Source organism: Cololabis saira, chromosome 8 (genome assembly GCF_033807715.1).
Source record: "Cololabis saira isolate AMF1-May2022 chromosome 8, fColSai1.1, whole genome shotgun sequence".
Lineage (NCBI taxonomy): Eukaryota > Metazoa > Chordata > Actinopteri > Beloniformes > Belonidae > Cololabis > Cololabis saira.
This window is the reverse complement of record NC_084594.1, coordinates 7026950-7150489: the sequence shown is the minus strand read 5'-3', so window position 1 is coordinate 7150489 and position 123540 is coordinate 7026950. Positions and strand designations below refer to the sequence as shown.

The following is a 123540-nucleotide window of genomic DNA, read 5'->3' as shown; positions in this document are numbered from 1 at the left end:
AACGTCGCAAGGGGAAATATCCTGAGTGAGTGTTATTAGTCCTGACACTAGCCAGAGGGGATGAATATAAAAGTTTAAGCCAGGTAGTAAACTTGGAGCCAAAGCCAAATTTATGCAGGGTGTAAAAAAGATATTTGCATTCCACGCGGTTGAAAGCTTTTTCAGCATCCAAAGATATAACTGCCTCAGAGGTGCCTGTGGTGGAAGGGTTATACATTACGTTGAATAGTCGTCGAAGATTGTAAAATGAGTGTCTGTTTTTGATAAATCCTGTTTGATCAGGAGATATAATAGATGGGAGAACAGTTTCCAGTCGCATTGCCAAGAGCTTTGCTAAAATATTGTAATCAACATTCAATAAACTAATTGGGCGGTATGCTGTACAGTCAAGAGGATCTTTGTTTTTTTTCAGAATAAGTGAAATGGTAGCCTGTGTAAGAGTTGGCGGGAAAGTTCCATTTGTAAATGCTTCATTGTACATTTCTAACAAAATAGGGGCTAATTTGGGAAAAGGCTTTTTGTAAAACTCAGCAGGGTAACCATCAGGTCCCGGGCTCCTACTGGATTGAAGAGATTTGACTGCCATGGATAATTCCTCCACAGTGATCGGCTCCTCCAATTTTTCAAATAAATCACGACTAACCACAGGCACATTGAGGGAGTGGAAGAAGTTGTCAAGGTCCGATGTCTCCGGTTGATATTCAGAAGCATAAAGGGTCTGATAGAATCCTCTTAAGTTGATCTCCCGAGGGTCTAGTGTTATTGTCCCCGCCGACGTACGAATTTGGGAGATCTGATGTGATGACGAAGAGCAGCGTATCTTGTGAGCTAGCAATCTACCGGCTTTATCTCCTTGTTTGTAATAAGTGCTCCTAGACTTGAAAAGTAGTTCTGTAACCTGATCTGTTAGTATTGTGTCGAATTCTGCCTGCAAAGCTAAACGTTCTTTATAGATATCCGGGGAAGGCGAAACAGAATAAATGTCATCCAGTTGGGCAATAGAGCGCGTCAACACAGTTAACCTATTTTTTTTCATCTTGTTTACACGTGCATTGTAAGAGATAATTTCACCTCTAATGTAAGCCTTCAGGGTTTCCCAGAAAGTGGACATAGAGATACCTGGGGTTCTATTTGTACTTACAAAAAAGTCTATCTGATCTGCAACAAAGTTGACAAAACCTTCCGTACTAAGCAATTGGACATTTAGCCGCCATGGTGGTCGCGAATTATCAAAATTTTGGAAACATACTTCCATTGTAACAGGGGCGTGGTCAGAAATAACAATTGAGTTATACAAACATGAAGATATGGAATGGAGAAGCCTGTTATCTATAAGGAAGTTATCTATACGCCTGCTGCTGGCTGAGCAGCCGGCTGCTGGATGACTCCGTGTGAACACCAGAATGCCACCGAAAAAAAGCCCGACACCGGAGGAGTTTGATGAAATAAAAACTTCTCTCAACTCCTTAACCGAGGACATGACTGCTGTCAGAGTGCAGCAGAAGCAACTTCTGGAGCTACTGGAGGAGGTAAAACAACTGCGCCTCCAGAATGCGGAGAAGGACCGGCGCATCGGGGAATTGGAGCGGCGAGTGGACAGGCTGGAGCAATACTCCCGCATGAATGATGTGGTCATCACCGGCATCAAGATCAAGCCACGCTCGTATGCGCGTGCGGTGGCCACGGACAACAGGGAGCCCAGCGAGCAAGAGACGAGCTCAGTGGAGCAACAGGTGGCATCCTATCTCCTAAGCAAGGGCATAGAGATGGACCCGGAGCACATTGAGGCATGTCATCCACTGCCCACGAGGAACGAGAGGCCACCAGCCGTGATAATGAGATTTGTCAACCGGAAAAATAAGATGGCACTTTTGAAACAAGGACGCAAACTGAAAGGAACGGATGTGTTCATGAATGATCACTTAACCAAAAAAAAATGCTGACATCGCAAAAAAGGCAAGACAACTCAAGAAGCAACACAAGATCCAACACACCTGGGTAACACGCTGCAAGATATTCATCAAACTGAACGGCACTCCAGAGGAAGCAAAAGTGTTGGTGGTGAGGAATATTAACGAACTCGACAAGTATTGATACCAACGGAATTAAGGTAACATGACTCTATATTTCCAACATGCACAACACACAGACTACACCAAGGAACAACAATGATATGGACACGCTACAGAGAACTCTTCACCAGAAACAAATGGAACTGGCAACTTTCGAATACAAGGAGCGCAACACAATAGACTTTAACACAGATATTGATCCTGATAATAACTTTTTCTCTTCCATCGTTAATAATTGTAACTATTTCACACAAGAGCAGTATGCAAACAATATCAATACACTGGGAAAACTATCAATAATACATTTTAATAGCAGAAGTATGTATAAAAACTTCTATTCTATCAAACAGTATCTACAACAATTCTCTCATCCATTTAGTATCATTGCTATTACAGAAACGTGGTTTAATATTGATAAAGGTATTGAGTTTTCTCTCGATGATTATGAATTAAGCTATATGAATAGAGAAAAGAAAATTGGGGGTGGGGTTGCTTTATATATTGTGATGGCTGGAGGAGTCTTTGCAGCCAGCTCATCAGCCAGTTCAGCTCATCAGCCAGTTCAGTTCATCAGCCAGCTCGTCAGGCTGATGAATGGCACCTGGTGGGGTGTGGCCTGGCCGGAGCAGAAAGGCTCAGCACTGGAACATTCACGGGCGCTCGAGACTCCGGCTGGGGGTGGAAGTCCGGCTCCACCGGTGGACTTTTTTGTTTCTTTGTTTTGTTGATTTGTTTTGTCTTGGTTGGAGTTGTTTTTAAGCTAATTAATAAATTCTTTTTGTTAAAATTGCAAAACTCAGTTGTCTCTCCACCTTTTATCCAGTTCCTGGAACATGGAACGTGACAAAATGGGGGCTCGTCTAAAGCCAGTGTTTTGGGTAGGAATTGTTGGTCTGCTGATGCAGGTTGGTGGAGACGTATACTGAGTTGGTAAGTACAGAGTTTGGAGATAAAGTAAGTGTGGCAAATGTTTTCACTGGTGTTCCCCTCTGTTAGGTGTAGCAGCAGTCCCTAATAGAGGCTCTGCTGCAGGTTTTTTTTGCCTTTACTGTTTTGGGTGGTATCCTGGGAGGGCCCTTGGCGAACTCAGCAATGCCACTGAAGACTAGGGTTGAGTGTAAGTAGGTTTTGGTTAGGCAGTTAGTAGGGGGGACCCAGTGGGGGCGCCACATTCTGTATTGTTTATCTAGACTGTTGGGTTGGGTTCAGGTATGGCTGCCAGTGTTGAGGATTTCATTAAATGTCCCTCTTATGAGTTACTAGAGCAATATACGAAGGAGCAGCTTCTCAAGGTGGCACACCATTATTCGGTTGTGGTGGATGCCAGACGTACAAGGGAGACCATCATGAGTATTGTACAGGCAAATCTGCAAGAGGAAGGAGTCCTGATGGTCGATGATGGAAAAGCACAGGAGGTGTATTCCTCTGTCGGTGGCGGACTGCAAGGTCTACAAAAAGATGGAGGCCAAACGAGCTTCCCAGGAACTGGAAAAAAGGGCAGATGACTACAGTGAAAGAACGTAAATCTGGTGATTATTGAGTATCTGTTCCTTCGTAGACTTCATTCGGAACCTCCACCTAGATATAGTTGGGCGTTTACACCAAACAGCAGCTCAGAATAGCCCTTTTAAATGACAAATAGGTTCCCAGCTGGTGATTGGGAATCCAGTGGTTGATAATCGTCAATTAATTGTAACAATTACTGTGACTATGATATTACAAAACTACCAATAAAACTTGGACAATCTGTTGGGGAGATTTTGACCGTGGTGGAAATTCAAATCAATTTCAATTCAAGTTTATTTATATACCGTCTCTAACACTACAAATGGTCTCTTGGCACAAAAAGCGCTTTCTAAATAAACTTTACTTCTAAAAATGTCACAATTTCTTTGGTGCTTCTAGAAGCTTGATGGGAAACAGAGGTTTAAATCGCCCCCTCCAGACAGTAAGTACCGCCTATTAATATAAAAAATGACTGTTTTAATTGTTAGGGATTCCCAACTTTAAGGGATTTCCATTAAAGGCCAAATGGGTCTATCGATACTGATTAAGCTATTTTATTGTAACAGACTTTCTTTGGTAATATTTTTAGTTGTTGTTCCGTATTGTTACGAACGTATGGATAAAGATTCTTAGTAAAATTGTGTGTGAAGGTGTGAAGGTGTTTTTCAGTATCAGCATCAAGGAATGACAGTTTTCCTTTATCATAGTCCAGGAGAACTCGGATCCTCCTGGGAGTTTTCGTTAAATAAAACGTACGTAGACCTGAAGGGGACCAGGCTGCATATGCTCCACCCTTAAAGTTTATGCTCCACAATCCAGACTTTACGACTCCCTTCCTTGGGACAGAGTCTTCTGCCACGCCCAGGGACCCACTTTCTCCAACCTCGACATCCCAGCTGTGAGTCCCCGAGCTGAAGCCTTCAGAACCCAGAACCATGTAAGAACAGTCGAACCTCTCTGGGTTGTCAGGGAGCTTCTGCCTGGCACCGTCGTGTCTCACGCTGGTCAGATCCTCGGAGAGGATGAGGGCTGGGTGGGCCGTGTTTGGATCCAGGATGACTGGGGAGTAGGAGACCATGTCCTTCATCTTGTTCCAGATGTTGAAGCCCAGGTTGCCCAGGTGTTTGGCCTCATCCATCAGAGCTCCCGGGGGCAGCTGCGGGTCATCCAGCAGGGGGCGCCGCTGGGCTGCTTCTACTGCCGCTTTGTAATTCTGCAGAAACGAGACATCAGCACATCTAAGCTCCTTCTCCGAGGCTCTGACTATGTCTGAAATCGCTGATATCTGTCGGCTCAGATCTTCGTCCTTTTCCCTCAGCATTTTACTTTTTATCTTTTCTTCCTCCCTGACAGCATTAACCCTCGCCTCCTCTTCTTCGTGGAGAAACTGGTGAAATGTCTTGAACTGATCTTTAATCTTCTCCACCATCTTTCTGCCCTGAACTTTAATGTGTTTGGCTGTTTGGTTCCAGTTTGCTCTGGTGCGTTCAAAGACCTTCAGCTCCTCTCTCAGGGGCCTCAGGGCCTCCCGGAGTTGCGCCCGGTGATCCTGCGCGGCCTCGTCCAGGGGTCTAAAGCTGTGGTTGGCGTGCGCTCTTGAATCTCGACACACCAGACACACAAGCTCCTGGTGGTCCAGGCAGAACAGCTTGAGCTTCTCGTCGTGCAGGCTGCAGCGGGCCTCCGTTTCTGCAGAAACCCTCCTCTCCTTCTCCTTTAAGACGGTTTCACACAGGTTCCTCAGGACTGAGCTCTCCAGCGGCTCCCTCACAGGACTGGCTTTACAAACGGGACACTCGTTTACATGTTTCTCCCTCCACCAGGCCTGCACACAGGCCTTGCAGAAGCTGTGGCTGCAGGACAGGACCACCGGCCGCATGAAGATGTCGTGGCAGATGGGGCAGGTCAGGTCCTTCTCTGCACTGGAGGCCATCTGCTCCGCGGGTGAAGCGACAAACACGTCAGACTGGAAAATCAAACCAAAGAAGCTTCAAAAAACAAAGTTAAGGGCGCAGGTTTGCATAGGGACGCTAACACTACCAACTTTTCAGGGGGCTCAAATTGTCCCCACCAACTTTCAAGCAACCTTATTTGCATTATATAATGAGTTCAGATATATAGGTAATTTCAAGGGCGTAGGTTTGGTCTCAACATTGGTAGGGACGATATAACAGCATGTGGCAGTTTTTCCTGCCACTGGTAAAACACTACACCAGCACACCACACCATCACTCATTCCACATACCACATGTTAGCCAGGTAGCATGCTATTGATAGTTTGGTGGGTGCACACACTAAGCTACGTTTAACATCTTAGTATGTGTCCTGTGCTATTTTTCTCCCCATAAAGTTACAGAAACACACACACAAACACAATGTTATTGTTTTGAGTTAACTCTTTATTATTTAAAGATTGTAAATTATGAGTGTCGGTGTCTAATTGTTTCTTTTCTCTTACCGCAGTGACAAAGGACCAGAGTATAGTTTCAGGCTGTCTTTTATAGTGCCTGTGTAGGGAACATGCTCAGGCCATCTGACTGCGCCACAACTGATGGGAGTGCAAATTAATTCCTGGTTTGGTTGAATGCTTTGTGGTAACTAAAATGTAAATAGACTTTATAATGTTTTGATGTGAAAAATAACCTGTGTGGTTAATTGATTATCTAATTGATTCCAATTAAAGATGGTATGTTCCACTGGGAGGGGCCTAGCCTTTAAATGGAGGGGATCTACACTGCCTAGGCAGCCAGAGAAGGGCTGTGGTGCGGTGCAGACCTAATGGAGCGGTTTTGTACATACTTTTTTTTGGCATTTTTTCTTTATTGTCTGCTACTGTCTTTGAAAGACAATAAAACCATTAATTTTTTGTTGCACCAAACGGACTGTCTTGCTACCTTTTGTTTACATTTTTGAGGGTTGAAGTACATTTTACAGTTTTTCAGTTAGCCTTTTCGACCTACTACCCTCACTCTAGGTCAGAGTGTGACATTTGGTGGCAGTGGTGGGATGGCCACCAGAAAGGTCCCCAGGGGGGGCGACGGAAAATACAAACCAGGAGCAAGACGACTAAATTTAAAGCAGATCCTGAACCAGCCGAATCAGATGTAGAGGACAAGGTATGGGAGACTGATGAGGAGGGGCCCTCATCCCAGCCTCCCCATGCTGCGCCGCCACAGCAGGAAATGGTCGTGCTGCTAAGCCAGTTTATGGGTGTTCAGAGGGACCGGGAAGAAGCACTCTTGGGGGAACTCTGAGGCCTACGGACCGCCATCCGATCTGGCAGCCAGCCACCTTCATCGCCACCTTCATCAGCAGCCGGCTATAGTCCCAGCATGGGGAGCGCTGTCTCCCTAATAGGACTCCCCACAGCTCTTCACACCCTGCAGCAGTCATCACCAGCAGCACCAGTACCAGCCCCACGGAAGGACCCCAAGTTACGTCTATTCCAGTTTGGTGAGGATATTGAAAACTACCTCCTCCGCTTTGAGCGGATTGCCAAAACTTGGGCATGGCCAGAGACTGAGTGGGCCTACAGACTTGGGCCGTTACTGACGGGAAAGGCGTTGGAGGCCTATTCCGCCATGGATGAAGAGCGGTTTTACTCCTACCCAGACCTTAAACAAGCCCTGCTGGTCAAGTTTGACATTTCTGTTGAGACTTATCGCCAGCGCTTCAGAGATCCAGCTGTACCCCAGGGAGAGGCGCCGACCGAAACCTACCAATGTTTGAAAGGCCTGTATCGACGTTGGATGAAGCCGGACCAGTGCAGCGTGGAGGACATCGGGGAAGTCATCGTGTTGGAGCAGCTGCTGAGTGTTTCCACCCGACATCCGCACCTGGGTCAAGGAGCGAGAGCCCACCACCGGCTTAGAGGCAGCAAAGCTTGCAACCCAGTATGTCAATGCCCGGAGGCCAGTACTGACCAGGTTCCAACAGCGCCAGCCAAACAGAGGACAGGGGGACAGCCGGCAAGAAGTTTCAGGATCAGGCACGAGTCCAGCAAGACCAACCTGTTGGCAGACTACTTGTCTCGGCTGACCACCACGGTTGCGCCAGGAGAGGGGGGAGGTAATGTGGCAGTTTTTCCTGCCACTGGTAAAACACTACACCAGCACACCACACCATCACTCATTCCACATACCACATGTTAGCCAGGTAGCATGCTATTGATAGTTTGGTGGGTGCACACACTAAGCTACATTTAACATCTTAGTATGTGTCCTGTGCTATTTTTCTCCCCATAAAGTTACAGAAAAACACACACAAACACAATGTTATGGTTTTGAGTTAACTCTTTATTATTTAAAGATATTAAATTATGAGTGTCGGTGTCTAATTGTTTCTTTTCTCTTACCACAGTGCTTCCTGGTTCTGGGCAGTGACAAAGGACCCGAGTATAGTTTCAGGCTGTCTTTTATAGTGCCTGTGTAACGTGTAGGGAACATGCTCAGGCCATCTGACTGCACCATACCAACTGATGGGAGTGCAAATTAATTCCTGGTTTGGTTGAATGCTTTGTGGTAACTAAAATGTAAATAGACTTTATAATGTTTTGATGTGAAAAATAACCTGTGTGGTTAATTGATTATCTAATTGATTCCAATTAAAGATGGTCCACTGGGAGGGGCCTAGCCTTTAAATGGAGGGGATCTACACTGCCTAGGCAGCCAGAGAAGGGCTGTGGTGCGGTGCAGACCTAATGGAGCGGTTTTGTAAATACTTTTTTTGGCATTTTTTCTTTATTGTCTGCTACTGTCATTGAAAGACAATAAAACCATTCATTTTTTGTTGCACCAAACGGACTGTCTTGCTACCTTTTGTTTACATTTTTGAGGGTTGAAGTAAATTTTTTTTCAGTTAGCCTTTTCGACCTACTACCCTCACTCTAGGTCAGAGTGTGACACAGCATAACCTGCATGTACACTTTTTGCTACAGGCGTAGGGTACGCGGCGACGCGCACCTACGCCGTAGGCTCTGCGTTGGTGTAACGCGGAACCATAAATCAGCCTTTAGTGTACGTCAGTAATCTGCGCGCAGTTACAGTGGGGCCACATGTACTAAGAGTGCGTGGATCAAATATTCCGCCCTGTTTCCTCCCTCAAATACATACAGTATGTTTGAATATGATAATGAATATAATTATCCATTAAAAACCACTCATCTTAACAAGAAATTTGCAAAAACAGGTAAAACAAATTAAAAAAATCGGTTGTGAGCTGCAGATAGTCCTGTCAAAAGTTGAGGCCTGGAAAAAATAATTTATTTAGGGCATTTCTTCCGATTTCAGCTGCAATGCATTATGGGTAATGTTCTTTGCAGCCCAAAGGAGCTTTCATTTTTTGTTGAGTTTGGCTGTGCTTGTGGACAAAATCAGTAGTGTTTAACCTGAAGGAAGGTTCCATTTTTATTTATTTTTGTTTTTTCAGTTATATTTAATGTATTTCTTTTGACAGACAATTTTGAGTGGTCTTAAGACAAATGTTTATTTTTTGCATTCTGGATAGTTAAGAGATTAAGTTTGTATTTATTGTGTATGTTAATATAATTTAAGTTATGTTCAAATATTGCAATTTAAATTGCTAATAAAATCTTGGAATATTCTGGAAGTTTTCAAAATGTTTCTTTAGTAGTTTTTGAAAACAAAGGTTTGAATCGAACCGTGTATCAGGTGAACCAATACACATGAAAGTTAGTATCAGTCAATACAGATTTATTTTGCATTGAATATTTAGCCTATCAATGAATTAGGTTCATATTCGTGACAAATGTAGCCCTGACCCCAGTTCACCCAATCTGTTTGGTCTTAATGTCCCGTCCCCAGCAAAAAGTGTACATGCAGGTTATTCTGTTATATCGTCCCTACCAATGTTGAGACCAAACCTATGCCCTTGCAAAGTTAGTCTATTTCCTTACCTTTTTATTTTCCTTTTAGTTGTGCAGATTAAAGGCATTATCCATGATTTTGGAGAGCTAGCAAGATTTGAAAGTGGCACCTCCTCTAAGCCCCGCCCCCTTCCCCCCTCCCGTCAGCGCTCCGTCCAAAGCCACGCCCCCAAAAACTTTGGGGAACGCGCATTTGCAGGAGTCGAGTTTTCCAGGACATTTTGGACAGCACATTTTCAACAAAACTACCCCATGTCTCATTCACTTGTAAGCGAGGCCGGTTTTAGGGGGGGGCAGGGGGGCGGCTGTGCCCACCCAAACGTGCATCCTGCCGGCGTCTCCATCCCGGCGAGAGTGGAGAGCGGCTGGCGGTGCGCTGCAGGCTCTGTTGCCACGGCTACGCCGTAGGGTACGCCGTAGGTTATGGCGTACCCTACGGCATAGCCCTACGGCGCAGCTGTGGCAACAGAGACTGCACGTCACCGCAGCGCTCCGCCAGCCGCACCGGCTCGCCGGGATGGAGATGCCTCCATCCCCACGGACCCCCATACTGCTTCCGAGCCGGCTGCTGCGGCTCTTCAGTGCGGCTTCACGTCTCCCCGCGGGCTGCTGCTGCTGGGCAGAGAGTCCTGCAGCAGCAGCCCGGACCGATGGCTCTGCTCCCCGCTCTCACACACAGCGGCACCGAGCCGCTCTGGAAATAACTACATAATAACTACATACTGGGGGTCCGTGGCAGAGGGGAGGGAGGGGGATACACTGGGACACTGTGAGCCCAGGAGGACCTGTGGGAAGTGGACACGGGGGGTTGAAAGCGAGTGCGCTAATGGGACAGGGGAGGGGGGTCGTGGGCGGCATGAATGCATCTGATTGGTTCTTTCCCCCCCTGCCAAGCCTCTGGTCCTGGACCAATCCGTTTCATTCGGACCGAATGAAACGGATTGGTTAGAGTTTTTACATGATTTAAGCTGGGAGGGGGAGGAGGGGGCGGGGCTTAGAGGAGGTGCCACTTTCAAATCTTGCTAGCTCTCAAACATCAAGGACCCTGCCTTTAATAGTGAAAGTGAGATCAATATGATTAGATATGATTAGCACCACGATGCAAACCGCCATGTGGAAATTACTGAGAGAAACAGACTAAAGAACATTACAAATCATGATTGTTTTCACCCTTGTTTCTGTAAACGAGCCAAACAGTTAAAGAACGACACTTTTTACAACTTTTTATTCTAGATCCAAGAACATTTTTAGAACATATGGAAGTCTATGGAGAACAAGGACCTTTTGTTGTTCTTCATTTGTTGAATTAAATCTTAAAAAGTCCTAAATTAATTTTTGAATCAGATAAACGCATCTCTACGGATCTCAGTTTAACCCTGTTAACTAGCCGAGGTGATGGATAATGATCATCTCTGTCAAAACTAAGAGCTCCATGTGGATGATAAAATATTGAAAAAAACATCAGAAAATGAGGAGCTAAAAATGTCAGAATGAAGCAGTTAAACACACTTCTACGTGAAAGCAGATGTCTGCATCGTCTGCAAACGTCTGCACCTCCAGGCCTGGAGGTGGGGCTTGAGGGGTGACAGCCTGGTGGCCAGGTTTGGGATACAGTCTGAATGGGCAACGTGGGTCTCCCATTGGCCCACCATCCGTGGGACGGGCCACAGGGCTCGGGTGCAACGGGAGTTGGGTGGTGGCCGAAGTCGGGGACCGTAGTGGTGTTAGGTGTTTTCAACCTGCCTGCTTGTTGATGTGAGAAAGAAAGAAGACACTTCGTTAGAAAATAAAGACAAACAACTTCTCTCAATTAAAGTTTTTATTATTGGAGATTCAAAGTAAACTTACACACTGACCTTTTCTACTGACAAAAATGCAAATATCAGATAAATGATTACAATATAATTGGCGAAACTGATGGCGAGGAACCGTGGTTTAGACTTGGCCCTCCCTTCGCTGGAGCTTGATTTATCCCAATCAGTCGGCTCTCTTCATCTTCTTTCGCTCCAAACATTTTGGAGTTGTTACTAAAGTAACCACTCTTTTTGCTTGAGATAAGGGAACTACTTCAAGTGATTCAGAGCTACACTAAGACATAGGTTATACCCCGTATCATGCAGGCTTTGCCTGCGTAAGAGTTTGAGCCAGGACTCAACACACAAGTTATGTTTGGGCCTTTTTAATCCCTCTCCCAGTTCCCTGCAACTCCTGCAACGGCTCAAATGAATGTATTCCTAACCGTGGTCTCTGATCCTCGGCTGCAGAATCTCTGGCGAGGAAGGAGCCAGAGCTGGTGCACGAGGCTGAGACGATCCACCTAGATATAGTTGGGCGTTTACACCAAACAGCAGCTCAGAATAGCCCTTTTAAATGACAAATAGGTTCCCAGCTGGTGATTGGGAATCCAGTGGTTGATGGTATTGTGACATGCTTTTTACACTATTAAAAGTCTTGGCCAATATCCCTCAAATGTGTCTAAAAGGGTGTAACAAGAAAAACTTCACTCCAGTACTCAGGCGCGTCATTTCCGCCGGGGACGGTGGGGACGCGTCCCCACCACTTTGTCTGCCGAGCAGATTTGTCCCCACCACTTAAAAAAAAAAAAAAAAAAAAAAAAAAATTAAGTAAGACGCGATTTGTCCCGTATTTTCATTAACGCCCCATACACACGTCTGTCACACACACATCAACACTAAATGTATCAATAATGAACAAAATAAAACACAGGAAACATTAAGGCCAGCAAAATCTTAGTGGCGGGACAACAGGGCCTGCTGCGTCTGTGCCCAGATCTGTATATGTGTGTGACAGACAGCGGGGAGGACTCGAGCTTCACCTCCAGGTAGGGCTTGGGAAATGGGAATTAAAAGTTGCGTTCCGCAGGCCCGGTTCTACGAGGGTGCATAAGCATGCATTGCACCCTCATTTTATGTGTCTTCATGCTCAGTTGAAAAGACGAAATGAAAACTGACAAATGCGCGCACGTTAAGCCTGATTTATGGTTCCGCGTTAAATCGACGGCGTAGGTTACGCAGCGTCGCGCACCGTACGTCGCATTCCTGCGTATCCTACGCCGTAGGCTTTGCGTTGGTGCAACGCGGAACCATAAATCAGCCAGTGTCCGTCACTGATCTGCTTCCAGCGCGCAGTTTCCTGCAGCAGCAAGACGTGTTCTCTGCTGCTCCGTTAACACAAAGTAACATGGATATTCGCAAGTGGTTCAAGCACAACCACGCAAACAAGTTTACAGGAGTGTCTCAGAAAATTAGAATATTGTGATAAAGTCCTTTATTTTTCTGGAGTCTAAAAATGTCATACATTCTGGATTCATTACAAATCAACTGAAATATTGCAAGCCTTTTATTATTTTAATATTGCTGATTATGGCTTACAGTTTAAGATTAAGATTCCCAGAATATTCTAATTTTTTGAGATAGGATATTTGAGTTTTCTTAAACTGTAAGCCATGATCAGCAATATTAAAATAATAATAATAATAATAATAATAATAATAATAAGCAATGCCTATTATTTATCATGAAACCTCAATTCGGAAGTAATGGGCGTAGCTCGTACCCAGCACTTTTCAAACCTTACTCAGGTTTATGGTAAATGTCCCCACCACTTCTGAAATCAAACTGACGCCCATGCCAGTACTCCATGCCTGGCTTTTTTTATGACGCTGTTTTTTGCCGGTGAAAAACGCGTCCTTTTCCCCCCTTTCCCGTCAATCGTACACTGAATGTTAAAAGTTCGTTTTTTTTGGGTGTAATTGATGTCAAGACACCCAACTAAACACAAAAAATCAAGAAAAATGTGTTTTTCATGTCACAATCCCTTTAAAGGGGACCTATTATGAAAAACACGTTTTTTCTTGTTTTAACATATATAAAGTGGTCTCCCCTCACCCTGCCAACTCAGAAAAGATGATACCCCATGAAAATCTGCAAGGTCTACTCCCCCCAGCCTTACAGAGTCCCCCAGTGTCATGTGGTTTCTGTGAGCCGTTTGGATTTGTGCATTTTCTTTACGTCACCAAAATGCAAACCACGCCCTCGGTCTCCTCCGCTGCTGAAACCACGCCCACAACCAGCTCTCTCCGCAGGCTGGAGCGGTGCTTCCTTGAGCCAGTCGGACGCGGCGCCGCGGCGGTGCGGATCCGGGTTAAATCATCCAGGTTCCCGGGTGGTTTGGGAGCTGGGTCCTCGGGGGTCTGTCCCAGGTCGGATCAGCTTCACCCTCTGAGATTTTCAGCCAAATCTGTCGGTTTGATCACCGGTAACGGGCGATGCGCACAGGATGCGCCCCGGAGGCGATCTGTGCGCCGGCCGTGGGGTTGTGGGCAGCAGGATCCGCCGGGCAGATCCGGCTGAAATTGCGCTGGTCGGTCCCCGGGAGTCCCTGCTACCAGTCCAGGCGGGTTCCTGCGGTCCCGGCCGGTCGGAACCGGTCAGATTCCCCGGTTAAAGCCGCGGTGATGCGCGCTGCTCCAGCCTACTTCCTGGTTCCCAAAGCGGGGTCCGTCCGACTAAATTGTCCAGGTTCCCAGCCGCTTTGGGAACAGGGATTTCTGAGGTACGTCCCAGGCTGGATCAGCTTCACCCTCCGAGATTTTCAGCGAAATCTGGCGGGGCAGCGTTCAGCATCCGCCGGGCAGATCCGGCTGAAATAGTGCATAAATGTTATGTATATACAACTCATATTTAATTTTTTTAACAATAAAGTTGCCATTTGTGAAAATTCAGTGTTGTGATTTATTTACAGGCTCGGGCTGCTCTGACGGAGCGAGGTTTATGCTCCTCCCCTGCTACACGTCATTCAGGGAGCCAATCAGCACAGAGCCTCATTATCATACCCCCCCCTTCCCTTAGAATGAGGCGCAGAAAAAGGGGTTAGAAGCGGTAAAACTAGTGACAGGGCCCACAGGCTGGATTTATGATTTATGTAGAAAAAACAAGCTTTAGATTGTTTTTAAGACATTCAAGGCCTGTTTAAAATATACATTAAATGCCATAATATGTCCCCTTTAAGAGTCTCGTAGTTTCCACATCGGGAGTAATTAATGTTTGTAGCCAGCAGGGGGCAGTGCAGCGCCTCACTTGGTCTCCCTCTTTCTGCTGAGACTAGTGGACACACGTGGAGTTGCCGTGTCTCGTTATTTCTCCTGTCTTTCAGGTTGGTGTAACAGTAAAATAAGTTAATAACCATGGTTTATGATTTATAACATGTCACTGAATGTCTGAATACTCACAGAAGAGGTTGTTTTGATAATATATGAACGGTTTAAGGCTAACATAGTAGCATGTTCAGCTGGTGTATCCTGAGTGAGGGAACCGCTCTGTTTTATTCAGTCACGTCAGTCTCAGTTTTAGTTTTGGCTCCATGAACATTTCTGTAGCGTTAATAATATTGTTAAGGTTGTATAAGGTGTGATTAAAGTGTTAGGTAAAAGCCTTGAAGATTGTTAAACAAATTTCAGTTTATATATTGTAAAGGTGTTAAAAACGATTTAAAATCTGTCAGCTCATGCATGTTAAAAGGGTAAAAAGACTTAATTTGAAAGATAAAGCTATTAAGAGCCACAGTTAAATGGGAGCAGGAGCTACATTTTATTTGAATGGTTATAAAACTGATAAATTTAACAGTGGTTACTTCATTTGATTTATTTAATCTGTATAACTCAGTTAAGAGACTGAAAGAAATGCTATTTTATTTGTGGTACCTGAACCAGCAGTTAAAAACAGTGTAGATGCTGAATGTTGATATGTGAGAAGTCAGGATTATTTTGAAGTTGTTTTTTGTCAGAAAACAAATGGTGATGATGAAAGTATTGGCCATGTAAAACAAGAGGGGTTATTGCATTGCTTTAATAAATACAGTCTCCCTCTTTCTGCTGAGCGAGACAAGTGGACAGACGTGGAGTTGCTGTGTCTCTTATTTCTCCTGTTTTTCAAGAATAAGCTGTTACATGGTGCCAGCCGGTACCTGTAACAATATTACAAAACTACCAATAAAACTGACAATTTGTTGGGGAGATTTTGACCCTGGCGGAAATTCAAATCAATTTCAATTCAATTTTATTTATATACACTAATACTACAAATGGTCTCTTGGCGCTTTTAAGAGACCCAGAACCTTAAAAAGCGCTTTCTAAATAAACTTTACTTCTAAAAATGTCACAATTTCTTTGGTGCCTCTGGAAGCTTGATGGGAAACAGAGGTTTAAATATCACCCTCCAGACAGTCAGTACCGCCTATTAATATAAAAAATGACTGTTTTAAATGTTAGGGATTCAAAACTTTAAGGGATTTCCATTAAAGGCCAAATGGGTCTATCGGTGCTGATTAAGCTATTTTATTGTAACAGAGACTTTCTTTGATAATATTTTTAGTTGTTGATCCCAATTGTTAGGAATGTATGGATAAAGATTCTTAGTAAAGTTGTGTGTGAAGGTGTGAAGGTGTTTTTCAGTGTCAGCATCAAGGAAGGACAGTTTTCCTTTATCATAGTCCAGGAGAACTCGGATCCTCCTGGGAGTTTTCGTTAAAGAAAACGTACGTAGACCTGAAGGGGACCAGGCTGCATATGCTCCACCCTTAAAGTTTATGCTCCACAATCCAGAATTTACGACTCCCTTCCTTGGGACAGAGTCTTCTGCCATGCCCAGGTCCCCACTTTCTCCAACCTCGACATCCCAGCTATGAGTCCCCGAGCTGAAGCCTTCAGAACCCAGTACTATGTGAAAACAGTCAAACCTCTCTGGGTTGTCAGGGAGCTTCTGCCTGGCACCGTCGTGTATCACGCTGGTCAGATCCTCGGAGAGGATGAGGGCTGGGTGGGCCGTGTTTGGATCCAGGATGACTGGGGAGTAGCAGACCATGTCCTTCATCTTGTTCCAGATGTTGAAGCCCAGGTTGCCCAGGTGTTTGGCCTCATCCATCAGAGCTCCCGGGGGCAGCTGCGGGTCATCCAGCAGGGGGCGCCGCTGGGCTGCTTCTACTGCCCCTTTGTAATTCTGCAGAAACGAGACATCAGCACATCTCAGCTCCTTCTCCGAGGCTCTGACTATGTCTGAAATCGCTGATATCTGTCGGCTCAGATCTTCGTCCTTTTCCCTCAACATTTTACTTTTTAGCTTTTCTTCCTCCCTGACAGCATTAACCCTCGCCTCCTCTTCTTCGTGGAGAAACTGGTGAAATGTCTTGAACTGATCTTTAATCTTCTCCACCATCTTTCTGCCCTGAACTTTAATGTGTTTGGCTGTTTGGTCCCAGTTTGCTCTGGTGCGTTCAAAGACCTCCAGCTCCTCTCTCAGGGGCCTCAGGGCCTCCTGGAGTCGCTCCCGGTGATCCTGCGCGGCCTCGTCCAGGGGTCTAAAGCTGTGGTTGGCGTGCGCGCTTGAATCTCGACAAACCAGACACACAAGCTGCTGGTGGTCCAGGCAGAACAGCTTGAGCTTCTCGTCGTGCAGGTTGCAGCGGGCCTCCGTTTCTGCAGGAACCCTCCTCTTCTTGTCCTTTAAGAAGTCTTCACACAGGTTCCTCAGGGCCAAGCTCTCCAGCGGCTCCCTCACAGGACTGGCTTTACAAACGGGACACTCGTTTACATGTTTCTCCGTCCACCAGGCCTGCACACAGGCCTTGCAGAAGCTGTGGCTGCAGGACAGGACCACCGGCCGCACGAAGATGTCGTGGCAGATGGGGCAGGTCAGGTCCTTCTCTGCACTGGAGGCCATCTGCTCCGCGGGTGAAGCGACAAACACGTCAGACTGGAAAATCAAACCAAAGAAGCTTCAAAAAACAAAGTTAGTCTAGTTCCTTACCTTTTTATTTTCCTTTTAGTTGTGCAGATTAACTTGGCATCTCCGTCGTGAAGGTGACAGCTCGGTGCGCGGCGCGGGGGTGGAAACACCCAGCTTGTTTTTGGTTTCACTTTGCCGGCGTTTGAATAGTTTCAGGGATAAATACAGGTTGTCACAGTGCTGAAAGACTGACTATGTCAACAAAGTCTTTCATGGGAGATGAACTGCGCAAACACGTCCTTGCAAGCCTTCTGTGTTCATGGAAAATACCTCTTCATTGTGAACTTTGTCTTATGTTCGTAACTGAGTCCAGTGCAGATAATTAGATAAGAAGCAGATTGTCTGCTTCTTTACGACAGGTAGGGCGGGTTGCACGGCTGGTTGGTTAATTACCTAACTACTGTACTTTAACCTGCAACTGCACTCTAATCTGATGTAAACACATACAAATACTCGGGCATAACACAATTTATATTTATAGGATTCTTACTATTAATTTGTGCAACCTTTAACTATGTCCAGTTTTTTTCTTTTCTTTCATTTAATAACGAACTGAAAAAAATAGTATTGAGTTCATACGTTTTTTACTTCTTCCTACTTCTTTTACGAGAATGACACATTTGCTATTATATTTATTAATTCTGATCTACTTTGTTTACAATGTAACATTTATTATTTAGTGATTATTATTGTTCTTTTTTTATGTTATTGATTTATTGTTCTGCTGTTTTATTTATTTATTTTTATTTTTTTGTGCTTATGTTCGAAATAAAAGATATATAATCAAATAAAATTTTTTAAAAATGACATGCTTCATCTAACACGCTGCAAAGAATAATAGTTCATAAAAGTTCATAAAAGGTAATACAAATAAAGCAGATTATTTCATGTTATTAGTTTTGTATCAAGAAAGTGAAAACAGTCAGTAAAACCCTCGATGGTACAAAGAAAACACATGAAATAATAGATGGGGAAAACGAGCTATAACATGGAAACAATAACAAAATACATTTCTTAAAATCTTAACATTAAATTCCGTACAGTTCTACTAGAAAACAGGTTTAAAAATTCACTAAAATATATCTGTTCCCTGTAATAAATCTAATATCTTCATTTAAGTGTTTGGAAAGGAGCTGGGGTAAAGATCTTTATCTGCTGGGATTATAATTGCAGACATGCGGTGATATTTTAAGGATATTTAAAGTTGCGCAGCTCCTGAATGAACCACTAAAGTCTGTCAAGATGATTGACGAGGACAAAAGCTACGAGCAGAAAACCAGAAACATAATTACAGGGCTTAAGAACACATCTGCTAATGCTCTGAAGCAACACGTGACGTCAGCGACGCGCCTGTGAGCCCAGCGTTGCTTTAAAGCATCAGACAGTCAACCGACCGGTGCAGGTCCACGTCTGGGGTCGAGCCAGCCGCATCAAGGCAGGTGCAGCTCGCCTGGGAGACGGGTGAGACGGGAGAGGACTCCTGGTGTCGTCATGGCAACGACAAGCCTCCCGGCCGAGGGGTCCAGCAACGCTCGGAGCCTAAAGGCCTCATGCAAGCGGAACAAATGTGCAGCAGTTGGACCCGAACGGCTCCCGGTTTGACCCCCGCTGGGATCTTTCTGCACATAGTTTGGATGTTCTCCACTTAAAGAGTTCTCCACAAATCTGGGAAACAAGGTAATTAAAATGTTTGAAAGCAAAAGAAGAGAGAACTCTTTATCTGAATGCTAGACTTCTGCTGGGTCATTTGAAGGCACGCGTGGAGTCAACAAAATCATGACTTTGGCATCAAAGGAAGAGCGATTTGTTGGACGCAAGAACACACTGATTGCGTTGTTCGTAATGCCTCGCGCATGCTTCTGAACAATCATTTCACTAGGTGGTTGTTGATCTAAAATCATACTCTGCTCTTACAACACGCTTGAAGTTTCCTGTATATACAGTGGGGCAAAAAAGTATTTAGTCAGACACCAATTGTGCAAGTTCTCTCACTGTAATTTTCCTCATAGCTGCACTCCAACTATGAGAGACAGAATGGGGGGAAAGAATCCAGGAAATCACATTGTAGGATTTTTACTGAATGAATTGGTAAATTCCTGGGTAAAATAAGTATTTGGTCACCTACAAACAAGCAAGATTTCTGGCTTTAACAGACCTGTAACTTCTTCTTTAAGAGGCTCCTCTGTCCTCCACTCGTTACCTGTTTTTAACTGGTTATCAGTATAAAAGACACCTGTCCACAACCTCAAACAGTCACAGTCACACTCCAAACTCCACTATGGCCAAAACCAAAGAGCCGTCAAACGACGTGAGAAACAAAATTGTAGACCTGCACCAGGCTGGGAAGACTGAATCTGCAATAGGTGAGCAGCTTGGTGTGAAGAAATCAACTGTGGGAACAAGAAAGAAAGAAATAGAAGAAAATGGAAGACATACAAGACCACTGATAATCTCCCTCCATGGGGTTCCAGCAAGATCTCACCCTGTGGTGTAAAAATGATCCCAAGAACGGTGAGTAAAGATCCCAGAACCACACGGGGGGAATGACCTGCAGAGAGCTGGGACCAAAGTAACAAAGGAACCATCAGTAACACACTACGCTGCAGGGACTCAGATCCTGCAGTGCCAGTCGTTCCCCCTGCTGAAGCCGGCACATGTCCAGACCTGTCTGAAGTTTGCTAGAGAGCATTTGGATGATGCAGAAGAGGACTGGGAGAATGTTATCTGGTCAGATGAAACCAAAATAGAACTTTCTGGTGGAAACATAACGTGTCGTGTTTGTAGGAGAAAAAAGCTGAGTTGCATCTAAAGAACACCAAACCTACTGTGAGGTATAGGGGTGGAAACATCATGCTTTGGGGATGTTTTTCTGCAAAGGGACCAGAACGACTGATCCGTGTAAGGCAGGGGTGTCCAAAGTTGGTCCTCGAGGGCCGGTGTCCTGCATGTTTTAGTTGTTTCCCTGCATCAACACACCTGATTCTAATTAACGGGCGTCACCACCTTGTCATCAAAGTCTGGATAGTTCTGTTGATGACCGAGCTCCTTGTATCACGGTTTGATTTAAAAAAGGGACACATCTAAAACATGCAGGACACCGGCCCTCGAGGTCCAACTTTGGACACCCCTGGTGTACGGGAAAGAATGAATGGGGCCATGTATGGTGAGATTTTGAGTGAAAACCTCCTTCCATCAGCAAGGTGGCTGGGTCTTTCAGCATGACAATGATCCCAAACACACACACCGCCCGGGCAATGAAGGAGTGGCTTCGTAGGAAACATTTCAAGTGAAGACAATGGGATTTTTTGGAGTTTTTTTTTTTTTTCATTTACCGGTAGTCTCTCATAGTTGAGAAATACCTGTGATGAAAGTTACAGGCCTCTCTTATCTTTTTAAGTGGGAGAACTTGCACAACTGGTATCTGACTAAATACTTTTTTGCCCCACTGTAACTGTGGTTTCCTGCAGATGGTCCAGCTTCCTCCCACAGTTTACGAGTTATGTTATCTCTACTGTTGCCCGTAAATGCTCTAAATGAGCGGAGGAGAGAGTTTGGTGTCCAGGAGAGAGATTCAATCGTTCCCAAACCAGCCGGGAGATGTGATCTCAGTCCCAGTGAGTCCCGGCTCGGCCCTAAGGCCTCTCCTCCTCCTCTTGGGAGGCTCCTGAGAGGAAACCCTGATGACGACCCCAGCGGCGGCGCTTCCCCGAGCCCCTCACCCTGTTCCCAACGAGGATCCACCCTTGATAGGAGCTCATTTCAGCAGCCCTGCGGTATCTAAGAGCGGGTAAACCGAATTTAATGACTCAGACTTCCCTTCAACAGGATGGACGTCTCATGTGTCACTCCTGCAAACAAAACTCAAGAAAAGCCCAAACCCTTCTGCTTACTCCCGGTTTGAAGACGCCAAGGCATCTGCAAGGAAGCTTTTCCATTGCGTAGATCTCCTCCATAATGTCCATCCAATGTCCTGTTTGTGGAGCGTCACTTTTCAACCAGTTTCTTGTAATGGCCTTCTTATAGGCAACAATCATTATTTTGAAGAGGTACCTATCTTCTTTCATAACAACTCCTTCTGGGATCAATCCCAGATACAGAACCTGTGGGTCCCTGGGAACCTTATAATTTAAAATGACCTCCAAAAGCCCAATACTCTCATCCCAGAAAGAGTGTAATTTGGCGCATGACCAAAAAATATGACAGTAATTGGGGGCCCGAGCACTTACAGTGCCTATTGTATCTGTAGGAATTTTTTTTTTTTATTCTTTCTTTCTTCTTTCGAAAGGAGGGCCTTTTTGCCCCCCTAAACGTGCCCCAAAAGTCACCAAATTTTGCACGCAAGCCAGGCCTGGCACAAAAATCGGTACACACCTGTATCATGTCACAACTTAAAGAAAAGTCTCTTGGTGCCATGGCCGAAACCGAACAGGAAGTCAGCCATTTTGAACATTTTGAATTAATCGCGTAATTTTGGCGCAATTTATGCCATTCCTTCGGCAGTTAATACAGCCCGAACCGTAACGTGCACCCAGATGTGTTATACATCAAAATGTGCGTCTCCATCCTACGACAACACGCATTACTTTTCTCTTTCAAAAGCGTTACCTTAGCGATGCTAGACGCCAAAAAGCGCGCCCCCCTTCATCTGATTGGTCCATATTTGATAGTTCCCCAAAAGTCACCAAATTCTGTACGCAAGCCAGGCCTGGTGATAAATTTGATATTTCATGGTTTGCATTAATGGGCGTGGCAATATGGCTCAACAGTGCCCCCTAGAAAAGTTTTCTCTGCCATAACTTTTGAATGGTTTGACATAAAGACTCGTGGGTGGTGTCATCGGACATGGTTTTGAGTCCTTGACCGTAATTGGTGCAAATTAGCCCCGCCCCTTCTTCTGATTGGTCGATATTTCATCGTTCCTATTTTCTGCCATTACTTTTGAATGGTTTGACATAGGAAGTCGTGGGTGGTGTAATTTCTGATATGCTTATGGGGGCGGTGGCCATGAGTGCGAGGGCCCGTTCATTGCTGCTTGCAGCTTTAATTGGCATTATAGCTTCCCCATTGTCTCCAACATTTTTGTTGGAATCCAGTCTGTTTGCTTCTAATTTGATGCGTGACAAAGAAACGTGTCATATTTTTCCATCCAAACTCTCTCCACTGTTTGGAGCTTGTAGAACTATCATAATAGGCTCCACTCACACTCTGAAATTTTGGTCTGTAGTTCACCTTCCCATGTAGATTTTATATACAGTGAAGTGTTACCATTACATTTCTGTAGACATGTGTATAGTTTAGAGATAGATTTGGAAGGCATTTCCTTGTAGGCATTTGTCATCATTTTAATCAGCACATTACTTTCTAAGTGTATCAAAAAAAGTGTCTTAGTTTTCTAGCTCAAATTATTTTTTTAAGCCTTTCAAATGATTTTAAAATGTTACCTTCTGTCATTGTGCATGTAGCTGTAATACCTGTCTGTTCATGTCGTAAAGGTTTTGTCAGTTTGTCCTGGTCTGAAAAGAGTTGTCTGTGAAGGCCATAGTAATAAACGACAGTCTCCTTCAAGTTTATATTTCCTGACTATTTCCGTCCATGTTTTTAGTGTTTCAGAAACAGTAAAGTTGTCGTCTTCCTGGTGTCTGTAGTGTACACTAGAAAAGATCAGGTTCTCCTTGAAAGGTTGATTTGACACCTTTTACAAGACATGGCAGCCTTTCCTGGCATGCATTCACTCATTGTCCATTGTTGCAGAAAGTAACGCCCCCCCCCCCCCCCAACCCTTATTATTTTTATATATTTAGGGCCCGAGCACTTACAGTGCAAAGGAATTTTTTTCCTTGTTTTTTCTTTTTTTTTTCTTCCGACGAAATGAGGGCCTTTTTGCCCCCCTAAACGTGCCCAAAAAGTCACCAAATTTTGCACGCAAGTCAGGCCTGGCGAAAAATTTGATATTTAATGGTTTGCATTAATGGGCGTGGCAAAATGGCTCAACAGCGCCCCCTAGAAAACTTTGTGCCTCGAAAATCGGTACACACCTGTATCATGGCGAAACTTAAAGAAAAGTCCCTTGGCGCCATGGCCGAAACCGAACAGGAAGTCGGCCATTTTGAACATTTTGAATTAATCGCATAATTTTGGCGCAATTTATGCCATTCCTTCGGCAGTTAAAGGAGCATGAGGCTCCTTTCAAGAAATGAGACTCTCTAGCGCCATCCTTCGCCACGACGGCCGTCGGGGGTACTGCAGCCAACAGCGAAGCCGGCACGGGAGAACGGGGAGAACGTGCATGCAGCGTCATGTGACGTCACATCCGCAGCCCAGCGCGGGAAATTCCGGCCCGGAATTGCAGCACATTTTGCAGCACACAGCCTGTTCAAGGCAACGGAGAGATACACTAGAGCAGGGGTAGGCAATTCCGGTCCTCGAGGGCCGGTGTCCTGCATGTTTTAGATGTTTCCCTGCTTTAACACACCTGATTCTAATTAATCATCGTCATCAGCTTGTCATCCAGGGCTGCACAATTCTGTTAATGACACAGGTACTTTTATCACGGTGTGCTGAAGCAGGGTAACATCTAAGACATGCAGGACACCGGCCCTCGAGGACCGGAATTGCCTACCCCTGCGCTAGAGGGCTCATTCTTTTTGGAACGCTTCATCTGACATTATTACTAGAAAACTTAAAACGTATACGAATTTTTTTCATAAATCCTGCCTCAATCCTGCCTCATGCTCCTTTAATATGGCCCGAACCGTAACTTGCACCCAGGTGTGTTATACATCAAAATATGCGTGTCCATCCTGTGACTACGTGTATTACTTTTCTCTTTCAAAATTGTTACCGTGGCGACGCTAGACGCCAAAAAGCGCGCCCCCCCCTTCATCTGATTGGTCCATATTTGATAGTTCGCCAAAGGTCACCAAATTTTACATGCAAGCCAGGCCTGGCGATAAATTTGATATTTCATGGTTATCATTAATGGGCGTGGCCTAACGGCTCAACAGCGCCCCCTAGAATACTTTTCTCTGCCATAACTTTTGAAAGGTTTGACATAAAGAGTCGTGGGTGGTGTCATCGGACTCGGTATTGAGTCCTTGACCATAATTGGTGAAAATTAGCCCTGCCCCTTCTTCTGATTGGTTGTCCCTATTTTCTGCTATAACTTGTGAATGGTTTGACAAAGAGAGTCGTGGGTGGTGTCATTTCTGATATGCTTATGGGGGACGGTGGCCTTGAGTGCGAGGGCCCGTTCATCGCTGCTTGCAGCTTGAATTCTGTTTGATTTTGTACAAAAACCAATAAAGAAAGTTTGGACAAACCCTTCTCAATAAACTTGACGTCATCTACCACACCGCCATCCGCTTTGTTACAGGTGCTCCTTTAATCCCCATCACTGTAACCTCTACTCACTTCCCTCATAGACTGATCCACTGGTATCACTTCATCTACAAAACCATCACTGGAAGCTTCATATCTTGGCTCACTACTTAATATCAACATCAGTAATCGGAACCTACCTGTACGTTCAAGCAGTTACATTAACCTGGTCTTTCCAAAAGCCTGCACCTCCTTTGGCCATGATTAATTTCAGTTCGCTGCTGCTAGTGATTGGAATCATCTGCAGCAAACACTTGGCACTTTTCCACGAGCACCTACTCGGCTCTACTCATCTCAGCTCGGCTCGACTCAACTTGGCCTGGTTGTCACGGCTCAAAAGGCAGAGAACCCAAAAGCACAACACCAAACAGAGTATCAGAGTCCAAAAAGGCTTTAATCAGGTCGAACGTAGGCAGGAGTCAAAAACCGGGCAGACAGGCAGATCAGGCAGACAAATCCAAAGGGGGCAGGCAAAAATAAAAAAACCGGGAATTAGGCAAAGTAGCAGGCAGGCAGAAACAGACGGACTCAGAAACGCTGGAAAGCTAGGCATGAACACTAGACAATCTGGCAGCCGGCATGTTGAAGTGGGCCGGTATATAAAGGGGAACTGATGACCATGGAACCCAGGTGTGGAGATGGGCAGGGAAGCACAGGTGAGGGGAATGAGTAGATTGTCTGGCTGATGAGGATGGCAGGATCTGGAATGACAGGAGAGTGAGTGATCATGTAAAAACATATCCCAAACTGAGAAACCATGACACTGGTTTCTTTTCCATTACAATTCAGCACCTGGAGCACAAGTAGGAGGTTGGAGCGAAGCTGCTGTGACGTATTTGATTGTGAATAAGACAACAACACTAAAGATGTAGAACCTGGAGGAGATGACAGATGTGCTGCTGGGTCTGTGACTTGTGTTTGATATCAAGTTAAAAAATGAGAATGAGAGCAGCTTCAAGCGGCGACGCTTTTTAATTTTTTTTAGTTCGTCTCTGCGCTGCTGAAAAGTCCGTTGGTATAGTAGCCGCGTAGCAGCTATGAAGTGACAGAGCTCCTGGTAGATCTGGTCGTTCCTCATCGACCTTCTAGATCCCTTTTTAATTCTCTCCTCAGCCACCAGGTTTATGAACATCTGCACCTCAGAGTTGGATCATGAAACAAACTTCTGCGCTGCCATTGCCTGTCGAATAAAATGAACAAGAAGCCGCGAGTTGCTCTTTCGCTGATTTCCTTCTCCTGACTCAGACGTCTGACTCCAACCCCCCGACCAATCGGTGGCGTGTAGTGTGATGACGTCACAGCCCGACTCAGCCGCTTAGAACCTCGGCAGAAAAGTTACAGAAAAGTATCTACTCGGCACGTTAGACCTCTAGTGGGAAAGAACCAAACCAAGCCGAGCCGGGCTGAGTAGGTACTAGTGGAAAAGTGCCATTAAACACATTCATCCCATTCTCCTCCTTCAAAAATACACTCCCAACATTCATCTGTGATCATTGCACATGTTTGTAACTCTTCTGGACCAGCGCTGACACTTTTTACTCAAATTTTTGTTACAGTATGTGTTGTGTTTTTTACATATTGTGTTAATTGTTTATTTCACTGTGATTGTATGTGCTTGACTTTGTTCTGCCTCTTGCAGGTCGTCATTGTAAATGAGAAACTGTCCTCAAATGACTTACCTGGTTAAATAAAGGTTAAATAAAAGAAACGACGCCAGACTCTCGCTTCCGCTGTTCAAGTAGACTTCTAAAGTGTTGACTTCGGGGGAAATTCAGTGTTGTGCTTTTAAAAGTACCACAAAGAGGAAACTGGAGGCTCGTCTTCAGCTGGTACATCTTCTGAAACCAGGGCTACAGCTTTGTGCTGCGCACCACTGCAGCATGATGCATGATGGCACGCCAGGAGGAGGACGCCAGAGGCCTGATAACCTCCTCCTGACCTGGGTTCATGACGTCACAGCAACTCCCAGCCGGTTGGTGCAGCCACATCACACCATTACAGAAACAAATAGGTGTCATTTAACCTTGTTTAACCTTAAAATGTTTGATTAAAAAATACATTCTGGGAGGCCTGTTATTTATTTATACATATATATATATATATATATATATATATATATATATATATATATATATATGTACACAAACTCACCTGTTCAAACTCGCTCACTCACTCTAACCAGACACTGTGCACTACATTACACCAGTTTGTTTTATTTATAATAATAATAATAATAAACTTTATTTGTATAGCACCTTTCATACAAGAATTGCAGCTCAAAGTGCTTCACGGTAGGAATATAGACATGTTAAGAACAATGAGAAATAAAGAAATAACCAATAATAGCAAATAAAAATAAAATATAAAAATGATCATATAGAAATATTTAGGTGCAATGATATAATATTGGTCTATCTAGTTTTTTATGCTGTCTGTTGCTGCTTTTTTGTATTAATTGTAAGTGTTTTTTTAACTGTATCTCTTGTAAGGTGACCTTGGATGACTTGAAAGCCGCATCAAGATAAAATGAATTATTATTATTATTATTATTACCATTATCATTATTATTATTATTATAAACACCGTAATTAGAGAAGAAGGGCACGTGAATGGACGCACGCCAGCCCTGATAACAACGGTGCAGGTGTTAATTTCCCTGCAGCGCAGATTAAGTTCACAAACCACGTGTTCAACCTGTGGTTTGTGAACTTGTGGGTGTTGTTTGTGGTAATGAATGGTGTCACGGCATCGTGGGTTCCTGTCTGATGTTTGCAGACTTCCTCCTGCAGCACGAGGGACAGAAACACGCACATCTTTACAGCAGGAGGAGCGCATTACTAAAGTTATGCGCTCCTGTCAATCTGACTGAAGTTAAGATGGACAGCAATCTTAACTTTAGTAACAACACTGACCACATCTTTAAATCTTGTAATCAACGACTACATTTACTACGCAAGCTACACTCTTTTAGTGTGAGCAAGCAGATTATGGAGACTGTCTATATTTAATAAGAACCTCAAAGAGGGAATCTTAACCTTTAACATGGCAATGTGGTACGGCAACCTTAACACAAGAAATAGATGCAAGTTTCAAAGAATAGTGAATCTAGCCTCAAAAATAATAGGGAAGACACAGGGAAAATTGTGGTATTTATAAGGAAGTGGAAAAAATGATCCTACTTAACCACTCTGCAGTGAGTTTAAATGAGTTCCCTTAGGTAGAAGGTACTGTGTACCAACGAATAACTAACCGTAGAGTCATTCTATAATTAGGGGTACATTTCATATCAACCAAAAGTGACAAAATCACTTTTCTTTTTTGATAAATAATCTAGTTGTTTCCATAATATACCCCCTAAATGTGCTAAATTCATTAATTGCCAAGCTTAAACTCTAATTACATATTAAATATTTTAATGAAAATAAACATTGGACTCATTATTTTGTCAACCGTGTTACGGACAAATGTTGTGTCATATACAACAAGAACTAGGTACTACACATTTGATAATACATTTGTTTGAAAGGTTTTGAGTCTATTCACCAGGGGTTTTAAGGTTGCCTGTCTAACTGATTTAAAAATATGAATTTTGAGCTTCATAATGGACATTCTATGGGATGTTATCAGGAGGGATTCATATTTTTTTCAAAATAAATGCATATTACACTGAATTTAGAGTTATTCACCAATCTTATGTAAGACCTCCCTCTCTACAGATATCCTCCATCTTTTTTGTTACAGTTTAGTCAATATTTAAAAGATATATGACACAAAAACCATTCATAACACAGTTGACAGGCAAAAATTACTATGTAATTAGGCAACTCCTATGTAATTACTATGTAATGTCTGTGTTATAACAATACTTCATGAATGTTTTTTTATCAACAACACTCAATATAAGTATAAAAAATGACAATAAACTGCCAACATTGTCAACCGTGTTAATCCCCTGTCAACTGTGTTACAGTTGGGTAACACAGGTGGGTAACACAGTTGACAGGTAACACAGTTGACATTTCAGCCATTTTAGGGCCTTGTGCTAACTGCAGACCTTGGACCTGTCACTACATGGCCTTGATCAACTCATGTTTTTATACAGTTTCTCTGTATTTTTGTAAAAATAACATGTAAAGCAAGTTCACAAGAACATGTTGATAACACAGTTGACGATCAATTAACCCACTCTATGTGCACACAATAATATTGATGAAATATTGAAGAGGAGGAGTAGAAATTTACCACACTGTCTTCAAATCTCCCTCCCTGAAGGAAGGGACATCATATAATTTTGGACATGTGACTTTGGAGCAAACCATTGCTGATTTATAGGGGTTTTTTCAATGGGTAACACAGTTGACAGAGATTTCTCGGACACACACAAAGTGGATGATTTAATGTACATGCATGAACCAAATAGTTTTTAAAACACCTTTTTCATATATTAATGATTATTTTGAACAAATAATTATGGAAATTAAATACAAAAAAATGTATTTTAGTGTTAATCTGAAGAGCCAAACCTGACATTTAGCAAATCGGACAGCACAAAAACAACAAAATCCAGTATAGAATAAGCATTTTTTGAAAAATAAATGATGGAATCTGTTGACATTTTTGTATTAAATGAAAGGGAAATGTGCCCTGATATAAAGTTGATCATTGCTTTAAGTGAATATTTAGTAAAATTGATAAATACAGCCCATGGACATGACATGTACCCCTAATTATAGAATGACTCCGTAACATATTTAAAAACTCATTCATTCCCAAGGCCATTAAGGCTCTGAATGAGGGCACGTCTCTGTCTTTTATGTACATGCCCTTATTGTTCCTCCTTTTTTGTCATTAAGATGTTTTGCGTGTAAATCTTCAGTCTCAGAGTAACCAAACATGTGCAATATATAAATCTCTTTAATATTCATGCTGCCTCACTCTGCTGCACCCTCTCACTTTTTATTTCTTTGTACAAATTTAATTTTTTATCTTGTATTCTCTGCATAATTCTTGTCTGTAGAAATTGTAAATAGGTCATACTTATTCTCACTACCTCAAACTGCTGCACCTTAAAAATGTTTATAATGTTGTACATAGAAATTCCACATTTGTCTATTGTTCATTTGTTTATATTTTAACACCTTTAATACCATAGAGAGCGAAACTACCGGAGTCAAATTCCTTGTTGGACATTGTTCGAACCTGGCCAATAAAGCTGATTCTGATTCTAAATTTTAAGTGTTTGTTGCTGTGTCATGTTACTGTTGTTTTTGTATCATGAGACAAAAGACAAATCTCCACTTGTAGACAAATAAACTAACATTTAGTGGGTTGGTTTGGTCTCGTGGTTTTTCTTTTTTCTTTTCTTTCTGTGCTTGTCCAGCTCTCTCCTCTCATTGGTTGGCTCCCGACCAATCACGCTGCCGGTGGGCGCCCTCCCCGCGCCAGAGGCTCTTAAAGGCTGATTTATGGTTCCGCGTAGCTACGGCGTAGGGTACGCGGTGACGCACACCATACGGTGTGCGTCGCCGCGTACCTACGCCGTAGGCTACGGCGTAGGCTCTGCGTCGATTTAACGCGGGACCATAATCACAATAGGCTCTTATTGTGAAGTCTATACATTCCTCAGGTGAGGCTCGGCTGCGCGGGTCGGCGGGTCGGAGTTCCTCTGAGCAACAGCTTCTTCTTTCTCCCCAGGTAGGAAAAAACTTCTCTGATCCGGGGGGGTTTCTTCTGAATACCTGACACCAGGACAAAGAAACAGCCGCGTTTCTCTTCACCCAGAAGTAAAGGTGGAAGTCAAACGTGTTTATTTACCTGGACACCAGGTGAGTTGATTGGAGGGGGTTCTTTTACAATGAAACTCTCGTAACAGCATTCATTCATTCATTCATTCATTCATTCATTCATTCATTCATTCATTATGATGATCGTGGTCGTGTTTAGGGTCTCTGGGTTGTTTCTGTTGCTCCAACGAGGGTTTAAACAATCAGAAAATACACTTAAATTGCGTATATTTCCGATTTTCTCAGGTTTTACCTACAAATAGTCGAAGAACAAGACATTTAGTCTCAAAAAGTTGCACGAAATGAATTATAGCGATATCCAACAGCTGACAAATGTTATTAACTTAAATAATCGTAGAGGTCATTTTGTTATATTTACATGATAAATATAATAGCAGGTGAATAAAATAACCACGGAGCATCAAGCAAGGAAATTTGTTAACATAATTTGTTAAAATCGCAGTAAAAACGCTCGTATTTGGTTGGAATGTGTCAAAAAACGTCAGAAATTACCTGAAAACTGCAAAAGTATTTGTGATTTTTACAACCGTTTCGTGAAAATAAGGTTAAGTGTAATTTTTATCACAATTTCTCTACTTTTAAAGTTCAAAAGCAGAGAAATTGTGATTAAAAATTACACTTAAAAAGATCACCACCACCTGAAATCTCCACTGTCTGTGATAGTCTAAATTAGATTAAGGTTAGGCAAAGGGCATGCATCAGTTCATTCAGGTGATGAATTAAAGATCCAGTCAATAAAATACATGTATTTGTACAGTTTAAAGCATTATTTATGTGTTATTTATGTGTTATTTATGCGTTTTTCATCATAAAAAAAGAGCAAAAAAATAATAATAATAATGCGGATGGTTTCAGCCCCTGATCATTTCTCATTAGCCCCTGATGTCTTTGGATCCTAAAAACGCCCCTGTTTTAAACTATGTTTGTTTCAAGTTCTGGCGGGTATGCGAGCTGACAGACAACAGAGAGATGATGAAGTTGTTGTGTGAGAAACGGACCGTGACCGGTTTCCAGATGGTTATCATTTGGGGGTTGAGGCTTTTTAGAAGCCCAGAGAAGAAAGAAAGAAAATCATAACAAACATAAAATGTAATGACAAGATACGACTTGTCTCTTGGGAAATTGATGCAATATATGAAAAAATAGATATAAAAATAGTGAAAAAAGCTGAACAAGTCCACTGCTGCTTCTGTGTTGGGTATTTTTCCTTAACAGATCAGCAGTGAGCTACAGAAATACTGAACAATTAAAACCTCAGTAATGGAGGAAATGTCCATCCTGAACTGGTCATAGTTGTTTTACAGCCCTCAGGAGCACCTTTTACACGTTTTCATGTTTGCCTCCTCTGGTGAACTAAAAATAAATTCCTGACTGGTCATAAGAAGAAAATGTAACTTAATGTTAAGTTAAAGTCCCGTTTCCGAGGGGTGGAGGAAACCCACACGCCCAGACAGCCAGACGGCTCGTCTTTATTATTTTAATGGCTCATTAATGACAGCCATGAACAGAAACACACAATGCTCCTGCGTGTCGGACTCTTTATTAAAGGCCTGTCGGCCTCGGAGAGGCGATGGCGTCACAAACTCGTTGGACAACACCAAAGTATGTTTGAAAGAATTACCTGGGATTTTATGAATCACCTAAGTCGAAACACAACCAAACAAACACAGTTGACCAGGGTGGAGAACGTCAACAGATGATTTCACCTCTGTGACAAGATGACATGAAGTTTACAACATCTTCTCTCATCTGTTTTGAAACCAGCCTATCTTTCCACCATCCACTGATCACTGTGAATACAATAATTAAGTTTTGCATGACTTTTACAATAAAGATTAAAGCAATATACTGTGAAATAAGTACACAGTAATTTACTGTAATTTCATATTTGTGATATTACAAGACATAGTTGTTAAAGCGCAACTGTAACTTTACAGCTTCAATGGCAAAGTAATAACTGTGATATTACTTTGCTGTACATCATTACAATAAGTACTTTTACAGTGTATAAATATGAAAATAATGCTAAAATCGAACATTAATTTTCTGTGAAAGCAATGCAAATTAATCGTATATCTACTGTGAATTCATTGTAAAATTCAAATAAGGTGTACAAAAGCACAAACTCAGAAACTAAAGTTCCACCTTAGGAGAACCGTTGTACTTTAAATTGAACATTAATCATTTTGGGGCATTATTAATCTGTCAAATCAACCCTGGTTACACATATTTTTTAACATACAGCAAATGCTAACTTCAATAAATTCGACCTTCTAGTCATAAAATACAGTTTGAGAAATGATGCAATAAATTATGCAAAAATTATTATGCAAAAATGTCAAAGTCAACAACCGATGTCATTATTCAGCTGAGGAAATCTCTAACAGTAAGAGGATGGGAATAAGACTTATGTGGCGAGATAAGAGAAGGGAAAGAGTGATGAAGTGAGACAAGTCATCACACTACAGCGTTGTATAAAAAATCTTGTGCAAAGTTGTTTCAAAAGAACTACTACTACTACTACTATTACTACTTCTCAAAACCGACTATAGGCTACTGCTGTAAATAACTATGCAGTCTAAGTCCATAAGTTTCCTCTCACATGAGGGTTCATTCATTCTCAGCAGTTTTGGTTTAATCAAATGGCCAAGGCTAAATTTTCCATCACAGTAATTAAAAAAAACAGTGCTATCTGTCATTTGGACGAGGTTCAGGTTTAAAAAGTTGGATGTTGAAGCAGGAAATTGCCATCGGCAAAAGCTGAAGGTGTTTTCCTGGCCCGATTCCTCTGAAATTATTGAGCTAATAGAGAAAACGACGGGTTTGGACAGAGTCAGTGGGATGTGATGACAAACGGGAGCTTAAAGCTCCATTTACAGGCTGGTGTGACGAGAGGAGAGGGGACGCCACACCTGCGGCGCTCACGATAACGTCATGACACATTCACCTCTGGAGTGACTTTGACAGAGGAGTGAACCTCAGAAATGGCTCAGAGATGTTTATATGATCCATGAAGACACTTCCAATCTAAAACACGTGTTAAAGAGCGGTTTAATCAACGACCGGTGGGAAAAAAACCTGTATTTTTTATTTGTACATTTCATGTAGGACACACGTCAAAGGGCTTCACAGAAAGACGTTACAAAGTGTATTAAAATGTAAAATGGTTTAAAAGCAGGAAAAAAAATGATAAAGAGACACACGAGTTAAAAAGAAGAATCAAACAGAAGAAAGTTATAGACAGTAAATAAAAAGGGTTTCAACCTTGATTTAAAGCAGCTGCCCTGATGCATTCTGGGTAAATTGTGAAAGAGTTTAAAATTAAAACTTAATTAGCTTAATTTAAAGAAAAACTAACTACATAATAGTAATTTAGTTTTCTGTTTTTTGTTCTTCTGCTGATTGTTTTAATTCTCCTGGCGTCCAGAACTGCATATTTTTTTTAAAGTGCTTCATGAATAAAATGTATTTTAATTGAGTCAGACAGAGCATATTTTTCCAACATCCACTGATAAATGTTTCACTGCGAATTTACAATAAATATGTTTTGCATGACTTTCACAATAGAGATTACAGCAATATTGTGAAATAGGTTCACAGCAATTTACTGTAATTTCATATTTGTGATATTACAAGACATAGTTGTTAAAGCGCAAGTGTTTACTGTAACTTTACAGCTTCAATGACAAAGTAATTCCTGTGATATTACAGCCTTTTGCTGTACATCATTACAATAAGTACTTTTACAGTGTATAATGTGAAAATTGACTATCTGTGAAAATAATGCAAATTAATATTACATTTACAATGAATTAAAACTAATGAAATGCTAAATTAAAAGTACAAAATAAGAGCTCACCTTTCCCCGAAGACATCACTTAAAAAAAGGGCTTTGTCCCTCCTCCAAATAGAGTGTACAACAACACAAACTCAGGAACTAAAGTTCCACCTGAGGAGAACCGTTGTACTTTAAGTTAAACATTAATCCTTTTGGGGGATTATTAATCCGTCAAATCAACCCTAGTTACACATAATTTTTAACATACAGAAAATGCTAAAAACTTCAATAAATTCAACCTTCTAAATACATTTTGAGAAATTATGCAATAAATTATGCAAAAATTATTATGCAAAAATGTCCAAGTCAACAACCGGTGTCATTATTCAGCTGAGGAAATATCTTAACAGTAAGAGGATGGAAATAAGGCCTAGTTGGCGAGATAAGAGAAGGGAAAGAGTGATGAAGTCAGTCATCACGCTACAGCGTTGTATAAAAAATCTTGTTGTGCAAAGTTATTTCAAAAGTACTAAAAGAACTTCTATTACTACTACTACTCAAAACTGACTAAACTGCTGTAAATAACTAGGATGCCCACTCAAGGTCCAGAAGTTTCCTCTCACATGAGGATTCACTGTTGCCTCTTTCAGGATTGATGCCCTGGAAGCTCCCGTTAATGAGCAAAGATAGGTTCAGTTTTAAATAACTTATGTGTTGCAGGCAGCATTTATCAAGGTGTTCACCTGCACATTTAGTTGGGCCAAGGCCATATTTTGCTGCTCTCAGTAGGTTTGGTTTAATCAAGTGGCCATGGCTAAAATTTCCTTCACACTAATAATAATAATAATAATAATAATAATAATAAAAAAAAAAATGGTGCTACATCTGTCATTTGGACGAGGTTCAGGTTTAAAAAGTTGGATGTTGAGGCAGGAAATCCATCTGCAAAGTGTGTGTGGAGCAGAACTGAAGGTGTTTTTCCAGCCCGATTCCTCTGAAATTATTGAGCAAATAGAGAAAACGACGGGTTTGGACACAGTCAGTGGGATGTGATGACAAACGGGAGCTTAAAGCTCCATTTACAGGCTGGTGTGACGAGAGGAGAGGGGACGCCACACCTGCGGCGCTCACGATAACGTCATGACACATTCACCTCTGGAGTGACTTTGACAGAGGAGTGAACCTCAGAAACGGCTCAGAGATGTTTATATGATCCATGAAGACACTTCCAATCTAAAACACGTGTTAAAGAGCAGTTTAATCAACGACCGGTGGGAAAAAACCTGTATTTTGTATTTCTACATTTCTTGTAGGACACACGTCAAAGGGCTTCACAGAAAGACGTTACAAAGTGCATTAAAATGTAAAATGGTTTAAAAGCAGGAAAAAAAATGATAAAAGACACATGAGTTTTAAAAAGAAGAATCAAATGGAAGAAAGTTATAGACGGTAAATAAAAAGGGTTTCAACCTTGATTTAAAGCAGCTGCCCTGATGCATTCTGGGTAAATTGTGAAAGTTTAGAATTAAAACTTAATTGGCTTAATTTAAAGAAAAAATATCTACCTAATAGTATTTTAGTTTTCTGTTTTTTGTTCTTCTGCTGGTTGTTTTAATTCTCCTGGCGTCCAGAACTGCATTGTTTTTTTTGTTTTTTTGAAGTGCTTTATGAATAAAAAGTATTTTAATTGAGTCAGACACAAATTGAATGAACCAGCGTATCCTTCCACCACCCACTGATGCATTTTTCACTGTGAATTTACAATAAATATGTTTTGCATGACTTTCACAATAGAGATTACAGCAATATTGTGAAATAAGTTCACAGCAATTTACTGTAATTTAATATTTGTGATATTACAAGACATAGTTGTTAAAGCGCAACTGTTTACTGTAACTTTACAGCTTCAATGACAAAGTAATTCCTGTGATATTACAGCCTTTTGCTGTACATCATTACAATAAGTACTGTTACAGTTTATATTGTGAGAATAATGCTAAAATTGACAATTAATATCTGTGAAAGTAATGCAAATTCATATTTTACTGTGAATTAAAACCAATAAAATGCTAAATTAAAAGTACAAAATAAGAGCTCACCTTTCCCTGAAAACATCACATAAAAAAGAGGGAAAGGGTGTTGTCCCTCCTCCAAATAGAGTGTACAACAACACAAACTCAGGAACTAAAGTTCCACCTGAGGTGAACCGTTGTACTTTAAATTAAACATGAATAATTTTGGGGGATTATTAATTCGTCAAATCAACCTTAGTTACACATTTTTTAACATACAGCAGAACTTCAGTAAATTCAACCTTCTAGTCATAAAAAACATTTTGAAATGCAGAGAAATTATGCAAAAAAAGTCAACAACCGGTGTCATTATTCAGCTGATGCTAACTTCAATAATTCAACCGTCTAGTCATAAAATATAGTTTGAGAAATGATGCAATAAATTATGCAAACATTTTTATGCAAAAATGTCCAAGTCAACAACCAATGTCATTATTCAACTCTTAACAGTAAAAGGATAGAAATAAGGCCTACATGACGAGATAAGAGAAGGGAGTGTGTTTCAAAGTACTAAAAGAACTACTACTACTACTTCTACTCAAAACTGACTAAACTGCTGCAAATAACGAGGATGTCCACTCAAAGACCATACGTTTCCTCTCCCATGAGGGTTCACTGTTGCCTCTTTCAGGATTGATGCCCTGGAAGCTCCCGTTAATGAGCAAAGATACGTTCAGTTTTAAATAACTTATGTGTTGCAGGCAGCATTTATCAAGGTGTTCACCTGCACATTTAGTTGGGCCAAGGCCATATTTGGCTGCTCTCAGTAGGTTTGGTTTAATCAAGTGGCCATGGCTAAAATTTCCTTCACACCAATAATAAAAAAAAAGCAAAAAATGGTGCTACATCTGTCATTTGGACGAGGTTCAGGTTTAAAAAGTTGGGTGTTGAGGCGGGAAATCCATCTGCAAAGTGCGTGTGGAGCAGAGCTGAAGGTGTTTTCCCAGCCCGATTCCTCTGAAATTATTGAGCAAATAGAGAAAACGACGGGTTTGGACACAGTCAGTGGGATGTGATGACAAACGGGAGCTTAATGCTCCATTTTCAGGCTGGTGTGTGAGAGGAGAGGGGACGCCACACCTGCGGCGCTCACGATAACGTCATGACACATTCACCTCTGGAGTGACTTTGACAGAGGAGTGAACCTCAGAAACGGCTCAGAGATGTTTATATGATCCATGAAGACACTAATCTATAACACGTGTTAAAGAGCAGTTTAATCAATGACCGGTGGGAAAAAAACCTGTATTTTGTATTTGTACATTTCTTGTAGGACACATGTCAAAGGGCTTCACAGAAAGACGTTACAAAGTGTATTAAAATGTAAAACGGTTTAAAAGCAGGAAAAAAAATGATAAAAGACACATGAGTTTTAAAAAGAAGAATCAAATGGAAGAAAGTTATAGACGGTAAATGAAAAGGTTTTCAACCTTGATTTAAAGCAGCTGAGAGGCCCTGAAGCATTCTGGGTAAATTGTGAAAAGTGTAGAATTAAAACTTAATTGGCTTAATTTAAAGAAAAACTATCTACCTAATAGTATTTTAGTTTTCTGTTTTTTGTTCTTCTGCTGGTTGTTTTAATTCTCCTGGCGTCCAGAACTGCGTTGTTTTTTTAAAAACTGCTTTATGAATAAAAAGTAGTTTAATTGAGTCAGACACAAATTGAATGAACCAGCGTATCCTTCCACCACCCACTGATACATTTTTCACTGTGAATTTACAATAAATATGTTTTGCATGACTTTCATAATAAAGATTACAGCAATATTGTGAAATAAGTTCACAGCAATTTACTGTAATTTCATATTTGTGATATTACAAGACATAGTTGTTAAAGCGCAACTGTTTACTGTAACTTTACAGCTTCAATGACAAAGTAATTCCTGTGATATTACAGCCTTTTGCTGTACATAATTACAATAAGTACTGTTACAGTTTATATTGTGAGAATAATGCTAAAATTGACAATTAATATCTGTGAAAGTAATGCAAATTCATATTTTACTGTGAATTAAAACCAATAAAATGCTAAATTAAAAGTACAAAATAAGAGCTCACCTTTCCCCAAAGACATCACTTAAAAAAGGGCTTTGTCCCTCCTCCAAATAGAGTACAAAAACACAAACTCAGGAACTAAAGTTCCACCTGAGGTGAACCGTTGTACTTTAAATTAAACATGAATAATTTTGGGGGATTATTAATTCGTCAAATCAACCTTAGTTACACATTTTTTAACATACAGCAGAACTTCAATAAATTCAACCTTCTAGTCATAAAAAACATTTTGAAATGCAGAGAAATTATGCAAAAAAGTCAACAACCGGTGTCATTATTCAGCTGATGCTAACTTCAATAATTCAACCGTCTAGTCATAAAATATAGTTTGAGAAATGATGCAATAAATTATGCAAACATTTTTATGCAAAAATGTCCAAGTCAACAACCAATGTCATTATTCAACTCTTAACAGTAAAAGGATAGAAATAAGGCCTACATGACGAGATAAGAGAAGGGAGTGTGTTTCAAAGTACTAAAAGAACTTCTACTACTACCACTACTCAAAACTGACTAAACTGCTGCAAATAACGAGGATGTCCACTCAAAGTCCATAAGTTTCCTCTCACATGAGGGTTCACTGTTGCCTCTTTCAGGATTGATGCCCTGGAAGCTCCCGTTAATGAGCAAAGATAGGTTCAGTTTTAAATAACTTATGTGTTGCAGGCAGCATTTATCAATGTGTTCACCTGCACATTTAGTTGGGCCAAGGCCATATTTTGCTGCTCTCAGTAGTTTTGGTTTAATCAAGTGGCCATGGCTAAAATTTCCTTCACACCAATAATAAAAAAAAAGGAAAAAATTGTGCTACATCTGTCATTTGGACGAGGTTCAGGTTTAAAAAGTTTGATGTTGAGGCGGGAAATCCATCTGCAAAGTGTGTGTGGAGCAGAGCTGAAGGTGTTTTCCCAGCCTGATTCCTCTGAAATTATTGAGCAAATAGAGAAAACGACGGGTTTGGACACAGTCAGTGGGATGTGATGACAAACGGGAGCTTAAAGCTCCATTTTCAGGCTGGTGTGACGAGAGGAGAGGGGACGCCACACCTGCGGCGCTCACGATAACGTCATGACACATTCACCTCTGGAGTGACTTTGACAGAGGAGTGAACCTCAGAAACGGCTCAGAGATGTTTATATGATCCATGAAGACACTTCCAATCTAAAACACGTGTTAAAGAGCGGTTTAATCAACGACTGGTGGGGAAAAAACCTGTATTTTGTATTTGTACATTTCTTGTAGGACACACGTCAAAGGGCTTCACAGAAAGACGTTACAAAGTGCATTAAAATGTAAAATGGTTTAAAAGCAGGAAAAAAAATGATAAAAGACACATGAGTTTTAAAGAGAAGAATCAAATGGAAGAAAGTTATAGACGGTAAATGAAAAGGTTTTCAACCTTGATTTAAAGCAGCTGCCCTGATGCATTCTGGGTAAATTGTGAAAAGTTTAGAATTAAAACTTAATTGGCTTAATTTAAAGAAAAACTATCTACCTAATAGTATTTTAGTTTTCAGTTTTTTGTTCTTTTGCTGGTTGTCTTAATTCTCCTGGCGTCCAGAACTGCGTTGTTTTTTTTAAAAAGTGCTTTATGAATAAAAAGTAGTTTAATTGAGTCAGACACAAATTGAATGAACCAGCGTATCCTTCCACCACCCACTGATGCATTTTTCACTGTGAATTTACAATAAATATGTTTTGCATGACTTTCACAATAAAGATTACAGCAATATTGTGAAATAGGTTCACAGTAATTTACTGTAATTTCATATTTGTGATATTACAAGATATAGTTGTTAAAGCGCAACTGTTTACTGTAACTTTACAGCTTCAATGACAAAGTAATTCCTGTGATATTACAGCCTTTTGCTGTACATCATTACAATAAGTACTTTTACAGTTTATATTGTGAGAATAATGCTAAAATTGACAATTAATATCTGTGAAAGTAATGCAAATTCATATTTTACTGTGAATTAAAACCAATAAAATGCTAAATTAAAAGTACAAAATAAGAGCTCACCTTTCCCCTGAAAACATCACATAAAAAAGAGGGAAAGGGTGTTGTCCCTCCTCCAAATAGAGTGTACAACAACACAAACTCAGGAACTAAAGTTCCACCTGAGGTGAACCGTTGTACTTTAAATTAAACATGAATAATTTTGGGGGATTATTAATTCGTCAAATCAACCCTAGTTACACATTTTTTAACATACAGCAGAACTTCAATAAATTCAACCTTCTAGTCATAAAAAACATTTTGAAATGCAGAGAAATTATGCAAAAAAGTCAACAACCGGTGTCATTATTCAGCTGATGCTAACTTCAATAATTCAACCTTCTAGTCATAAAATACAGTTTGAGAAATGATGCAATAAATGATGCAAAAATTATTATGCAAAAATGTCCAAGTCAACAACCGATGTCATTATTCAACTCTTAACAGTAAAAGGATAGAAATAAGGCCTACATGACGAGATAAGAGAAGGGAGTGTGTTTCAAAGTACTAAAAGAACTTCTACTACTACCACTACTCAAAACTGACTAAACTGCTGCAAATAACGAGGATTCCCACTCAAAGTCCATAAGTTTCCTCTCACATGAGGGTTCACTGTTGCCTCTTTCAGGATTGATGCCCTGGAAGCTCCCGTTAATGAGCAAAGAGAGGTTCAGTTTTAAATAACTTATGTGTTGCAGGCAGCATTTATGAATGTGTTCACCTGCACATTTAGTTGGGCCAAGGCCATATTTTGCTGCTCTCAGTAGGTTTGGTTTAATCAAGTGGCCATGGCTAAAATTTCCTTCACACTAATAATAAAAAAAAAGCAAAAAATGGTGCTACATCTGTCATTTGGACGAGGTTCAGGTTTAAAAAGTTTGATGTAGTGTGTGTGGAGCAGAGCTGAACGTGTTTTCCCAGCCCAATTCCTCTGAAATTATTGAGCAAATAGAGAAAACGACGGGTTTGGACACAGTCAGTGGGATGTGATGACAAACGGGAGCTTAATGCTCCATTTTCAGGCTGGTGTGTGAGAGGAGAGGGGACGCCACACCTGCGGCGCTCACGATAACGTCATGACACATTCACCTCTGGAGTGACTTTGACAGAGGAGTGAACCTCAGAAACGGCTCAGAGATGTTTCTATGATCCATGAAGACACTTCCAATATAAAAACACGTGTTAAAGAGCGGTTTAATCAACGAATGGTGGGAAAAAAAACCTGTATTTTGTATTTTTACATTTCTTGTAGGACACACGTCAAAGGGCTTCACAAAAAGACGTTACAAAGTGTATTAAAATGTAAAATGGTTTAAAAGCAGGAAAAAAAATGATAAAAGACACATGAGTTTTAAAAAGAAGAATCAAATGGAAGAAAGTTATAGACGGTAAATGAAAAGGTTTTCAACCTTGATTTAAAGCAGCTGCCCTGATGCATTCTGGGTAAATTGTGAAAAGTTTAGAATTAAAACTTAATTGGCTTAATTTAAAGAAAAACTATCTACCTAATAGTATTTTAGTTTTCTGTTTTTTGTTCTTCTGCTGGTTGTTTTAATTCTCCTGGCGTCCAGAACTGCGTTGTTTTTTTAAAAAGTGCTTTATGAATAAAAAGTAGTTTAATTGAGTCAGACACAAATTGAATGAACCAGCGTATCCTTCCACCACCCACTGATGCATTTTTCACTGTGAATTTACAATAAATATGTTTTGCATGACTTTCACAATAGAGATTACAGCAATATTGTGAAATAGGTTCACAGCAATTTACTGTAATTTAATATTTGTGATATTACAAGACATAGTTGTTAAAGCGCAACTGTTTACTGTAACTTTACAGCTTCAATGACAAAGTAATTCCTGTGATATTACAGCCTTTTGCTGTACATCATTACAATAAGTACTGTTACAGTTTATATTGTGAGAATAATGCTAAAATTGACAATTAATATCTGTGAAAGTAATGCAAATTCATATTTTACTGTGAATTAAAACCAATAAAATGCTAAATTAAAAGTACAAAATAAGAGCTCACCTTTCCCTGAAAACATCTCATAAAAAAGAGGGAAAGGGTGTTGTCCCTCCTCCAAATAGAGTGTACAAAAACACAAACTCAGGAACTAAAGTTCCACCTGAGGAGAACCATTGTGTTTAAATTAAACATGAATAATTTTGGGGGATTATTAATTCGTCAAATCAACCCTAGTTACACATTTTTTAACATACAGCAGAACTTCAATAAATTCAACCTTCTAGTCATAAAAAACATTTTGAAATGCAGAGAAATTATGCAAAAAAGTCAACAACCGGTGTCATTATTCAGCTGATGCTAACTTCAATAATTCAACCGTATAGTCATAAAATATAGTTTGAGAAATGATGCAATAAATTATGCAAACATTTTTATGCAAAAATGTCCAAGTCAACAACCGATGTCATTATTCAACTCTTAACAGTAAAAGGATAGAAATAAGGCCTACATGACGAGATAAGAGAAGGGAGTGTGTTTCAAAGTACTAAAAGAACTACTATTACTACTACTCAAAACCGACTAAACTGCTGTAAATAACTAGGATGCCCACTCAAAGTCCAGAAGTTTCCTCTCACATGAGGGTTCACTGTTGCCTCTTTCAGGATTGATGCCCTGGAAGCTCCCGTTAATGAGCAAAGATAGGTTCAGTTTTAAATAACTTATGTGTTGCAGGCAGCATTTATCAAGGTCTTCACCTGCACATTTAGTTGGGCCAAGGCCATATTTGGCTGCTCTCAGTAGTTTTGGTTTAATCAAGTGGCCATGGCTAAAATTTCCTTCACACCAATAATAAAAAAAAAGCAAAAAATTGTGCTACATCTGTCATTTGGACGAGGTTCAGGTTTAAAAAGTTTGATGTTGAGGCAGGAAATCCATCTGCAAAGTGTGTGTGGAGCAGAGCTGAAGGTGTTTTCCCAGCCTGATTCCTCTGAAATTATTGAGCAAATAGAGAAAACGACGGGTTTGGACAGAGTCAGTGGGATGTGATGACAAACGGGAGCTTAAAGCTCCATTTTCAGGCTGGTGTGTGAGAGGAGAGGGGACGCCACACCTGCGGCGCTCACGATAACGTCATGACACATTCACCTCTGGAGTGACTTTGACAGAGGAGTGAACCTCAGAAACGGCTCAGAGATGTTTATATGATCCATGAAGACACTAATCTATAACACGTGTTAAAGAGCAGTTTAATCAACGACTGGTGGGAAAAAAAACCTGTATTTTGTATTTGTACATTTCTTGTAGGACACATGTCAAAGGGCTTCACAGAAAGACGTTAAAAAGTGTATTAAAATGTAAAATGGTTTAAAAGCAGGAAAAAAATGATAAAGAGACACACGAGTTAAAAAGAAGAATCAAACAGAAGAAAGTTATAGACAGTAAATAAAAAGGGTTTCAACCTTGATTTAAAGCAACTGCCCTGATGCATTCTGGGTAAATTGTGAAAGAGTTTAAAATTAAAACTTAATTAGCTTAATTTAAAGAAAAACTAACTACATAATAGTAATTTAGTTTTCTGTTTTTTGTTCTTCTGCTGATTGTTTTAATTCTCCTGGCGTCCAGAACTGCGTTGTTTTTTTAAAGTGCTTCATGAATAAAATGTATTTTAATTGAGTCAGACAGAGCATATTTTTCCAACATCCACTGATGCATGTTTCACTGCGAATTTACAATAAATATGTTTTGCATGACTTTCATAATAACGATTACAGCAATATTGTGAAATAAGTACACAGCAATTTACTGTAATTTAATATTTGTGATATTACAAGACATAGTTGTTAAAGCGCAACTGTTTACTGTAACTTTACAGCTTCAATGACAAAGTACTTACTTTGATATTTCAGCTTTTTGCTGTACATCATTACAATAAGTACTTTTACAGTGTATAATGTGAAAATTGACTATCTGTGAAAATAATGCAAATTAATATTACATTTACAGTGAATTAAAACTAATGAAATGCTAAATTAAAAGTACAAAATAAGAGCTCACCTTTCCCCGAAGACATCACTTAAAAAAAAGGGTGTTGTCCCTCCTCCAAATAGTGTACAACAACACAAACTCAGGAACTAAAGTTCCACCTGAGGAGAACCGTTGTACTTTAAGTTAAACATTAATCCTTTTGGGGGATTATTAATCCGTCAAATCAACCCTAGTTACACATAATTTTTAACATACAGAAAATGCTAAGAACTTCAATAAATTCAACCTTCTAAATACATTTTGAGAAATTATGCAATAAATTATGCAAAAATTATTATGCAAAAATGTCAAAGTCAACAACCGGTGTCATTATTCAGCTGAGGAAATATCTTAACAGTAAGAGGATGGAAATAAGGCCTAGTTGGCGAGATAAGAGAAGGGAAAGAGTGATGAAGTCAGTCATCAAGTCATCATGCTACAGCGTTGTATAAAAAATATTGTTGTGCAAAGTTATTTCAAAAGTACTAAAAGAACTTCTATTACTACTACTACTCAAAACTGACTAAACTGCTGTAAATAACTAGGATGCCCACTCAAGGTCCAGAGGTTTCCTCTCACATGAGGGTTCACTGTTGCCTCTTTCAGGATTGATGCCCTGGAAGCTCCCGTTAATGAGCAAAGATAGGTTCAGTTTTAAATAACTTATGTGTTGCAGGCAGCATTTATCAAGGTCTTAACCTTCACATTTAGTTGGGCCAAGGCCATATTTTGCTGCTCTCAGTAGGTTTGGTTTGATCAAGTGGCCATGGCTAAAATTTCCTTCACACTAATAATACTAATAATAATAATAATAATAATAATAATTAAAAAAAAAAATGGTGCTACATCTGTCATTTGGACGAGGTTCAGGTTTAAAAAGTTTGATGTTGAGGCAGGAAATCCATCTGCAAAGTGTGTGTGGAGCAGAACTGAAGGTGTTTTCCCAGCCCGATTCCTCTGAAATTATTGAGCAAATAGAGAAAACGACGGGTTTGGACACAGTCAGTGGGATGTGATGACAAACGGGAGCTTAATGCTCCATTTTCAGGCTGGTGTGTGAGAGGAGAGGGGACGCCACACCTGCGGCGCTCACGATAACGTCATGACACATTCACCTCTGGAGTGACTTTGACAGAGGAGTGAACCTCAGAAACGGCTCAGAGATGTTTATATGATCCATGAAGATACTTCCAATCTAAAACACGTGTTAAAGAGCGGTTTAATCAACGACTGGTATTTGTATTTTGTATTTGTACATTTCTTGTAGGACACACGTCAAAGGGCTTCACAAAAAGACGTTACAAAGTGCATTAAAATGTAAAATGGTTTAAAGCAGGAAAAAAAATTATAAAAGAGACACATGAGTTAAAAAGAAGAATCAAACGGAAGGAAGTTATAGATGGTAAATAAAAAACCTTGATTTAAAGCAGCTGAGAGGCCCTGATGCATTCTGGGTAAGTTGTGAAAGAGTTTATAAATTTAAACTTAATTAGCTTAATTTAAAGAAAAACCAACTACCTAATCGTAATTAGTTTTCTGTTTCTTGTTCTTCTGCTGGTTCTGTTTTATTGGCGTCCAGAACTGCATTGTTTTTTTGTTTTGTTTTTTTAAAGTGCTTTATAAATAAAAGGTATTTTAATTGAGTCAGACACAAATTAAATGATCTAATACATCCATCCTTCAAATTAACGTCCTCTAGACTTCTTTCTCTGACGATCCTTCAACACTTCAAGCTGCCGTTACGAGAGATTACGTTTTGAATGAAGATGTCATTTTAGGGGCTTAATGTTGGCAGCTTTTAATGACGCCGTAGGCGTTTTATTCGTATTCGATGTATTCATTGTTGCTATAATCAAGGATTAAATAAAGAAAATAAAAAAACTCCAAGTGGATTTCTGCTCCGTAGCTGCAGAGTTGAGGGGAAACCTGAACCGCGAGGTTCTCTTCAGAGCCAGGAGTAACACGTCTGGATAAAAGCGTTTATTTTGGCTGTAGTTTGTTTTTTTTGAAAGGTTTTAATACAAATGGCTTCTGTTAACAAATTAACGCCGTCTAAAAGGACTGAACAATACTTAATGTGCATGTTCAGATATGAACTTTCCCTCCTCTTTGTGTCTGATTTTCTCTGCAGCCAAGATGAAAATTGCATCGTTTAACGTCCAGAGGTTTGGCCGAAGCAAAGTGTCGGACCCAAATGTCCTGAACATCCTGGTCAAGGTAACGCCGCCGGGCTCACCTGTTCTCACCCAAACCTTCTATTGGCCTTGTGTTGAAGCAGAAGACTCCAATATTCATTTTTTTATGCATCCCTGTAGCTGATAAAAGCCTAATTTGGATTTGGGGATTGGGTTTATTTTCGGGTTTTTTCGGGTTTATTTTCGGATATGTTTTGAGTTTTTCGGGTTTATTTTCGGTCTTTTTCGGGTATATTTTTGGGTTTTTTTCGGGTTTATTTTCAGGTTTATTTTCGGGTTTTTTCGGGTTTATCTTCAGGTGTGTTTCGGGTTTATTTTCGGATATGTTTTGGGTTTTTTCGGGTTTATTTTAGGGTATATTTTCAGGTTTATTTTGGGATACGTTTTGGGTTTTTTTCGGGTTTATTTTCGGGTCTTTTCGGGTTTATTTTCGGGTGTGTTTCGGGTTTTTTCGGGTTTATTTTCGGGTTCTTTCGGGTTTATTTGGGTTTATTTTCGGGTGTGTTTCGGGTTTTTTCGGGTTTATTTTCGGCTTTTTTCGGGTATATTTTCGGGTTTTTTTCGGGTTTATTTTCGGGTTTATTTTCAGGTTTTTTCGGGTTTATTTTCGGGTGTGTTTCGGGGTTTTTCGGGTTTATTTTCGGGTTTTTTCAGGTATATTTTCGGGTTTTTCGGGTTTATTTTCGGGTGTGTTTCGGGTTTTTTCGGGTTTATTTTCGGGTTTTTTTGGGTTTATTTTCGGATATGTTTTGGGTTTTTTCGGGTTTATTTTCGGGTTTTTTTGGGTTTATTTTCGGATATGTTTTGGGTTTTTTCGGGTATATTTTCAGGTTTTTTCGGGTGTGTTTCGGGTTTTTTCGGGTATATTTTAGGGTTTATATTCAGGTTTTTTCGGGTTTATTTTCGGGTGTGTTTGGGTTTTTTCTGGTTTATTTTCGGGTGTGTTTGGGGTTTTTCGGGTTTATTTTCGGGTTCTTTCGGGTTTATTCGGGTTTATTTTCGGGTGTGTTTCGGGTTTTTTCGGGTTTATTTTCGGCTTTTTTCGGGTATATTTTCGGGTTTATTTTCGGGTTTTTTCGGGTTTATTTTCGGGTGTGTTTCGGGGTTTTTCGGGTTTATTTTCGGGTTTTTTCGGGTTTTTTAAATTCTGTCATCCTCACCTCCTTTGGACTGACTGATTACACATTTTGAATTCTCTCTAAAGTTGAACCTCCAAATCCAAGACGAGTTAAGCTTGTTAAATGTGTTAACTTATCTCCTCTTATCTTCCAGATAATATCTCGCTATGACATCATAGTGATCCTGGAGGTGGTAGACATCAGCGGCGAGTCGGTGGAAACGCTCATGGAAGCGCTCAACAAGTAAATCATCATTAATATCACATATTAGTGGCTTTGTGGGCATGTACTCGACCCTAATGTCATGTCAAATGTGTTCTTGGTTTATTATGTTCATGTCGGTTTGACAGTGGTTCCCAAACCTTTTCTTGGTTTATGACAAACCGAGTATTTAGTCCCCCGTATTTGGGAAATCTCCTCCAGTTACCAGTCCCCAAAAGAGCAGACACTTCCACCTTAAATGTACAGGACCCTGGTAAACTCCATCCATCCATCCATCCATCCAGGGGGGGGGGGGCTCCAAATAACCTTTCACTTAAAGGCTGAATTATGCTTCTGCGTCAAAACGACGCCGTGCCTACGGCGTGTGGTTTTTGTACACGCAGAGGACACGCCGTCACATGCGCCGTCAGTGACGTGCACCTCCCGAAAATTGTAACTACGCGTCGAGGAGACGCCGACCACACGCAGACCGAGAGGGCTGTGATTGGTTCGTTTGAAAGCGAAGCATTTCCGGTTTCCGGTTTGAATCAGTAGTGAACTTCCAGGGCTTTTTTCTTCGTTTATGTGTGATTTTTTTGTTTTTGTTTTTTGCACAATAGTTGTCCTTATTTCTTTGATTTACTGTGACCGGAAAAAGTCGGATAAACCATTCAGAAAAAGATTGCTAACTAGTGGCCGCGGGGGGTACTGCACCGCGACCAAATGGAGAGACGGAGAACTCTGAACGATTCGTGACGGCGTCACGGGTGCGCCGTGTGCTCTGCGTGTGTGTGACGCAGAAGCATACCCGCACCTTAAGGCCCCAATTCGGTCCGGGGCGGCCCTGCCCCCATATAATATAATACAACTCCCCCATCTTTTCACAATACCACAATACCTTTTTTTAATACTTGTATTTACATTTCTGTGTACACGCTGACAACTTTTTCTTTTTAATAGTGTTTTTTTTATACATTTTGTATTTCTTATATAGTGTATTTTCTTCCAAACTGCGGATTCTGAGAGATTTCTGCCCAAGAAGTCCGACGTGTCTGAACTTTTTGCACAAATGGCAAATAAAACACCTTGAACCTGGAACCTTATAAGAACATCTACAGGACTGTCTCAGAAAATTATAATATTGTGATAAAGTCCTTTATTTTCTGTAATGCAAAAATGTCATACATTCTGGATTCATTACAAATCAAATGAAATATTGCAAGCCTTTTATTATTTTAATATTGCTGATCATGGTTTACAGTTTTGGAAAACTCAAATATCCTATCTAAAAAAATAGAATATTCTGGGAATCTTAAACTGTAAACCATAATCCGCAATATTAAAATAATAAAAGGCTTGCAATATTTCAGTTGATTTGTAATGAATCCAGAATGTATGACATTTTTGTTTTTCTAATTGCATTACAGAAAATAAAGGACTTTATCACAATATTGTAATTTTCTGAGACCGTCCTGTATGTCCTTTATGCTCAGAGCCGGTTCTACAGTCTCTTGGGGCCCTGGGCTAAAAATTCACATAGGCCCCCTCCAAACTGCCCCGCCCTGGGAACCACTGGTCTAACATGCTAGTTCCTGTTGTGCTGAACTGCATCCATCCATCTCCGACTCTCACAATACACGCGGTTTTAAAAGGATGATTATTTGTTTTTTACTGTCTAAATCCGTCCCGACATCCGTCTGCTCAGGTCCAACAGGAAACATCACTACACTCTGAAAATCAGCTCCCGTCTGGGCCGGACAAATTACAAGGAGCAGTTCATGTTCCTGTACAGGTGAGAGTTCACCAGCTGTCTGACTCAAAGTTACCGCTCTCATCGGGATGTCGGTTAAAAGTTAAATCAACTTGTGTTGCGTAACAAGTTTATAAGCTGACTATAAGTCGCATGTGAACAACTGACCCTCCCGTCATTATCGTAGTCTTTTGTCCGCCAACGGTGGCTCACCTGGTTTCCATGGCATGAATCAAGGTGTGAAGGGTTGTGAAACCGTCTGGGGGAGGACAAATCGAGGCTGCACCCTTTTATTGAAGCGAAATCATCTTAGGGCTGGGCGATATGGACCAAAAGTCATATCTCGATATTTTCTAGCTGAATGGCGATACTCGATATATATCTCGATATTTTTTCTGTGCCTTAATTGGGGTTTCCCCCAAAGCATTATAGCATAGCATCTCTGTTAGCTTCATTTTTTTCTGAGGCAAACCCTTAAAAAAACAGTCAGTTTTAATACAAAGCCTCGTGCCAAATGTCACACAGGTTCCTTTATTAACAGAGGTCTGCACAATATCAAAATGTATAAAACAAATGAAATAAAAATAAACTGCCTGCATATATAGAATAAAAATGCTTCTTGAATAAAATAAAACAAATATCCCTTTCCTGCATAACAATTAAATTAAAATACACTAGCAATTAATACAATGTAGACAGTAACAGGCAGACTTTTCCACTGAGGTTGGACAGTTGTGCAAATAACAAAACATTTGTGCAGATCTCAAATAAAACATTCAAGTCAATTTGTCCCAAAATAAGCTATATCAAAATCATTTAAAAAAAAATGTAAAAAAAAAAAAATGTAAAAAAAATGTAAAAAAAATGTAAAAAAAAAAAAAAATTTTTTTTTTTAAATCGATATAAACGATGTATTCTCTTACCATATCGTGTTTGAAAATATATCGATATATATTAAAATCTCGATATATCGCCCAGCCCTAAATCATCTTAATTGCCGTTTTTATAGATCGGTGTGCGACTGGATCATGTTTTTGTTTTTTTTTCTCATCAATTTCATATGAAACACCCTGAATAAATAAACATTTATTCATTGTGTGTGTGTGTGTGTGTGTGTGTGTGTGTGTGTGTGTGTAGGGATGACCTGGTTGACCTGGTGGGGTCCTTTCAGTTTGATGATGAGGAGATGGAGGGGATGGATGTTTTCGCCAGAGACCCCTACATCCTGAGGTTCAGATGCTTGAGCACAGGTAGGAGGATCCAGCATTTTGACAGCTGGTGTGCACGTGCTCGGTCTGGGCCAGCCCTTCCCGGGGTTCACTGCCTGGAGCACATGCCTCACACGGTGCTCCTCTACTGGGGGTGGGGGTGGGGGGGCAGGGCCTGGGGCAGATGCTTTGATGTTTTACTGGCAAACTAAAGTCTGGCTTTGATTTGCTGCTTTTTGGGCAACAGAGTCCCTGGATGGCGACTACAGGGGGCGATAATGAGCCCTCAGATCCGGCTTGCAGGAAACTTCACATCCAGTAGGAGTTAAGCCTGACTTATGGTTCTGCGTCAAACCAATGCAGAGCACACGCCGTCGCTGTGACGCCGTCGTGAACCCTTCGGACTTCTCCGTCACTCCATTTCGTTGCGGTGCAATACCTAGGGTTGCCACCCGTCCCGTAAAATACGGAATTGTCCTTTATTTGAGAAAAAAATGTTGCGTCCCGTATTGAACTAATACGGGACACGATTTGTACCGTATTTTCATTAACTTTTACACCATATTCTAGTTGAATTATTGAAATAAGTTAACTTTTACACCATATTCTAGTTGAATTATTGAAATAAGTTAACCTTACACCATATTCTAGTTGAATTATTGAAATAAGTTAACTTTTACACCATATTCTAGTTGAATTATTGAAATAAATTAACTTTTACACCATATTCTAGTTGAATTATTGAAATAAGTTAACTTTTACACCATATTCTAGTTGAATTATTGAAATAAATTAACTTTTACACCATATTCTAGTTGAATTATTGAAATAAATTAATTTTTACACCATATTCTTCACCTGTAGGCTATATTATACATCTGGGCTGATGTGGACATACATAGCATAGGAGGATATTTCAGTTGCTAGTATGGTTGGCAGTCTCTACAGTTATGCTAGTTCAATGCTATTAAAGCACTTTAAACTTTAAATCAAAGCATTTAGTTTTTTCATATAAAATAAACAAATTTTTATTCAGTTTAGAAGTTTTGGGGCTTTTTTTTGGCTCCTGCGCTGCTGAAATCAGGGCGTCCCTTATTTCTATTTCTGAAAGGTGGCGACCCTAGCAATACCCCCCGTGACCGCGATCTTTTCCTGAATGGTTTATCCGACTTTTTCCGGTCACAATGAATCAAAGAGATAAGGACAACTATTGTGCAAAAAACCAAAACAAAAAAATCACACATACACGAAGAAAAGAGCCCTGAAAGTTCACGACTGCTTCAAACCGGAAACCGCAAATGCGTTGCTTCCAAGCGAACCAATCACAGTCCTCTCGTCTGCATTTGGTCTGCGTCGCCTCGCGTAGTTACAATTAGTTACAATTTTCGGGAGGTGACGTCAGTGACGGCGTGTGGTCTGCGTCGACGCGTACCACACGCCATAGGCACGGCGTCGTTTTGACGCAGGACCATAACTCAAGCTTTAGTTAAGTAGGCTTGTCCCGATCAGGATTTTTTAGATCCCGATCACTTGAGTTTGAGTATTTGCTGATCCCGATTTTTCCCGATCCGATCAATTTTTTTGGCTCCCGATACATTTCCGATACTTTTTCCCGATCAGATACATTTTGGCAATGAATTAAAAAAAAAAAGAAAAGAGGACTAAAACTAAATTATCCCAAGTTTCTTTTCTTGTCCATTGGAGAACAACATGGACATATATTTCAGCAAAGCTTATCAGCTCTGGTGCTGCAAAATGTAAAAGCATGAAATTGTAAACTAAAACAAAAAGTGCAGAATAGTGCAATAACAAAAATAAATACATTTAACTTCAAAAGAGGTAGTTGAATGAGATCCAGTCAAACTCACAAACACAAGAAAATTAAAATACTTTTTGCCTTAACCTTAGTGCAACATTCTGAATGGATGAAATGAATAGCAGCAGCTTAATGAACATGAACAGATAGAACATTTCACAATTCAAACATGTAAACCATGTTAGTTTCGCTTACTTCGTCACTTCCGGCCACCGGCAAGAAGTGATGTTAAATGCAACGATATATAAAATGATTTAATATATATTAAAAACATTAATAACTAGGTATGTCCCGATACTTTGGAAGGAAGGAAGGAAGGAAGGAAGGAAGGAAGGAAGGAAGGAAGGAAGGAAGGAAGGAAGGAAGGAAGGAAGGAAGGAAGGAAGGAAGGAAGGAAGGAAGGAAGGAAGGAAGGAAGGAAGGAAGGAAGGAAGGAAGGAAGGAAGGAAGGAAGGAAGGAAGGAAGGAAGGAAGGAAGGAAGGAAGGAAGGAAGGAAGGAAGGAAGGAAGGAAGGAAGGAAGGAAGGAAGGAAGGAAGGAAGGAAGGAAGGAAGGAAGGAAGGAAGGAAGGAAGGAAGGAAGGAAGGAAGGAAGGAAGGAAGGAAATAAGGAAGGAAGGAAGGAAATAAGGAAGGAAGGGAGAAAATAAGGAAGGAAGGGAGAACGAGGGGAGAAAATAAGGAAGGAAGGGAGAAAAGAAGGAAGGAAGGGAGAACGAGGGGAGAAAATAAGGAAGGAAGGGAGAAAAGAAGGAAGGAAGGGAGAACGAGGGGAGAAAATAAGGAAGGAAGGGAGAAAAGAAGGAAGGAAGGAAGGAAGGACGAGGGGAGAAAATAAGGAAGGAAGGGAGAAAAGAAGGAAGGAAGGAAGGAAGGACGAGGGGAGAAAATAAGGAAGGAAGGGAGAAAAGAAGGAAGGAAGGAAGGAAGGACGAGGGGAGAAAATAAGGAAGGAAGGGAGAAAAGAAGGAAGGAAGGGAGAAAAGAAGGAAGGAAGGGAGAAAAGAAGGAAGGAAGGGAGAAAAGAAGGAAGGAATTACGAGGGGAGAAAAGAAGGAAGGAAGGGAGAAAAGAAGGAAGGAAGGGAGAAAAGAAGGAAGGAATTACGAGGGGAGAAAAGAAGGAAGGAAGGGAGAAAATAAGGAAGGAAGGGAGAAAATAAGGAAGGAAGGGAGAAAATAAGGAAGGAAGGGAGAAAAGAAGGAAGGAAGGGAGAAAGGAAGGAATTACGAGGGGAGAAAAGAAGGAAGGAAGGGAGAAAAGAAGGAAGGAAGGAATTACGAGGGGAGAAAAGAAGGAAGGAAGGGAGAAAAGAAGGAAGGAAGGAATTACGAGGGGAGAAAATAAGGAAGGAAGGGAGAAAAGAAGGAATGAATTACGAGGGGAGAAAATAAGGAAGGAAGGAAGGAAGGAAACAAGGAAAGAATTACGAGGGGAGAAAATAAGGAAGGAAGGGAGAAAAGAAGGAAGGAAGGAAGGAAAGGAGAAAACAAGGAAAGAATGTACGAGGGGAGAAAAGAAGGAAGGAAGGGAGAAAAGAGGAATGGAGAAGGAAGGAGAGAGCAGGAGGAAAGAAGGAACAGGAGAATTAGGTAATTTTGACGTAAAGACAGTACAAGGGTTAACCGGTCCACACTCTTGTGGAGGGTTCCCCTGGATTATGGGGGCCAGAATCCCTTATACGGTCTGCCTGGTCCCGCTACAGCCGGTGTCGGAGCTTGGTGACATTGTCAGCTGTGAGTCGGGCTTGTTACAGAGTTTTTAGGCCCAGGTGAGGAGCAGAGGGGGGCCGGTTTGCCGACCTCAGATTTGGGGCTGTTGCTTTTTGCAGATGTGGTTCCGTTCATGTGGCTTCATCGGGCCAATACCTTCAACTCTGGAACGGCTTGCAGCCGAATGTGGAGCCACCGGGATGAGAATCAGCACCACTAAATCTGAAACCGTGGTCCTAAAGTTTAAGCATCACCGACTCGGTCTAGAATCGTATTCTGGGATGCATTTCAATATCAATCATGAAGTTTTGAGGTGAAGACCTGTTTTGAGGTCTGGTTCTGAAGGTGTGGTTGAGTTTAGTCAAGTCAACTTTGACAATTCAACACAATACAGGATCAACATTTTCATCCTCAAAGGCTTTACGGTGCAGCAGCTAAACAAAAAAGACACAATGTGCCAATCTTAAAGAATATAAGTATAAATAAGAAAAAAAACTATTTTCAAACGGAGTTTAAAGGTTTCTCAAGCAACTTTTAGTTTTTTTTTTTTTTAGTTTAGAGTTTATTTACAAATAATTAAAAAAACACAAATACAGATAATAATCAATCGATGTTTGTAAAATGGGACTCCCCAGAAGCTACTGTAGCTTATGAATAGGGGCACAGTCACACAGCAGAACAACTATAAATTACACATATAATACAGTATAAATACATACAGTATAATAACCTTATAACCTAAATAAGAAAAAAAACACACCAAAAAAAAAAAAAAACCCTGAGACCTCGTCAGATTTCCTAGATACAATATATTCTTATAAAAATAATATATCAGGTATTGGTACATAAAAAATGTAATAATTTAATAAGAGACATAATTTAATAACAATGTTTGTTTTAGTCTTTTTTTTTTTTTTAATTGAGAGAGATCCAGACTCTTTTATAGCATTACCAAGCTCATTCCACATTTTTGGACCTTTGCAGGTTACACAGAAACTTGTACATTTCAGTTACCTTTTCTTTCGCTTTAAAAGTTGTTTTCCCCTTGTGGCGTGTTCATGAGTGGGAGCATAAATGGGGATGAGATGACAGAGTCTATCATTGAGTCTAAAAACTACATTACTTGATCCACTTTGCGGTGCCCGAGGGGGGAAATGTCTCTGCAGAGGTCCAAACCCCAGCAGCTACCCACTTATTTGACAAATACTTTAACACTGTTGGGTTTGTGGTCTCCATGTGGGTCTCTGTGAAACATTTTAGCAGCAGCAATTAAACAAAACCACCATGAAAGAGGAAAAATGTGCTTCATACAGCAGCTGGATGTTTTTACTACGACTCTAATGAAGGCCATGAAACCTAAAACATCAGTCTGGTGTTTACGGAGTCCCGATCTCTCTAATTTTAGGTTCAGAGGAAGAAATATGTCTGTAAATGAGTGTGATATGGTCTGAAGTGTGTGTCTGTGTCCTCGTCGTAGTTCTGAAGGACCTTGTGTTGATCCCGGTCCACACCAAACCCGAGGACTCGGATAAGGAGCTGGACGAGCTTTACGACGTCTTCCTGCACATCAAGAAGAGGTGGATGACCGACGTAAGGACGCAACTCATCGCTATATAAATGTAAATCTCTGCACGTCCGCGAGCGTCACCGATCTCCCTCCCGTACCGCAGAACGTGATGATCCTCGGCGACTTCAACGCCGACGGCGCCTACGTTACCAAGAGGGACATGAAGAGCATCCGCATCCGCAGCGACAAGAACTTCCACTGGCTGATCGGAGACGACGTGGACACCACGGCCAACACCGGGAACGACCACACCTACGACAGGTAACCCGGGGGAGCGGCGGTTTCCTTCTTCTTTTTTTTTTAAATGTATTTATTAACATACAGTGCAAACAACGACAAAAGACGACATCAGTTTTGTGCGTGTGCGTGCGTGTGCGCGTGCGTGTGTAGATAAGGACAATATTAATTCGAGAGTAAATAAGTTAAACAAATAGATAATTATCATATAGAGTGGTGTAGCATGATATAATATAGAATAATAATATACTAATATCCTAATATAACAATTTTTATAAAATATTATAACATATAACCAAATTATATCACCATACTATTATATATAACAATATAATAATACTATAGTTTAACATCCCATGAGATTTCATAACTTAATATAATAATAAACTATGAAACAATACATCATGATAATGCCAAGAATAATTATTAGAATTAAAATTGGTCATTTATATATTGCAAGCGGCGGTTTCCTGAACGGGTCAGGTGTGAGAGCGGCTGTAGCGGTTGACCTCGTCCTTACGGCACTTTTCCACCAGCACCTACTCGGCTCAACTCGGCCTGGTTTCTTTTCCAACAATTCAGCACCTGGAGCAGAAGTAGGAGGTTGGAGAAGCTGCTGTGACGTATTTGATTGTGTGATCTAAACGAAGAAGACAACAACACTAAAGATGTAGAACCTGGAGGAGATGATAGATGTGCTGCTGGGTCTGTGACTTGTGTTTGATATCAAGTTAAAAAATGAGAGTGAGAGAAGCTTCAAGCGGCAACGCTTTTTAATTTTTTTTAGTTTATCTCGGCGCTGCTGAAAAGTCAGTTGGAGCCGCGAGCAGCTATGAAGTGACAGAGCTCCTGGTGGATCTGCTTGTTCCTTATCGTCGTCTAGATCCCTTTTTAATTCTCTCCTCAGCACCAGGTTTATGAACATCTGCACCTCAGAGTTGGATCATGAAACAGACTTTTGCTGCCATTGCTGGTCGAATAAAATGAACAAGAAGCTCCGTCAGAGTCGCTCTTTCACTGATTTCCACCTCCTGACTCAGACGTCTGACTCCAACCCTCCGACCAATCGGTGGCCTGTAGTGTGATGACGTCAGATTCAGCTGCTAAGAACCTCAGCAGAATAGATACAGAAAAGTATCCACTCGGCACGTTAGACCCCTAGTGGGAAAGCGACAAACCGAGTGGAGTCGAGCCGAGCCGGGCTGAGTAGGTACTAGTGGAAAAGTGCCATTAAAGGGATGAGAAATTAACAAAATTAGGCAAAACATTTCTCTTTTAGAGCTCAGTGCTGGACTTGAACCCTCAACCAGCTACGCTTAAATCATTTCAATCCCCTACGATGAGGCTGTTACCACCAGTAAGGGGATTTCTGCACCGCAGATGGTTCCCATCAGGCCGGCGAGGCTCCTGGTCTGAATTAGGAGTTTAAAGAGAAAAAAAAAAACCTTTTAAAAATAGTTTTCTTAATGAGATTTGTAGTAGCTTTTGCAGTAAAGATGTAAAACAGCATCAAACTTCCTTCAGTTATTAGAACCATGTAGAAATTCCTGCAAAGCCCTTCCCGATGTTTCCAAATCTTTTCTTTGTTTTCCTTCTACACATGTGAGCAGCTTGACTTTGTTAGTGTTTGTGGGGCAACGTGTGTTGAATTACTCGCCTTTGGGAAGTATGTGAAGTATGTGCGGCCTCTGTGTTCAGGATCGTGGTCTACGGGGACGACATGCTTCGTGCTCTGGTCCCGAGCTCCGCCAAACCCTTCAACTTCCAGGAGGCTTACGGACTCAGCAATGAGCAGGTCTGTTTGGCTCTCCGCGCCCTGCAGGAGGCCTGGATGTGATGTAACGTGCTCTTTTCTCCTCCTAAAGTTTCCTCGAGCTCTCAGTGTTGGCACCGTAAAAACACGTTATAAAATCAGCAGGAAGCATGAAGATACCTTCTGGAAATGCTGGCGTTCCTGGTGCACGTCCCAGTCCTCAGACGCCAAATGCACATGAATCTGAACATATTCAGAGATAAAATCAGTGTTGTGTCCCATTCAGGGATGGGAATCGAGAACCGGTTCTAGTTCAGAATCAGTTCCGTCTTTCAATTCCCTTTTTTTTTATATTCAACTATATATATATCATTTATATATAAATTATATACAAAGACAAGACAGACATGTCCTCCAATATACATGTATCATAAAAATAGATAAATAATGAACCACAATAAACAAAAATTTAATTAATTTCAGTAAACTTAACAGAAATAGGGAGAATAGTGCATAAATAAGGAATAAAAATTAGGGCTGGGACTTTATCGCATTAATTAATTAAGATTAATTAATTACAGAAAAATAACGCGACAAAAAAAAACCGCATTTAATCGCAATTTACTTTTGCACTCCAAACAGTGTGGAACGTTTGTCATTGCACGAGTTCCCGGTATAAGTTCCCCGTAAAACTGACGCATGGTACTCAACAGGATTTTTTAATTTTACTAAACAATGTGTTTAAGACATAGACAGTTTACAAAAATTCCTGAAAAAGCTTGAATATAGCTAACTTGAATTTAAGTTTGTGCCCTGTGGACAATGCAATCATATTCCTATTATTCACATTGCACTTGTTAACACTCAGTTATCAAAATAAACACAATTTTGTTGTTTAAGCTCATTTATGTGTCAATTCAATGATTCAGTCGTATACCAAAATGCATTAAAATTGATAAATTTTGCTTCTCGTGTCAAATATTGATATGCGATTAATTGCGATTAATTAATTACAAAGCCTCTAATTAATTAGATACATTTTTTTAATCGAGTCCCACCAATAATAAAAATACATATAAAATTACATTTGAAAAAAGTAAATTAAAAAATGTTAAAAAAAAATAATACAAATGTAAATACAGTATTCTTTAAAAGAAAAACTCTCATATTTATGAGAAAAAATAAATAAATAAATATATATATATATATATATATAAATTATAATATTATATTAGTGGCAAGGGGGGGAGGGCTTTGTGATTCAACAGTGCTCATTGGATAGTTCACTCTACATGACAAGTGAATCCACTAATCACCACACATATTGTACATACACACAGGGGTGCAACTACCTACTTTTTGAGGGGTATGCAAAGACGTTACAGGTGCCCCGCCCAGCCTGCCAGCCTGATTTCTTGTTTTGTTTCCGTGTATAAATCATATTAATTCATGGATTTGCATTCCAGTCTTTTATTTCAAGTTACATACAAACATATAACAGTAGAATGATCAGCTCAATCACAAACTAAAAAGAAATTATGACATCTAAACTACAGTTTGTACCCTATGTAACAATGTTACCACTAAATTGTAACATGTCGTACCTTTGCACTCGCCCATTTGTCAAGAATGTCATCATTCCACACTGTTTTCAATAGAGATCACTGCTAACTGGGTCAAGCGATCATTGCTTATACTCGAACAAAGGTATGTTTTGATAAGCTTCAGCTTACTGAAGGATCTCTGGGCAGAAGTCAGAGGTCAGGATGCTCAGGAATATTCTGACAACTACTGTCAAATTTGGAAACACCAAATCAAGATTCTCCTGTATGAGGAAATGTAAGTTCTCAAGAACCTTGTAACCCTTCAGGAGACGGCTTGCTGGGTTTATCTCTTGAATACTATCTCTGGAAACATCACAGGTAGTCAGGGCATATCTGGTAACTGATTCCTCCAGCTCAGCTTTTGTCATGTGCTCCATTTTAATGAGAATTTAAATTTCTCAGACACAAGCTGAAGATTGGAAAACCTGTCAGACAACTCTTGCAGAACTGTGTCAATGATATTAAAAACCATGCACCTAAAGTTCCTCTCTGGTTCCTTTTCATGATAAAGGACACAAGTTGGTTCAGCAGAAATTCAAACCATACTGGGCATCTAGGTTTTTGTGCAACAAGCATTTTTAATAGCTTTGAATAAATTGCACATCTTGCTTACGCAATTTTTCAATATAAATCCTATTTAGATATTCATCACTTAGTATCAAATGGCTGTTTTTACACTTCCACCTAATATTAGACCAACCTGTTGGCTTCCTCTGTCTGTCCTGATTCTTTCTCTCTCTTCCTCTCTTCTTTCTTTTCTGGGGGGGGCGCCTAATCAGTGACGTGCAGCTGTTATTAATCATATAAATTGATTGATTGATTGATTGAAATCTTTATTTTGAGCATACATAAAAAACAATTACACAAAACAACAAAAAAATAAATAAATAAACAGTCATTTAAACAAAATTAAAGGGAAATAAACCGTCATGCCCGAAAAGGAGTAGGAGGAAGTAGAAAAACTTTGAGGTCCTACCCCTTGTTTCTATTTCAGTTTTGCTTGAAAAATAAAAATAAGAAAAACATATAACAGCAAGCTTAACTAAAAGAAATTATACCTGTTATTACCTTATAAAATAGTACAGCACTTCATTGCAATATTATACCTCAGCCTTATAAATATGAATATAGTTGAGCATTATAAATATTATACCTGAGTTTTTTATAAATAAATGATATACCAGAGCAATTATAAATAATATACATATAGTATATATATATATATATATATATATATATATATATATACACACATCTTCTCATAAACAATATAATCAGTATTATATATACAATTTTATATACACATTATGCTCCACATAATCACTACCTCATGTCGTCTCTTCCCTGTATTTGGCAAAAATCTTTTCTTTGTATTTGCTTTTGAACCTGTAGATGGTAAAATACACAAACGCTGTTAAATACTGAAAATGCACACTCCATATAATTTCCCCCCCGTCGCTTTGGCGCCCCTATGCGTCGCATATAGTGCATACCCACTTTTTGCGCCACTGCATACACAGTAATAGATGAATGGGATATCACACGCGTGTCCAGACTGCCGTCAACACTAAATCCAGTTTTCCTTGGGTGGGCAGAGCGTGTCCGTGGGTGGACACTGCCCCCCCCTGGTAACGCCCCCGAATGTCATTATGTCCTTAACTAATAACACTGCAAGTAACTAATTAACTAAAATCATATTAGCGCCATTTGCCACTTTTTTCCCCAAATGAGAATCGAAAATGAACTGGAATCGTATCAATTCCAATCCCTGGTCCCATTAATTTAATTTGGTGTCAAAACAAACCTGTATGAGTACAAATGTCCCATTAAATTTCAAAAACTATGAAGTACAAATTTGAAATCTTTTGAGTTTTTGTTTAAAACTATTTTGTGAAACAGATTTGTGCTTTTATCAGTGGATGAGGCGTTAAAGTTAAGTCTCCAGGATGCTGTTGTCTCCGAGTCCTCGGGGACTTTACTTGTCTGCATGGATCCAGCTGCATCGCCGTGAATGATGCAGCTTCAGTGTTTCATCCTTCTCCAGGCGCTGGACGTGAGTGACCACTACCCCGTGGAAGTGGAGCTGAAGTCACTGCCGGAGATGCAGGTTCAACCCCACGGTGAGCTGCAGGACTGTGGATACAAGACGGTGTTGGTGCTGAGCAGATGAGATGATTGACTGTGTTTTACGATGTTGGACGAAGGTCTTTTTTTATTTTGTTGCTGCAGATGCTAGATACAAGTCAGCGGAGGTCGCGGTCATGGGACAGGATCTACTGGAGCTGAAGAGAGGTAACCTGCTGCTGGAACGGGAGAAGCTCAACCTGGAGATCCAGCTCCTCCGGCTGAAGGTGGACCGGATCAACGGTGGATCCCCGGGTTAAACCAGAGGCCCGACCCGTCCCAAACACCCGAATCATAAACTGTTATGCTTTGTACAGATCTGCAACGTGTCGAACATTTCCAATAACATTTCTACTGTAGAGATGAGCTGCTGTTAACTGTATCAGCTAAATCTATTCATGTGAGCTGCTTCGTTTGTTTAATAACAGCTGGGGCGAGAGGGGGCAAGGCCCTCCTGAATCAAACTCTTAGAAGTTGAGATGGGTTTTATCGCTTCTGTGTTTCTCCGTCCATTGTTCTGGTCTCTCTGGATCCCACGTCTGCTGCACGGAGGACCGGACCGTCAGACCCCGCCCCAGCTTTCAGCTCTCCACTCCAGTTTCACGTACTGATGAAATCAGTGATTTAAGTAAAGCTTATTCACTTCCCACCCCAGTTTCCAGCAGGAAAGTCAAGGCTGTGAGATGCATGTGGTCCTGCAGAACCTGAGACGTGAAGGAGCGGGTGATGACGACATTAGGATTTCTCTAAAGTTAGTTTAGATTCTGCAAACAGACGTCAATTGTTTTTCCTCAAGAGGGAACCAGCGACCACTTACAGGCTCCAGAGCTGTGACTGTGTCCTTTAGCAACACAAAGCTTTTCCAGTCTCATTTCTGTCATCGTGAATCCGTTTAACAGTTTACCAGCTCAGTCGAGGGATTCCACATCCTCGACGCTTTCAGGGACTCTTCTGATAAATGGGCATCAAAACTTCCTGTTCATACACTGAAAACTCACTCTTTACTGTTTGAACCTTTTTTTTACATACATGCAACTGAAATTAAAAGTCTTGTAAGCAGTGATTACAAAAAGCATTTTATTGTCATCTCCCTCTTTACAAGACAAAAAGAAACACAACTTGGGTGAATTTCACAAAATGATGCAGTGAACTTCAGATTCAGTTTTTTCATACCAACGGCTTCTGAAGCTGCAAAAATGTTAACATTTAAACTGAATTTGAAGGTTTGGGTGTTGAACGTATGACTGAAGGAGAAGTCAGAGTGAAATCCCTAAATTTCATTAGAAAAAAGGTACTTGAACTCTTTAAAATTACTTTTATTTTTACACAGTTTCGCTAAAGAATGAGATTAGCATTGCGGCAGGTTTTCAGTGTGACACGTTAATATTTAAAGCAAAAAGAAATTAAAGTTTAACATTCAGGAAATGAAGGGATTGTGCATCTTCTGCTTCAGATGTTACTTCTTCCCTGATTTCTTGATGCCGCTGCCACCTGGAGGGGAAAAAAATAAGACCAGATTTAAGAAAATGTGCAACATAAAATCAATTGTAACTGCATTTTTAGTCTAAAATCAGTCTGAGAAAGATGACAACTCATGTGAGTAAGGAGAAGAAGGTTTAGCAGCAAAGACTTATGAGATTCTGTCTCATACAGAACAGACGTCTGTAGCGCATTATAAGGAGCAACGTTGCTCCTCTGTGCACAACAGCAAAGTAGGAATCAAGATCTAGGGTCTTCTGTTCCAGCTGTGTTCATATAAAGACATTTTTTTAAATGTCTCTCAGTCATCTACGTTTAACGACCGTGTTTAGAGCCGTTCAAACGAGCACATCAGTCTTTCCCGATCAAAATAAACCTGTCAAACAGGAACGCAGTGAAGATTTAACACCTTCTGAGCCCTAAAGAGGAAGGTCATGGTAAACTAATGCTTCTTGCAACTACGGCGACTTAAAGCATAGAAACTACTGTTATTTGTTATTTTTGAAGAGATGACCACATGATTCAAAAGGTATAAGGTGTTAAATTCTGCCAGTTCTGAAGAAATATTCCTCTTTACAGGGTTGCACGAGTCATAACTGAGCTCTGTGGAGAACGACCACCTCGGAGGTCCAATGCAACTGGAAATCAGGCTGAATTTGGAAAGCTTACTTTTAAATTTGTCTCACAGCCAAAGACACAAAATCCTAGACAAACACCACCCCAGTTATGGTGGTCATGATGGGGTCCGAATCATGGAGAGGATTCTTAGAGAAATACAAAAAACTACTAGTATCTAAAGACGCCTGCACTGCAAACCTGTATAAACGACAGTATTAGTGATGCACCGAATGTTCGGTAACCGAAATTGTTCGGCCGAAAATAGCAAAAAAACACTTTCGGTGTTCGGTGGAATAAGTGGGGAAAAAAAACGAACAATTAATAACTGCGTGTGGTGACGCAATCAAACAGCGAATAGCGTGGAGTGAGGGGGATGCGGTGTTAAATGCAGCAAACATGTCAGCATGGCAGATCATTACTTGGATGTGGGGAAAAAGCAGAAGACACGAGAAATGATCCAGACTGAGTTGGATTTGGGAAAGCCGCTTGGTGATGGAGACGGTCGCGGGACGCACAGAAGAGAAAAGGGCCCGTACTACCGACGCAGTGGAGAAAACTCACTGTCTGATATGACCAGATTCTCCAAGAAAATAACCCAGATTTTTACAATTATTATATAGGGCTTCAAATTGCGGAGATCAGCCCCATCGCTACCCGATTAACTGGATTTGAACGGGAGAAAATGAAAAAGGATTATGAGGAAAAAATACAATAAGTACAGTAAGACAAATTGTGACTGGCGGGTATTTCACTGCACATTTGATTTATGCAATGGTGAAAAAATTGGCAAAATAAATGAAAAACTGCAAAGAACCATTGTTCGGTATTTTTCGGTATTCGGCCAAGTGTTTATTATTATTTTCGGTTTCGGCCACAAATTTTCATTTCGGTGCATCACTAGACAGTATGCAAGTCTAAACAGTCCAGCAATGATTTTGGACTGAAATTTAGTGCTAAAAACACAGTTCACCTCCATATTCAGATAACATCACATTTATTTTACCTAGTGGCCCTTTTCCTGATGCCTTGGCCTTCAACGCATCCAGGGCCTTCTGCTCATCCTTTTGCTTCTGCTTGAATGCCATTTCATCCTGCGGACATTAATTCAGTTTACATCCCATAATACTTTCTGAATACCAGCTTTTTCTCGTTTTAAAAATAAAGTGTTGCAGTTTTCCAAGGGCAAATTAAATCCCATTGAGCTTCAGAACCCGGTTGCCTTCATTTGACAGACATTTCAACATTTTAGCACATTAAAAAAAATGGTTAATCACATTCATTTTCTTTTATTTATTCATCGTTCGGAGCAAAAACAGGATACTTACCTCATCCATGTCTTTGTTTTGTTTCTTGGGCGCCTTAAGTGGCTTCTTTTTTCCTCCTGAAGGAAATTAGTTAAAAAATTAAAAAACAAAATACTATTAATATCTTTAAATTCATATAATTAATTTAACTGGTTATTGTGACTTAACTATTGCACTGACACGTGATTAAAACGCCAATACACAAAATGTCAATTAAACTAAAATCTGCAAATAATTCGCTTTTTGCGATAAATCGTTTGAACCTTTGAAGGTAAATTTGAGGCCGAACGGTGAAATTCATCCCCGACTTTCAAACAAAATTGATTAACAGTGTCTCTCCGGTGCATAAATGTCCCAAATACTTAAAAAACGCTTTAATGTCATACATTTTCAACGGAGTTTGGTGAACGATGTCACGCTTCTTTAGCTGAAAGCAGCTGCTGAAAGGCGTTTAAACGTTTAAAAGATTAACCACCTTCAATGACGTAACCTAAGATAACGCAAAAAAACTCACCGTCTCTGCCAGACATGTTTACAGCGTGTTATAAACGTCAAAATGAATGAAATAAGCGGTATATTTGCTGTGCAGATAGCCGGTCGTCTTTCCAATGCGCGTTATCAGGACCCCGAGGAACCGGAAATAGAACCCCGACCACGTGCCTGAGCAAAACTCCAGCTGCTAGCTGCTTCATTTAGCAGCAAAGTTGTTAGTTTCAGGGGAAACAAGTGTTTTTTTGCGACCCAAATGCTCTTAAATCACTCAAGGAGACAGGTGTGTTTGTTATAAATCTTTATTATGAATCTTATCAGACAGCTTAACGCAAATAAAAAGTATTTTAGCCGGTTAGCAACGTGAAGCTACTTTAAAACTATAACCTCCAAGCAAAAGTTCAGATATAACTTCAGTTTAAGAGAAATATGTCATACGTTTATTCCTCGAGGTCGATTTATAATTACATTTATAATTACATTTATATAACGTCATAAATGTATTTATATTTATATAAATGACATTGATATATATTAATTTTTATTTATATAAATATTGATTTATATTTATATAAATTCATTAATCCCTTTGGGGAACCCCCCAAAGGGATTAATAAAGTCATCTGAATCTGAAGTCATTTTTTAGTTCTGTCTTTTCATCACAGAGTCACATTTGAAATGTTAACTAAGAAATATTGTGTCATAAATGTCTTTAAAAAATTTAAGGTTTTGATCCATTATAGTTTTTTTATGTCCAAAATAATGTTTTGAGAACAGTAGTCCTGATTGCATCTCAAGGCTTATAATTTGCCACTTTTGATGAATATGTGATCACTTTTTCACCCTTTAATTCAGGTTTGTTGGGGTTTTAATAATCCTTGATGTAGGGCTGGGCGATATATCGATATATTTTCAAACGCGATACGGTACGAGACAATATCGTTTATATCGATTAAAAAAAAAAAAAAAATGTTTTTTTTTATGATTTTGATATAGCTTATTTTGTGACAAATTGACTTGAATGTTTTATTTGAGATTTGCACAAATGTTTTGTTATTTGCACAACTGTCAACCTCAGTGGAAAAGTCTGCCTGTTACTGTCTACATTGTATTAATTGCACAGTGTATTTTAATTTAATTGTTATGCAGGAAAGCGATATTTGTTTTATTTTATTCAAGAAGCATTTTTATTCTATATATGCAGGCAGTTTATTTTTATTTCATTTGTTTTATACATTTTGATATAGTGCAGACCTCTGTTAATAAAGGAACCTGTGTGACATTTGGCACGAGGCTTTGTATTAAAACTGACTGTTTTTTTTAAGGGTTTGCCTCAGAAAAAAATGAAGCTAACAGAGATGCTATGCTATAATGCTTTGGGGGAAACCCCAATTATGGCACAGAAAAAATATCGATATATATCGAGTATCGCCATTCAGCTAGAAAATATCGAGATATGACTTTTGGTCCATATCGCCCAGCCCTACCTTGATGAATGATTTAATTAATTCTAAGTAAATCACTTGCACTGCAATCAGTAAATGGTTGTGAATTACATCTTTGACCCACATCTTTTTGTCCCCATAATAAGCTCCGGTGTGGGTCCTGCATGTGCAGTGACGGGTTTTAACTCCCACCTCAGACCGCTGCCGTCCTCAATGAGGTAAATCTGCTCAAGTTTAGTCCACAGAAACTGAACACGCAGCCCTGGTAGCTGATGATTGATGCCGTTTTTATTTGCGTCAGGTACAGACGAGCTCAGATCCACCTGTGGGCTCGAGGGTCGTGCTGTCTGACCCGCCACCGCCTGCACGGGGGAATCCCTCAGCTTCGCACCTACAGTGCTCACCATCAGCCTGGACCAGTCCCACCCTCCAACCCCTCCGGCCCCGGGGGAAAGAGTGGAGCTGAGGCGGTGAAGGAACGTGCACTGTCCGCCTTACAGGTACCAGTGACATCCTCTGGGACTTCTCACAACCTTGATGAACAATGATTTACATACGTAACAAATCTGAGCACAGCCCTCATCATTATTCCTCCAGCATGCGGGCGAGACGGGGCGGCTGTGGGGTCAGAAGTCGGCTCAGACCGCCAGCGCCACAGTCAACTACTGGTGGGAGAGGTACGAGGAGTTCGTGGGACTTAACGAGGTCCGCGAGGCCCAGACCAAAGTCACCAAGGTCAGCAGACGGTATCTTTACTTCAGCGTTTACTCATTTGAAACTCATCTGCGAATCTGATCTGACAGCCCTGTAAAAGAGAACCTTTATCTTGAAGGAGACCTATTATGGCTTCTAATACCTATTTTAAACAGGCCTTGAATGTCTTAAAAACAAGCTTTTGATTTTTTTTGCTAAATGAATTAGAAATTCAGTCTCTAAACCATGTCTTTATCTTCCCATTCCCTAACCTCATTATCTATGAGGGATTCTGAGGGGGCGGGGCTATGATAATGAGGCTCTGTGCTGATTGGCTGCCTGAATGACACGATACACCGCTACAAAAAAATGGCGGAAGCTCCGGCTGGCGGGGTTAGTCGTGGGTGTGGTTTCACACATCGGAGGCCAACCGATGTAAATTGCATTTTGGTTACGTAACGACGGGAGCAGAATCTGAACGGCTCGTAGATCCACATCACACTGGACGGCTCATCCGGGCGGCTGTACAGACACTGCAGAATTTGGTTGCTTTCCTCCTTCTCTGAGTTGGCAGGGTGAGGGGAGACCTCTTTATATATGTTAAAGCAAGAAAAAACCGTGTTTTTCATAATAGGTCCTCTTTAAATCCCTTTGCATTGACACTTTATATTATACCACTACAGTCACTCTGCTGTAGATTTTTCTGACATTTGTATATTTTTTCTGACATTTGCATATTTATATATTTGTACATTGTACATAAGGAGACATGTTCATTTTTATTCTACTTTATTCTTGTTCTATTTGAGATTTTCAACGTCTTGCTGCTCAGTTGTTCTGCAATTGCCCCTCGGGGATGAATAAAGTTTTCTGAATCTGAATCTGAATCTGAAATCACCAGCTTCAAAACCAGCTTGTAAGGAAATGATACTGCCGAGCCGTTCAACGTTATCACCTGGATTTGTTCCTTAAACAACGTCGTAAGACACTTCCTATAGTCATGAGGAAGATGTTACTCTGGTTCAGATGAGACTTGTAGTTCTCGAGACCGGTCTTGGTCTCAAAACCACTTTTTTGTGGTCTTGGCCTTGACTCGGTCTCGACAGGCTTTGGTCTCGGTCAGTGATGCTGATATACGGTGTAATCTGATTACTATAATGGTAAATAATGCAATTTCAAGGCGGTAATTGTTTGTATCTTTAATATTTAAAATGCAGGTTTCATCTCCAAATTAAGTCCAATTTAAATCAGTAACATTTACTCTTCCTTCCTTTTCTGAGGTGGAGGGGGGTGCTGGAGCTGGTTATTCTGCTAGAGGACTTTGGGACTAGTTAGTAGTCGTGTCAATCCTTAAAAGCACTGGAGTCAATCCTCCAATAGTGTAGAAATAGCGGTAGTGCAGTCGCCACACATATCTGATCTCAGCCGATGGATGGAAACATTTCTAGTGAGTTCAACATCATCATCCACTTCTCTGTGTTATTGAGCTGCAGTTGAAAACAAGCTCATATGGAAACTAGCTGAACCAGGATGGAGCTGATGTTCTACAAAATAACTAGGTTTGTTTTTGGTCTCGGTCTTGAGCTGAACTAGTTTTGGTCTTGATTCTCTCTGGTCCTGGTATTGTGTTGGTCTCGGTTCAGGCGGTCTTGAATACAAGTATTAACCGTTCATAAGGGTCAAATTAATGGTCTGTTTTGAGTGAGGGGATTAAATAAAACACTAGAACAGTCAGTGAAACAGCTAAAATTGGATTAAACACTATTAAGATAGTGATGAAAGGTAACAGTGGTATTTGTGTATTGTGGTATTATTAATTTACTAAACTCTGATGAAGTCAAGTAAATCAAGAGTGGAAGTAACGGATGTTTGAGTGAGAGTGTTTCCATGTCCACCGTGCAAAGAGAACCTGAGGTTTTGGGACTGAACAGTTTGCAGCCTCCAGGAAACCTCAGGTGTGACCGGTGTGTTTCTTCCAGGCTGAGGCGGCGTTCATGGTGGCCAGGGGGATCGTGCGGGAGGCTCATACGAGCCTGGACGCCCTGCAGGGCCGGCTGAAGGAGGTCAGGGACCGGCTGGACAGAGTCTCCAGGGAGGAGGCTCACTACCTGGAGCTGGCCACGCTGGAGCACAAGCTGCTGCAGGTCAGCCAGCCGCGGAGGTTAAAACACTCACAAGTAGGGATGGGCGGTATGGACAAACAAATTTATCACGATAATTTCTGGCATTTATAACGATAAAAATTACGATAAAGAAAATACCAATTCAACTCCACCTTTGTAACTATAAATCTATCACCAAATTCAGTCTTTGGAGCCCCCAAAACACTGCTCTAAAAGAATACTAAATGCTACTAAACTACACCAATTAAATTGAATTAATAAAAACCAATTAAATTAGTACACCTGTACTGCAAAACTGTAATGACTCAAATGAAACAAGTTTGAAATGTAAGAACAGATTCAACATTTATTCAAACTGTATGGCTTAAACAGTGGGATAACAGTGCAAACAGCTAAAGTACCATTGTCGTTCAAGTTTTCTTAGCTTATAAAATCACAAAGTAGAAAAAAATACAACCTGAAAAATAAAGAAACAGGACAAATAAATACAAGTTCACTGAAAATAAAATCCTATCAGTGATGACCTCTTCTAATATAAATAAAATGTGCAAATTAACCTGTGGTTGGAACATGCCACAAATGAGATACTATTGCAATTTTTTTTCGTAATAGTCAAACGTTATATCAAAATGTAACAACCATTTCCTTCTGTTTTTGCAGATTTTGCACATAATAAATGATGTTTGCTCCTCGTCACTCTTTTTAAATCCAAACCAGTTCTGGATCCGCCTTCCGCCATGTTTGTTTCACAAAAACGTCATCAATGGGAATTTATCGTTTTTACAGCGAGATCACAAATTCTTACCGCGGGGAATTTTTTTGACGGTACATCGTGAACGGTAAAATATCGCCCATTCCTACTCACAAGTATCAGTAACTACTCGTCTAAGCTTTAGGGACTGTGATTCAAACAGTTTAGGGTCAGAAGGAAATGTTCACATGTGTATTTTATTTAAATTTTACCTTTGAGAATGTTTTATTCAAGCATGGACCAACAGTCCAGCCGATGGACGTTAGTTCAGCTCGTTCCCTGTCCTCCCCGCAGGAGGAGCGTCGTCTCCGGACCGCCCTGGAGAACGCCGAGAGTTCGGAGCGGGAGAAGTTTGCTCTGTTCTCGGCAGGTGTCAGGGAGAGCCACGACAAGGAGAGGACGAGAGCGGAGCGCACCAAGAACTGGTCCATCATCGGCTCGGTGCTGGGGGCCTTGATCGGGGTCATGGGATCCACGTACATCAACCGCGTTCGCCTTCAGGTGAGACGCCACCTGCAGCTGCTTCACAGTCATTAAAAAATGGAGGAGAAGGTTAATAAAGCTTGGAGTGTGAGGAGAATTTCTTAAAACTAGACATTTAATAAGACAGTGACTGAGAGCAGAATACCAGTAGTAGCAGTAGCAGTAATAATAATAGTAGTAGTAGTAGTAGTAGTAGTAGCATTAATAATAATAGTAGTAGTAGTAGTAGTAGCATTAATAATAATAGTAATAGTAGTAGTAGTAGTAGTAGTCGTAGTAGTAGCAGCAGCATTAATAATAATAGTAGTAGTAGTAGTAGTAGTAGTAGTAGTAGCATTAATAATAATAGTAGTAGTAGCAGTAGCATTAATAATAATGGTAGTAGTAGCAGTAGCATTAATAATAATAGTAGTAGTAGTAGTAGTAGTAGTAGTAGCATTAATAATAATAGTAGTAGTAGTAGTAGTAGCATTAATAATAATAGTAATAGTAGTAGTAGTAGTAGTCGTAGTAGTAGCAGCAGCATTAATAATAATAGTAGTAGTAGTAGTAGTAGTAGTAGTAGTCGTAGTAGTAGCAGCAGCATTAATAATAATAGTAGTAGTAGTAGTAGTAGTAGTAGTAGCATTAATAATAATAGTAGTAGTAGCAGTAGCATTAATAATAATGGTAGTAGTAGTAGTAGTAGTAGTAGTAGTAGTAGTAGCATTAATAATAATAGTAGTAGTAGCAGTAGCATTAATAATAATAGTAGTAGTAGTAGTAGTAGTAGTAGTAGTAGTAGCATTAATAATAATAGTAGTAGTAGTAGTAGTAGCATTAATAATAATAGTAATAGTAGTAGTAGTAGTAGTCGTAGTAGTAGCAGCAGCATTAATAATAATAGTAGTAGTAGTACTAGTAGTAGTAGCATTAATAATAATAGTAGTAGTAGCAGTAGCATTAATAATAATAATAGTAGTAGTAGTAGTAGTAGTAGTAGCATTAATAATAATAGTAGTAGTAGCAGTAGCATTAATAATAATGGTAGTAGTAGCAGTAGCAGTAGCATTAATAATAATAATAGTAGTAGTAGTAGTAGCAGTAGCATTAATAATAATGGTAGTAGTAGCAGTAGCATTAATAATAATAATAGTAGTAGTAGTAGTAGTAGCAGTAGCATTAATAATAATGGTAGTAGTAGCAGTAGCAGTAGCATTAATAATAATAATAATAGTAGTAGTAGTAGTAGTAGTAGCATTAATAATAATAGTAGTAGTAGCAGTAGCATTAATAGTAGTAGTAGCAGTAGCAGTAATAATAATAGTAGTAGTAGCAGTAGTAGTAGTAGCATTAATAATAATGGTAGTAGTAGTAGCAGTAGTAATAATAATAATAGTAGTAGTAGTAGCATTAATAATAGTAGTAGTAGTAGCAGTAATAATAGTAGCAGTAATAGTAAAAGTAGTAGCATTAATAATAATAGTAGTAGCAGTAGTAATAATAATAGTAGTAGTAGTAGCAGTAGTAATAATAATAGTAGTAGTAGTAGCAGTAGCATTAATAATAATAGTAGTAGTAGTAGTAGTAGCAGCAGCAGTAAAAGTAGTAGCATTAATAATAATAATAGTAGTAGTAGTAGTAGTAGTAGTAGTAGTAGTAGTAGTAGTAGTAGTAGCAGCAGTAGCAGTAGTTGCATTAATGAGGATGATATCCTGCAAGCGTTGGTTCCGGTTTCCATCATTCCTCCGTGTCTGCAGGAGCTGAAGAACCTGCTGCTGGAGGCCCAGAAAGGTCCAGAGAGCCTGCAGGAGGCCCTCAAAGTGCAGGCAGGGAACCACCGCTCCCAGCAGGACGAGCTCCGGACGCTCATCTCCAGCCTGAGGGCCGCCGTGACGGACAGCTTCTCCCAGAGGAGCAGCGCCCCTCAGGAGACGGGGGGACCGACCCCGGCCCCGGCCCTGGCCCTGGCCCCCGTACCGCTGTCGGCCCTCAGGGAGCTCCAGACGGGGGGCCAGAGGACCCAGGCCCTGCTGGAGGAGCTGCCCCCGCAGCTGGGCCAGCTCCAACGAGGCCTGGGCCAGGTTGAGAGCGAACTGGTGGCGGTGCGGAGGCTGCTGGAGGCCGGACCCCCGGCTGAAACGCAGCCCGCACAGCTGCGGCCCGAGAGACCCGAGGGGCCCGAGAAACTGGAGCGCTGGGAGTCGGACGCGCTGGTGAGAGGTCTGCAGGACACCCAGAGGACGCTGGGAGAAAGAATCAGGTCCAACACGGTCTACAGCGCCGTGTTCACCTACACCGCCACCGCCATCACCGTGTCTGCCGTGTACCTGCTGCTCAGGGGAGCCGGGTAGATACCGGTCCTCCTCCTGCGGGGAAGACCCGGGGGAACCAACACTCTAACAAACTGGCTCCAGGTGTTGACTCGGGTTTATCATCTACCTCTGCTGTTCATCATGTTCTCCAAACGGCTGCTCAGAGAGGGAATCATCTGCCAAAACGTGCGTTCTCGAGGATCTGGTCTTCCTTTCTTCCTCTTCAACGCAGTAGTTCTCGTAGTGTTTGTTTTATTTCTCTTTGAGGTCCTGCGGTAAATGTCCTGCTTCTCTCTTGAGTTTCCATGAGACGTGGTTCCTGTTGACGGTTAACGATCCGCTCTGGAAGCGTAATTAAACCACGATGGACACGATTAATGATGACATCACTGATGGGTTATAATGGTTAAAGGCCTGTTTGGACATTTCAATCATAATAATAATAATAGAGTTTTTTTTAAAAACCTCTTTCCAACATTTCAAAGATTCGAACCGTTCAGTGGGCTTATTTTAATGGATTAAGTCCATTTCCTGTTTGAATTGTGCAGTGATTTGAATTAATGTTCAAAATGTTCATGATCCGACTGGACCGGACTGAACCGGAACGCCACACCCTAGTTCATTATGTGATTATTAAAGATGTTAAATTAATTAAATTGCTAATTTAATTGGAGAACTCTCTTTTCAAAGAGAATGAAGTATATTATATATGAATTTAAATACCTGAAGGTGCAACATTGATGGTTTTAAGGTTCTGAAATGGACATTAATTTGCATTAAGTTTGAATGTCAACGGTAATATCTGTCATTGCTTAATATAATATAATATTAATGTTAAACATGCACTGAAGAGGAACATGTTTCTGGTCTTGAAGCACTTGAATGTGTTGCTGTGAGCGGTTATTAAATGGCCACGTGATGATTTGTTCTCGTCGTCTTCTTCCTAAAAGTACATTGGATATTTATTTATTTATTTGACTTATTTGTTTTTTTAAGTGGAAAAGGCCTGCTTCGGTCTGAGTTGATGCTTTTTGTGGCAAACGTGTAGGACTGTCTCAGAAAATTAGAATATTGTGATTTTCTGTAATACAATTACAAAAACAAAAATGTCATACATTCTGGATTCATTACAAATCAACTGAAATATTGCAAGCCTTTTATTATTTTAATATTGCTGATCATGGCTTACAGCTTAAGAAAACTCAAGTATCCTATCTCAAAAAATTAGAATATTCTGGGAATCTTAATCTTAAACTGTAAGCCATAATCAGCAATATTAAAATAATAAAAGGCTTGCAATATTTCAGTTGATTTGTAATGAACCCAGAATGTATGACATTTTAGTTTTTTTAATTGCATTACAGAAAATAAAGGACTTTATCACAATATTCTAATTTTCTGAGACAGTCCTGTAGTTTTAACTTCTCCACTGAAGCTGCGTGGCAGCGTGAGTCCAGCAGGGGGCGACATCCGAGCAGGTTCATTTCAAACTTCACCCCAGAGAGCAAAAAAACGAGCAGTACAAGTCATTTATAGAGCTGTGACCTGCAGATGGGGGGGAGCACTAAAGTGTGTGTTAGTTTCCGTTAAACCGTGTCTGGTTCCTCATTAACGGTCCAGGTCACTGACCCGTCACACACTGAAACTCCCGGCAGTGAAACGGTCCAGCAGCCGGTGGGGAGTCTGAGGTGGGTGGTCCTGCGTCCACGTGAGGGTCATCTACGGGGCCCGGGACGACTTTGGTGTCTCTTTGTGCTGGAAAAAACCACGACAGCAGGTGGCGGGTCTTTACATAGCACAATGACACACACACACACACACACACACACACACACACACACACTGAGCCAAAAAGACATTCCTTCCAGCAGGAGGAGATCCGAGTTGAGCATCTGGAAAATCACCACAACTTCTACTTTTAACGTCCATAAAGTTTTATTTTTCACCGTGTAAAAAGTCAAACACCTCAGCGCTGTGAACTCAGCCACCAGGTCAGAGGATGAAGTCGTGATACGACAGAAGAGAGCAGATACGCTCACGAGGGAAGAGGAAAGACCTCGTCTTTGGGCCGGTGTTCTGCCAAAAAGTGATTGCCTGCCAGAGCTCAAGAATGAGATCAAGTCATATTTAGGCAGAAACAACTTTTCAATAACTATTTCGCCTTCAATCAATTTTTGGCAGGTGAAAATGCCTATTTTGTGTTGTAATGGTCCTTTAAAAGAGTTAAAAGCAATCCTGTGAGCTCTAGTGTTTATATTATGAAGCTCAAGAATGAGATCAAATCATATTTAAGTAGAAACAACCTTTCATTAACTGTATTTGGCCTTCAATCAATTTTTGGCAGGTAAAAAGACCCATTTTCAGGGGAGAAATCAGATTCTGGCAGGCAATCACTTTTTGGCACAACACCGGTACTGTCGGGACTCCTTAGTATTGTTTACTCTCAGAAATGTCTGGTATTAGTTCAACGTATTCCTCCAAAAAATAACGGAGCTTCTGAACTTCATCGATCCACATTAGTTTCCAACGTGCATCTTTGGAGGTTCTGACGAAGCAAAGGCGTCGTTCACCCTCTTCTTCTCGGCCCGGGTTCCTCCGGACGGAGGCCTGACCTCCACGACCTCTGAACGACCTCACCAGTTCTTTACCGCACTGTAATTTTGTAGCAACACATCAGGAGAAGCTGCTACAGTGAGCTGTTATTATCTTCCCAGAATGAAGCATCAGAGCTTGATCAGGGCTTGATTCTTCTGTCTGAGACCGTTTCCTCAGATAAGGTGCTCACTAACCTCCAGAAATGCATAGAAATAGAAATAATAGAATAGAAATAAATAAATAAGTACCATAACGACACTATTTCTCAGCAGTAAGAACAGTTTCCCCCTGACGTCACAGGTCCAGACTCACTCTTAGGTGGTTTAATGTCAACGCTGATTTTACAGAATCGTCGAGAGCAAACTGATGAAAAGAGGATCCGAGACGAAGTCTCGGCCGCCGAGTCAGCGTTTTGATCCTGACTTGCACAAATAAAAATGCCTCTCCTAAACTTCATGAACCCAACAACAACACAGTGGAAAAGTTTTACTGCCCTGGAGTCTGAGATGTTTGACCTTTCCCCCGACTTGCTCGGTGATTCCTGATAACTGGGTGATAAGAGTTTGTGCAGCTCTGGCTCCCCGGGTCCCTCTGTGGCGTTTCAGGGAGTTAAAACGAGAAAAAAACTAAAAAAAAACAGCAGCGTGTGTCGTTCAGGGTCGGGTTTTTAAACCCAGTTTTCTTTCTTTGGCCGTGTATCTTGTGGTTTTGGTGTCTCAGTGAGAGTGTTGCTGTTATCTCACGACACAAATGTGTTACTTCACATTTAAGACTTAACGACTTCATATCACTTCTGTTTACTCAGATAAGATTAAAGGATTATTCAACCTGACGAAACATAAAACATGCTCATGTTTCCAATTTATTCAAGTTAAATGTCTGGGGATTTTCCTTAAAAGCTGATTATAAATACATAAATCATGTTAAATTGAGGGCTAAAAAGGTTCGTAGACCTAGTAAACCAGAACGTTTTTTCGTCACAACGTACTGACAAATATTGGGTTCTTTTATTTTTTAAGATAACTATTTAATAAGCTTTGGTCAAAACTGCCACAAAGTTTCAGCACAAAAGCACATTTTAAGACATCTGTTTAAAACGTCTTTATTTTTGGGGGCGGAGTCATCAGCATATTTATGTATACCTATATATTCATTCCTTCTGTTGACTCAATTATCAGTTATGTAACATCTGTAAATCATCTGTTGGGTGGGTAAAGGTCATTCCAACACACTAATATTGATTAATAGTTGAAGCAGAGAATACGTCGTGATTTATTACTTTTGATAGTAAGCTGATGCTAACCAAACTCCTGTAACGGGTAAAATCTTTTAAAACACTCCAGTCAAGGATTTAATATATAACTATATATATATATATATATATATATATATATATATATATATATATATATATATATATATATATATATAACTATATATATATATATATATATATATATATATATATATATATATATATATATATATATATATATATATATATATATATATATATATATATATATATATATATATATATACACATACATACATGTGTGCATATATATATTTATATATATGTATATATATACAGAGGTGGGTAGAGTAGCCAAAAATACTCAAGTAAAAGTACTGTTACTTCAGAATAATAGGACTCAAGTAGAAGTAAAAAGTAGTCATCCAAATAATGACTTGAGTAAAAGTAAAAAAGTACTTGGTGAATAAAACTACTCAAGTACTGAGTAACTGTTGAGTAACGTCTGATTTATTTTTTTAACACAACCATTCAAACAGAAAAAAGTACAAAATAATCATCTTCAGGCAAATTAAATCAATAAAATACATTAAAATTAATTTAAAAAAAATAGCTTAAATTAAAATAATCTTAAAGTAAATTCAAGTACTTTAATAAATAATAAATAAAATAACAGTAAAAAAATTAATTAAGCACAAAATTTCAAGCCTTTGTACTACTTTGTACGCAGGCAGAACTAGAACAAGCCCATGAACTCATATAAATGTAATGTGTGTGTTTGAGTCTGTGTAAATGTGACAAAACATGCAAAAACAAACATTTTTCCCAAAGAATCACTCAGTGATGTCATGAGATTGACGCGTACGTGGATAAAAGGGATAAAAGAAAAGTAACAGCTCAACGTAGCCTAATGTAGGGGAGTAAGAGGAACAGTTTCTTCTTCACAAATCTACTCAAGTAAAAGTAAAAAGTATAGTGATTCAAAACTACTCCTAAAAGTACAAAATTTGAAAAAAAATGCTATTTTTTTCTACACATAAAAGCCTGTACAATTGTACCATTTTAATGACAACAAGATGCAAAACAGTTCCAGACAAGTTTTTCCTAAAACAGGACGTACTCGGGCACAAATACTTTTATTCAGGTCACAAACGACCCGTTTAATCCTGTAATTCCTTGAGAAGCTGTCTAGAACAGAATCAAACATGAGCTCTTATTCTGCACAAATGTTGCTGGTCCACCGGCGTTAATCTGTCCGGGCTGCAAGGAGGATTAAAGCGGAGAAACTCTGCTGGAGGAAGCTGAGCAGCGACGCCGGCTGAGTCGGGTTTCAGGGCCGTGAGCGAGCGAGCGGCGGCCAGGTGCTCGTAATGACTGGGACAGCTGCTGCGAGCTTCGCCTCTTACGTCTGACTTTCCAGCGGCTGATGAAAGCGTGGAGCCAGGAGACGGAGGCTCGGAGACGTAACAGCCACTCTGCTCTGTTTCACTCTGATTGGATTTAATCCACTCAGGTGGAGCTCCGGGGTCGTCGAGTTCACTGACGTATGAGCCCATTGACGTAAGGTCAGGGGTCAAACTCAACCGTCCTCCCTGGGGCGGCCACTCACACCTGCTGGAAGTCGTGTAATACTCATGTGAAGGGTCCGTATTGAGTGGAAAAGTGCATCTTCAAGCCCTGGAATAAAAAATAAGTAAATATAAATCTCGTAAAGCACTTTCCAGGATTCCCAAACTCATGTATGTAAGATTAAACTCTCCCACGTCTGTATCTGGTTCGTTACCCCCATGTTCAGTAACTTTATCAAATTAAACTCTGCAGTTGGATTAAGTAATTAAAACTTTTTTTTAAACTCTTTATTTAGTTATTTTTGTGTATACATCTAACAGTACATAACATAAAAGAAAATAAAGTAAAATAGCACAAGAGGGGGCATACCAATTCTCATTAAGTTGAGTGAGCATTGTCTTTGTCTTTGAATAATGTCCATTTTCTCCAGTTTTGTGTAAAGTCACCTGCTTTGATTCGCAAATGAAAGGTAATTTTTTCCATTGCGTATATCTCCTCCATAATGTCCATCCAATATCCTGTTTGTGGATTAAAAATTTAAACTTTTAAAAATGATTTTAAAGGTCCCATTTAATGCTTTTATGAGCCTTATTCATATTGATAAAGATATTTTATCTGTATAACAATATTCAACGTTGTTATCAACACATTATGTACAAATAAAATGCCTCTGTATGCAAAATGTATTCTCTTCAACTAATCAATCAACGTTGAATAGTAAATAATGAAAGAAAAACATGTTTTTAAATATTTGTGTTGTTTCAAAATAAAATACAACACTTATTTGCCTGCTATGGCTGTTAGCCGTGTCTCTGATTATGCCAGCAGTTTCCAAGCATTCATTTTTTCACTCATTCATACCCTGCAAAAGCTCTGCGGCTCCAACTAGAACCACTGGCCTTAATCTTCTATTCGTCCATGTGATGCAGTGAGCACCATGGTTTCATTTCATTTCATTTATTTATTTAGCACAATTTTTTTTTTAAACAGTGCATGGAGGGAATGAAGCCCGAAGGTGATGAAATAACAAAGATAATGTAAAACAAATTAAAACTTAACTTAAATTATAAATATAAACGTAAAAGAGAACATGGATACAAAGTCTGGATTACATTAAAGATAAAAACGATGAAGGTTAAGACAGAATAAGATGTTTTTTTTAATAACTTTCTGAAGGAGGTAAAAGATAATGTTTTCTTCAGCGACACATTCAAGTCATTCCAGAGTTTTAGATCTAAATATAATATTAAATTGATGACCAGATGTTCCACAGAAGGGTAAATGAAGATTGCCACTGTGTCCAGTTGGATATGAATTAAAATCAGATGAAAAAGTAAAAAAAACTGCTGGAAAGTGACAGGAAGATCTTGTTTTCTATTGATAAACTTATGCACAAACAAGCATGAGTGAAAAACATTAAACATTGGTTGGCCCTGCCTTTTCTCCACTGTTGGTCACTTTCCCTTTATTTAATGCTTAATCAATCATGCACCTTTCAAAATGAGTGTATTACACTTTAAGCCAATTTTTGACCTTTGAAGGTCATGAAAAGTGTATTAAAGAAACACTCCATAAAACAATGTTTGAAACTGTTTAGGTCTTCGTGTTTGTGTGCGTTCAAAGAGCCAGTCCTGCTTTATGCCCATCCTTCATTTCAAAATAAAAGACACTATTTTTCAGATATTTCTCATAAAAAGTTAGGATTTTTGTCTTTGGAAAGTAAAAGTTTACAAAATCTGAATGTTTTGCTCTTTTATCTTTTTTCCCCCGGGCTTTGAGAGGGGGGGGGGGATTGACCGGATTACGAGTGAATCTGAAAAAAACCTGAATAAACAGTAAAATGTCGCTGTGACCCGTGCCCTACATTTCCGAGGTTTGAAGACCTACGTCCACCTTCAGTTCACTCAGTAACTTTTCCATCGTGCGAACAGGTCACGCCTGGTTGAGCAGATTCAGGAGCAGCTCCGGGCCCCGGTCCCGGCTAACTTTAATCCCACTTCAAACTGGATTAATGACACATTCCAGAGCAAAACCCCAGAACTGGGAACGGTGGCACGCCAACCGCCCGCGATCCTGCACAAGCTGGAAAACCACGAGGTCTCGCTGCTGGCCGAGTTAGATAACGGAGCCATTACTGTTTGATAAGGAAGCTGTAGATCATTACTTACTTGGCACGAGTTGTTATACGAGACGGCAGTGGAGGAACGTTATCAAACATGTCACTGCAGTTTTCAGTTATGCAACCAACCATCCTGCTGAAAGATGCTTCAGAAGAAGAAAGAAGAAAACCTAATGGCTTTTATTTCTCTTTAGAGCCTCAGCAGGGTTCATGTTGAAATGTAAAAAAAAACAACGTTTATTTCAAATTATTTGATACCGAAAATAAAGTGTTAATGCCTCTTAAGACCAGCAAATATAACTAATATTTAAAATAACTTGGTCATGGTGCCGGTTTAACGGCTGTCCTTAGCAACGCACGTGCAGACAAAGCCGTCTCCTAGCAACCGCGTTGCCAGCTCCGTTGGTTTTAATTTTGTTTTTGTCAGCATGAGAGGCAAACAAGAGTGTAAATAAAAGGAGACAACAGAGCAGACTGGCGGGTTACCAGGTAGCGACCGGCATGCAAACGCCAACCAATTTCCCTTTTCCACCAAACCGGTTCCAGGGCTGGTTCTGGTTCACAACTCGTTCAACTTGGAACCAGCTGAGAACCGGTTCGTTTTTCCACAGCTCGGGTGCTAAGAGGAGCCACGTCATTACGTCACTGCAAACGTCAGTTACGTCGCTGCGTTTGCGTGAAAGTTGCAGCAACAACCAGGTATCTGCTCTAACAGGACTTGGTCCACGTAGCTCCTCCGTGGACACATCTCTAAAAGACAGGTTGTCTCCTCCTCAGACCCATGATGCTTTGCTGCATCCAGATTCATTATTTGAAAATGTCTCCGTCTCCAAGTCCCAGTGGAAAAGGAGTACTCAGGAAGTCCACGCACCAAACGTTTGTCTTTTTACTCTGTTTATAGACGAGCCCGTCGTCACACCATGTTTGATCTCGGTCCCGTGGCAAAATCTGAAATAGTCACAAAGTTAGTTAGTCTTTATTTCGGTCAACTACAAGCATAAAAATCAATAAGCAAGACAGTAATCATTTACAGGTTTTTCTATGGTCAACATTGTGATTATTTTGACCGAAAATGTCTGGGCTTGAAGCATAAAGCTTATCTTGCCCACCTTTTAACATAATAGAATATACAAAAAGAACAAATGAAGTATCATGAGGCTACACATAATAATAATAATAATAATAATAATAATAATAATAATAATAATAATAATAATAATAATAATAATAATAATAATCCTAATAATCATAATAATAATCATAATAATCATAATAATAATAATAATAATAGCTCTGAAAACAGAAAGTAAAAAGAGCTAAAGAAACCGCAAAACCAATTTAGGTTGTCATTTCATCTCATGCATGTTTATCGTGTCTTTACATCAAATCCTACATACTATACATGCATATGTTCATACTGGTACACACACCCACACACAGGCACACACACACCTACACGCTAATAGAAGTCAAACTCTTTGGGCATAAATTACATATTTTGTAGTTTTCAACGCCTTGTACAATAACCTTGTACGTTTGAATGCTCCCCCCTAACAAAAATGGCGGGTGTTTTAGATTGTTCTCCTTTTCATCGCACCCCGATACGAATGACAGCATCATTAAGACACCTGTGCACACCTTGATGACAAGCTGATGATGACCCTTAATGTGAATCAGGTGTGTTGATGCAGGGAAACGTCTAAAGAATCATACTAGGGCTGGAGTAAACGATTATAATTTAAATGATTCATCCGACAATTATTTTATCGATTAGTCGGCTAATCTAATGAGTAATTTGAAGATTATTCTAACGATTATTTTTCTGTTGTTTGATTAATAAAAACCATAGTGTACCAAAATAAATATAAAAAATCCCAAATAATATAGTTTATTGAACACAGTTTTGCACAGAAAAATAAAAATATAGAATAAAATCCTACAAAATAAAAAGGTCAACCTGTTCACTCTCACAGTCCAACAAAACACTGTGCCCTGCAGTGTTTTGCATACTATGCAAATATGTTAAAAATAACATATTTGGATAAAACAGGGCACTGTTTCACACTAAATTACATATTTTTATTACATAAAAAAGTCTAATCACGAAAGGAACCTTTCTATGGCAGATGGAACTAAAAAAAAAGTTGTTTTTGGTAGGAATCATTTTCCGGTGGCACTTTAAGCTTCTGCTAACCGATTAAAAAAAAAGTTTTTCATGCCGGTAAACAGAGTTATGACCAGAAAATATCAAATGTAGGAGCTGATACAGACCATAATTTGATCATGTGACGTGTAATTATTAATGTCCCGCCCACAAGAGACAAGGGGGCGGGGCTTCAGATGCTCCAACATGGCTGCTCTGGTATCAACTCCAAAAACTGTTAGGGACTAAATTTAAAATATTCACATACTTTTGATGACTTAGGGCTGTTTTTTGGGGCTTCTTGCAGGACTCTGTTGGAGGAGGTTGCAATTTCAGTCTCATTCTGCAAAGGGAGGACTGTTTGTTTTAGTGACGTGCGTGGCGATGCGTCGACGACAGAATATGACGTTAACGATATTTTGAAGTCGACACGTTGACGTCATCGACGCATCACTGCAGTCTTAGCTGATACCAACACTGGTTAGGGACTTTTTTCTATTGTGATGTGCAAGAACTGTTGTGTGATTGGTCAGAAATATATGGTGAGCGTGGCTTACGAGGAACAGACGTCATCGCTACAGTACAAGTAAGTTAGTAAGTAAAGTTTATTTATATAGCACTTTACACAGACAACGAAATGTCACAAGGTGCTTCACAAAAAAAACATCAATAATAACACAAATAAAACCCTACAATAAAAGTAGAATTATGATAAAAACAAGACAATACCGATAAAAAACAGTGTTTTCATTCTCATCGACACCGTTTGTTTTTTTTTATGAAATAAAACCACATGAAACCAAAGTCACAAACACATTTCCGCATCTTTAAGTCTCGTGCTTGAGTTCTGGCGGGTGTTTATGATTCACTTAGCGAATACTTTGGTGTAACAACCTAATCAAACACGTTTACCTGCAGGCTGCCTGTCTCGTCTCAGTGAAGGTGCGTCTTTCCCCGGTGCTTCATGTGAGCAGCAGGTTAAGAGGATTGTTGTCTTTTTAATTCACAAAGGACTCCAGTTGTAGTTGCATAAATAGTAACCACATAAGCTCCCTAATCTTCAGAAGAGGACGGTGTCGTACTGTACGTGTGTGTGTGTGGGCAACGGGAGGAGCTCAATCTTCACTTTGGTTGAATAAAAACCCACAGACATTCACCGTGATGGACCAGACGGGACCAGACAACACTAACACACTAACACTAGTCACAGGTCACAAAGGACCTGTTTTCCATTCCCTGTGTAACAATGAGCCACTGTTGGTCTTCATTTATACCCTCAGGTACGGCACATTAGTGTACCGGGGCTTTCGGTGCTTCATCTGCTCCTGCAGGGAAGAAAGAAATAGGAGACGGGTCGAACATGCACATCCATAATCACCAGAGGTGTCAAGTAACGAAGTACAAATACTTCGTTACTTTACTTAAGTAGAAATTTTGGTTATCTATACTTCACTGGAGTAATTATTCTTCAGACGACTTTTTACTTTTACTCCTTACATTTTCACACAATTATCTGTACTTTTTACTCCTTACATTTTAAAAACAGCCTTGTTACTCTATTTCATTTCGGCCTTTAAATAAAAACTATCCAGTTACTCCGCCGACTCTGGATCCCCCTCCCTGCTCATCCTCCTCGACCTTTCAGCAGCCTTCGATACTGTTGACCACCACATCCTCCTAAACCGTCTGCACACCGACGTTGGTCTCCATCACTCCACACTGGACTGGTTCACCTCCTACCTTGGTAACAGGACAGAGTATGTCAGCTTGGGATCTTCCAAGTCCCAAACAGCCCCTGTTACGTGTGGTGTCCCCCAAGGATCTGTCCTAGGACCTCTCCTTTTTATCTTGTACATGCTGCCCCTGGGTCGTGTCATCAGCCAGCACGGAGTCTCGTTTCACTGCTATGCCGATGACACTCAGCTGTACCTCCGGACTGACCCCAACCTTCGTTCCACCCTAGTCCCCTCATCTTCACCTACTCAAGCCCTCTCTAACTGCCTGGAGGAGATTAGGGCGTGGATGAGTCACAACTTCCTCCAACTCAACAGTTCCAAAACCGAAGCCATACAAATTGGCACCCCTCACCAGGTCCAGTCATCACCCATAACCACCATCTCCTTCTCCGGTCAAGACATCCCCCTCTCCACCTCTGTTACAAACCTCGGTGTGAAGCTGGACCCACAACTCACCTTCATAAACCACATCAAACATCTGTACAAAACCTGCTTCTTCCACATAAAGAACCTATCCAAACTCCGCCCCTTCCTCACTTTCCCTGACGCAGAAAAACTCGTCCACGCTCTTATCTCCTCCAGGCTTGACTACTGCAACAGCCTGCTCATCGGTATCCCCAACAAACACCTTCGGAAACTCCAACTCATTCAGAACTGTGCCGCCCGAACTCTGATGAGAACCTGCAAATACAACCATATCACCCCTATTCTCCAGAAACTCCACTGGCTTCCCATAACCGCAAGAATCCAATTCAAGATCGCCCTCATCACCCACCTCTGCATCTACAGCACTGCCCCTCAATACCTCAAAGACCTCCTGACCCCTCACTCATCCACCCGGAACCTCCGCTCACAAAAGACCAACCTCCTCTATCAGCCCCGCACACGACTCCGCTCCATGGGAGACCGAGCTTTCTGCTCCGCTGCCCCCCACATCTGGAACTCCCTCCCTGAACAGCTACGTCAACCCCAGTCTGTGGACACCTTCAAAAAGGGGCTTAAAACTTTCCTGTTCAGGAAGGCTTTCCCTGGTCTTTCTTAGATGTTTTTTACTATTTTTATGCTTTTTTTACTTCTCGTCTTTTATGTGCCCTGACTTTCCCTTGTTTATGTAATGCACTTTGAGATTACACATGAAAAGTGCTATACAAATAAAATTTATTATTATTATTATTATTAGTTAAATTGCTCCATCCGGATAGAGTGAATTTGGTTGTGGTTGTTTCAGATGTTCTTGTCCAGTTTTGTTCTTACATCCGTTCCCTCAGATTCCTGCAACTAAACTTGGATGTACATTCCAATAAAGGTTAGGATAAATGATAACATGCCTCTGAAGTTTGACTTTTTGCACCATTACAATACTTATAGGCAACTAGTCATCATATCTGCTGCTCTCTGAAACACATGTTAATGCTCAATAGTACACATATATGGTTCTTTAATATATTTGCATTATACTAAGATGCATTCATTTTCAATGGCTTTTGTCCTTAATGGCTTTTTCCCCCTTACATTACTTTTACTTTTATACTTTAAGTAGTTTTGAAACCAGTACTTTTATACTTTAACTTGAGTAAAAAACTTGAGTTGATACTTCAACTTCTACAGGAGTATTTTTAAACTCTAGTATCTATACTTCTACCTGAGTAATGAATGTGAATACTGAAGACACCTCTGACAATCACCAAATGTCACAAAGTACCAAGAAGGTCCAGCTAATTTATAAAAAGTGATCACATATGAAAAAAAAAGATGTAAAATGATGTTGTTTTTGGACAAAAGACAGCTGACGGAGAACCTTTGTACAAAAACAGATAAAGTTCAACTCATAACAATGGATTCCTTTGTGTGGACTTTTATTTTGAAAAACAAAGAGATGAACATCAATCATCCAACAAAACCAGATCATCTGAGGGAAAGTGGACCAGTGCTCGTCTGGACCGGTTATCTGGGAAGACAGAAGAGACAAAAAACACAAATGACTTCACATTAGAGTGAATCAGACTAATGAATCATGAGAAGTGCTGACAGAAGTTCCTAAGATAAATGGACGTCTTTTATGGATATGTTTTTGTTAAGGTGGATTCGAACAAAGAGCTTCCTACGTGACTCATTCGAGGGATTAGAGCAGCTGATCTGGATTCAAAGTCCACCTTTATGTTATGTTTGTACGTCACATTTATCAGACGTATGTGCTTTGAAGTCTGAGGTTTCCTAAAGAAAAGACGTTACATCACCAGCCGCCCACCGGCCTGGCTGCACACAGACAGATGTGTTACATAACATTATTTATGTAATATTGTAATCCTCAACGCAGAAGAAGGGCGGCCCCTAAGGCAGGGCCTCTAACAGGGTCAGGGGTCGATTCCCACACTTGGAGCTGCGTGAGGTTAGGGAGTGCAGCAGCTGGATACAGATGACCAAAACTATGAAAACATGCATTCAGATTCAACCAAAACATTCAAAAACTGCTATAAAAACACCACAGATTCATATTTTCTCAATTTCTTTTCACAAATCTTTAAATCAACTTTGAATCATTGTCACTTTTTTTCCATTGTTGGATTTAAAAGTCCGCTTAGAGGAGAGAATTAATTACATTTTGGAAAAAAAATGGATACTTTTTTTTTGTGATCAAATTTTTATTTCTCTTTTCCTTTTTCTGAAAGAACATGGGGCATGTATATGATATTTTAACAAAAAAAAAACACCAATACATAACAACAACAAATTAATAGATAATTGTAATAACAAAAAGCAAATACGAAAAAAAAAAAAAAAAAAAAAAAAAAGGTAATGCCCATATTATTAAGTATAACAATGCAAAATTAACACATAAATTAAGGGCAAAAAATAAATATATAAATAAATAAAAATAAAATCATAACCCCAGACATTACCAACCCACCCTCTGGATCCTATTGAACAAACCCCATTAAGGAGTTTTAATTTTTGCTTATTGAGGTAAAAGGGGGATTTTAGTTATACATTTTAAGCATAACTGGATAACATGAATGTTTCACATCAGTAAAGCGATACCTAAAGAACCTTAATCACATTCAAATTATGTATAACATTAATTTATATGCAACATCTCCCAAAATAACCTATGATTCCTGAGAATATGAACCCATAAATGTTATAGTCAAAGTTCCTCTGGTTAGTTTTGGGTGCAACTTTCTCAAGAAAAGCAAATTTACATAAGAGATGGCAGTTACTACCAAGTCATTTAGACAGACCAAAAAAAAAAATGGATACTTGAACATTTTTAACCATTAAAGGTCATTTAAAGGCACCTAGAAGGGTTTGTAGAGACGAGCTCTGCAGCATCTTAGGCTGTAAAAAACGAGCTCGGCAGAGCTTTACAGACGGCTTTTTGTCTCAGGCTGTAAAATCTGAGGACTGTTCCTGTAATCTGAAACAAATCCATCAACGGAGCTCAAAGCCAGCGTTTAAGTCACCTTCAAAGGCGCTCCGGTTTCCGATGGCAGCCGCTCAAGATCCTCCAGACTGGAATGTGTGTGAAATCTCACATTTCCTTGTGTGTTTTCATGTTCTGCTGGTTGATGAGTGTGATGAGGCCTCAGCTTATAATACTGCACAAGTGTCAGGCTTTGTTTTACAAGTCTGGATGAATATAGTTATGTCATGTGGACTGAAATTAGACTTAATGTGTAATTTACAGACAAAGTCTTTTTGTCCAAACAGAGACGCTGGATCTTTGACAGATTTTTCTGGTAGATTTCCACAATTTATTAAAAGGTTTTCCGTGCTTGTCTCTTATAATAACCACATTTGAAGACTTGCGTTTGATGTCTCGGGCCTCCGTGTCCAGCTCATGTTCACTACGAACAAAATGTCCTACGTGGCACATCTCGCGCTGTTTTCTTTGGGCCGTGTGAACTTTAAAACCCCCTTTTTGGCGTCACTGTACCCTCAAATGTTCTGTCTGTTCCTGGAAAAGAAAAATTAAAAAAGCAGGGGAGGAATGTTTTGTGTACTTTTAACCCTTCAGAGGGTCTTTTGTCCGGCGCTGAGCCGTTCATCCTCTCCTCTGATCTCTGCTGCTGGAAGCAGATCGCCGTGACGTCGTCGCCCCGACGACCACCGACAGGACAGACAATGGACCGGATCACGCCACGACTCCCAGACCAGCAGCATCCTCACGCCCAGGGGCCGGATTCACAAAACATTCTTTTTTTCTTTTTTTTGGATCTTTTTAGAAAAAACAACATAAAATGATAACATGGATACATATAATCAAAGATACGCATTATACATTATCCCCTTTTTAAAAAAAAAACACACAAAACCTAACTAAGGAACAAAGTCTCTGTAGAGTTAAATAATAAATAAACAGATGAGCAACAAATTTCACAAAACATTCTTAAGAAAAAATAAATAAATCTTCTTAAGTGTCATTTTTTTCTTAAGTTCAGTCTTAAGAAGAAAAAAGAGAAGAAGTCATATTCTCCAAAAAAGTTCTAAGTATTTTCTCAACTTTCTTCTTAAGAAAACACTTAAGAATAAATGGTATTCTTGAAATAAAAGTTCTCAAATTTGTTCTTGACTTTTTTTTTAAATTTAAGACAACCTTGACCTGTCTTAAAATGTCTTCTGTGAAAAGGTAATAATAATAATAAGCCTCTAATATCACCTTTTTCAACACATTTTAGACAAGTTTAGACTAGTAGGTCATAGTTTGAGGATATACTTTGTTATTAATTACAAAAATAGGCCTGTTAACTGTTTGTTAGCATGTTAGTTAGCGTGGTAGTTAATTATTATGAATTTTCCCCAATAGTATTTTTTTTCGCACATTAATCTCATCCACCATAACCTTGAAAAGTTCCTGCATCTCTTTTTCTCCTTCTCCATGTTTAGTGAGTGACTGACGGTTAAGACGCAAACTACCTATAAATGTTGTTTGTTGGCGCGTGCAATACAATGACATATTTTAAGAAGTTCTTAAGAAGGAAAAATAAGAAATTCGTAAGAAATAACAGTTCCTAAGACGGTTCTTAAGAAAATATTGAGGAATTTCACTTAAGAACTTTCTTATGAACTTCTTAATTTTAGATCTTAAGACATTTCTTAAGATCGTTCTTAAGAACATATTGGTGGATCTGGCCCGAGGTCTGCATCATGTGCTCCAGCACTCGCACCAAACCCATCTGTGAACTGGGAAATATTCATATAAATGCCGTCTAATGAATGAATTAATTAATTAATGAATTAATTAATGAATGAATTGTCTTTATTTCGGTCTTGTACAAGTTTTTTACAAAACAAAATGAAAAAAGTAAAATAAACATTGCTTTTGCCGAAAAGGTGTAGGCTGAAGCCGTAGCTTATAGTGCCGACCCTTTTTATCTTGTGATCAACTTAAATCTGAAACATTAGCATTACTCTGTGGAAACAAACAATGCATAAAGAAGACAAAAAATAAACAAGACAAAATATAAAATTGACGTTTCACATTCTAGAATGTTTTTGATAATATACTTTATAGTTATAGTGTTTTATATTCATTTACAATATTTTCTTTAAACATTTTCATAAACTTGTAGATAGAACTGCGCATTTTTAGGTCGTTGTCACAACTATTCCATATTTCTCTTGCTTTGTTGTACATCCCTTTTTAATATTAGTTCTTACTGTCGTCATCCCAAACATGAGTTTCCCCCTCAGGTCATAGCGGGTTTCTTTTATATGGAACAAGTCCTGAATGCAGTTTGGAAGCAGTTTCTGCTGGGCTTTAAAGGCAAATAAAACTAATCACTAATCAGTTTAATTATCACATGATGCCAGCAGTTAACCCCCGTGAGTCGCTGCAGTTTGAAACCCTTTCAAGTAATCAGAGGACAAAAAGAAGTCCTCAAAACTGCTATAAAAACACTACAGATTCATATTTTCTCCACTTTTTTTCACAAATCTTTCAATCAACTTTGTTGCATTGTCATTTTTTTTTCCATTGTCGGATTTAAAAGGAAAGAAAGGTCCCATTGAGCCCCATTAAAACCACATTATTCAATCTCACAGCTTTTACGCAATATAATCATGTCAGTGTTTCATTTAGAAGAAAAACAGTAACAATGTGCATTTTCATTTAATAATGATATAAAACTTAAAACAAAATACTATTATGCATCAACAATACATCAAAATCACATGTTGCTAGTCATTTTTAGTGTATTTAAGACTTATTTTATGGGTTTGGGGGTTTTCTTCTTATAAAAATAGTGACATCGTTGGCTTTTAAAGGGTTGAAATAATTGAAAGGTTCAATATCTTGGGAGTTTTAATCAGATTGACGTTGATTGATGGATCTGAGTTAAAAAAATGTGTATAGTATTTTTGTGTATAGCTTTTACGCAATATAATCATGTCAGTGTTTCATTCAGGAGAAAAACAGTACCCTCATAGGCCTGAGCATTTTCATTTAATAATGATAAAAAACAAGCTCAAAGATACTGTAATGCATCAAAATCACATGTTTTTTTTGTAATTTTGAGTGTATTTAAGAATCATTGTATGTGTTTGTGGGGGTTTTTTTCTCATAAAAATAGTGACATAGTTGGCTTTTAAAGGGTTGAAATAATTAAAAGGTTCAATTAAGTTTTAATTAAGACTGACGTGGATCTGAATTAAAAAAAGAGTGAAAATATGAATCTGGTTTGTAATGTTTCTATAGTCGTCGTTATTAAAGGAATGTTTTTGACGCTCTAATCGCCTGAGAAGAGGGAGTAAATGTGTACCTAGTCTGCCGTTGACCTGTAAAAAAAGTCCAATTTGAATTTCAACATATTTTGAGAAAAAAGAAATCATTAAAAAAACCTTCCACATGAAGTAACACAACTGAGTCGCGGCCAAAAACGGATGGAAAAGTTTCCTGAGAGGAAAAAACAGCCCGTCATGAACTGCAAGAGGCACGTTGCCATTAAAATTAATGATAAACAGACTGGAATGGAATCAAAAAGCAAAGTTCCAAGTAGGTCATGAGAATAAAGCGTCTTCGCACCAGGATTTTAACGACGTTGGTTCCCGGAGTTAACAGCCTTCATTTCCTTAGATGAACCTCCGGTTCTGTTATATTACATCTGCATACTGAGTGTGATGGGAAAAGTGTTTTCCATAGTTGATGAAAGCCAAACTGCTGAGAGCAGCAGGATATAGTTTGGCCGACTACAGGTGCAGATTAGTTCTCTGCCCAAACAAAGATTAGCAGTGGGAATGTTTCGTCTACTATCATTTATGCTTTGAAATAAGTCTGCTCCTCTGTTTCGTCGTCATTCTGCATCGAGACGCCTGACGTATGTTCTTTTGCATGAAATCTGGATCATACCTCATGTTTAGCAGGTTTTTCCACGACTGACTATGGAGCCACTGAACGTAGTTTTGCTTCCAGAAAAAATCAATTTAAGCAGATTAAATATAAAAGATATTTCAGACTGGTAAGTTGAATGTAACAGGCTCAGTTGTACTCACTTTGATAACTTTCTGCCGTGGTAAAGAAAAATAATAAAGTTGATGGAAATATTGACGCAGTCGATTGATCCAGTCACGTTGGGAAATCCTGCAGGAATTCTGCTTTATTCACTGGAGGTGATCAAAGCATGATGCTTTTGAAACATTTTAAATCAGTACCGACTGTCACGGTTTGGGTTTTTATCGGTTCCTGTTTTATTTTGAGTTTTGTTTTGACTTGTTCCCATCGGCCCTGATTGTTGGCACCTGTGTCTCATCGAGTCCTGTATATTTTTCTTGAATGAGGGAAGTTGTTTGTGTTTATTTTGTACATATTTGTTACATTTGCTGGTTGCAAAGTTCTGTGCTCGGACTACTCGGCTACTTTGAGACTGATTGTGCTGTTTAGTTATTATTTCCGGGTAAGTCAGGTGGTGCCCCGTTTTGATTTACCGTATTTTCTGGACTATAAGCCGCACCTGCATATAAGCCGCATCAGCTCAATTTAAAAAAAGATATGCAAGCCGCAGATATTTATGTTGTTAGATTAGATATTTACTACATGTACAGAAGGATTTTGAACTGTAAATGATGTACATGTTTGTACCTAAATAGATCCTTTCCTAACAGTGTCTTTTAACACGGCAGCAACTTTGCTGATTAAAACGGGACAGAACCAAGAGAAAATAACCGGTATTTATTTATCTATTTATCTGTTTGAAATCTGCTTCTACCTACTTCTATCTGCTAAAGAAGAAGTAGTGTATTCTTCTTTGCATTTATTTTATCTTAGTTTTGATTCTAATTCCAGTTAGAGTGCCCCGAGCGGTGGAAGAAAAATCCACAGTATAGCTGCACCTTTGTATAAGCTGCATGGTTGAAAACCTATGAAAAAAGTAGCGACTTATAGTCCAGAAAATACGGTATTCATTTTGATAAGTCATTTTCATTATTAATTATTAATAACTACCATAAGACAATGATTAATAATACTCTAATAACTGAACCAGCAATTCCTTTGTTGCACAACACTTCACTCCCTCCCTGCCGGTCCCTGCTGTTTCTTCTCCCGGTTACTGGTTTTTTCGTGTACTCCATCCTGGTTCATTGGGTTCTAGGCCTTTATCGCTCCGATATTTTGTTTCTTGTTCTGTCTAGATTTGTCTTTAGAAACCTGCTGGGCAGCATTTTTAGTTTAAATACCAGACCAGCTTTTAGGCTAGGGTGCGCTTTAAATCCTGACTGAAACTCTTCAAGCCGTAAATTATCACAAAGTTGAGCTGCAACTATTTTTTAAATCGTTGTTTAAATAATGATCATTTAATAGCGTTGACTGGCCGAGACGTGAAATAAACAGAAAATAACAAATGACATCCACGTCGTATGAGCGAATTTAATCATTTAAAATCTTGCCACAGGGAATTAGAGAAAGTTTGAGTATTTGAAATAAGACTGGTGAAAATTAGAAAATAAAACTTGCCTATTTTGGTAAAGGTCAGCATGGGAATCTGCAAACAATTAGATTAGAATCATTCAAATATGATTAAGAATAAATGAAACGCTGCTATGGACCGGTACCATGGCTGGGTGTTTTTATAAGAAGTTGCATTTGTGCCGTTTCCATGCCCTTGTTTACTTATGGGATGCTGCAATCTAACCAGATCCATCAGAATCCATCACCTCCCAAATTTTCTGATCACTTCGCTCAGTGAAGCTGTAACGATGCGCACGGTTTGAGCGACTGAGAGAAAGATTTATTGAGCGATGCCAGCACCCGGAGGAAGAGTTTGTGAAGCTGAAGGGGCCCTGAGGGATGGCTGACGTCAACAACAAAATAATGGAACTGCTTTAGACGCTGCAACGACAACGCATCAGAAATCCCCCTCACGGGGCCCTTTCCAAGTTGTCACTGATTATTGTTAATATTCTGGTTACTGAAACATTCGGAATAATCTGTTTCCATGCGTAAGCAAACAGGGTTATCCCTGTTTACATGGTAATTAATCATTCGGGATATCTGGATCAAACCAGCGACGCACGGAGAACGTCATGACGCAATTCCCGTCATTTCCTCTTCCTCTTCCTGTATCCAAATTCAAAACAAATGCTGCTTCGCGCAACTCTTCGCTCACCTTCTTGTAAATCTCACTATCCCGGTACTTTCTACCGTCTACAAATGCAGAAATGTTCATATCCTTCATTACATTTATGAAGTGATTAGTCTCCTCCTGGTCTTGTGTTTCTTCTGTGTTTATAAGAACTTCCTGGACTCAAAAGACCAGGATTCCTTGTGAACAGAACATGTGCAGAAAACAAATTCATGTTCCGTTTGATGGGGATATTCCGTTTGGCGTTTACATGACTGAATATTCGGGTTTTAAAAGGAGTAACCCAGGGGTCATATTCGGGTTTTTAAAAACCCGAATATGAGTTCATATTCGGGTTTTTAAAAACCCGAATATGAGCAAATTCGGGTTATTCAAAGGGGTTATTGGTGTTTACATGGCCGTGCAAATTTGGGTTATTGCCAATATTCGGGTTTTAAAAGGGTTATTGATGCATGGAAACGCAGTCACTGGTTAGCTTTGGTAGGGGGGGCCCCGACAGGCGGCTGATATCGCTCCATATCAGCGACACCACTTGAAACCCCCGTAGACACCGCAATGACCAAACCTCCCTAATGGGGCCCTCTTACTAGCCAGCATTTACCTGGGGCAATAGGGATTCACAACTTGAAAAGATGAAGCAAACATCTCCCTCTGGATACACGAAAAGAACAAAAACAAGAAGAGGAGGAAAAGAAAGAAGGTGACAGTGGTAAGAATGTGTAAACTATGTTTGTTACATTATTAAAGGCAGTGCTGCTAGCCAGCCAGCCACTTTATCCCAAACTTCATCCACCAGCAAGTTTACTGCACATTAAAGTCGTGTAAAGGGAATTTCGCCATTTTCTTCTAAAAACATTCATGGTCACATAATAAGTTAGTGTTTATGTAAAGTTTGCATTAAGATAGTTATGTTATTTATTATTTATACCACAGTCTGTGTGAATACTCCATTCTGATTGGCTGGCTAGAAAACAAGTTCGGTCTGTTCAAATTGCCTGATAACTTTAATATCATTGCGCTGGATCAACTGCCAGGTGGTAACCACGGCAACGGAGATTCAGAGAAGAAGAGCCGGCTACCGCGGGACGGCGACATGAGTGATTTTGTAATTTATTTTCATTTATTTGGTTAATTTAACAATTTTGATGACTGGAATGCAGAAGAGGAGAGAAAAGAAAATAGCCGAGCAGAGCTGAGCGGACTAGAACATCTCCCGTCTCTAAGTCGTATCTCAGGTCCATCCTAGTTACTGGAGAATCAACACTGTGTCCGTTGCATAAGGACCTTATGGGACGGTAGTGATTGTTCCAGGTATTAGTCAGACCCTCAGGTGTTACCAAGGAAACTGAGTTATGGCTTGTTAAAAAACTTTGTAATTTACCAGGTTACAACGGCTGCAAACGAGAGATTAAATAGTCCGCTCAGCTGTGGCTTGTTATAAAACTAATGATTTCAACTGAAAACACATTAAAGCATGAATAACTGATTTAATTTATGTTTTTTGGTAAGTGACCGTGGTATAAGCGGGATAATGCCTGAGGTGTACATTAACATAAATATATGGACTTCGCTGAGACATTTATGTTAATGTACACCTCGTCGGGCATAATCCCTTACTTATTTTATATGTTAATTATTAAATAAAAGAGTTCGTTACTGATCTGTGGTCCTGGACTTCATTCATCACGATTCTGGGGGGCCCCATGGTCTCTCCTGCCCAGGGCCCCCAGGGGGTCTAGAAACACCCCTGCTGAGGTTGTTTCTGCACGTTCATCTTGTATCTGTCTGGCGTGAGTTTGCATGCAGCGGTGATGACGTCCTCCTCCATGCAGCAGAACAACTAACCCCTCGTGGGTGAGATGCCACACAGTCGGCCGTGGAAATGATCAAATCTAATTGTTTGACGCTGTTGAGACAAAGAGAGACGAGTGTTGAAGGGAGTGGAGGGCGGGGAGCTGCAGCCCGGTGGACGGGGAGGTGGGGCAGATTTGAATTTTTTATAGCCGCAAATGTAAATAAAAATGCAAATCCAGCAAGCCAGAAGCCTCTAATAAAATCTAAATTATTAAAGGAATGCATTATCTGAAGCTATATGAGGCTTGAATTATGAGTTATTGAGGAAAAACTATTCAGGATATGAAACTTTGAATAGAAGCTGATTTATTAGCTAATCAGCCGCCGGCCAAATACGTGATGTTTTCCCTTGTCTGTTGTGACGTCAATATAATAACAGGAAATAGATCTGTGTGTTTGTTAGTGTGTGTGTGTGAGGGGGAGGGGATTCTTGCACATCATAGTTCCTCTTTTCACACCAGAGCTCTGATGAGTATTAAAACAGTAAAGATAAGTAAATAAAAACTGATTTGCTGAACTTTGCTGGTTCAGTTCACGACATCTCGTGCGTTGTTGCGTCAAACTCTTCCAACTTTATCTGAAGGTGAAGACCAACAACAGTCAGCTGACTTCCCACCAGAGGAGTGACCCTTGCACATAAATCCACTGACTTGGGGAACCTTTGAGTGAATTTACAGGAAATCGGTCGTGGACCATAGAGCGACAATAGTGATGAAAAAAAAAGCAACTCAGCAGCCGATCTTCGGTCTGCTGCGTCATGATGGACGGATCCAGAAGCCGAGCCGCAGCGGGACACACGGTCTGAGTCAGAGCTGCTTTTGTAATGCTCCCTATTTAGAAAGTGACTTCCCCATTCATAACCAGAAAGTTACCTCCGTCATAAAAGACACTTAGCTGGGCCGCAGAAACAGAGAGAAAATAAAGAAAACGTCCACCAGAGACACCTGAGTTTGTGGGAAAGAATTTACATAAAAGTAAAACTGCACATGCTGAGAGGTCAACATCACAGTCTGGTTAAATAATGCTCACGTGTAACACATTTCTGCATAAGCTGTGATGCAACAGACCTACGGAGGAACCCGTCCGTCTCAAGGTCGACGACTGCAGACACATGATCTCTCAGATCCGTCTCGCTGAGCCCGGTCAGAGCTGTGACCTCAGCCTTTTCATCTACAATTAATCTAAAATACTCTTCTCCCTTTAAGCTATCGTGCAGAAATCAAACTTAAAACATCCTCGTGGGAATAATAAGTGGAAGAGAAGTCTTATTTCTTTAATAATATCATGATCTTGTTTAGTTTTTTCCTCAGTTTTGATCGAGGGTCTGACGTCAAGCAGGTAGTAGATTTAGCTGCAGTTCTTGTATTCACCACTAGGGGCTCAGAAAGAGGCATTGATCAGTGACCTCCACGATAAGTTGACATATTTACAGAAACAAAACAACAACAACAAAACCGGCAGTGATTGTTTTGTCACACAAGAAGGAGTTTATTGTCATTTTAACCTTATACACAGTGAAGTGCGACATTTATGGCACAAAAGACGACAATGCAAGACGACACATTTGGACACGTGCACAAAGACAGTGAAGAAAGACGGGAAAAAGAGAAAAACTCCCAACAAACAGTAGAATACAGAACAGCAGCACAACAAAACAGGACAAGTTAGATAAATCAACAAATATATGCATAATTAGGGGGTGTGGTCTTTTGATTGACGGCTGGCAGAGCTAGTGGAGAGCTGTTATCACTTTAGCTTCTTAACGCTTAGCATTGCCTTGACTTCTGAGCAAGGCAGAGTCGGTTCGTGTTGCTGTTTAACGGCAGCCGTGGGTTGGACTGGACGGGTCCGAGGACGACGCTAAACCATCACAACCTCGTGGACTTCGTCACGACGGGGTCCTCCGGCCAGGCCGTGCTCCAGTAGCTCATCCTTCAGGACCGACCCAGCAGTGATGACATCCACGCCCGCCGATAGGGGGGGACAAACGGGCCTGTTGTCCCGGGCCCAGGGTAGGGGGGGGGCAGAACTGGGAAAAAAAATAAAATAAAATTTTTTTGATTCTCAGTAAATTATGGAATCATTTTTCAAAATGTTTCAAAATATGCCTATTTGTGGAAAACATTTTTAGTATTTGAGTTACATAAAAGCTTGTTATTTGTTTTCCTAATTGTCCTTGTGGTCAAGAACCCCCAACACAAAAATGGTTTGGCCGCTGATCAAAATTTGATGTAATTTAATTAAACCATTAGAATGGTCAAAATGTCCGGTCAGCACAAGTCCGGTGCTCAGAAAAGAAGAGAAAAGAGAAGAAGAGAAGAAGAAAATAAAGGCCTCAGAGATTCTCTACACAAATATTTAAAAAAAGGTGGTGACGGTGAAGCTGGAATTAATAAAGTCAGCGTAGAGCAAGGTAAGAAACAGCGCAGCCAACGTTTACCAACCTTGTAACTTAACCTAACTGGCTAGGTCTAATGTTAACGTCCATTAGCTTGTATAAAAACCTGAAGAGCAGAGGGAGAGGAGAGGAAGAGGGAGAAGGAGAGATCCGGGCGCAGGGGGTCCCATCTTAGATTATCTTGTCCGGGGCCCCGGCAAGACTGTCAGCTGGCCTGATGACATCACAGGGCTGCAGGGCTGCTATCACACCAAGGTGCTAAAAGTGTCCCAGCCGTCTCTGTCCCCTTTAAATGGAGTGACTTACGTGTTGCTGAACTGAATTGTGGATTCTGTGATTTGTCCATGGGGGGCGGACAGTCTCAACTGGTGATGCACGGATCGATACGTAAATATCGATACTTCCGATACCAGATCTATATGCTCTGAAATTGATTCTCAAATGAAAATATTGATACTTTTGATACTTCAGTCATTTGTGGTGATGTATATCATTAACAAGAATATGGTGGAAAGTAACTAAACTATTCAGATTTTGTCTAAATGACATGCTGCTGGTAGGAACTCCTTTTCATTTTTATAGTAGTTCCTATTTTTGTTTATTATTCTCTTATTTAGTTTACTGGTTTTATTTTTTTTACTTAGGATCTTTTTTAGTGATGGAAATATCTTTTTCAAACACTCAGTATACTTCGAACTTTGAAATAAATAACTAAATAAGTGACTCTGATGTCTTGTATTCTTAAGATATCTAAAACTAACCAATTTTTTTAGATTTATGGGAACATTAGGTGTATTTGCACAATGTATCGGTATCACAGATACATTGTGCAATGCGATACCAGCCTGAATTTTACTCAATATCGGATTGTTTAAAAAAAAAAAGCTTCATACAATGATGAGAAAACTGGCTAATAAGCTTATGGCCTGTTGTTGCTGGTACCTCTGAGTATTTACAAAAAAAATTTAAAAATCAGATGGTAAAGGAAATGGTCGGACATCACTAGTCTCAACAGTTTACTTTAGCCCTCCCATCAACGCAGCTGTGTGAACCGACGGCCAGAGGCTGATCGTTTCCTGCTGCGTGTGATTGGATGTAATCAGGGAGACAGGAATGAAGAGATCACTACAGACAAAGAGTTAAGGGGATATATCCGGGGTTTATTTATATAAAGATTTGCTGAGGCGAACTTTGGTAGGCAAACAGCCAGAGAATCAAGAAAGTTTCCTGATGGAGTGAAATGACTCAGAAGCATCTAAACAAAAACCACAACAGGCGGTTTAATCGTCTCCCTGAAAAGTTGAGGGAAGAAGCTTCTCCTTTGATATTAAGTTCAGCACATAAAAAGACTTTAAAAAAGGAAAGGGAATAATCCTCCCAAAAGTGACTATATTCAAAAGCACGCTCAATATTTTTAAACAGATGTTCTAATCATGATTAACGTGAATAAACAGAGAACTATCAACAGCAACAACAGCATCTTTCACTTTTGTGGCATTTTTCTTTTAAATGACCTACATTGATACTAAGAAAATGTTTTATATTCATTAGATGAACAACAAGAAACAACATGATAAAAATGCGCTAGATCAGACTTGTTCCCGGTGCATGTTGGACTCCGGCAGGGCTGCCCTTTGTCACCGGTCCTGTTCATCATTTTTATGGACAGGATTTCTAGGCGTAGCCAGGGGCCAAAGGGGATCCGGTTTGGGAACCTCAGGATTTCATCTCTGCTTTTTGCATATGATGTTGTCCTGTTGGCTTCATCGGGCCAGGACCTTCAGCATGTGCTGGGGCGGTTTGAGTGCGACGCGGCAGGGATGAGAATCAGCACCTCCAAAACCGAGGCCACGGTTCTCCACCGGGAAAGGGTGGCATGCCTTCTCCGGGTGGGTGGAGAAGTCCTGCCTCAGTTGGAGGAGTTCAAGTATCTCGGGGTCTTGTTCACGAGTGAGGGAATGATGGAGCGTGAGATTGACAGACGGATCGGTGCAGCGTCCGCAGTTATGCGGTCGATGTACCGGACCGTTGTGGTGAAGAGGGAGCTGAGTCGAAAGGCGAAGCTCTTGATTTACCGGTCAATCTACGCCCCTACCCTCACCTATGGTCATGAACTTTGGGTAGTGACCGAAAGGATAAGATCACGGATACAAGCGGCCGAGATGAGTTTCCTCCGCAGGGTGGCTGGACGCTCCCTTAGAGATAGGGTGAGGAGTTCGGTCACCCGGGAGGAGCTCAGAGTCGAGCCGCTACTCCTCCACATTGAGAGGAGTCAGCTGAGGTGGCTTGGGCATCTGTACCGGATCCTCCTGGACGCCTCCCTAGGGAGGTGTTCCAGGCATGTCCCACCGGGAGGAGACCCCGGGGAAGACCCAGGACACGCTGGAGAGACTATGTCTCTCGGCTGGCCTGGGAACGTCTTGGACTCCCCTCGGAGGAGCTGGAGGAAGTGTCTGGGGTGAAGGAAGTCTGGAGAATCTCTGTTGACTCTGCTGCCCCCGCGACCCGGGAACGGATAAAGCCTGAATTAAGGTTCTGCGTTAAACCAATGCAGAGCCTACGCCGTTGCCCTGAAACCGTCGTGAACCCTTCGGACTTTTCCATCACTCCATTTCGCCGCGGTGCAATACCCCCCGCGAGCGCTAGTTGATACTTTGTTTATCTTTCGGATTTTCCGGTCACAGTGAATCAAAGAGATAAGGACAACTATTGTGCAAACCAAAACAAAAAAAATCACACATACACGAAGAAAGGAGCGCTGAAAGTTCACTACTGCTTCACGAACTGGAACCGGAAATGCGTTGCTACCGAGCAAACCAATCACAGCCCTCTCGGTCTGCGTTGGGTCTGCGTCACCTCGACGCGTAGTTACATTTATTGGGAGGTGCAGGTCAGGCTACAGCGTAGGCTACGGAGAGACTCCCACGTAGCCGCGTACCCTACGGCGTAGGTTTAACCCAGATCCATAATTCAGGCTTAAGCGGTGGAAAATGGATGGATGGATGGGCGTTAGGATAGGAACTGGAAAACAAGTCACTTTTGTTTTAATAATTTTTTGACCCCACAACACATCTGCAATCTTGTTTTCATAGGTTTTTTATAAGTCTTGAACCTCGTGACCCAGCAAGGTTCAAGGACAAACGCTTGGAAAGAGGCAATAAGACCGTTGAGCAAACTCAGGCAGTGAAAGCTGTTCAGCTGCAGGTGTGTGTCGCAGGAAGGGGAAATTTTGTTAGTTAGTTCCCCAAAGTGACTTTTGTTTTTTATTAAAAAAAAAAAACATAAATAAATGTGATTCGTTTAAAATGCTTGATTTAGGCCATGAGATCAAATCAACCCAGCAAACATTGCACGTCCAGGTGACGTGCAGATCTAGTCTATATTTGGTCGGTCCGTCGAAGACCCTTTCTAGACGTCCATACAACGTCCAATTCTTTGACGTCTAAATATGAACGTCCATACGACGTCCAATTCTTTGACGTCTAAATATGAACGTCCATACGACGTGCAATTCTTTGACGTCTAAATATGAACGTCCATAAGACGTCAATATGCAGTTCAATATCTGACCTCTGGTTGGGTAATTTTTTGTGACGTCATGCAGACGTCTAAAACAGGTGCAAGAAATGTATTTGATTAAAGAAGAATATATCTTGTATTGTTTATGTAACCCAGTCGATAGTTGAATATATATATATATATAAAACCCAGTAGAAAATTGGGACTGGTAATATTATTGTTTCTTTGAAAATGTTTATTTTATTTATTAACTCTCATTCGGTTATTAATCTGTAATTATATTTATTTTGCACACACCCAATTTTAATATTATTTGTGAGAGAAAGTAGCTCTCATGGTAATTCCACCCCATTCTCGCGAGAGTTCCACCTGGTCTCGCGAGAGTTAGAGCGAGAGCGAGAGAATGCGCCCAGACATGCAGCAATGACGAGCAGATGCGAAATATAGAAGAAAGTCACAATAGCGGTTGTTAACTCACTTAGGAGCAAAGAAAAACTCTGGAAACTATACCTACTGGAAGCGGAGAAGTGTTTGAAGACCTGTGAGTTGTTTTCGGCAGAGACTGGTGAGTTACCTGAGCGAGCTAGCTCGCGCTAGCTAGCGAATGCTAACAGCAGTAGCCACATGGTGCATGTGTGCATGAAATGCCGGTGAACTTGTAAAAAACTTTTTTTACGAAATTTTACTTACGGCTACTTTTCACTGTGTGTGTTAAGAGGTAAAGCCATTATTTTGCTCGGATTATCTATTAGCTATTTATTTTGCTGCGCTCTGTCTGTATTTTCTATTTTATTCTGAGATGCACTGTTATGAGGTGTGTGTTAAAGCCTGCCAAAGAAGTTAATTCATAACAAGGCAGATACTCTGAAGTCTTGAATGTATTATTTTAATGTGTGTTAAAGGTGCATTTTGTTATTTTCAGTTCATTTCATACATAACGTGTGCAATGGTTAAAAAGAGTGTTGAAATTAATTTTATTTCATCTGGTAAACGGATAAATAAATACCATAATTCATGGTTTATTAAATGTGTGAAAAATGTATGAAAATACTTACCTTGAGAAAAAAAGAGAACTGTACAGTTAAAAAGATAATTCATCTAAGCATTACTGTGTCATTTTTTACGATGTTTCTGTTTTGCATGGGTATTTGTAAATAATTACGTATTACTAACAGTCTTTTCCTTTTTCCATGGCATGCACCAGGCATCAATGGGTTAACATTTAATTATCTTTCCTTTTTGAGTCGTATTCAAATCTCAATAATCTTGCGATTGTTTCTAATCGTAATAATCTTGGGATTGTTTCAGTGTTTCAGAAAAAAAAGATTCTCCACAAACATCTGCACACGTCGGTAACATCGTCAGGATGAAGACCATGGAGCAGTTTGACGAGGAGGAAGTGCATCTCATTGACAACAGTAACTTTGAACGCATGGTGAGTTTTGCAAATCTGCAAATGTGTCTAGTCAATAGGGTTGAAGCATCTTTTGATCCGACCGTACAGTCCAGTTTCATGCAAGAAACGAATCACTTCCTTAGCCACAATAGCTGATGGTTCTCCTTTAGGGCCAAAACAAGTAAATAAACAAAAAGAAATGATCCCAAATTTATTCAAAAGGATCCCCACATCCACATACTGTAACCCAGTCGGATGTTTTCCCACTATGTGTAAATAATGATTGAGCCCACAATGACCCAACCTCATTCTGCAGAACTTCACTAAGTCTTTTCTGGAAGAAGAGCTGAATGGAACTGACCTAACATTCAGTTGTAAAGAGAAATGGATTTCTACCCTCTGATTCATTCTCCCATGCTGACTGCGACTCTTTTTACACTTTCCTGCTCTAAGGACTTTTTAGCTATAATGTCGACCCTTTCATTTGATGGCAGATTTCTTAATGTCACTGTCTTCTACTCTTGCAGAAGGAGGTATGAGGTTCAACAAGGCGGCAACAGAAGACCTCATCAAGCAAACCAGCGCTGGCCATCTGAAGCATGCACCACAGAGACGTCAGCAGTGAGGCGAGGTTATCCTAGATCCTGACAGCAAATTCTGCACTGAGGATCACTCACTCACTCACTCACTCACTCACTCACTCACTCACTCACTCACTCACTCACTCACTCACTCACTCACTCACTCACTCACTCACTCTCACACACACACACACATATACACAGGTGCATGTTTACAGTACATCGGGCAGCCCATTGCCATACAGTTTGGAAAGGAGTCATCCTCGCCTGTCCTGCATGCTATGTATATATAAACAGAGAGCTTTTGTATTTGAGGATCATTTCTATTGAGTCTTTAGCTGTTACAGGGTTGTAGTGTTGCTTTTTTTGTGTTTATTATTGTGTTGGAATGATAAATGTTACTAAAACTATGTAACATCTTGATTTTACTGATTGTTACCATTTTTTATTTGTGTTCTCCATTTAAAATGGGAAAGTTTTGAATATATTTATTATTGTAATGCTTTGGAAAAAAAATTCTACTGAATGTTCAGTAGAACGCCGGTTATTCATACTCTCTCTCTCTTCCTTCACTTGCAGGCACCTGGTCGGTGATGTGGCAGCCTTAGTTTCCTTTTTTATCCTGTTGTTTCGTTTTGCATCCTACAACACACATCTCCACTCTCCACTCACACAACATGCACCTCATGCTTATTTTACTGACATCCACATCCCATGTTTTGTAATCTTTTGTTGGACTTATTTAAGTTGTCGTTTCTTATTAATAAACATATTTTTTTATTCCTTATCATGGTGTGTCTCCCTCCTTGTCATGGCTGTATGAGCCAGGCTGTGACAGTTACTATTTGAATTTTACTTTGTATTGCATGCTCTGTTTTAAAAATGGAAAAAAAATGTTCCTATTTTATTGCTCTCTAAAAAGCAGTGAATTTTGATTATACTGAATTGTGATTTCTTTTGAAAATGCAGTCAAAATAATTCTCATGAAATGCTATTTTGTATTGTTTGCATACATGGAGCATCAAGGAACTTCAGTCTGGTATGGGTGAGATTGTCGCATTTGTCTGAAGATTGGCTTTGTTTACTGTTCAAGTCTTACTTTTCAAGAACTCTCTTAAAATGCCACCATTGCTGGGTGTTAAACTGTGTTTAACTCTTTGCTTTGAAAATCGACAATCTTAATTTAACCAGCCTATGGGTAAGAGGTGACCTGTTTGTCTATGGTGATCTCCTTTAGCAAATGGAGTTTTGGGTAGAATACATTAAAAGGATTCCTCAAATGTAGAACCATAATTTGCCCATTATCTACTCACCATGTCTATGAATGCCCTGAAACACTTTGAAATTTCTAAACACAATTTCAGATTCAGGGAACAGCAGCTGATTTTCATACAATGGTGTTATGGAAACCATTTGTAGCTAGTTGCCATATCCAAACAGCTGCTGTCTCCGGAATCTGAAATTGTTTTTTTGAAATTAAAAAAGTGTTTTAGGGTATCCATAGTCATGAGGCAGAGTAGATAATGGGCAAATTATGGTTCTGTTAGAGTAGTCCTTTAATGCCTGCACTACTGAGGTAAGGAGGGGGGGTCCATTCCAATGTCGAAAAAAGACGTTAGGAAGACGTCCCTAATGACCTGTTTTGGAGGTCCTGGTGACGTTGATACCCGACGTCAAAAGAACGTTAAAAAAAAAGACGTCCATTCCAATGTCGAAAAAGACGTTAGGAAGACGTCCCTAATGACCTGTTTTGGACTAGAATTGGCCCTTATCTGGACGTCCTGGTGACGTTGATACCCGACGTCAAAAGAACGTAAAAAAAAGACGTCATCTGGCGTTACATTCCTGTACCCTCCTGGGACGTCAAACTGCGACCTTAAAAAGACGTTGTTTAGACGTCTTTTTGCGCACTGGGAAGCTTGTTTTATGAATTATTATTATTCTTATATGAAAAATTCTCAATGTTTTTCAAAATGAATGCACTTTAATATAACTAATTTCAGATTAAAGCGGCACTGGTCAACAATGCTGCGCCACATTGTCCGTATTCTTGAAGCTGCATCACAAAGTCCTATAACATGAACAATTAATGATTAATGACAAAGTGGTCTGAGAGTATGTTACACTTCTGGTCTAAATTATTTCTCTACTTAGTCTACTTTAGATTAGAGTACCTGGAAGTCCACCATCAGGAGCATATCTTGAAGGTTATGCAACTCTGGAAATGACATCTGTTGCTAAAGGGGTGTAACATTTTAAGCCATGATCCATCATCCCTTTATTGCTATTAAGGCTCACATGGCTCTGCACGAGTCTATCCCCGTTTTCTTCAGGTGAAAGGCAGCGGTACACCCTGGACAGGTATGTTAATTCTATATTGTAAAACAATAAAGCCTGATTCCTTCTTTCCTCCCTCCCTCCCTCCCTTCCTTCCTTCCTGTTGAGACATACCAGGTATGCATTTTGGTGCTTGCTGAAATGATTGATTATTCATCATGACATCCAAACCCAATATTAACCATTCCTGCAAAAAAGTACTAATAAAGTCTGAACTCAAAACAAACTATGGCAAACTACAGAAATCCCTAAAAAGGGGAGTGGTAGTCTAGTGGCTACAGAGGTGGCTCGGGTCTGGAGAACCCTAATTGCTGCCTGGGCAAAATGGTGTGTTAGTTCTCTCAGATGTATGTCACTTTGGATAAAAGCATCTGCTAAAATAACAGTAGTAAAAAAAACAATGTCAATCCAGAATTTCATTGCTGTAATCACTTTTTTCTTCTTTATTTTCTGTTTATTTTCAGGTATGTACCACCGGCATAATAAATATTCCACATATACTTATTCATTTTTTAATAAAATCTAATCTTGAAAGAGAATAGAAAAAAAAGAAATTGAGCCGAGTAATCACTTTACATAAAAAAATATTCCACATATACTTGTTCATTTTTTAATAAAGTCTGATCTTTTTCTTTAATATCTTTTTATTTCACAAAAGAAAAACAATCAGATACATTCTTAATGACGGTAGGTCTTACAATTTTCTTGTGTGTGTGCGTGTGCCTACTCCCGCCTACCCCCACCCCCCCAAAAAAGCACAAAAACATACACAAAAAATAAATACATAAAATAAATAAAGAAAAAAAAAATAAGTAAGTGAATAAAAATATGGAAAATAACATCAGCAAATAACAATAGGTGCATCAAAACTCAAATACCTACAGATACATAAGATACATAAAGTAAATGACAGCAATAAAACAGCATTCAGCGTACAATGATCTGTAAACCAGAGAATAATGGGAACCAAAATTCTTGAAAAAGATGGCCACGATTGTATTTTTCCAAGGTTAGTTTTTGTAAGGGTAGAAATGCTTTGAGTTGATCTACGAAAGTCTTATAATAATAATATATATATATATATATATATATATATATATATATATATATATATATATATATATATAAAATAAAGTCTAATTTTGAAAGAGAATAGAAAAGAAAGAAATGAATATCTCCATGTGTAAACCTTCAAACTCTCATCCAACCGCTGAATTCTTGAGACATAGATTTAAATTTGAAGTTGACCCCTGTGTTTTTTGCAATGAATCGGAAGAATCACTTGATCACATGTTTTTATTGGGTCCTGTCTCAAAAGTTTCTCAAAAAAATTTTGGCATGAAATTAGAAATTGGCTATCTTTAAAAATGAATGACATTCCAAATTTAGAATTCGTTAACATTATTTTTTATATAGATACTATTGACAAATCAGTGTCCTTCTTGGTTAATGTAATTCTCTTACTGGCTGAATATCACATACTGTACATTGTTGTAAGTGGAGAAAAATGAAGCCCTCTTTCAATTTTTTTATAAATGATTTCAAAAGTTTTTTGTTTCTTTAAAAAATATTAAGTCAAATAACTCTGCAAAAAAATGATTAACCGATATATCAAAGTATCTTTTATTTTAAGTCTCTTTCTGAAATGTCGATGTTATTTGCTTTAAAATGCCTTACTGTTCCTTTGTATTGACTTTACTTGTCTATCTTATTTTTGTTTATATGTCTCTTGTTCATAAAACCTTCAAGATGTTCTTTTTTCTTATTATATTTCCTTTACTAGCAGTTTTGTATAAAGTGTGTTTTTCTTGTTTAAAAAGTTGTGTTCAATAAAAAAAAACAACCTTCAAACTCTCTCCATCTTACTCTCATAGACGATCTCTGTCTATTACGCCTCTTCTCCATCTTGTCTTCATAGACGATCTTTGTGTCTTACGCCAGAGCGAGGGGGCGGGGCTTAGGTCGGACCGGAGGGGCGGGGCTTGCTCTGATTGGCTGGCGGTCACAGCCACTCAGGTCTATATAACCACCGATCGGTGCGGCTCTCAAAGAACTGCAGCAGCTTTGTGAAGCACATGTGCGGAAATAGTGGATGAAAAAGCGGTCTGATCCTCTGCGACATGTCAGATTGACATCTGCACCTGAAAGAAGGAGCGAAAGAAATACTGTTTATCCCTGTCTCCTCCGCAAGGACACCGATAACCGGATAACCGGGACGTATCTGTGAGTAACGGGGCTTTTATTCCTGCAGACGCGCAGCCGGCTTAATAAAGGAGCCGATGCGGCGTTATTAGGTGTTATTTAGTGTTAATAAGTGTTATGAAGTGTGACGCAGGTCCCCCCACCGCGGGTCCAGCCTGCAGACCAGATTCATGTCCAGTCAAGCCTGAATTATGGTTCCAAGTTAAATCGACGCAGAACCTATGGCGAGGGGTACGCGGTGACGCACACCGTACGCTGCGCAGTCCGCGTACCCTACGCCGTAGGCTCTGCGTCGGTGTAGCGCGGAACCATAAATCAGCCTTCCCTTGCAGGACCCTGCGTGGGTCTCCGGCTAAATTTAGACAATAAACTCATTTGACAGAATTAAAGGAGATGCAGAGTTCTGACAACGTTTGCGTGAGATAATATGATATTTAAATACAGTTCAACATATCAAATTTACTGTGTAGTTTTGTTTCTCTTATAACTTCACATTTCATTAATTATTCATTACATAAAGTTCAGATCTGAAAAGCTTATACTATAAATCCAACCAGGTTGAATTACACATATTATATATTTATGTGTAAATAGTAATATCATCCTGGGATGAAACAGGTACTGTCAGGTTGTCATGTTGAGATCCCTCCTCTGATAACAGCAACATACTTTTGCAGTTGTAAATGTTGGTAAAATGGCCTTTTTTATTTTCTTTCTTTTTTTAAATATGGAAGTGTAGAAAAAAACCTTAAAGCTTAAAGTGCTCTTCCTTTTTCCTTGTTCTGCATCCTTTGTATAATTTACATTACTCTAGGGGTGTGTCTTGTGGTATTGATGAATTTGTTTTTTAAATTGTGGTTTTTCTGCATTACATGAATTACAGAAGTCCAGAACATTAAAGATAAGATAAGATAAGATAATCCTTTATTTCTCCCTCAGTGGGGAAACTCACTTTGTTCAGCAGCAGTACACTCAACACACACATGCAGGGGAGGGGGAAAAAAAGTTAAAAAAATATATAATTACAAAATATACACAGTATATACAGTACATTGCAATGGAAATAAAGTAGTGCGAAAGACAAAAAAGACAAAAAACAGTGCAAAAAGAGCAGGTAGAATGTGTGTGAGGTAGACAAACGGATATTGCACATCTTGTTATTGTTATTGCACGTGTTATTGTCCATTAACTACTGAGAGCAGGCTGGTTGTAGAGTCTGATGGCAGCGGGGAGGACGGACCTGCGATGCCTCTCAGTGATGACAAAGCCAGAAATAAGTGTATATAATATGATATTTAAATACAGTTCAAATAGTTCAAACATATCAAATTTACTGTGTAGTTTTGTTTCTCTTATAACTTCACTTTTCATTAATTATTCGTTACATAAAGTTCAGATCTGAAAAGCTTGTACTTTAAATCCAACCAGCTTGAATTACACATCAGGTGGCTGAAAACCATCTGGGTATTAATACCAATACATATTATATATTGATGTGTAAATAGTAATATCATCCTGGGGTGAAACAGGTTTTCTCAGGTTGTCATGTTGAGATCCCTCCTGATAACAGCAGGTACATGTCCATACTTTTGCAGTTAAATGTTGGTAAAATAGCTTTTTTCTTTTTTTTAAATATGGAAGTGTAGAAAAATGACTTAAAACTTTGAGTGTTCTTCCTTTTCGTTGTTCTGCAATCGTTTGCATCCTTGGTATAATTTACATTCCTCTGGGGATGTGGCTTGTGGTATTTATTAATTACTTCGTTATTAATATTGTGGTTTCTCTGCATTCACCTGAATTACAGAAGTCCAGAACATAAAATCCAGAAATAAAGGACTTGATGACCTACTTTTTATTAGTAAAAAAAGCATTAGTCAGTGTCATGTGGCAGAGTAAATGGCCCGCCCCAGAAAGTTATCCATGAAGCGCCTCGGGGTGGAAGTGAATGCCAGAAATATGTTCCCAGCGCTGAAATCAAAGGTACAACAACACGTGAGCGTGTGATTGCTTGTGCGGCATGAGTTTAGTCATCGTTGTTCTAAACCATCTTCAGGAACTCCAGCAGGCCTCCGGTCCATCGCCGGGGCGACGGCGGTTAAGATCTCATTAGCCGCCTGGCCGGAGCCGGTGGCAGATGGGCCGCGAGGTAAGGTCAGGTCAGCGTCGGTGCAGAGTCAGGCAGCGTGTTGCATAAAAGAAGAGATGAGATGGATAACACTGGAATCTGCTATCTTAGCATAAGAGTTATGTGAAATCTTAATCTGACGGTTGACTCTGACGCTTCTGTACAAATTTTTGCAGACATTGTCCTTGCAATCAGTTTGTTAGCAAAACTGTAAATGAAGACAAGAGTTCTTGCTTTTTTTGGTAATAAGTAATTGTTTTCTTTTGTCAAATAATGAACAATATATATTTTGTTTCTATTATTTTGAGACACTAGTTTTGCGCATGTTATTGCGAAGCTGATACATTTACAATATATCCTGCAGCGATGGAACTGATGTGATAGCCTGCAAGTTCACTACCAGGCAACTGATGCCAAAAACACTATTTTTGGACACCTTTTCACTTGATATGACTGAGAATAAGAAAATAAAGGTTAAATCTCAAGGTTGATCAATGATCAGACCGGAAATGTCATTCTGATAATCAGCTGATCAGTCTGTGCACTTTTTCAGGTAAACATAACTAATTTCTATCAACAAAACAAGTCTAGAAAAGTTATTGAGCTTATTTTTATTTTATTTTATTATTTATTATTGTTTGAAGTATGTAAACCCCTCCAGTGGGGGAAAAAAAAGACAATTCTTGAACTTCTTTAGAGCAGTTTGTGATTATGTCATTTAACAGTCGCATTGCATCATCTTCAGGAGGAACAGGTGCTGTCGTTCTCGTTAATGACCAGGTGCTGTGTCATTGTCGTCATTAAGGACCAGGTGATGTTATTGTTCAGATGCAGGTGCTCGGTCATCGTGGTCGTTAAGGACCAGGTGCTGTGTCATTGTTGTCGTTAAGGACCAGGTGCTGTGTCATTGTTGTCGTTGAGGACCAGGTGCTGTGTCATCGTTGTCGTTAAGGACCAGGTGCTGTGTCATCGTTGTCGTTAAGGACCAGGTGCTGTGTCATCGTTGTCGTTAAGGACCAGGTGCTGTGTCATCGTTGTCGTTAAGGACCAGGTGCCGTGTCATCGTTGTCGTTAAGGACCAGGTGCTGTGTCATCGTTGTCGTTAAGGACCAGGTGCTGTGTCACTGCTGTCAAAGCAGTGCCGGTAATAAGTCGCGCTCACCTGCACACAGATGAGCTTTGCCCTTCAGTAATTAATTATCATTAAAGCATTATGCGGCTCACTTTGCAGCGTTGAAAGTGGAGACACCCTACCAACAGTCGAGTTGGCATTTTGTTTTGTTAAAAACAAAAACTTGTTTGACAAGCAGTTCTCTCATTTATCTCTTTTTGGGTGCAGTTTGATCTGAACTCTTGATTAAAAACAAATATTTGAATACTTGTCAGTATCAGTAGATGAGACGCATTGTGCAAAAAGCATAGAAAAACATCTCAATGCAGCCTGATAAATACAGTCAAGGTCAATTATATTCCAATTCGGTCCAATTGATTGCTCCACTTTGGTGCGATCATTCCTCTGAAGCAACATTGGAGAGAAAACAAACTAATTACCAGGAAGAAAGTTTTATTTTCTGAGATGAAAGCAAAGTTTCTGGAAAGACTCGTATCTCTTCAGAAGTGTGCAAAGATGCTTAAATATCTATTTTGATCCAATTCTGTGCTCCACCACTACATCTGGATGTGGACGTCGCACATCAACCCATTTCCAGCAACACTTTTATGTGAGCTCATCTGAGATTTAAATAGCCCAAAAATAAAATCCCAGATGGGATCTATGGTCTCCATGTGGGCCCCGTAAGGATTGCTGGTCGTGGTTTCTTCTCAGGCCCATCACTGTTTGAATGGGACCAAAATGGGTGTGTTGGGCCAGACGCATAGGCGAACCCAAGTCACGTGGGACCAATATCCAGCAGAAAATCCAATTTTTCAGCCCATTTGTATCTCAGATGGCCTCAAATTCTGATGTCAGTTGGACGAGTGATGGGTTCAGACCTCAAATGTCCAAGAAAAGAGTTTTATCCAGAGGGATGGGAGGTAAAAACATACTTAATGGAGACCAGCCAATACGTTTATTCAACACTGAGTGCCAAGAAAAAATGGAAAATACAACAACAATGGCGGCCAGGAAACGTAGCGGTCAGGTGGCGTTTTTATCGTTGATTAAAGCACCAACAACATGGATGTAGTGCACCTAGCCATCTTTTAGCAGCCTGGGGGCTATAAAAGTCAAGAATTGGTCACGTGGGATCAATATCCAGCAGAAAATCAAATTTTTCAGCCCATTTATATCTCAGATGTCCTTAAACACCAATGACAGTTGGACGAGTGATGGGTTCAGAGCAAAAATGTCCAAGAAAAGAGTTTTATCCAGATGGATAGGAGGTAATAACATGCTTAATGGAGACCAGCCAATGCGTTTTCTTTACTTTTTTGTCAACGGAGAGTTTCAACACTGAGCGCCAATAAAAAAAAGAAACATGGCGGCGGTTAGGGGGCGTTTTTATCATTGATTAAAGCACCAACAACATGGATATAGTGCCATCTTCTAGCGGCGTGGAGGCTATAAAAGTCAATAATTTATGTATTTTATTAATAATTACACCCAGATATTATTTGTAATATCATTTAACAGCAGCCATATTTAAGTGGCCTTAGATGGGGGGACTTAGTCTCTCACCCATAATGCATCACTCCAGATCTCAGATAACGGCCAGATCTGGACCAGGACGAGACCAAATGTCTCCTCAGCCGCTTCCTTATCCGAGCCTTTACCCTTAAACCACAGCCCAGTGTAGAAAGTCTTTGTTTGAAAGTTCAGAGAATAACGTGACTCATTTTCTTTTTTTATTATTATAATTATTCTTGGCTCTTCGTTTGAAGTGGATGCCTCCACCCAGAGCAGGACGCATTGTTTCCCACCGAGGACAGTTTACAGTAAACTATCCCTCCAGCTGGCCTAAAGAGGAGGGGGGAATCAAGTCTGAATGTTTGTGATCTTTGCTGCTGATTGTAGTCTGGTGCAAATTATTCACATTTCTCAACCTTTTTTTTTTTTAGTTTTTTTTACGTCAATGAGAACTAATTTAAAATGTTTTGGACTACTGATAACATTGGGTTTGCCTTTTACTCTGAGGGAGAGAGAGAAGGGAAAAAGAAATAAAACATTTTGTCCCAAAGAAAGAATGGAGGAAGTTAATTATCCCATCACCGCACGAGGAAACCCTTGACAACCTGCAGGGCTACGTGTCTGGGCTCTGGGCTGAGCGCCAGCCTCCACCCCTCTTATGTAACCCCTTTTTATCTCCCCATTATGTCAACTTGTCGCCTCTTAACTTCGTTTTTTTTGTTTTTTTTTGTTCATTTTTTTTCCTCTTCTCTTTCTCTTCCCTTTTATCCCTGCGTTGAACCTCACTTTCCTCCCTTTTCTGTCCTTATTTAACCTCTCCCGTGTGGCTGCGTCGGCCTGTGTAAGCATGACGCAGCACTTTCCAGCGGCAGCTGTCCTCGGCTCGCCCTGCCCTCTCCAGTCTGACCGTGTCACGACAACTTGACGTAGAAACGCAAACTCTCGACGCCCAGGAGCTTCAGGAATGCCGGTGCGGCCGGAACCGGGTCGGAACCGGGTCAGATCCGGCATCAGGGGGTCTGCAGCTGCAGGATTATTTAACCCTTTCTGGCCTACCACAGAACAAGCACATGTTTACATTTCTGCCTGCTATTCTGCCATTTTATGGAGTATTTTTATTACCTATGCATCAAAACAACCCATATAAGCCAATCTTTAATCATCTGGATGTTACAAGTCCATACTAAATAAATACATTGCTAAAAAGTGCAAATAACTACCAAATGTAAATCGTTTTTTCATTTTACACATATTTTTCTAAATACAGAAATCTCATAGCTAGATCCCTCAAATCTGTCAATGGAAAAAAAGTAACACACAAGCCTTTCAGATTTATTTGGAATGAATTCATACTTTAGTTTTTGAGATATATGATTTTATATATCGCGTCTTTATCCGGCGCTGAAATCAGCTCCAAAGCTTTGTCACGGTAAACCGTTTCATAATGTGTGTGTGTGGGCTTGTGTGTATGGTGTGTGTGGGTTGTTGCTGAGTAATCTTTAGTGAAAATCTCTGATAAAAAGCACGAAAAAGAGCGCAAATTCAAACGGACTAGTTTCCCGGGGGAATGACGTCGCCTAACTTTTCGCGGGAGTTGGAGTGGAAAAATCCAACCTGATGACACGCGATGTCAATTATGAAGATTTCCGCAATTTTACTGGATTATTATGATTTTTTTCCAAACAATTTAATTAATTAAAACTCTAAAATATGCAGGATATGTAAGTGGAACTCTTCCTGTTTAACATGCAAAAACAAATTACTGCAGGTCGCGTATGCGTTCAGTGTCTTTTTTGAGAACGTGCACGTCGACGCATCAAATGAACGCAGGATACGCGTGGCGGCTATGATGCGTACGCCGTCTGAACTGCAAGTATATCTGGGGCTTTAAAGGGTTAACACACAGCCACGTTTTTTTCTTTTTTCTATGGATTCAGCTGAGGGGGAAAGACGTGCACTTGTCCGTGCACATGCGTGTTCTGGTGAAATCTGATCCGGCTTCTGTCAGGGAGTCGCGCATGAGCCTGATGCAACATGTACAGTAGACTGCACCACTTCCCAGCAACACATGAACTTGTTCTCATAATAATAATAAAAGCAGCTGTTTTAAAACCTACAGCGGACACCCGAGAGAGAGAGTGCTCCGCCTGACGTGCACTTTCACACCCGGTTCCTCTGGTTTGAAGCTCCTGGCATCGAATATCTTTGTTTACTTGAGGTCATGTCAAACTTTGAGAACATGAAGGGGAGAAAATGTGCAGACATGATTGAGAAGGAGCTGAGTCACCGCTGCTGGCAGATGCAAAAATGATTAAGCGGCTTCACGATGACATGACTGAAGGTGTCTCTCTTGTCTTTCACAGCTAGAAAAAGATGGATCTTCACGATAAGGAAAACCTGCCTGCAGAGATTTTGCCCGTGGTGATCGTCGGTAAGATGCTGCGTGTTTTCATTTCATTGCATAACACAACACAGTAAAGGATCGCTGCAGAGAAGATGAGTTACAGTCTTTGTTGCATCTTATGTAAGAACATAAAAGTGTGAAATGTGGAAAAACGGCTTCAGACAGAGTTAAAACCCAAACCGGAACTAGAGGGAACGCCAAACTGCAAGAAAAGTGGTTGTCAGGTATTTTTATGTGGGAAGTTGCAAATTCAAGAAGTTAAAGGGAACCGAAACTTTTCTAAAGCTGGGATTTTTTTTAAATAAAAAAGTAGCAGAGAGCCAATCAGAGGTCGCCGCTCCAGCAGGTGGATTCTTATTGATCAGGAAACCCAGACAGACTAGAATCAGCCCCTTGACAGCTTACCTGAACTCACCTGAACTTCAATTGAGTACGTTTGCTGCAAAAACTCATTCAAGTTATAAAAAGAATAGCACTTTGTTAATTAATAATACAATAATAGTAGTGATAATAAAAAAATTATAAAATAAAAACAAGTAAAGAAAATAATAAAGTATAAAAATACATTTAAAAAGAATAAAAAAATAAATAAAATAAAAGCAACAATAACTTTGCCAGTATTGTCTTGACCGGAATTCTTAAAAACCTGCAAAAACTGACAATTTTCTAGGAAACAACGTGCTATTTTATTATTATTATTATTATTATTATTATTATTATTATTATTAAATGATGAATGCTTATTAATAATAATATACCATTACTTATGATTATAACAGTTAATAATTATTAAATTATTATTATCTTCAGGTGAAGCTGTCAAAAACTCGTTCAAGTTAAAAAAAAGAATAGCACTTTGTTTAATAATAATAAAATAGTAGTGATAATAAAATAAAACAAGTAAAGAAAATAATAAAAAAAAAATATAAAAATACATTTTAAAAGAATAAAAAAAATAAAAGCAACAACAACTTTGCCAGTATTGTCTTGACTGGAATTCTTAAAAACCTGCAAAAACCGACAATTTTCTTGAAACGTGCTACCGTGTTACTATTATTATTATTATTATTATTATTATTATTAAATGATTCATATCAATTATTAATATTCTTTTAACTGGAACGAGTTTTTGCAGCAAACGTACCAGCTTCACCTGAACTCACCTGAACTCCCTCTGGTTTCCCAGGTAACGGCCCGTCGGGGATCATCCTGTCGTACCTGCTGTCCGGCTACACCCCCTACCTGTCGGCCGAGGCGTGGCACCCCAACCCGCTGCTGCACAGCAAGCTGGGAGAGCAGCCCCACCTGTCGCTGCTGGAGCAGGTAACGCTCGCCGCACTTCTGCCTTCACGCTCGCCTGAGCCGCTGAAATCTGACCACGCCTGGCTGCGGTTCTGCAGGACCTGGAGTATCTGTGCGAGGGGCTGGAGGGCCGATCGTCCAACCCCGTGGCCGTGCTGTTCGACTCGCTGCTGCTGCCGGACAGCGACTTCGGGCTGGACCACACGTCGCCGCTGGAGTGGCGGTTCGAGCCGGAGCGGGCCGTCCCCCACCTGGTGCTGGGGAAGGGCCCGCCCGGGGGAGCCTGGCACGTACGTACCTGAGCTTTCACATCCGAGGAGCAGGGTTCATACGTTTTGAAAAAACCTGGAAAAGTCATGGAATTTGAAAACTTCATTTTCAAGGCCTGGAAAAGTTTTGGAAACATAAGTTCACCAAAGTTTTGGAAAAGTCATGGAATTTATTTTTCTCACTTAATGATAACATTTAGTAATAACAGCCTATAAGGTAGATTTAAAATTGATCAATAAATATTTCGTATAGAAATGTCTCACGCGTGATGTGCCTAGCATCTTGCGCATCATGCAGATCGGTTATTATTACAGTTATATTAGATTACTATAAAACATATACTACAACATAGTGCTGGTATATCCGTGTTAGTTTAAACAAATGTTTATTTTGTATAAAACCATAATTGTCGTTAGATCTCCACTGTGGGGACTTTTTACATAGTTTTATTCCTATATTTCATTCATACATTGACGTTTTAGAGGTCATGTATAGCCATGGAAACTTGCCAAGTCATGGGAAAGTCATGGAAATGTATTGGTTAAAATGTGTATGAACCCTGGATAGGAGGAGTGTTTTAACCCGGGAGCTTTGGTCCTGACGGGCGTCTGACTGACGTTTCTGCGTGATCTCTGCAGGCCATGGAGGGCTCCATGCTGACGCTGAGTCTGGCCGACTGGATGGAGCTTCCCGGGCTCAAGCTGAAGGAGTGGATGAGGGACAAGCGCAGGTCTGTTTGCAGCGACGCCGCCCCTCCCGTCTCTTTCTGTCCCTCAAAGTTCTGCTTTTGTGCTTCAGGGAGGGTTTTGAAGCTTATTCGAAAACCACTTAGGGAATATCGAGGAATAAAGTTTTTATGCCCACTTTTGTTTGGGTTTTCAGCTAAAATTCAAAATACTGTCAAATAACTAACTTTTTTTTTTTAAATAAAAAAAAAAATAAATAAATAAAATAATAAAAACACAAATTAGAAGAAAATAAAAAAAATTAAAAAGCTATAATAACTTTGCCACCAGAGTAAGAAATATTTTCTTGGAATTCTTAAAAACCTGCAAAAACAAGGTGTTTTTTATTAACTTTCTTCTAAACAAGTTTTTGCAGCGTAAATATTGTCCGTTTCACACGTGCAAGGAAGCAAATGTCTTTGTCAATAAAACTGTTTCTGATTCTAGCCTATAATTTAAAGTAAAACAATGAATGTGCCCTTTATTCAAATTAAAAATAGCTTCCTTGGAAGAGCTTTTGTGCTTCAGGGAGGATTTTGAAGTTTATTGGAAAACCGCTAAGGGAATATCACGGATTAAAGTTTTTATGCTCACTTTCGTTGGGTTTTTTCCGCTCAATTTCAAAATGTTGTCAAATAACAATAAGTGCCAGTATTTTCTTGACTGGAATTCTTAAAAACCTGCGAATACGGACAGTTTTCTTTCTTCAGTCTTTCTTTCTTCAGGTGCTATTAAAGCATAATAATTATTATTATTAAATACATAATAATTATTATTATTAAATACATAATAGCTATTATTATCATTATTATTATTGATATTTATAATAAATAATGTATTATTAAATAATTTATGTATAATACATTATTAAATAATTAAAAATAATTATTAATAAAATGATTACTATTAATTTATTATTATTAAACAAGTGTTATTCTTTTTTTTAACTTTAACGATTTTTTGCAGCAAATATCTTCCACGTGTGAACGTACTTTGTCAATAGCTGACAATTTAAAGTAAAAAAATTATTGTGTGGTTATTCAAATTAAAAGTTTTGTGCTGAAATCGTCTCTCGCTGCTCGTGTTCTGGCAGGAACGTGAGGAACGATCGCGCCACGCCTGCGGAGATAGCGTCCTACTACCAGCACTACGTGTCCCAGATGTCCCTGGAGCAGAACTTCGCCTGCTGGACCACGGTTACCTCGGTAACCAGGGAGCCCGGTAGCAAGGAGGGGTCGCCGCCCTGCTGGAGGGTGACGGGACTGCAGCGGCGGGAGGGCGAGGTGCTGGGAGGTACGAGGACGAACGGCCGCTGATGTTTAGGGATGCAGAATTAAAGTATTCCGGCAGTCAACCGTGTGCTGGCAAAACTTGCAGATCATTGAATCGCCAGACACGTTACACACAGACACGGACACACTCATACACACCCCCAACCGTGCACAACCAGTGTTCAGTGTTTTGGATATTTCAGCTTAAATTTCAAAATGTTATATAAGTTCAATGAAGTTCATATTATCTATATTTATTATAGCTTGTTTGGTTTCTTCTGTTATTGGACACACGGTTTGTCATGACACTCCTGAAAAATGCCTTATGCTTCATGTCCAGCTGTGTGTGTGGTGACAGAATAAATAAGACACGCTAAAATGATTTGTTTGCTGCATGAGCTGTTGCAATTTCCTTCCTTTTTGCAATTTAAATGGATTTTGAAAGGCCCATTTGAGTTATTTATTTTTTAGTTATTTCACAATAATTATTGTGAAATTATGTTCATGTTTATTAAGGATCCCCATTAGCCGACGCACAAACGCCAGGCTAGTCTTCCTGGGGTCCTATTTAAAAAAGTACAATATAAACAACAATACACAGTAACATACAATTCCAGTTACAAAACATACACAGATCTAATTGAAATTAAAAAGAGAAGAAAAGAAGAAAAAGAAAAGAATAAATCATAGTTCCCAAGATGATAACATAATTCATTTTTTAGATTGGAGAGTTAATAGTGTTAACATGTTTTTTGAATGATTTCTTGTTTGGAATACATCTAATATTTAAAGGAAGAGTGTTCCGTGATGAAATTGCTCTATATACAACAGTGTTTTTCATTGAATTAGTTCTTGGTCTTGGTAATGTAAGTTGACGCTGAGTTGAAGCTCTGGTACTGTAATGATGAACATCTGCACTATAACTAATCTGATTTGGGCAGTGGGATGCCTGCTATGAATAATGTTTCGAATAAATAATAATAAACTGGTAGATAACCTATGATTCACCTTCAGCCAATTATTATTCCACTAGTTATTTTACAGTGATATAATTCAGGCAACAGCTCAAAAAACATTTTTAATAACACTAACCCACATCAACATCAGATCGACTCAAATGGTGACTAAAAAACAGAAGGACTAATACAGCATTTAACTTTTTTACTTGAAACCTTTGGGAAGTGACGGCACGGCAGGAAAGGGGCCATTCTTAAAGTTTGGTGAGCGCATAGATGGGAATATGAACTGGCCTGAAAAAAAACTTTCAGTCAAAAATATTTTTTTTGCTTTAATCCCTGCATTTCTGTTCCCTCTTCTTCTAGACGGTTCTGCGGTCCCAGAGGAGGAGCCGTTCTCTGTTCTGGCCCGGAACGTGGTGCTGGCGACGGGAACGCACGACATCCCGGCCCGGCTGGGCGTGGACGGCGAGTCGCTGCCCTTCGTCTGCCACTCCTTCTGGGAGCTGGAGGCGGCCATCTCCCGCGGCGAGCTGGACCCGCTGTCGGAGCCGGTGCTGGTGGTGGGTGCAGGGCTGACGGCGGCCGACGCCGTGCTGGCCGCCCACCACCTCAACACGCCCGTGTACCACGCCTTCCGCCGCTCCGTCACCGACCCTGGCCTCATCTTCAACCAGCTGCCCAAGCTGCTCTACCCGGAGTACCACAAGGTGAGCAGCGGCGCCGGCCCGGACCCGTTAGTCTGACCCCCTCTGATACAGGCCGATTCTAAATCAATTCTCACATTCCATTTACTTTATTTGTGAACAGGGACCGTACATATTTATAAACACAAGTGTAAATATGCATGGTTGTAGCCAGAGGCTAATTTCCACCATTCGTCCCCGTAGCAAATTAATGCACAACATTAGAAAAACACGACTGAGCTAGATAGAAATCATTAATCAATAAAACATGCTGCCATTGATAAGCCAGTAATTAAGTGACCATAAAGTCAAAGTGCAAAGTGCTTAAGTGCTAGAGTTTGAAAAGTGCTGATGCAGGTTACACATTGCCCCATTGCTCTTTAAAGTGCTTTAGTGCTCAGAGTTGTAAAGTGCACATATTAATTCTTTTTTTTTTTTTTTTCATCATTACAACTTTTGTTATTTTTTTGTTTATGCCCAAAAAAGGAAAGTTTTGTTGGACACAAGAATAACTTGTGCCATGTTTTTGCCTATAAATGTATGTTTAAATTGAATTAAACTTTAAAGTTTTCAGTTATAATTGCATAAATAGTCTATATTTCATTACTTTATTTACTGTCTTGTGGTTACTTTGCATAAAATGCTAAAAACCAAATTCTCAAAAATTTAAAAACGAAATAGACCGAAAATGGAAAAAAAAAACGGAACGTGGGAAAAACTAAAACCGATTTCATCTGTCTCTGTTTCCTCCCTGGATCTGTTTGGTAATTCTGACCCACAATGTTTCTGAAAGCAGTTCTATCAGCATTCTGGGAGCTGATTGGTCCTTACAGCATCATTAGCTGCCAATACTTGCTGTTGAATCTCAAAATAATACTAGTATTAAAATAATATTACAACCGGGACCGCAGGCTAAACGGAAAGGTTTTAAGTTTAGTTTTAAAGGTGGAGGTGGTGTCAGCCTCCTTAACCCAGATTGGAAGTTGGTTCGAGCAGAACGCCCGCCCTCCAAATCTACATTTGGATACTCTAGGAATTAGGAGTAAACCTGCACTCCAAGAATGGAGAGCTCTGCCAGGAACATAAGGCACTATCAGATCTTGCAAATAATGCGGAGCTAAGCAGTTTTGGGCTTTATATGCAAGTAATACAATTTTACATTTTGTGTCTCGGTTCCAGGTCCACCAGATGATGATCCAGCAGCAGCACCAGCCCGGCTCCGGCCCGTCCTCGGCTCCGCCCCCTCCGTCCTCCTCCAGCTCCCCCCCGTCCCCCCCGTCCTCCTACCCCGGCTACCTCAGCTTCCCGCGTCACCGCGTCGTGGCGTTCCAGCCCAACCGGAAGTGCGTGCTGGAGTCGGACTCCGGCGAGCGCACGGCGGTCCAGGTCTCCAAGGCGCTGGTTCTGATCGGCGCCCACCCCAACCTCTCCTTCCTGGAGGACAACGGCCGCTCGCTGGGCATCAGCCCGGACGAGCCCATCACCTGCCGCAGGAACCCCATCGACGTGGACCCGTTCACGGGGAGGGTGGAGGCGGCTGGCGGGCCCGACGAGCCGGACAGGCCGGGCCTGTACGCCATGGGCCCGCTGGTGGGAGAGAACTTCGTCCGCTTCCTGAAGGGAGGAGCTCTCGCCATCGCCAGCGACCTTTCCAAGAGACGGAGGGACGGCTGGCTGGACAGACGCTGGACGGAGATCCTGGACTCGTAGCGGGTCTGGACCGAATCCACGAGACCTAAGAGAAGCCGCGTCCCCAGAACTCTAAGAGTCGGGCGCGGCGCTGATGCGATCAAACATGTGCCCTGACATGTGACCTCAGGACTGGCCCGGTCCGACCCGCGCAGGTCCAGAGACCTCGTCTCAACAGAAGCAAAGAAATGTGATTAATCAGATTTTAGTACAATTCTGCATAAAAACACAGCGATTTATTTTGATACGGATCTTCTTAACTTCCATGACACACGAAGAGTCCCGGCGCCGTTTCCTGCTCGCTGGAGGCGGAGCTTGATCTGGCGTCAGATGACGGACAGACGGGCGGGCCGAGCGGCCGCTACAGGCGGGGCTGAGCTCCCCTGGCGGGCCGCGGTCACCACGCTACTTCCTGTTCAGAGTTTAATCAGCCAGCATCTCGCGTGACAGGGCCGGCAGGCGTCGCCACGGCAACGCCAGCCTGTTTAGCAGGGAGGATGATAAACTTGTTACAGTCCAGTTACATGTACATTTTCTTCAACACTAAACTGTTGTGAATCACTCACTTCTTTCTTTTTGTCACATTTTGTGAATTATGGAGGGTTTTTTATTATGTAACTACTCACTTTGCATATTTGTACATCTTTGGTGACCTTTTAAAGTATTTTATACATATTGAATAAAGAAAGATGAAAACAGTTTCGTGTCAGTGTGGTGTCAGATCCAAAATCAGGCTGTCTGACATTGAAATCATTGAAACCATTTTTAGTGACAAACATTTAATTGGTTGCATCAAGTGTATCATGTCGACTGACTATTACAGGACTGTCTCAGAAAATTAGAATATTGTGATTTTCTGTAATACAATTACAAAAATGTCATACATTCTGGATTCATTACA

At 40.2% G+C, this 123540-nt stretch overlaps 6 protein-coding genes and 1 long non-coding RNA gene across 10 annotated transcripts; 4 read left to right on the top strand and 3 right to left on the bottom strand.

The window, feature by feature from the left end:
• Positions 1-2617: 2617 nt before the first annotated feature.
• On the bottom strand, positions 2618-5511 carry LOC133449099 (zinc-binding protein A33-like). The gene is made up of 3 exons (XM_061728232.1): positions 4985-5511; positions 4335-4924; positions 2618-2688 (listed from the first exon to the last, which is right to left on the bottom strand). Exons 1-3 carry the CDS (start codon positions 5509-5511, stop codon positions 2618-2620), a joined length of 1188 nt encoding a protein of 395 aa, XP_061584216.1.
• Positions 5512-15812: 10301 nt separating this feature from the next.
• Positions 15813-17552, bottom strand: LOC133449253 (zinc-binding protein A33-like). The gene is made up of 2 exons (XM_061728382.1): positions 17286-17552; positions 15813-17198 (listed from the first exon to the last, which is right to left on the bottom strand). Exon 2 carries the CDS (start codon positions 17196-17198, stop codon positions 15813-15815), a length of 1386 nt encoding a protein of 461 aa, XP_061584366.1. The 5' UTR covers positions 17286-17552.
• Positions 17553-18920: 1368 nt separating this feature from the next.
• On the top strand, positions 18921-62635 carry LOC133448267 (deoxyribonuclease gamma-like). 3 transcript variants are annotated; one of them, XM_061726635.1, is made up of 11 exons: positions 18921-18941; positions 30336-30466; positions 46475-46560; positions 47811-47899; positions 49563-49649; positions 50745-50857; positions 55820-55932; positions 56013-56170; positions 57845-57941; positions 61548-61623; positions 61733-62635. In XM_061726635.1, the coding sequence occupies exons 3-11, from the start codon at positions 46480-46482 to the stop codon at positions 61885-61887; spliced, it is 969 nt and encodes a 322-aa protein (XP_061582619.1). In that variant the 5' UTR covers positions 18921-18941; positions 30336-30466; positions 46475-46479; the 3' UTR covers positions 61888-62635. The 3 variants fall into 3 exon arrangements, with proteins under 3 accessions (XP_061582619.1, XP_061582620.1, XP_061582622.1); XM_061726636.1 differs by lacking the exons at positions 18921-18941; positions 30336-30466 and adding an exon at positions 30267-30335; XM_061726638.1 differs by lacking the exon at positions 18921-18941 and having other exon boundaries at positions 30273-30466; positions 61708-61869.
• A 55-nt stretch (positions 62636-62690) lies between these two features.
• Positions 62691-65661, bottom strand: LOC133449251 (translation machinery-associated protein 7). The gene is made up of 4 exons (XM_061728381.1): positions 65543-65661; positions 65050-65105; positions 64728-64815; positions 62691-63118 (listed from the first exon to the last, which is right to left on the bottom strand). Exons 1-4 carry the CDS (start codon positions 65556-65558, stop codon positions 63084-63086), a joined length of 195 nt encoding a protein of 64 aa, XP_061584365.1. The 5' UTR covers positions 65559-65661; the 3' UTR covers positions 62691-63083.
• A 22-nt stretch (positions 65662-65683) lies between these two features.
• LOC133448266 (mitochondrial potassium channel-like) lies at positions 65684-73752 on the top strand. Its single transcript, XM_061726634.1, has 7 exons — positions 65684-65800; positions 67109-67180; positions 67264-67462; positions 67560-67697; positions 69635-69799; positions 70824-71030; positions 72752-73752. Exons 2-7 carry the CDS (start codon positions 67176-67178, stop codon positions 73343-73345), a joined length of 1308 nt encoding a protein of 435 aa, XP_061582618.1. The 5' UTR covers positions 65684-65800; positions 67109-67175; the 3' UTR covers positions 73346-73752.
• Positions 73753-102454: 28702 nt separating this feature from the next.
• Positions 102455-104790, top strand: LOC133449250 (uncharacterized). The gene is made up of 4 exons (XR_009783020.1): positions 102455-102634; positions 103378-103504; positions 103993-104096; positions 104626-104790. It is a non-coding gene; the product is annotated as an uncharacterized LOC133449250 (long non-coding RNA).
• A 3657-nt stretch (positions 104791-108447) lies between these two features.
• LOC133449249 (oxidative stress-induced growth inhibitor 1-like) lies at positions 108448-123338 on the top strand. 2 transcript variants are annotated; one of them, XR_009783019.1, is made up of 9 exons: positions 108448-108606; positions 115700-115767; positions 116927-117063; positions 117141-117332; positions 117951-118042; positions 119131-119330; positions 120631-120974; positions 122130-122829; positions 122918-123338. XR_009783019.1 is itself a non-coding variant. In XM_061728380.1 (8 exons), the coding sequence occupies exons 2-8, from the start codon at positions 115710-115712 to the stop codon at positions 122658-122660; spliced, it is 1554 nt and encodes a 517-aa protein (XP_061584364.1). In that variant the 5' UTR covers positions 108448-108606; positions 115700-115709; the 3' UTR covers positions 122661-123338. The 2 variants fall into 2 exon arrangements, 1 of the variants encoding a protein (XP_061584364.1); XM_061728380.1 differs by having other exon boundaries at positions 122130-123338.
• The last annotated feature ends 202 nt before the right edge of the window (positions 123339-123540 follow it).

What these genes read in the sequence shown, in the direction of transcription:
- LOC133449099 (XM_061728232.1), bottom strand. Translation starts at nt 5,511, where the DNA reads ATGGCCTCCAGTGCAGAGAAGGACCTGACCTGCCCCATCTGCCACGAC. An exon ending in GTGGAGAAGATTAAAGATCA is followed by an intron (nt 4,925 to 4,984) that starts GTTCAAGACATT and finishes TAATGCTGTCAG; the next exon opens with GGAGGAAGAAAAGATAAAAA. An exon ending in CTGGTCCCCTTCAGGTCTAC is followed by an intron (nt 2,689 to 4,334) that starts GTACGTTTTATT and finishes TGCTCCGGCCAG; the next exon opens with GCCACACCCCACCAGGTGCC.
- LOC133449253 (XM_061728382.1), bottom strand. Translation starts at nt 17,198, where the DNA reads ATGGCCTCCAGTGCAGAGAAGGACCTGACCTGCCCCATCTGCCACGAC.
- LOC133448267 (XM_061726635.1), top strand. Translation starts at nt 46,480, where the DNA reads ATGAAAATTGCATCGTTTAACGTCCAGAGGTTTGGCCGAAGCAAAGTG. An exon ending in CAGTTCATGTTCCTGTACAG is followed by an intron (nt 49,650 to 50,744) that starts GTGAGAGTTCAC and finishes GTGTGTGTGTAG; the next exon opens with GGATGACCTGGTTGACCTGG. An exon ending in AGAAGAGGTGGATGACCGAC is followed by an intron (nt 55,933 to 56,012) that starts GTAAGGACGCAA and finishes CCCGTACCGCAG; the next exon opens with AACGTGATGATCCTCGGCGA.
- LOC133449251 (XM_061728381.1), bottom strand. An exon ending in AAAACAAAGACATGGATGAG is followed by an intron (nt 64,816 to 65,049) that starts GTAAGTATCCTG and finishes TAATGTCCGCAG; the next exon opens with GATGAAATGGCATTCAAGCA. An exon ending in ATCAGGAAAAGGGCCACTAG is followed by an intron (nt 63,119 to 64,727) that starts GTAAAATAAATG and finishes TTTCCCCTCCAG; the next exon opens with GTGGCAGCGGCATCAAGAAA.
- LOC133448266 (XM_061726634.1), top strand. An exon ending in CCCAGACCAAAGTCACCAAG is followed by an intron (nt 67,698 to 69,634) that starts GTCAGCAGACGG and finishes TGTTTCTTCCAG; the next exon opens with GCTGAGGCGGCGTTCATGGT. An exon ending in TCAACCGCGTTCGCCTTCAG is followed by an intron (nt 71,031 to 72,751) that starts GTGAGACGCCAC and finishes CCGTGTCTGCAG; the next exon opens with GAGCTGAAGAACCTGCTGCT.
- LOC133449249 (XM_061728380.1), top strand. Translation starts at nt 115,710, where the DNA reads ATGGATCTTCACGATAAGGAAAACCTGCCTGCAGAGATTTTGCCCGTG. An exon ending in CGCCCGGGGGAGCCTGGCAC is followed by an intron (nt 117,333 to 117,950) that starts GTACGTACCTGA and finishes TGATCTCTGCAG; the next exon opens with GCCATGGAGGGCTCCATGCT. An exon ending in TGGATGAGGGACAAGCGCAG is followed by an intron (nt 118,043 to 119,130) that starts GTCTGTTTGCAG and finishes GTGTTCTGGCAG; the next exon opens with GAACGTGAGGAACGATCGCG.